The sequence below is a fragment of the Natator depressus genome, chromosome 1 (genome assembly GCF_965152275.1).
Source record: "Natator depressus isolate rNatDep1 chromosome 1, rNatDep2.hap1, whole genome shotgun sequence".
In the NCBI taxonomy this organism is placed as follows: Eukaryota; Metazoa; Chordata; order Testudines; family Cheloniidae; genus Natator; species Natator depressus.
This window is the reverse complement of record NC_134234.1, coordinates 216,653,581-216,797,759: the sequence shown is the minus strand read 5'-3', so window position 1 is coordinate 216,797,759 and position 144,179 is coordinate 216,653,581. Positions and strand designations below refer to the sequence as shown.

At 43.5% G+C, this 144,179-nt stretch overlaps 2 protein-coding genes across 9 annotated transcripts; both read left to right on the top strand.

Annotated features, from left to right (window-relative positions):
• Positions 1-8,404: 8,404 nt before the first annotated feature.
• On the top strand, positions 8,405-35,334 carry PARP11 (poly(ADP-ribose) polymerase family member 11). 7 transcript variants are annotated; one of them, XR_012635898.1, is made up of 10 exons: positions 8,405-8,512; positions 13,231-13,334; positions 16,039-16,167; positions 16,266-16,386; positions 17,743-17,818; positions 18,150-18,222; positions 18,307-18,437; positions 25,710-25,861; positions 26,366-26,844; positions 27,687-29,140. XR_012635898.1 is itself a non-coding variant. In XM_074935658.1 (9 exons), exons 1-8 carry the CDS (start codon positions 8,492-8,494, stop codon positions 26,677-26,679), a joined length of 1,017 nt encoding a protein of 338 aa, XP_074791759.1. In that variant the 5' UTR covers positions 8,411-8,491; the 3' UTR covers positions 26,680-26,708; positions 32,626-35,334. The 7 variants fall into 7 exon arrangements, 2 of the variants coding, with proteins under 2 accessions (XP_074791759.1, XP_074791752.1); XR_012635896.1 differs by lacking the exons at positions 13,231-13,334; positions 27,687-29,140 and adding an exon at positions 32,626-35,334 and having other exon boundaries at positions 8,411-8,512; XR_012635895.1 differs by lacking the exon at positions 13,231-13,334 and having other exon boundaries at positions 8,411-8,512; positions 27,687-29,141.
• Positions 35,335-72,020: 36,686 nt separating this feature from the next.
• Positions 72,021-143,115, top strand: CRACR2A (calcium release activated channel regulator 2A). Of its 2 annotated transcripts, XM_074948618.1 has the most exons (18): positions 72,021-72,227; positions 72,566-72,815; positions 75,670-75,781; positions 80,026-80,200; positions 82,863-83,009; positions 91,726-91,816; positions 95,272-95,367; positions 109,216-109,403; positions 112,632-112,703; positions 115,705-115,750; positions 117,696-117,787; positions 119,457-119,787; positions 126,242-126,374; positions 127,842-127,923; positions 129,421-129,535; positions 132,147-132,248; positions 140,335-140,411; positions 141,534-143,115. In XM_074948618.1, exons 2-18 carry the CDS (start codon positions 72,603-72,605, stop codon positions 141,622-141,624), a joined length of 2,163 nt encoding a protein of 720 aa, XP_074804719.1. In that variant the 5' UTR covers positions 72,021-72,227; positions 72,566-72,602; the 3' UTR covers positions 141,625-143,115. The 2 variants fall into 2 exon arrangements, with proteins under 2 accessions (XP_074804719.1, XP_074804727.1); XM_074948626.1 differs by lacking the exon at positions 72,021-72,227 and having other exon boundaries at positions 72,454-72,815.
• Positions 143,116-144,179: the final 1,064 nt, after the last annotated feature.

Below are 144,179 nucleotides of genomic sequence, written 5' to 3'. Positions count from 1 at the left end.
CCACTCTAATTCACTAGACACCCCCCCACTCCTGCAGAGCCAGGGACAGAACCCAGGAGTCCTGGCTCCAGCCCCCTCCCCTCCAACCACTAGACCCCACTCCCCTCCAGAGGAATATTTAGAAGCAGGATTAAAAATGGAGGGGTGGGAAAAAAGTGGAGCAGACACACACCTTGGATGGCCCCAGCGTTGCAGCTGTTTGTGTTACAAGAAGTGATGTTCACGAGCATGGTGATATTGTGCAGGTAGGTCAGCGTGATGTTGCTGAGCTCTCAGCTCTCAGATGCCAGGCACGACTTAGCCATGTAGGAAAAGGAGTTTGTCTCGGTGGAAGGGAAATAGAGAATCAGCTCTTAGCTCCTCAGTACACCCCAGCTGCTCCAACTGCTCCTCAATCTAATCTCATCTTCCACCCCTGATAGATTCCTCTCTTCTGTCTGATCCAGTCCCCCCGACCACCCACTGCAATTCCCCCAGCTCATCCCATCCCCCATCTCTGGCTAAATCAGTGGTTTTCAACCTTTTTTCATTTGCTGACCCTGTGAGGAAATGGGATTCGTTCAGAATATTTTGTATGAACATTCTGTGAGCCTCAGTTTCCCCTATGTGCTGGATGATTAACTGGGGGAGGGGGAAAGGTGTTTTCTTTGCAGAACAATCCAGAGATCCAAGTGGGGCCTGGGCCCAGACAATTGCCTGGCGATTTGGTACCTCGCAGCTGCCGACCCTGGCCCAGTGCAGGAAACCAGCCAGTTTTGGCCAGCCAGAGGGCAAAGACCTGAGAAGGAGGCCAGGTGACCCTGGTTGCCCAGGAAGAAAAACAAAGAACTAGGGAGGGGCCTGGCCAGCCGAGAGTCCCTCCTGAGTGAGTGGGGCGTGCCTAGATTCCTTTGGGTGTACGTCTCCCTCTGGTGTCCAACCAGGGGGACCTGCTGAGGGGCTCATGGTGAGACCTAGGGGTGCTGAAGGCTCCGAAGTTCAGTCCCAGGAGGCAGAGAAGCCAAGGGGCTTGCCCCAGCGAGACAGTGTGACCTGAAGGGGATTGACACACTGAAGGGGTTCTCCCAGGGGCTGTGCCAGAGCTGGTGAAGAGCACCTGGACCTGGGGATGGGTGATGGACCCATAAACAATTCTGAAGGGAGGCGTGGACTCCTTTGAAAATCTTAGACAGAGTCTGTGGACCCCTAGGGGTCTGCGGAGCACAGATTGAAACCAACTGGTCTAAACTAAGCAGCCCCGAACACTAAGTCAGGGGGTGGGGGCGGAAAGGTTTACTAAGCAGCTCCAGCTCCAGGAGAGAAGTGGGATCTAGTGGGTCAGAGAAGGGGGTCTGGGAGCCAATGTTCCTCAGATCTATCCCAGCTCTGGGAGGGAGGTCCAGAGGTTAGAATGGGAAGAGAGGGCGTGGGGAGCCAGGACTCCTGGGTTCATACCCTGGCTCCGGGAGGAAAATGGCATCTACATTTGGTAGGAATCTTGTTTCACTCACCCAGGTTGAACGCAGCTGTGATTACGAGGCAGGTCCCTTCCGAGGGGGTGCAGGGCTGTACAGGGCTGGAGTACGATTCCTCTTTTGATTCACACACCTCGCATAGCAGAGCGCTTCCTCGTGGTTGGAAAAATCTCTTCTCAGTGCAAAACCCAGCTCCTCACGCCCCCCCAGGCAGTGGCAATAGGATAAATACCATCAAGAACCAAGAGGTGGCGCTGTGGTAGTTCTTACCACCAATGCCATCTCACTGAGCCTGTGGGCAGGTAGGTCTTGGAGAAATTCCATGTGCCTTTGTCCCAACTCTGACCAGTTCCGTTCAACTCAACGTATGAGGAAAGGCACCTTGCTAGCTGGTTATTTGTATCTTCTTCTTCAAAGCCATAGACAAGTCTGTTTGCGACATGAGTGTCTGTGACTAGAGTATTCCAACACAATATCACCATGCGGGTGAACATCGCCTACTGTGACACTGATGGCTGCAACGCCGGGGCAATCCCAGGTGTGTGTCTGCTGCAAACCTAGACCCCCTACTCCAGCCACACCTGCATGGAGAGAACTCATGAATCCTGGCTCCCAGCCCCTGCCCCCACTCTAACTATTAGACCCCATTCCCCTCCCAGAGCCAGTGGTAGAACCCAGGAGTCCTGGCTCCCAGCCCTCCCACTCTAACCACTAGACCCCACTCCCAGCGCTGGGATTGAGTCCAGCGTGTGGTGACTCCCCACACCGGGTGACTGTGTGTGTCTGACTATTCTCAGTGCCAACCGTGAGCCTCATTCCCAACGGCTGGCAGTGCCCATCATGCTATGTCATGGGGGCAGATCGCTGCGAGGACATGGAGCCCTTACCCTGCACTGGCGCCGAGGATCATTGTGTTGAGATCACGGGGACATTAACAATGGGTAATTCCACCAGATCTGGGAGGGGTCTAGAGCACAGAGCCTCAAGCAGGTAGATACCCAGCCTCCTGGCTCCCAGCCCCACCCTCCTCTGACCCACTAGACCCTCCCTGAGCCAGGAGCAGAACCCAGGAATAATGGCCCCTAACCACTGGACCCCACTTCCCTCCCAGAGCAAGGACTAGAACCCAGACTTACTGGCTCTCAGCACCCCTCACTCTATTCACTAAACCCCATGCCCCTCCATTCTGGGGCATCAATAAAACCCAGGAATCCGGGGGCCCAGTCCCTCTGCTTTAACCACTAGACTGCTTTAACCTCCCAGAGCTGCGTGCAGTCCTGCTGGGAGGGGAGTGTGTGACAAACATCATGGGGGTTGGGGGAGGATGTGGGAGCCCCCAATCACACCTCTCTCCCCCCCATTCAGGTGACATCACTGTGACGAAAGCTGCGGCTGGGTGCAGCTCCCCTGGAGCCAGCACCCTGAGAGTGGGAGTAAAGAAGTATGCCCAGGGTGTGGTGGAAATGCTAACCCAGGCCAAGTGCTACCCAGCTCCTAAGGCCGGTAGAGTCATCAGGGAGCCCTGAACCATGGCCCAGCGTCCTCCCCTTCTCCTGCTCATATGGGCTGCAGTGAGCCTCCCCCTGGGGGCAACTGGCTGCTGCTTCTCTCTGTTTTTTGGGGGAGTGGGGGGAGATTGCAGTTTCCTTTTGTTCATTGGCTGAATAAAACATGTGATGAGCAAAAGAGGTGGCCTCTGTTCTGTGCACAAGAGATACTGGCAAGAAGAGAACCCAGGAGTCCTGAAACCCAGCCCTCCATGGTCTAATCCACCTGATCCCACTCCTGTCCTAGAGCTGGGGATAGAACCCAGGAGTCCTGGCTCCCAGCCTCCCATGCTCTAACCCACTAAACCTCAACCCCCTCCCAGGGCTGCCTCTACCTCCTCCCCAAAGGCAAGGCCCAGGTGGCTGGGGAAAGGCACGGGCTGGCTCAGCTGCCTCTGGGGAAGGAGGCCTGTGGGCACTGGAGGCCGCAGCTTACCCAGCCGTGCCGGCGGGCAGAAACATGCCAGAGGAGAGAAATGTGCTTCTGGATTAATTTCACAATGCTTAGGGCTGTGAAATCTCCCATTTCCCTCCTGGGCAGCCTCAGGTGACCTCTTCAGGGCAGGTATTTGCCAAAGTGCCTGCCGTACTCACAGCCAGCTGCTTCATCGCTGCTCTGTTCTTGGCAGCAAATGCCTGGGCACCATGTGGGCGCCCCTGCCCCTCTGCCTGCTACCTGCTTGGCTGGCCACAGCTGAGTCCATCCATCCCTGGGCACAGGGAGCCAGGCCCTGGAGTTTAGGATTGACAGGCATCCGGTTTTCAACCAGAACATATGGTCGAAAAGGGACCCTGGTGGCTCCAGTCAGTACTGCTGACCAGGCCATTAAAAGTCCGGTTGGCGGCACAGCGGGGCTAAGGCAGTCTCCCAACCTGCCCTGGCTCCGCTCAGCTCCCGGAAGCAGCCGGCATATCCAGCCCCTAGGCGCAAGGGCAATCAGGGAAGTGCCAGGTGCTGCCCCTTCCCCCAGCACTGCCGTGGGTGCAGCTGTGGGTGCGGCACCTGCAGACGCAGAGCCACCTGACCACCCCTGTGCCTAGGAGCCAGGCATGCTGGCCACTTCTGGGAGCTGTGCGGAGTCAGGGCAGGCAGGGATCCTGCTTTACTCCACTGTGCCACCAACTGGGAGTTGCCTGAGGTAAGCACCAACAGGCTAGAGCCTGCACCCCGAACCCTAACTCCCTCCCACACCTTGCACCCCGACCTGCACCCCAAACCCCTGCCCCAGGTCGGAACCTCCTCCCACACCCTAACTCCCCAGGGCCAGCAGGGAGCTGTGAGCCCCGGCCTGGTATCCTCCCCTTGTGCTGCTCGGTGCGGGAGGGAGGGCTGCAGTTCATCTCCTGTGGGCAGCCGCTGGGTGTTGCTTCTCTCTGGGGAGGGGAGTGTTGTGGTTTCCTTTTGTGCATTGCATGACTGAATAAAGCATGTAGTGGGGCAAAAAAACAGCTTTTTTTCTGTTCACAAGAGATTACTCCTGAGGTAATTCTGTGCCAAAAAATTAAAAATTCTGCACACAATATTTTAAAATGGCAAAATTCTGCTAATTTTGTCCATAAATAAATGTGGAGGTTCCAGTGTGGCAGTGGGGAGCATAGGTCACTGGCTGCATGGAGGTGGGAGATCACCCTGCAGCCTCCCCTCCCCCCAGGACAGGGATTCAGCGGTGAGGCTGCACCCGACCTGACACAGTACAAGAGCCGGGCCTGCCCCAGAAGCACCCCCTGAAAAACCAGATATGGGCAGGCAGGCTCAGCCCAGCAAAATCCAACTGTGAGGGGGCTCAATGTGGTGTGATCCAGGTGTGGGGTGAGAGGGTTCTCTGTGGGGCAATCTGGGTATGGGCAGCTTAAAGGGAAGTCTGGGTGTGGGTGGGGATCTGTAGGCACAGGGGCTCATTGAGGGGTTCTGGGTGCAGGGGCAATGGACTCTGCAGGGGGGTGCAGGTAAATGTGGTTGGGGCTCAGCAGAGAGTCTGGGTGTGGTGGGCTCAGCGGGGGGGTCTGGGTGCTGGGGGAGTGGGGCTTGGTGGGGTGACAGTCCAGGGGCAGCTGGTTGGGGCTTAGCAGGGTGGGGGTCCGGGTGGTTCATCAGGCTGCTCCAGGGTTATTTCAGCATATTCTGAAGTCCCATCCTTCTCCCGCATACCTCCCGCCCCTCCTCCACCCACAGCAGCCCAGTTGAGACTAGTAGCTGAGCCTGGCACAGGCTAGGAGCCACCGGCCAGTGCATTCAAGCCCCCTCCACCCCGCAGTGATTTACCTCTTTGACAGTTCTTCTGGGCACCTGAAACGATGCCCCTGCACTGCTGGGGAGGGACATGTGACCGCTTTTGTTGCTTCCCTTTGCTTTCCCATCAGAAAATCATTTTTCTATGGGGAAGCAAAGAAATCTTCAGAGAACATGAATTCTGCGCACATGCAGTGGCGCAGAATACCCCCAGGAGTAACCAGTGCTAGATGCCATCTGCCCTTATCAGGAAGAAAGGCTGAGGCTAGTTATTGCTCCTCTGGGACAATGCATATGAGAAGCTCTCACAACAACGCACAAGAGAGCTGAGGAAAGAGCATTCTTATCATGCATTCTTCTTGTGTTGTCATTTTACTGTGATTCTTCAGAGAATAAAACTGAACTCTGTCTAGAAAAGCATGAGTGTAACATTTGCCACATGAATCAGTGGATAGTGACCTCTGTCATGCAATAGAGGTGATAAGCATTTGTAACACTAACGCTAATGCCAGGAAATAAAGACCAATCTCTTAACAATAGTCCTGTGTGTCAAGTATTTATTATATGGGGTCAGAAGAAAATAGAATCTTTGGCAAAAATGGACCTAATGAAGCCACTTGAATAGTTGAGACTGGCACAGAAACAGACAAGGAAGGTTATAGTACTGTTTCCATATTTTCCTTGCAGAAATATCAGAATGAAATCCCCCAGACTGCTACAGGTGGCAGACATAGAGACACTGAAGATTTACAGTATTTTCCAGGTTTCAGAGTAGCAGCCGTGTTAGTCTGTATCCGCAAAAAGAAAAGGAGGACTTGTGGCACCTTAGAGACGAACAAATTTATTTGAGCATAAGCTTTCGTGAGCTACAGCTCACTTCATCGGATGCATTCAGTATTTTCCAGTGAGAGGATGTAGGAATGCCAAACTGTTAGACAAAGTCATTCTACAATTTCAATACTGTGATCCATGCAAGAATGTCACTTGTGTTGTGGGAATTAATTAGTTAATGTTTAAATCCATTGAATGTGTAAAGTGCTTAGCATTATTATTCATGACAAAGACACTTCAGTCCTGACTTGTACTTTATTAGGGCAGTAATTACTGTGGTGATTCAGGTCCGCACTGCCCTGCTTCTATCGGTGAGGAATGGGGAGCCGGGAGCCTCCAGGCAGTAGCCAGGCTCCCTGCGGGAAGTCGGGAGCCCAGGCCTCAGAGGCACTTTGTGTTAATATTTTGTGCCTTATTTGCCCTGCTACAATATATATTGTATCTACTACCAAAAACAATTTTGTTCAGGAAAACTTGAGTAACATCCTTCATGTAGTAAATAACAAAAGAAGTTTTGAGTTTTGAAGAAAACAACAGCTGCGTCAGTTAGATCATTTTGAGCTTTGTTGAAACACACAGATTAAGATCTACTACATAGAATATTAAAGGATAAGTGCTGCTTTGAAAAGTGATTCTAAAAAATGGTATAACACTGTTCCACATTCATTGTGTCTCAGTGACTCTAGGTCAAAGCTGCTGAATTTATAAGCACAGAGATGGATTGTCAAGCTGCTGTCCTTCCAAACTCATATGGGAAATGTGAGTCACGATGGGTTTTTCTTCCTGGCTCAAGCATCCCCAGCAATAAAGGTTCTGCAGTTAACACTTGTTAACAAGGCAGTTGTCAATGCATGAGGCAGAATGGAATCCAGCTCCTTCTTTCCAAGCTGCGGTGGCTCTACAGAGGAAAAAAGAGTAAGAAGTAGCAAGATTTTATTTGGCCATGTCTATACTACCACTTATGTTGGCAAAATTTATGTCATTCAGGGGTGTTATAACCACACACCTGAGTGACATAAGGTATGCCGGCATAAGTGGTAGTGTGCACAGCACTGTGTCGGAAAGAGAGCTTCTCTCACCAACATAGCTACCACCTCTCGTTGGGGGTGGTTTAATTATGTTGACGGGAGATAGAGCAGCTGCATGAGAGATCTTACAGTGGTGCAGCTGCATCTGTACAGCTGTGCCGTTGTAAGCTGTCTAGTGTAGGCATAGCCTTAGTCAACCAATTCAGCAGATATGACTCAGAACACACACAGGGAGGAGATCTGCCAAGTAAGTGCCCATTGTCACAGTCACTTTTCACCATTTACCCACATGAACACTCTTGATCCATGAGGCAGTAGGTAAAGACGAAAAGCCTTCTTTTATGAGGCAACTCCATCCTGCAGATAAATGTTTTCCCATACTTGTGTGCTGAGACAATCCCAAGCAACTGCCCATTGGCACATCTCAAGCAAAGCAATCTAAGGGCTCCACTAACACCAGAAATTTGTCAGATGAGACACACATAGGAACCCCTTCAGGCACCAGGCCCCGGGTGAGAGGGATGCAGGGGGGATCGTGGGGCAGGGCCCTAGGGTGAGAGGGATGGGGTGGTCTCGTAGGGCAGGGGCAACGGGCCCCTGGGTGAGAGGGATGAGGGGGTCGTGGGGCAGGGGCAATGGGCCCCTGGGTGAAAGGGATGGGGAGGTCGAGGGGCAGGGGCGACAGGCCCCAGGGTGAGAGGGATGGGGGTAATGGGGCGGGGGCGATGAGCCCCTAGGTGAGAGGGATGAGGGGATCAAGGGGCGGGGGCAACGGGCCCCTCGGTGAGAGGGATCGGGGGGGGTCGTGGGCGACGGGCCCCTGGATTAGCAGGATGGGGGGGACGTGGGCAATGTGCCCCTGGGTGAGCGGGATGGGGGGGGTCGTGGGGCGGGGGCAACATGCCCCTGGGTGAGCGGGATGGAGGGGTTATGAGGCGGGGGTGATGGGCCCCTTGGTGAGAGAGATGAGGGGATCAAGGGGCGGGGGCAACGGGCCCCTTGGTGAGAGGGATCGGGGGGGTCATGGGTGACGGGCCCCTGGGTGAGCAGGATGGGGGGGACATGGGCAACGTGCCCCTGGGTGAGCGGGATGGGGGGGTCGTGGGGCGGGGGCAACGTTCCCCTGGGTGAGCGGGATGGGGGAGCAGCGCAGGGGTCAGTCAGGTTCTTTGGTAGGCAGGTGGGGGGGAGGGGGGGCCTTTCCCACAAAGCCCCGCCCACCCCGCTCTGATTTGCATATGACCCCGCCCCTCCCTACTGTGACCCCGCCCCTCTCCCTTCCCTATCATCTGTGGCTGTAGCCCCGCCCCCGCTGCTGTTGACGTTTGCGGAAGGACGCGCCCAGCTTGGGGCAGTGACGTCGGGCAGCGCGGGGCCCGGCCCCGGCCCGAGGCCGGCAGCATGTGGGGGGCGGCCGATGCGGTGAGTGCGACGCTTCCCGCCCGCCCCTCCCCCCGCTTCGTATAGAGCCCCCCCCGCCCGGCCCGCCGCCTCCTCCGGAGCCGGTTCCCGGCCCAGCGGCAGCAGCCGCCCCCCGCCGAGAAACGCCCCGGCCCCTGAACCGCTTCGGCTTCCGCCCCGCGCTGCGGCCGGAGCGTGGCCGCCCCGCGTCTGGCCGCGGGGCGGGGGCTGTTTGTGGGGGAGGGGGGAGGTGTCTGGTTTTCCGCCTGAGGGGGAGGGGTTCTAATTTATGCAGGATTTATACCCCCCCCCGCCCCCCCCAAGTCAGCGCTGCCGGGCCAGCCACGGGCAGGAAGTGACGCTCCCAGCAAGCCGGGGGAGCTGCAAGGGGGGACATGAGAGGGGCCGTAGTGGGTCAGCCCAGGGGTCCGTCTCGTCCAGCGTCCTGCCTTCCAGCAGTGGCCAGTGCCCGGTGTATCGCAGGGCAATTGTGGCGTGATCCATCCCTTGTCCTCCCCTCCCTGGTCTTTTCTGAACCTTGTTATGTATTTGGCCTTCACAGCATCCCCTGACAATGAGTTCCACAGGTTGTGCCTTGCGTGAAGAAATACTTCCTTTCCTTTGTTTTAAATCTGCAGTCTGTTAATTTCGTTGGGCGACCCCTGGTTCTTGTGTTCTGTGAAGAGTAAATAACGCTTCCTTATTTACTTTCTCCACACCACTCATGATTTTATAGATGTATCATATCCGCCCTTAGTTCAAACTGAACAGTCCCAGTCTTCTTAATCTCGCCACGCATGGAAGATGTTCCATACCTTCCCTGTACCTTTTCCAATTCTAATATAGCTTTGTTGAGATGGGGTGACAAAAACTGCAGGCAGTAGTCAAGGTGTGGACATACCATGGAGTTATATAGTGGCATTATGATATTTCCTGTGTTATCTATCCCTTTCCTAATGATTCCCAATATTCTGTTCGCTTTTTTGACCGCTGCTAGGAATTGAGAGGATATTTTTGGATAACTATCCACAGTGACTCCAAGATCTCTTTCTTGAGTGGTAATAGCTAATTTAGATCACATCATGTTGTATGTATGGTTGGGATTATATTTTCCAATGTCCATTATTTTGCATTTATCAACATTGAATTTAATCAGCCATACTATTTTTGCCCAGTCACCCAGTTTTGTAAGATCCCTTTGTAACTCTTTGAAGTCTGCTTTGGACTTAACTAGCCTGAGTAACTTAGTATCATCTGCAAATTTTGCCACCTCACTGTTTACCCCCTTTCCCAGATCAATTATGAATATGTTAAACAGCGCTGGTCCCACTACATGTCCCCAGAGGATGCCACTATTTACCCCTCTCCATTCTGAAAACTGACCATTAATTCCTACCCTTTGTTTCCTGTCTTTTAACCAGTTACTGATCCTTGAGAGGACCTTCCCTCTTATCCCATGACTGCTTGCTGAAGAGCCTTTGGTGAGGGAGTTTGTCAAAGGCTTTCTAAAAGTCCAAGTACGCTATATCCACTGAATCACCCCTTAAAGAATTCTAATTAGATTGGCGAGGCATGATTTCTCTTTACAAAAGCCGTGTTGACTCTTCTGTAACAAATTGCGTTCATCTGTATGTCTGATCATTTTGTTCTTTGCTATAGTTTCAACCAGTTTGCCCGGTACTGAAGTCAGGCTTACCAGCCTGTAATTTCCAGGATCGCCTCTGGAGCCTTTTTAAAAATTGGTGTCACATAGCTATTCTCCAGTCATCTGGTACAGAAGCTGATGTCAGTGATAGATTGCATACCACAGTCCTGCTATTTCATATTTGAGGTCCTTCAGAACTCTTAGGTGAATACCATCTAGTCCTGGTGACTTCTTATTGTTTAATTTATTTGCTCCAAAACTTCCCCTATTGACACCTCATTCTGGGACAGTTCCTTGGATTTGTTACCCAAAAAGAATGGCTCAGGTGTGGGAATCTCCTTCACATCCTCTGCAGTGACGACCAATACAAAGAATTCATTGTGTCTCCGTGATGGCTTTATCCTTGAGTGCCCCATTAGCATCTCTTTCTTCCAGTGTCCCCCGATTGTTTGGCAGACTTCCTGCTTCTGGTGTACTTAAACATTTTTTTCCTGTTAGTTTTTGAGTCTTTTGCTTGTTTTATTTATTTATTTTTTGAGTCTTTTCCTAGGGTTTTTTTTAATATCTTCTCACTTTAGCTCACATGCCTTATGCATCCCCAGTGCACTGACCAAAAAAACCCACCTCAATTCAAAATTGCTTTTATAGATCTTTTGAGAAACCCTCCCTCATACTACGCTCTCTCATTCTTCCTTCAAAAAAGGATCCTTCCCATGTAACCCATTCCCTAAGGAAAGGTCAGTGTTGCTGTTGTTATTATTATCTATTTGTATTGCGATAGCTGCCAGGAGCCCCAGACATGGACCCCATTGTGCTTGGTGCCATGCAAACAAAGAACAAAAGACAGTCCCTATCCCATGATGACCGGAGACAACAGCTGGACTATTGATTTGGTAATGTAACTGATTTTGGAAGGAAAGCTTTCGCAAAGAGGCAGATCTAGGTGGTTAAGCTCGGTTAGTCTGAATTCCTCTTGGAGCTCTTTCTGTGACTCTCAGATGAGTGCTATATTTCTGCAATTCATCTTGTGAGCTGCATTGTCCCAGAGGCGTGCAGCTGTCTTGGTGGGGCATGGATGGCGATGTGATCACAATTGTAGCTGGTTCCTAGTCCACTAATGGCCTTTAAGATCAGTGTCAAGGCCTTGAACTGACACTGGAAATGTGCTGGGAGGACAGTGGTGATGTACGTACGGTTGTCCATCCCAGTGAGGAGGTGGGCAGGTACATTGTAAAGAACTTGGGGAAGGCATTCTTTTCATGTTAGCTCCCAAATAAAGTGGATTACAGTAATGCAGACTGTAAGTAACAAATACCTATCATTGTGACCAAATCTTTATCAGGGACTAAGGAGCGAACTGAAAGAGAAGACTTGCCTTTACCACCAATGTTACTTGATGATTTAGCATCCGTGATGAATCCTACAGGACCCTGAGACTTCATAACATGTTGACAAATGAGGGGGCTGTGGAGATGCCATCTGTGGATATGTCTACATTGCAATGTAAACCCAGGATTAGTGGGACTCGAGTCATCTTACCTGTGTTAGGGAACCCTAGGCTTGAGTGTCTACATTGTAATTTAACCCTAGGTTAAGAATTTTCTGACCCATGTTAGAACCTAGGTGCTCTGGCATCCACACTGCAGTGCACAGACCTGAGTCAAAGTAACCATATCCCACAATCCCTAGTGCCACACAACTGAAATGTGGCTACTCTAGCCGTAGGACTGAGGTGCACTGTAGGAATACATTACTGCCTGCCCTGTATATTACCAGGAAGCAGCTCGCTTTGCAAAAGGCTTGATCAGTTCACTCTCTATTGTAAACTAAGGAGGCTCTCTGATAGTGTGCTTGCAGATCAGTGATCAGTACAGAATGGATTAACGCTGACCTGAACTGCCGCAGTTTGAAATGCGGGTGTGGCTTTCATTTTCAATAGAGTGGATTGGAGATTGTTGGGATAGAGAGGACGAAGGAAGTTGTCCCATGGAATAGTGGAATACTTTCGGATGACTCCCGGGACCTGAGTCAAGCAGGGCTGCATCTATACTGCAAAGCAGTAGGTCTTAGACCCTGGCTCCCAGCTTGATTCAAACTTGTACCCTGGGTCCTGCTTTGATTTGAGGTTGAACCCTCCAGCCCTGCAGGGTCCTGGGACCATGGGTCTGAGCCCTGGGTTAACACAATTATAGTGTAGACGTGGGGGGGGGGGGTTAGCCTTGAGCCCAGGCTCAAGCACAAGCTTATATTGTAATGTAGACTTACTCTGTGAAACTGGATGATAGCGAGTTCCTCAGGATATTTCCCTTTCAACCAGTATTTCTTGATTTTGCTCTGATTTAATCTAAGTAGGCTATACTTCATCTTGCAAGCATTGTGACATCCTGGTTATATCTTAGAAAATGAGATACACAACTGGAGTTCATTGGTGTACTGTTTGTAGCTGAACCCATGTCCATCCACCTGTCCAGAGGCTTCACGTATATATTGAAGAGGAGAGGGGGAAAAGTGGATTCATCAAAGGGTTCTCTAAGTGAGGGTCCTCAAGGAGAGGTTGGAACTATTGCTGCCTACTTCAGGGTATATACAAGGGTTAGGAGCACTTTATGGTCAACTGTGTTGAAAGCTGTGGAGTCTTTGAGTTGTAGCCTTCATCCATTGCAATGCAAAAGTTTGGGGTTTTTTAAACCACCACTAAGGATTTTATCTCTGTGCTGTGACCTTAGAGTTGATTGTGAGGCATCCACGATCTTAACCATGGTCATGTGATTTTGGAGTTCGGTTGTCACTAGTATTTAAATATTTTTGCACAGAAACAGGAGGTTGGGAATATCCTCTGAATTGAGTATGTACTTTTCAAACGATAGATGGGCTATTGCATTTTTCAGGAGGATGGCATATTCTCTTCTCTGAAGGATGCATTTATTATTTATACATTTTACAGTTACTTTTCACTTGCTTTCGCAAGCCAAGGAGGGGTATATATTATGTTTGCATGCAGTGGGTTAAATGTTTGTAAGGGCTTCCAAGCATGTCATTGTGTGTGAAGGATTCTATTAGGGGAGGGTGTGACAGTTAATGTTGTATGGTTCAGTTCCAGATTTTCAGCCTTCGCAAGTCCTCTCGTCAATGATTTCTGCAAAGTAGGATGAATGCTCTGCCAGTGGTTGGTGCTTGAGTACAATGTTTGGATTAATGGTAAAACAGATTCTTTCAATCTTATTCTACATCATCAAATTAAGTTGTCAATTCCTGTGACTGTTTGTTCTTTTTTTCTGCTATCAACACTTTTAAAAGTCTCTTACTGACATCTCTCTGTAACTACATTTAATGATTAGAATGACACTTCTGTTATAGTGGAGATAAAGCGCAGATTCTGTTGCAGTGAAAGAAATTAGGTCTGTATGTTCTTGTCCCCAGATTCCCTAACAGATGTTGTAAGTACTGTTGTTTGGAAACTTACAAATTTTACTGGCATATCTAACTGACTAAGGTGTCTTCCGAATGGGTTTACAAATATAACAGAAAAGTTCAAATATGTACAAAAATGCTAACTGTAAATATACCTAAATTCAAGAGTACTGAATTAGTTTTCTTTCAACTTATCTAATGACATCTGTGGTAGAAACCAGTCCAAATTCGACATGTCTAGCCTCATCCATTTTAGAGTTATCGAAGCACAACATTTCTGATTGATCTGTATGGAGAAAATGTGTTCTATTCTCCCCTTCCTCCTTCCTTAATCCTCTTTCTCCCCCTCCCCCCAATTAATAAAAAAAAAATAGCTTGTGTTGTGTTTGCTTCATCCTCCCTCCTTCAGGTCCCCCCCCATATATATTTTTAAAAATAGTTTAACTGATAAGGTTCAACTGAAAGAGGTTGTTAAAATGAAAGCTGGAATTCAACCTTAGCTTCAGACAAGACCAAGGAAATGCTGATAAAAACAGCTGGAACAATAATCAGATGATTACATGTCCCTCAAGTGGGAATGTGTTCACTGTTTGTCATAATGTATTCACAGTCTGAGAGCATTGATAGAACCCCATATGCTTTTCGGTGCCCAAGTAGCAGCAGTGACCAGAAGCAGTACTTCTTTCTGTGTGCTTGGCTAGAAGGTTGTGACCTTTTCTCTGGACTCTGCTGCTGCTATCTGTGCCTCAAGATTAGATTACTTTAACCAGCCTCTTGGTGGGACTAAATTTTGGAGACTATTCAAAATCTTCACCTTGCTTGGTGGTGTGGATTGATTTAAATCAGCAAGACGGAAACCTTGATTTAAATAATCAATTTTAATCTTGATTTGTATTTATACTTTTTAGTTGTTTTCCCGAAGAAAGGTTGATTTGCATTGGTTGGTAACTACTGCCACTAGATACAGCCTTTACACTAAATGTGGTACTGTTTTTTGCTAACTAGAAGGATACACTGTATCTATACACATTTACTTAAGCAAGTTATATAGCTTAATTTACATTTATTCAGATTAATTTTTATATTTATATTATGTTAGAAAATGGTGAATGATACATTTCTTATTTACTAGTTAATTTACTTTTAATTTGCGTCAAGCTCTATTTGAATGGAAATTGAGTCAAAATGCTCAAAAAACAGCACTTTAAAATTATTTATGAGTTAAATAAAACTACCTTAATGTGCTATATAGATAGGGAAAAAAAAGTTTTATCAAAGCATGTTTTGCATCTAAAACTAAACAAAGGCAGTATTATCTGTAGTTGGTGAATTGGTTGTTTCTGGTCACCATGTCCTTTAGGGTTTTATAAGTAGTAGATCTCATCCTCTCACACTTAACTTTTATTCACAAAGTGGGAGAAAAGAGCAAAGCTTTCCTAATTTGTCAACTACCATTGGCTCTTTAACTGTGAATGAACTAGTCATTGAACTGAATTAGTTGAATAAACTGAAAGTAAGAAAATATTTTCTCTGTACCTGCGGAGGAGGCTACTGCTGTTAAAAGCTGATTTAGCATTTCAACAAACGCTGGTTCCAGGTGCTTAGCCAGTGAGTTCTGCTAGTTCAATAGTATGACATTCTTTGAAACTTGGCAGCTAATGTATTACTTAATATATTTAATTTAATTTAAATTATTATAGTAGATTTTAGTAAGTTTAAACTTTATGCCTTAACATAGGTTGTCATACTTGCAGATTTAAATAGGTTTATTTTTTTAAAAAAATCTGTGTTTCACTTAAATCAAAATATAGATTTAAGTCTTAAAATGAGATTTTATTTATGTATTTATTTTTAATCCTGGGTATTTATTCATCCAGTTGCTTCTTCAGCAGTGTTTCTTAAAGGGAATATATTACACCTGTGCTGTATGGTTTGAATTGGATTCTGTCTGTTACCCAGTGAAATTTAAGAGTTTGGTTTTAATCAAAAGGCTCTAAATGATTTGGTTCCTAATTTCTGAAGAAACTTTCCCTCTCCTTGTCTGGTAGTATAGCAGGTGAGATCTGTGGAGGTGCTTGAGCTAGCAATACCCAGGTATAATTGGAATGGGGTTGCTGGTAGGGCCTTCAACTCCGGAAATCACTCAGTCTCTCTCCTTGGTTGGACACAGCCTGAGTCTGTTGACCTTGAGGGCTTTCTGAAGGCCTGTATGTCTTTTTCAGGCATTTGAGAAAGGCCTGAATGGGAAGGGTTTAAGCCAGTTTATGGGGTACTATTTATTAAACTAGACCGATGGAAGAGTGAGGAAGTGTCTAAGGGAGCCTGATCTCCAGGGTGTTGTACCTGCCTTTCTTGCCCCATATAGTAGCTTTTTTTCCAAATAAGAGTTGTATATTAATTTTTAAAAAATCAAGACAAACTAGTGTTTCTGAAATAACAGATTTTTATAAATAATGGATTTTCACGAAGATATTTTTTGTGATTATTTCAGGAAATGCTTCAAAGAGCATCAGAAGAATTTTCTCCAAAGATGGAGATTCCTGAGGAGGAGATGGATACAACTGATACCCAATGGGGCTGGTTTTACTTGGCTGAATGTGGCAAATGGCATATGTTTCAGGTATCTAAACGTGGGATTATATTATCTATGATAACTTCCACACTGTCAAATGTACTGTATTTAAACTTTTAAAATGTCCTTTCTGGTTTGTTTTGAAGACTGATTCAAACACTCAGTGTTCAGTTAGCAGTGAAGACATTGAAAGGAGCTTCAAAATGAATCCAGAAGGCTCTGTTTCTTTTACTACTGCAAAATTTAACTACAAGTTAGACTTTTCAGGTATGTCTTTCTCTAACAATAAGGTATTTATATATTTGTAGGTTTCTCATGACAAGAGTTGACCAGTACTTTTTACATGCTCTTGGCCTTAACTAGCTCTTGTATTGTAGTGCAAAAAAGCACAGTTGGGAAGGCCTTCTTTATATGAACGTACATTTGACATTTTATGGAGACAGTCATGTGGTTCAGGCTTCTAGCTTTGTTACTCTAAGGAGCATACCCTATTCAGTAACGCTGGTGTTTGCCCTGTCTCCTCTCACTTGAAATATAAGTCGTGCTGTACCGTAAACTCGGAGAAATGGAAACAATAAAAGTTTGTTTTCTTCTAAATATTCAAGCGGCAAGTGTTGCAGAAAACGATTTTCTGTCTTCAAACAAACTATATAAGTAATGTTGATAAAGTGACAATATAATTCAGCTGGCAGATACTTCAACAAGCCAACTCTGATATGTTCATCAGATATCATTTTCTAGAAAATGACTTTATGTAAAGATCTCGTATATTCATATTGTCTGGACTCTTTATCACAGGTTACTAATGGTTTCCAGTGTAGTTAAATACATTTTACTTATGTAGAAAGTTGCAATGTAATAGCTTCTCATTCTGAATATTTCAAATATTGCACGTATAGTTTCATCTGTATTTTCATATTAAACTGACCAAAGACCTGTCACGCTCAGGTGATGTGGGTGTTCTGTTTTGTGGATAGCAGTCTTTGTATATCTTAGTCTACAGTTGTAGGGTAATACAGTGGTGGACTGTATGAAAACATGTACATTCATGCAGAATTTTGTATTTTGTTAAATACTTCTTGTAATAGCTTCTTTAGTTTTACTTTTAAAAACAGATTTTGTAAACTATATTTAAATCTTGAATCTTTGCTTAAAAATGCTAAAGACAGCTGTTAAGCATAACATAATTTTCACCATACCGTTAATATAGTATCACTTTTATATTTAAATGTGGTACAAAGATGTTAGCTTCTGCACTGCATTAAAATTAGCATTTAGATGCAGAAGTCTAGAGTGTAATCCTGGCCTTATTAAAATCAATGTGAGTTTTGCCATTGGCTTAAATGTGCGAGGATTTCATCACTAGTGAATATGCACTGTCTGTCTTAAGTACTTATTTAGTACGAATTCCCATGGCATGTGGGAGCTAATGTTTTGTGCATTCTAGTATTAGTAGTGTTGGAGAATAATATTTTGGAATGCGTCTCTCAACACTTGAGACAATAATTCCTATTCGGCAACTCTAAAAACATCATTTTCTGGGTGATGTGCTATATCCAAACGCTTTACATTTCTGTAGATTGACTGTTTCTGGTACTCACTTAATTTTCATTTTATATACAGTGATGAAACAAACCAATCTGACTACTGGAAAACAGCGTCCAATAAAGCGAGCTCCCTTTTCTATCAGTGCTTTCAGGTAAGAACTAAAGGTGATTCATCATTGGTTTAATTCATCATTCCTCTAGTAAGATGAACTAGAAACATTTTAAAATTTCTTCATTATTTTTTATCCCCCCTCAAATTAAATCTGGGGACACAGATTGGAGCGGGCAAGCGAAGGAGGAGGAAATCTCTCCTTGCCCATTAAAAATAACTATCCACAGTTTGAATCCCCGTTCAGGACCCAAGCGCTGTGTCAAATTATAGATTAGTAAAAAATTCTGTACAGCGTAGGAATCCTATTGGGGAAAGAGAAAAGCTTCAACTCTTGGGTGTGATTGTTTTAACTTGTATTTTTGTGTTTGAAGTTATATCTGTGAAAATGAGGCTATCCCAATGCCTTCACACTGGGAGAATGTAAATACAGAGGAACCGTATCAGGTAAGAGCTATTATGACATGGAACATACATATGATGAAAGAACAATGGACTTCAGTGAAACTATACTAACCTCTCTTTTTCCAGCTTATTCCTTTGCAAAAACAAACAAATGAATATAATGAAGTTTCTAGTCTGTTTGGGAAAACAATGGATAGCAACCGAATTAAAAGAATTCAGAGAATTCAAAATCTAGACTTGTGGGAGTTTTTTTGCAGGTGAGATTATTTCTAAAACAAACATTGTACTAGATCTGCTAATAGAATAAATCTCTTTTAAAGTCATGCAGCAGAAATAGTTAAAATGCATCTAATTATAAAACTGTTGGAATGCTTATTGTGTCTGCACCCTTTCTTCATCTGCTCTCTTTTTCCTTTTTCGTAATTGGTCCTGCTCGTGTGTTTATAGTCATATATCAGCATTCCTATTAAAGATCCTGATATTTTTATGGATTTGGAATTTAATGATACTTCTGTAACAACCATAAGTTAAAGAACACAAACTGCTTAAAACTTGAAAAGCAATGAGAAAATTGAAAAGCACTGTTGCAATAAAATTTTCATTTGGGCTGACATTTGATATGCAATTTCTGAGGTTCAAATTTTAAACTAAAGAAAAATCTTTTTTTAAAAAAGGCATGCAAAGCAATCTGTTTCAGATCTAATTTTTATTTTGGTCACTAAAGTCAGCAGGTACGACTCAACACGCACATGGAGCAGATTTGTGGGGTAAGAAGGTACCATTTTTACAAAATCCCTTTTCAAATTAGAACTGCACTTTAAATTGATTAAGCAGTGTGTTAATTTCCTGATTTAACAGTTGTGAAAAATACACTGTCTTTGATGTAGAGGGAAAAGCATAACCGCACAAATTGTAGATTGGCATTCACAGCCTATGCCATTTACTGTTATATTCTAGGAATGTTAAGACTACATCTGGTTTTTCTAAAGATGGGTTCAAATGCCTTTGAACTTTGAAGAAGTTCACGTCCAAATCTGAATTTAACTTTGCAGCGACTTTTCAATTATTTAAAAAAGAAAAAGATTTTGAAAGGCTTTATCAAAAGTTGAATTTGTCTGAAACAGGGAAACAGTTTATCTGCAGTTGTTAGTCTCTTGGAGAAATTTACATTGAAAAATGTTTCTAATTTTGAATGGTTGTATGAATGGTTTGATGTGAATTCCTCTTTGGTTATTAAAGGAGTTGAATAGCTGAATGTCCCTAGCCCATGTTGCTAGAAAGATAATTTTTCTTCATGGACAATAAGGTACCAAACCTTACCACAGTTTCATGATCATTTTTAATATATCAAATCTTTGAACAGTAAATAGTCATCCAACTGGTAAAGAATGTGTGGCAACATCCGCGAGCTCCCTCATCAACATATGGAAAGGAAGAGCACAAGCACAGCTACCTTGTCATGAAGGATGACATTAGGTTCTCTTCTAATCCTCTCTATGTGAGCTCGCTGGTAGAGGTGACTACAGTCATTGTTCTCAGAAAGTATATGTGGTGGACCCCAAGATTTTGTTATGATGGAGTGAACGTGTCACAACAAACTCCTCTAAAAATGAGCCTTCATAGGGTTGTATTCGTTGCGTGTCTAGTGACTCAAAACAAGTACTCCCGATTTGTCAAGTTTCTCACCTTACCATTTTCTCTTTATGAATTTTAGTGTAGGGTGAAGTCTCTCTGTTGGATCCAGCTCAGTGCAGCAAATCCAGGTTTAGTCTGTCAGTATTGCAGAAGCCATTGCTGGCTTGAACGTTCCTGCTTTCTTTCCCGCTAGATATTGTATGGGGCAGGGTGAGTTAGGAGTTCTTGAGTTTTGTTCCCACCTCTTCTCTGATCAGTCTTTAATTTAATATTTGCACTTCACAAACATCATGTATCACACGGTTGCCCTTGGAAATGTCAATATATACTTTTCTAGAAAAGGAACTTATAAAAAGTCAAAATGAAGATATATTGGACCATTTTGACAATAAAATCAATAAGTAAACAATGAAAAAATATTAAGGTGCTACATGGGCTTAAAAGGTGCTATGCTGTAGATGAAATTGTATGGTATATTGTATTTGAAAAATACCTTGTGATCATGTAATTGCACGCTTCTAGTGAATATTTACAGAGAGAGGTGTCTTAAGATTGCATATTGAGTCTTAATTTTCTCATTTTCTGGCTTTTGAGTGATTAATTTTTGCAACTTTAGCCTTCTCTTAATGTATTGGTATGGAATGTATTTAAGTATATAAATACAGATACAATTAAAAATTTTATTTGCTTTGATTGGTGCTTTTGTACCAATCTTGCTACTTTGAAACTTGTGTATCTAAGTGTCCCTGTTGTAACAATGTGTTGCGTTAAAGTGGATTTCTATAGAGGTATCCCTGAAGCTTTTCAATTTGAGGCATACTTCTGTGAATAAGAATATCAGGAAATGATACTAGATCCCCACTGACTTCAGAGTTCGCAATGCAGATTTGTTTTCTCTTTGATTTTCTACCTTTTGCTGAAAAGGGGAATTGATGGGCAGCAGGGACCACTGCACAATAAAGTGTGTGCTTTAAAAACTCCAAAGCTATGGAGTTCCCACTACCCTGTTTTTGGAAACATGAACTCGGGAATGGGAATCTGTTATTGCGTGCAGTATGATTTTTACAGCATTGCAATATTATTATGTGTTAGTTGCAAAGTAATATACAGTATTAAAATTTTGTGTTCAGTGGAGTAGAAAGACATGAGGGGAATCATCTCAGTCCAGAAACTGCTTGCCCTTATTTTTCCATTTGGGGAAAACCTAAAGATTTGTCTCAAAGGCTCAGCTGCTTTCTGGGGTGAAATACTGTGTGTCTGACCCAGTCATTTGGAGCAGGCGAACCTCCTCACTAAGGCTATGATTTTGTCATGGATATTTTTAGTAAAAGTCATGGGCAATAAACAAAAGGTCATGGAAACCATGACCTGTCCCTGACTTTTACTAAAATCATCCCTGACAAAATGGGGAGGGAGGAGGGTCCAGCACCCTGCTACCCACCACCTCCCTGCAGCAGCTGGGAGCTGCAGGGATTCCATTGCCCAGTGGCTGGGAGGGGTTCTCCGCTGCCCGCAGTGGCAGGGGAGCTGGGGGCGGGGGAGCGCAACCCTGCAGCTGCTGAGCAGCTCTGGGGTCCTCTGCTGCCATGGCTGCATCTGGGAGCTGCTCAGGGGGTGGGGGATGGGGTGAGGGCAGCTGAGCAGCTGTGGGGGGGCCCCCAGTCAGGGGTAGCCAGTGGCAGCGACAGCAGCCAGTCAATTGCAGGGATCCCACAGCTGCAGGAGGGTCCCCCACCACCTGCAGAGGCTGGCCTGCTGCAGGGTCCCCAGTGTCATGGACGTTAACTGGAAGTCATGGATTCTGTGTCTTCCGCAACCTCAGTGACATAATGTTAGCCTTATTCATCACTGCGATTACCCAGTGATGTCTGTAATGGAGAGAGAAGAAACTCTGGCATTTCAAATTCCTTGTGGCATCCCAAAGCGCAGTGGCCATCTTGTGTGGGAAGATTTATCTTGGAGAATGAGTGAGTGATGTTCTTTCCAGTGTTTGAGTTTGGGGTTATGAAGGTTCACATTCCATAGAGGTTGAGCAAGTAGAAGGTATTGTTGTGGAATTAAGGTTGCTGCCACTTCTTAAATATTCCTTTTTTAATAGGAATGCAAACGACTGGTCTCCTATCTACCTAAGGGGACTGGCTCTACAATAAGAACCTGCTCTTATTATAAATATAAGGGTACGGACTGCACTTCTATTTTTAAAAAATGTATTAGTTTGTGATTGCTGGTGGGAAATGTGACTTGAGGACATGGGTATCTTTTGAGTCATTAGAAGCCCACTAAGCACATGGTCTTGGACGGGTTAATTCAACCGAAAAACTGGCTGTGGGACTCGATGGCACCACCTCCCTGGTCTTGCTGCACATACTGTGTCATTTGAGAACAAGAATTACCACTTATTTTCTTTTTCATTTTTCAAGGTATATTGTTTCACTGAGGAGATAAGTTTAATCTGAACCTCATGTTCTTGAGAGGATATAATTGGGTAGTTATATATTTTGGCCTGCATAATCTTACCCTCTTCATCACAACTCCTGTTTTGTTGTTGGCTATTAACTTTATATTTGTGGAGACTATTGATTAAAAACTTGTTGAGCACTACTATCCAAAACCTTTTTAGAGCATAGATTATTTACTGTGTAGATTGCAGTAGCTCCATTCTGCCCTTTCCTGAGAGTGGGTAGAGTGATTGATCATTTTAAAATTTTGTGCAATTTGAAATAAACTGATAAAATATGTCTTTCAGGTCATATGCTGCAAGGTTCTGTTCTGTCATTCGTCGGGTAAATGTACTTATAAATCCATTGCGGTGATACAGTGGGTTGGGATGTAGTGTCATCAACACGCTGATGAATCTCAATTCTGTATCTGTTTTATGAGACCCAAGTCGTATGATTGACTGGCTTTCCCAGTGCCCAGCTGAGAGTGGGTCTTCAATGAAAGTTAAGCAGGCTGAAACTCAATCCAGAGAAGACCGTGGGTAATGCAGATAGATTGGGAGAATTAGTGGAGGGGACATCTGTCCCTTAAGTGAGGGTGTTTGCTTGACCACTTGTCAGTCGTATTTTTAAAACAGGCACTGTGGCTCTGATGGCATGGTTTGGCCTGTAGCCTGCATGCTAAAAAAAACAACTCAAAAATCCTTTTTTGAAGCTATCCTATGTACTGAAAACTTCCTACCTAAGTGAATTACTTTGGGTTTTGTATGTCTGAGTGGCAGTAATTCTTATTATGAATTAATGACTCTCAAACTTCTTAAAAGCATTGTTTGAATACTCCCATACAAAGCACTTGAAACAACAAGTGCTTTATTTTTAAAAGCCCGTCTGACAACCTGCATTTTGGTCTTGAATGCTTTGCATCTATACATTGAATCCCAAAAAGAAGTTCAGTTAATTGCTAAGCTACTCTCCTGCTAAATACCACATCACTATAGTAGTTTCTTCTTCCCCTAAGCTTTTGTAATGGCTGTCCACCTTTTTCCTCTTTCTGCTCATTTAATGCCTGATCTATACCATGAAGGATCTAGCCGTTAGTTGTTCTGCACAGAACTCCTTTTGACATGAAGAATCAGTCTAAGGGCTTGTCTACACTACAAAATTAGGTTGACTTAAGTTAATTGACCTACAGCAATTAAATTGGCTCTTGGTGTCCGCACTACCCTCCTTCTGCCGGCGGCGCACATCCTCAGCAGGAGCGTTTGCATTGACTAAAGAGGGGCACTGACAGCTGCCCAGGGCTCACAGCTGGAATCCCTTCTCCCCTTTCCCCCTGCCCTGGGGCTGACAGTGACATGTGAGCCCAGGGCAGCACTCAGTTTCACAGAAGGGAGCCTACCAGCAGTGAAATTGATATTGTCAGTTTCACTGCTGCTGCTTAAAAAAAACAGGAGTACTTGTGGCACCTTAGAGACTAACAAATTTATTAGAGCATAAACTTTCGTGGGCTACAGCCCACTTCATCGGATGCATAGAAGGGAACATATAATAAGAAGATATATAGATATATATACAGAGAAGGTGTATGTTTCACATTTCATCTCAGGCTCTGGGAAGCTCCATCTGTAGTGTAGATCAGGCCTAAGAAACAAATTATTGTATGGAGTGATCTAATAGTTTAGAATTATTGGCCTAAATTAGTTTGGGTGTTTAAGTACAATAAGTGCTATTAGTCTCCCTCTTCCATTCTCATTCATTTTTATTGTATATGAAAAATTACTTGAAAAATCATCTTTTTACATGGTCAAATCCAAGGTATACATTTTAATATAGTTTTCAAAATTGTATTTTAGATACAGTATTTTAATGTTTTAATGTAAACTTTCATAAATTGTAACTTGCCTCTAGACCTGTGTAACTGTTTAATTTTTAAAGTAAAGTAGCTTGTTACTGAGTATTAAAATGCAATTTAAAAAAATAGGCTACATATAGTGCTCAGCATTCAGAAAGCAACACACTGATCCAAGTAATCTTGATCTTTGCCTTTTTCTTTCAATGGGACATTGTCAATGTGAAATCTAGCCAATTAAAAAAAGGTCAAAAGAAGTTTTGGGTGCTACTAGGGCTGTCAAACGATTGAAAGAAATAGTTGCAATTAGTCACAGTTTGAAATCGCACTGTTAAACAATAATAGAATGCCAGTTGAAATTTATTATAAATATTTTTGGATGTTTTTCTACATTATCAAATATATTGATTTCAGTTACAACAGAGAATACCAAGTGTACACTGCTCACTTTATATTATTATTTTTATTACAGATATTTACACTGTAAAAAAATAAACCCAAAGAAACAGTATTTTTCAATTCACCTCATACAAGTTCTGTAGGGCAATCTCTTTATCATGAAAGTGCAACTTACAAATGTAGATTTTATTTATTTATTTTTACATAACTTCACTCAAAAACAAAGCAATGTAAAACTTTAGAGCTTACAAGTCGAAGCATGAAGGGGCATACGTATGTTTACGTATCTGACACGTATGCCGGCTGCAACAGTGCATGTTCTCACTTTCAGTGACATTGTAAATAAGAAGCAGCAAGTATTGTCACCTTTAAATGTAAACAAACTTGTTTGTCTTAGCGAGTGGCTGAACAAGACCTAGGACTGAGTGGACTTGTATGAGGTAAATTGAAAAACAGTGTTTCTTTTGTTTGTTTTTTACAGTGCAAATATTTGTAATAAAAAGTAATAGAGTGAGCACTGCACACTTTGTGTTCTGTTGTAATTGAAATCAATATATTTGAAAATGTAGAAACATCAAAAATATTTATAATAAATTTAAATGAGTATTCTATTGTTTAACAGTGCGATTAAAACTACAATTAATCGTGACTTTTTTTTAAATCTAGCTAATTTGTTTTGCATTAATTGCATGAATTAACTGTGATTGACAGCTCTAGATGCTATGTATTCCTTTGAGTCACACTAGCAATTTTTGTAGTTTTACAACCTTATTTTCCTAATGTTTTGGGTTTTTTTTAAAGCTTTTCCTTCCTGTTACTGTGTGAAAGACAAGTAGGGAAACTGATTCTGCTGAAAGTACTCTCAAATGAACAAAGTGGAAACAATTGATTTTTTTTTCTTGAATTATTCATTTATAGTAAATGTTAGGCTTTCCTTACAAGAATGATATGTCCAAGACTTTAGAAAGAAGTGTGTTTTATGTGGGGGTAGTTTGTTTTTTTTTTTTGCTTTTTTTTTTTAAAAAAAAAGCTGACTGCTTCCTTTTAACGCCACCTTAGATGGTAGAACTTTGAGCTGTATTTAAGGAGCAGAATCAAATTTGGTCATTTCTCTCAAATTCAGCTGTTGCAGTATCATTTCCCCTCTGTTTCTGTGCAATTCCAGTTTGATTACAGAAGCTTGTGTAATGCTATGGGTTTTTTTGTAGGAAAAAAGCTCAACTAAAGAAGAGAAGAGGTGTCCCTACCATTAATGAACACATGTTATTTCATGGTACCAGCAATGAATTTGTAGAAGCAATATGCATTCATAACTTTGACTGGAGAATAAATGGTATGCATGCTGCAGTGTATGGAAAAGGTAAGCAATAATGACTTCTTTAATACCACTCCATGTAATTTGTGAGTAATACACTTCGTTTGCTTTTCACTCTCTAAACATACATTTATTTGTCCCACAAATGCATACTGGTGGTCTGTGGAGAATTGTTTAATCTGGTTTTCTTCTTCCTGCTAAATGTGATAAAAAGACACTTAAAATATATTAAGTAAGCAATTCCTATAGTTGCCATAGTTGGATGTTATGCAGTGGGGTGGGGGAAAATGATGGTCCAGTGGCAGAAGGGTAAGTGGTTTGTGGGGCAATATCCCTACTAAAATGTGGTTCACACTGAAAAAGCTTGAAAAGCACAGCACTATATAATTCTTATAAATTTTGTTGGATTGATTATGAATAAAACTGAGAGATAGGGCCTGATTCAGATCTTACACCATTTTGATGTAAGAAGGGATCAGAATCAGGCCCTCTAGATTTCATCATGAGACTGTTGTCATCAGCTATAATTTTTGCTGTTTGTTTTTTAAGGGACCTATTTTGCAAGAGATGCATCATACTCCAGTCGTTTCTGCAAAGACGATATGAAGCATGGAGACACTTTTCAAATCCATGGTGTCAATCTGCAACATCATGTGTTCAGAACATATAAAGTTATGTTTCTTGCTCGTGTTTTAACTGGAGACTATATCATTGGAGATTCCAAATACATGAGGCCTCCTTCAAAAGATGGGAGCTTTGTGAACTTATTCGACAGCTGCGTGGATAGTACTTGGAATCCAAAGATCTTTGTTGTCTTTGATACCAACCAAATCTACCCTGAATATTTAATAGAGTTCTGCTAAGTTTTGCAAGGAGCCAAACGGAATATTAGGTTGGTTGTGATGGACGGTCAGTATGTCTTTGCGAAGGAAATATAACTTACAAATTTTTTAAATACGTGGTGGTGAACACAGATGGAGATGTGAAGGAAAATCTGGCTTACATCTGTAAAATCCTTTTGGCTTAAGGTTGGTTGTCCATCTGTTGGTCCTGTAAATAAACGTTGATGCTTTTCACATTTAGGGTTTATAACCAGTTTTAATATGGCTTAGTTGAGCCTTAATTAAATTAGACATTTAATGTCTTCAAAGAATTCTTACTGCTATACATTTTAAAAAATAATACATATGTATTTATCCATGTGTAAAATATATATTTATGCATATGATACAGTATGTGTACAGGTGAATAATCTTTTATAAAGATTTTATTTATCATTTTACAAAATGCAGGGGGCTTAATAGTTATTGGTATATTGCAGTATGTATTACTTGTAGATTGGAGTTTAAATCTACAGAACAATCTGTCTAGGGAAGGCAAAGGTCTGGAATCAAGCTGAACCAGCTGCTAGAACTAAATCTAGGTATCTCATACTGCTTCAAGCAACCTTGCAATAATGCTGCACAGCCTATAAGTTGAAGTCTGGTTGTGACAGAATAATATACCTGACAACAGTTGTGGTCAGTAATTAGGTAGGTATTTAGCCCTAGAGTCCTGTGCTAGGATCTCTTATGTGATCTATATAGTTGTTGTTTAATAGTAAAAGGTGTGTTTTGTTCCCCCTCCCCGTATCTTGTAGTAATCTCTAGCTTGTCTGGAATTTTAAGATGCACTCAGTGTTGACGTGACTCTACTTCCATTGAAGTTGCTGGTAATACTCTATTGAATTCAATGGAAACAAGAATTAAACCAAAATGGAGGGCCTCTAAAAATTCCATCCCTTAATTTTTCCCTATGTTTCATGGATGGTTTTAGTAATATTGGTATGTGCTGATTTTATGTAAACCAAGTTTTCTTTCCATTTGCGTAGATGCAGAGTATGGACTGTTTTTGCCAGGTAGAATCTCACTGGGGAGGAGAAGAGGGACCAGAAGAAAGATCAGAGAGACCAAAACTCCTGAAGAAGGGGGACTAAGGTGTTAAATGAGTGAAAGCACATTGGCCCTCCCTCATGAGACTGCCTCTTTGGATCCCTGCTATTGGATTCTTGCCCTGTCACACAGACCTTAGATATACTCAAAGTTGTGTTAGCTTTCTGGCAGGGGAGGGAGCATACTTCTGCATATGCACAGCCTGGCACTATGACCCATCTAATAGACATGCATCCCCTCCTCCCTAAGTCCTTTATCTGTGTCTGTTCATGGACTCGTGCAGTCACACCATATGCTGGTTATTTGTGTTCTTTGAAATTTCTTGGAAACTTTTCCTCCACTTATCTTCTTCAGCTGTTCAGGGCAGGGACTGTGTCTTCCTTTGTGCTTGTACAGTGCCTAGTACAATGGGCCTCCTGAGTGGCATTTCTGGGTGTTGTTGCAATAATAACCAATGACTGATGCTATAGAACAGTAAACCTTCACCAGTCCACAAGCCTTGGAATACACATGTGCATGCACACGCATTAAGGCGACATCTACACTATGAGCTAGGGGTGTGTGTCCCCTGCTTATGTACACATACTTGAGCTGGCATAAATAGCCGTGTAGCTGTGGTAGCATGGGTGGCAGCAGTGGAGGAATGGCTAAGCATTGCCAGTGTGAGTGTGTGTACACAAGCAAAGGGATCACCCCTATCTTGTAGTAATCCCTCCCCACTTCTCATCAGAGATTTACTAGCAAATGCAGTAGGGTGTCCGCAGCCTAAGTCCTCTTTATTTTTATAAAATACTCTACAATACATGTACTTGGACATTATGAAATTATAAGAAGTCAAAATAAAAAAAGTTGTACCCTTTTTTTTGTTCACTCACTAATTTCCAAAATCCAGTCATTATTCTCCTCAAGTCTTACCAGACTGTTGTGACTAAAAGTAACCAACACATCTGGTTTTTAAAAGGTGTGTGTTTGGCATGCATATAATATCTTCAGAAGATCAATATGATTTATGTTTACCCTGCTTGTGTGTACTTATGCCTGTATAGCTTGTCCACTCTGTGCCTTATTTTCTATTTAGACTCAAGGGAATTGAGTGGAAAAACCTTAATCTCACCAGCCCAGAGTGCCATTGAAGGTGGTTTCAGCTTTTCATCCAGTGCCCACTCTATCAGCTTTCCTGGTGCAATCTTCTTCATCTGTATTGATAAATCTTGATACTGAGGCTGTTTACACCATGTAGACAGCTACTGTGCAACATCTCAAGCTTTAGAAAAGTTGAATGGTAGTTCTTAGTTCTAAATCAGATAAATTACAATAAGGAAGTCAGTGTATTTGTCATTTGATAGAATTTCTCAGTGGCTATAGTTATTTCAATCTTGTGGTTTTTCATAGTGTCCTTCAGATCCAGACTTACCATGTCCAGTTCCAGCCATCAGTGTTCAGAGGTGACATCTAGAAATTTATACTTTATCTCCTCTGGCAAGGCACTCTTGTACCTAGACTCTTTCCTTAACAACCAACACTATGGCATTGAGGCAACTGGTTCAGCATGTCCCCTTTCCTGGTTGTCACATGCCTGCCTGAGTGGGTGTTTGTTGTTGGGAAAATATTCACCCTTTCCATTTGTCAGGCTTCCTTCTCAGCTTCTGTCTCTCTTGGGTTCTTCCCCTCACTTATAAGAGGTGAGGAAAAGATCAATGACAATGGATAACTCCTTGCATCTAACCTCTATCGAGGATGGTGGGGCTTGCTGCCAGATGAAATAAAAATGGCAACTCTGCTCATAACATTCAGAGCTATAATGTAAACCCACCACCTCTTTTCCCAAGCTTTTGCGAAACACCAACCTTGCTCATGGCAATACTCCCACTCTTTCAAATTTAGTAGTAATGACATTAAAAAAAAAAACCACACCTACTCAGCTTACCCCTTTCTGGCAAAATAAAGAAGGGGACTAAAGGGAGAGAAAGATCATGGTTGTTCTTATTCTTGGGAGGCACTCAGCTACTATGGAGAAAGGAACCAGTAATAGAACCCAGATGGATAAAGAAAGGAGATTACAGTGTCAGTTGGTCTAGAGAGAAAAACAAACGACGGTATTCAGTCTCTCTCTAGTGGGGACACCACCATTTGATGATTCTCCACCATTTGCCTTTCCAATATCTTGTATTATAACTAGATATTCAATTTTTGATTTATCAGGAGAGATCATACAAGCTGTTGAATATCTCAGTTGCAGAGCAAGGCAGAGAAGCTCTTATAAGTGATGGTTTGAAGAACTCAGCCAGAGATTTTATGGCCTTTTTGGATATTCTTGCCCCAAATATCTGACTTTATCATGGTCCATTCCATCTTGCTGCTGGCTTTCTTCTCCAGACATCAGACCCTCCTGTAGCAGCCATTTTGCGGGAAAGTGCTGTGTGCTCCATTACCTAGATAGATCTCAGTCCTTCTAAAAGGCACCAATATTGTGTATGGGAGAAAAATCCTCCCTTGGACCTATCTCATTCCAGAGGTGGACTGTACAAATTGTCTTTTGTTTTCAGACTTGTTGCTTGCAAGCAGGCATTCTGGTAAACAGTAGCCTTAAAGCCCATTTTGTAGGTGCTGTGGCAGCTTCTACAGCTTTCCAGAATGTGTCTGGGTGAGTCATTTACTGAGTGCGTATTGGAACTAGATATTTTAAATCCAGGACAGATTCCATTTTGGGGAAAGCTGTCTTGCAGTCCCTTTTTAACAGGTATCAGTAAACCACATGCCAGGAGGTGGGCTGAAGTGGTCTTAATCAGGCTCCATGAATGGAGTTTATTCACAAGGAATAAAATTGTTGCCAGTACCTGATGGAGGTCTTCATGTAATTGGCCATCTGCATACCTCTCTTAATATGCATGTGGCCAAGATTGGATTCTTTTAGGGAGTGGTGTCCATTGGGGCTGCAACTGCATCCTAGATGGCCTCGTGTCATGCCACTTAAGGGCACAAAGGGTGGAGCGAACCCAAGTCTCCCTCAGTCCCTTTTTACCACCCATGGCAGTGAGAGGGAACCCTGCAGTATCCACCAGCTTCTCTGAGACTCTGTTGCTAGTGATTAGTTAATACAGTTGTTAGGTAGTTAACTCTTAGTTTGCCCTCTGGCTTATAAATTGTTTTGTTTTTTTTGCCTTTTTTAAGCCTTGTGTCCTCCCCTCCTCCCGCTGGTTCTCTGGGCCTTGAGTTGTTATTGGCAACACTAAAGGTCCAGGATTTAAGACCTGCTCCCCCTGTGATAAGTCTGTGCCACTCAAGGATGTGCATTCAAAGTGCCATTTCTGTTTAGGCAAAAGACATATCTCTGACCAATGATCCATCTTCTCTTCTTTTTCTAAGTGGACTCGGAAGACTAGGGATGCCTGCCTAAAGAGATTTTTTTTTTTTTCTGGAGTTGTCTATGAAAGCCTCCTCAGATAAGGGGATAAGACTCAGTCCTCTGGCCACTCCTCCTCAGTTCGTGCCCCAGTGAGCTGCGATTCCACCCCAGGCTCCAGGGCTGAGATGGCTGAAACCCCCGGGGTGTACTTCTTCAGGAAGGGGTAGGGAGGATACCAGATGAGACATAGGTCTCCTTCTTTGAGGAGCCTCAGAACAGAGACGCAAGTTAACGTATTAGACTCATCTCAAGCTCTTCAGCTGGTGGGGCTAAGATAGGTCCCTGTGGCACCTTGATACTATCTATAAAGAATGCCTGTGGCACCAGTTAAATCTGCTCACTCCCTTTCCTCTGGCAGCAATCTTTGTACCAAACACCTTGGTACCCAGCCCCTTGGTACTGTCCCTTTCAGTGGCTTTGCCCTATTTGACACCAAGTGACCTATCTGTGAGCCTGGCACCAGAGTCCCCTGGCCAGCTCATATGTCAGTAGTACGAGCTAGGCCTTCAGTCACTGAAATCACAGTACCGCGTACAGCTGTTGAGACATCTGTGCCGTCTACTTCCCCTATACAGGTAGAAAGGGTGCAGGAATGCTGTCGTACACCAAGAAGGGTAGCTGCACCCCTGCAGGAGGTGTATTCCTTTTCATCTTCTCCATTGGGACATAGTAAAGATACATCTGTTCATCCCTTCCAGAGGCACCACACTGGAAGTCAAGGAGGGATTCCAGGGCTGCTCTTTGAGCAGCAAAATAAGAATTAAGTTCTTGGCATCCTGAGTTTTCTTAGGTTCCAGCAGAGAGTAAATTCCACTCACTTCACGTGATATGTATAGGACTTTTCTACTCTTCATCTACAAGACAAAGTAAAAAGGCCTGCATTTTTAAGTATAGGCTGCAGTGGTCAGATGGTTCAGCAAATGTTAGTTGAACAATGAGATTCAAAATGCCAGATGGTCTTGCTGGCTAATACACGTCTTAAATGCATGAGGTGATGGTGAGGAGCGCCTAGTATCTCTATCAGCAATACTCTCAGCAGATGAACAACTCTTTTCGACTAATTTTGTATTAAATTTTTCATTTTAAAAAGATTAGATTTTAAACAAGTCAAACAAGCCAGAATAAATAGAGGATGACGTGTGGCTCTGTATAGAGAACTGGATTTGAACTGGGAGACAGGTCTTTGTTCCAGTACCTGCCACTGATGTGATGTGGAACCTTGGACACATCACTTCACTTCTGTGTCTGTTTCCCTCCACCTTTTGTGTCTCTTTTCTGTTAGTTTATAAGCTCTTTGGTCAATACTTATTAACCAGCAAGAGTGATTTTTAAAAAGCTTCGTCATGTAATGTGGCTACCTTACATTTTTATAAATGCAAAACAAAAATTATCAGTGTTGTATTAATACTTAGCCCTTAGAAGATCTAAAGTGCTGTCTGCATGTCAACATAATTACTTTTTTTTTCTTTAAGTAGTGGCTCCAGATTGAGTTTTGACATAGAAGAAAGTTTAGTGAAAGAAATGTGACCCAAAGCAACAAATGTGGGGAAAGGACTGAGGGGAAGACGCAGTGGAGAAGAAAAACTGAAGAAACAAAGCTTTGAATGGTGGATGTGAAAGTAAACTAAAGATAGTGGTGGGTCGTGTAAAGGGAAAAAACGTGTCTCCAAACCCACCTTCTGTGCAGGCTTCCTGAATGCTCAGCTCCTACCCCGTAAGCTCTGCTGAAGATGGAGCACTGCACTGAGAGCCAGGAAGCCTGATGTGACCACTTTGTGTCACGTAAAGGGCTCAGAGTAGTGTAAAGAGACTCTAAAAGCCTTTGATCTGATCAGGAGAGTTTTCTCCCAGGGCAGGAACTGAGGAAGACAGTGATAGACCTCCTTGTAAGCCCTAATGTAAGAGGTGTGTTGGGGGCAGGTGTGTTGTGTAGCTTCTGGGCAGCACTGGTGTCCCTGGGCAGCTAGGGTTAGGCTGCCATAACTTAGCGTGTGCGCACACACAGTGTCTGAACGCCATCTTATCCCCACTCACCCTAGGGTGTGAGTTCTGTGCTGGGCAACATACCTATGACAAAACTCCAATACCCATTTTATCACCTTGTCATAATTGACCAATCAACACTGCTGAGAAAAGTTCTGCTTTATGTTCAGGAAGTCAGAGCAATCATGATGATATTGTTCCAGATGTTTCTGCTTTCAGATGGGCCAGTTCTCCTTACCTGTGAATGACACTGGAGGAAATATTGTTCGGAGTTTAAACATTTAGCTTCTGTGGTTGTAGGGTGCAATGGGCTAGATTGGTCCTTAGGCACTCATGTAATAAACATAGTTAGTAACAGACCCCACTATAATGAACTTCCTCAGTCTGTTTCGAAAAAGTCTCTATCCAACAAGTTTGTAAGATTGTCTGTTTCCCTCTGACCTGTAAGCCCTTTAACAAATACACTGCATTGTAGAGAAAATCTCCCTGAAATACCTTATAGTACTTCTCATTATAAAGGTCTCAAACTACTTTACAAACATTGCCTGACAACCTTACTAAAGGTCCTATGAGGTAGGCAAGTACTGGAGCAGTGGTTCTCAAACTATTGTACTGGTGACCCTTTTCACACAGCAAGCCTCTGTGTGCGACCCCCCCCCCCATAAATTAAAAACACTTTTTTACATATTTAACATCATTATAAATGCTGGAGGCAAAGCAGGGTTTGGGGTGGAGGCTGACAGCTCGTGACCCCCCTATCTAATAACGTCGTGACCCCTGAGGGCTCCCAACCCCCAGTTTGAGGACCCTTGTACTAGAGAGAGAGAGCCTTTGACTATCTCTGCAATGCTGCCGTTTCTGGACTAGAATACAGCACCTACATAACTCTGCATAGCAGTACTTTACAGCAGACTGACTGGATGTAGGCAAAAATACTGTTTTCAGTACAAACTTCAGGGGGAATATAGACAGGCGATATGTAATTCCGTGAATTGAATTTTGTCCGAGACACCTTTTTTCTTACAAAAAGTTTTCCAAGATCCTTAATTACAATATATGGCAAGACCTCAGGTTTATGTCTTATCGAAAGGACAGCAGTACATAGTGTGCTAAAATGAAGTTGGGGTTCAGTAGAGGCAGGGCCATCCCTAGCAATTCCGGGGCCCTACGCAGCCCGGGCAGGTCTCTGCGGGGGGAGCAGGCCCCAGGCCTCCTTGGGGGGCAGGAGGGAACCATCCCCCAGCACTCACCAGGGGGAACCACCGCCTAGCACTTCCCGCCATCGATGAGTGCAGGTCCAGCCCTGCTGCAGAGCTCAGGGGAGTGGGGGGTGGGAAGAGGTGGGGAAGGAACGGGGCGCGGGCCCTAGGGAAGAGCAGGGGCTGGAGCAGCACGCAGCTGCGCAGGGCATCTGGTGCCCTACACAGCTGCATACTTTGCATATGGGTAAGGACGGCCCTGAGTATACGCTTTGAGGGAAGAGCACCACTTCATGAATGACTGATACTGCCTCCTGTAGCTAGGTTTTCCTAGAATCCATTCTATCCAAATGCTAATCCAGTTTAGTTTGAAAACTCTGAAGGGGTATAGTTGCACGGTGAGATGTGAATAAGAAAATGTACATAAACTTTTCCAGCTCCCAGTGGGAGTCTTTTCATTAACTTCAGAGGGATTCTGATTGGGCCCGAAGAGATGGGTATCACAGCAGCATGAGAGAAATGAGTAACAAACTAGGCGACATACAAAGGGAACATTCGGCTTTTTTTAGCATTAAGAGGGGGAATAAATAAACCACAGTAGATCAGATGGTTAATGTCATTTTGCTTTGAAAAACTCACGTGGGAGCAAGCAGTGTTTTCGAGCACCCAGAAGCGTAAATGCGTGTTGAACAGCTTTGGGGCACTGAGCATTAGATGGTGGGAGACAAAAGGCCATAGTTTCAGGAGGGGACTCAAGATAAAGCACACTTTAAAGGTCTTGATTTTTAAGCTGTTGATTTGCACAAACTTACACTGTATGTTAATCCATGTTCTTTATGATTCTGAAAAGAAGTGCCAGTTTATGCAGTAGTCCTAATTAACTGCACAATCTTGTGCCAGTTTTAACTAATTACAGTACAAGGTTCTTTTTAAAAAAAAAAACACTTTCTAATCCAAATCAGTGTATTGAATCTTTTTCATGATTATTTATTTTTTGTACATTAAAGACTGATTGATTTTAAAAGTGTTTCTGGTATTATTTAATAGTTTCAGTGCAGCCTAGTTAAACATAGATACCCCAAAATCTCCCAAATGACAGGTTTGTTTTTTTAAACCCTTATCAAGGCAAAGTTACAATAAAATATGAACTTACTGCATTGTACATTACTTATTCAGGATCAAGTTAATATTCAAAGAACCTGGCTAAAGATTCTGCCTTGCTGGCTAGGGAGTCCTCCTAAGTATGCTAAAAACAGTGATCAAATTTCTAAATGACTATCTTTTTGGCACTTCTCTTGTGTATATACTTGGTGTGAAGTTTTCCATTTCAAGGATAGTCCATATTTTACTATACCATAATTCCATAGAAGTCACATTTTTTCCAATAGGCAATATAAAGTGCGGCTGCTAACAATAAAAAAAATTAATTTGTCTTGTTTAAAATTAGGGCTGTCAATTAATTGCAGTTAATTTGCGATTAACTCAAAAATTAATCACGATTAATCGCAGTTTTCATTGCACTGTTAAACAATAGAATACCAACTGAAATTTATTAAATATTTTGGATGCTTTTCTATGTTTTCATATATATTGTATTCTGTGTTGTAATTGAAATCAAAATATATATTATTTTTATTACAAATATTGCTCTATAAAATGATAAAAAAATAGTATTTTTCAATTCCCTACATACAAGTACTGTAGTGCAATCTCTTTGTTGTGAAAGTGTAACTCACAAATTCATATTTTTTTTGTTACATAACCACTCAAAACCCAAAACAATGTAAAACTTTAGAGCCTACAAGTCCACTCAGTCCTACTTCTTGTTCAGCCAATTGCTAAAACAAATAAGTTTCTTTACATTTACAGGAGATAATGCTGCCCGCTTCTTATTTACAGTGTCACCAGAAAGTGAAAAAAGGCATTTGCATGGCACTTTTGTAGCCGGCATTGCAAGGTATTGACATGCTAGATATGCTAATCATTTGTATGGCCCTTCATGCTTCGGCCACCATACTGGAGGACATGCATCCATGCTGATGCTAAAAAAATGGGTTAATTAAATTTGTGACTGAACTCCATGGGGGAGAATTGTATGTCCCCTTCTCTGTTTTACCCGCATTCTGCCATATATTTCATGTTATAGCAGCCTCTGATGATGACCCAGCAGATGTTCATTTTAAGAACGCTTTCACTGCAGATTTGACAAAATGCAAAGAAGGTACCAATGTGAGATTTCTAAAGATAGCAACAGCACTCAACCCAAGGTTTAAGAATCTGAAGTGCCTTCCAAAATCTTAGAGGAATGAGGTGTGGAGCATGCTTTCAGAAGTCTTAAAGGGGCGATGTGGAAATTACAGAACCCGAACCACCAAAATAGAAAATCAACCTTCTGCTGGTGACATCTGACTCAGATAATGAAAATGAACATGCATTGGTCCGCACTGCTTTGGATCGCTATCCAGCAGAACCCATCATCAGCACGGACGCATGTCCGCTGGGATGGTGGTTGAAGCATAAAGGGACATATGACTCTTTAGTGCAGCTGGCATGTAAATATCTTGCAACGCCAGCTACAACAGGGCCATGCGAACACCTGTTCTCACTTTCAGGTGACATTGTAAACCAGAAGCGGGAGCGTTATCTCCTGCAAATGTAAACAAATTTGTTTGTCTTAGCGATTGTCTGAACAAGAAGTAGAACTGAGAGGACTTGTAGGCTGTAAAGTTTTACATTGTTTTATTCTTGAATGCAGTTATTTTTTGTACATAATTCTACACTAGTAAGTTCAACTTTCATGATAAAGAGATTGCACTACAGTACTTGTATGAGGTGAATTGAAAAATACTATTTATTTTGTTTACAAATATATTTGTAATAAAAATAAAGTGAGCACTGTACACTTTGTATTCTATGTTGTAATTGAAATCAATATATTGGAAAATGTAGAAAACAGCCAAAATATTTAAACAAATGGTATTCCGTTATTGTTTAACAGTGCAATTAATCGCGATTAATTTTTTTAATCGCTTGACAGTCCTTTTTAAAATGTAGATCCTTTACTGGAGCATTAAGTAAGCTAGTGAGGGGATCTCTAGGAAGGTGGTAAGATTAATCTCTTCAATAATTTTCTTCCAAACAGTCTAATGCTTGGACACAACCACCACATGTGCAAGTATGTTCCCCTCTCCCTGCAACCCCTCCAACACAGGGACTCCCTTGTAGCAAAAATACGATAGCTTTTAACGAGTCAAATGCCATCTGTACAGCAACTTATAAAAGTTTTCTTCATGAGCTATACAAATTGAAGCTGTATATCTCTTTCCCCATGTATAGACCCACTCAGTCAGATCAACTTCTTTGTCCAAATCCCTCTCCCATGTTTTCATCTGGGTTGTTTTCTCATCAACAGCTTTTTCAATCAAAATTGTACATATCTTAGAAATTAAACCACTTGTTCCAGCTTGCTCCTCTATCAACTTCTCAAATATGGTTAAAGGTGTTTGGACCCCAGAGTGTAACCACTTTACTGTAGGGTGCCTGCCCCCTTTTCCTTCCATTTTTGCCAGTATCTATTAAGATGTTAAGAAAACTGCAGTTGTTCTATGTAATTGATGAAACACTAGGTGGCATGATCTCACTGGAGAATATCTTGTTTGTACAAAACACTGAAAACTATGGGCCAAATTCTCAGGTGAGGCTAGAGGGAATCAAATTTGATTTAATGTACACATTGCAGGGACTGAAAGGACCAAGTGTGTTGTGCTTGCTTAGGCTACTTCAGTAACTTACACTCGTCCTCATATATCACCTCCAGATTTGGCCCTTTAAGTTCTGGTGCACCACTCGTGATCATATCCTATAGATCTTTCTAAATCCTAGTGCTCCTACCATTTTCAGTAGCATTGAAACATCTGACCCCATTTTCAGAAGTTCTGAGCACTCCCAGCTCTAGTTAGTTGATGGGAACTGATAGCAGTCGTTATTTCTGAAAACCAGCCCTACCTTGTTTAACTTCTGAGTAATCTAAAGCAAAACTGCAAATGGATATGATAGGAATATTATTCACCTGAACGTGAGCAACAGTAGGGTGTTCTCTACTCTGTTTATATATAAACATTATGACACATTCAGGAACTTGACCTGTTCTTTTTGTACTGCGTGCACTGAGTTTAATCAAAATCAAGTGGAAGATGTTGGCCAAGATTTTAAAAAGTAACTAGTGATTTTGGGTGCCTCAACTTTGGTGTGTCCAACCTGAGCAATCCTAAAGGGGCCTGATTTTCAGTAGGTGGGCACTCAGCACTAGTCACTTTTGGAAAATCTTGGCCAGTGTAAGTATTTGCCAGTCCTGATAATGTCTGTTACCTACCCAACAAATAGAAATGAATTATGGGAGGGTTTTGACTTTGGACGGGGGTGATGAATGAAAATTGATCCCGAAAAAGATTGTTCATATTACATGTTGGAAAGCATAAGGGGACACTGTCATTCTAGAACGCCATATATTGAATTCTTTCAATGCTACTAATAACACTGACCCTGCAAGTCCCTCTGTAACAACTGGCAGAGGGCACACCAGTTTGTAACTCACATCAGGCCTGACATACTTATTGCCCCAACACACCGTTGTCAGGATAGTCATTTAAAAGGTGTCATATCATATGAAAACTAAACACCACACTGGTCATTACTGCCACTGTGAAATGTATGTAACAATACTGTTATGTGAAATTATGGCTACTCTCTGTTTACAGATCCCAAACAATGTCAGACAAAAGAGGTGAAACAGGTTTTTTCTTAGACAAAGGAATGTGTATTTACTTGTCTGACCAGTATCCAAGTATATTTTTATATAAGGTAAAAAAGGAGCCATCAAGCTAACAGGCAGGCCAGACCACTTAACAGTTGTGATGGGGGACAGAATCTGCACCCCCAGAAGCCTTCCTGGTCCTTGAGACAGAGACAGTGAACTTTGGGGAAACAAGCAAAAAGCCATTTGGGTTATCTATCATCTGGGAGAACAAAGAAGCCAGTACTTTGTCTTTATGAAAGATGGTTCTCCTGCTAAAGTAGTCAGAGAATGCTGACAACTTGGTGTACAAAATTGTATTAGGCAAAGCTACATCTTGCTAGAATTAAGTTTTAGACACTAGAAAGTGTTTGTTTTGTTTGTACCCTTTCATATTTCTTTCACTCTTGTGTGAAACCACTGGAATCAATGTTCTTATTCCTAGTTTTACTACAAACTATTTCAGTGCTCTCTATGAAGGTGGAGTGTATAACCCCAGCTTAGTTAACAAGCTGTGGTGTGTTCTGGCTCTTTGGAGGCAGCAGACGTGATGTTACTGCTGTGTGTGTCCAGTAGGAGGGACTGGACACAGCAGGGGAGATAGTTTTGGGGAGACTTGGGACCAGAAGAGTTGTTGGGGTCACTCTGCAAGGAGTGACTGGGCTGGTGGAAGCCAGGGTGAGGCCATTGTGCTGTGAGCAGGCTGCTGGTGTCAGGGCTCTGATCCAAAGCTGCGCAGCATCGAAGCACCCAAGGTTACAGGGCAGGTGGTGACAGACCCCTCCTCCCCAAAGTGTCACAAATATCTTTGACTATTAACCCATAGGACTGAGCGTCCTTGTCCTCTGGAATTCCACTGAGGATAAGGAGGTATTCGCAGTACCTTTCTGTCCCTCCCTTTGCACCTGTGCCCTGTGTGTTCTCCAGCTCACTTCTAGCTGTACTGTCAGATATCCAGACCTTCCCGAGGCCTCCCTGTTATGGACATGTAAAGAGTCCCTTCTGACTGGGCCTCAACCCTTAGTCTTCCAGAAGCCTGGTTCTTTGGCTACATGTAACCTTCCCCTACTGCTTCAGGCTTGTCTAAACAGCTATGTTAGTGTGCCATAAGCGAGGGTGTGAATTTATAGTGCACTAGCTTCTCTGCACCAGCTCCCCCCGTGGACGCTCTTACTGCACACAAACACTGGAAACTTTGAAGTGCGAGTGTGGCCACGCGCAAGCGCTGGGAGAGAGCTCTCCCAGCGCTCCTGGTACTCCACCTCCACGAGGGGATTAGCTCCGAGCGCCGGGAGCCTGTCTACACTAGCGCTTTAAAGCGCTCTGACTTGCTGTGCTCAGGGGGGTGATTTTTCACACCGCCAAGGCAGCAAGTTAGAGCGCTATAAAATGTAAGTGTAGCCGAGCCCTAAGTGTGCCCTCTGGTGGCGTAGCTTAATGCACTGCCGGTGCACACTAAGCTGTTGCACACAAAGGCACTCTTAAGGTAGGTCTACACTTTGAAAAAAAAAAGAGTGGCAGCAAGTTTCAGAGCCTGGGTCAACTGACTTGGGCTCACGGGGGCATGCGCTATAGAGCTAAAAATAGCCGTGTTAAGCACTGCTGCTCTGAAACCTGGTGAGGAGGGTGGGTCTCCGAGCCTGAGCTCCAGCCCAAGCAGGAAGCTCTAACGCTGCTATTATTAGCCACCTAGCACAAGCCCAAGTCAGTTGACCCAGGCCCTGAGACTTGCGGCTGCTTGGTTTCTTTTTTGCTATGTGGACGTACCTGTTTGCACGGTCAGTGTGTCTACATGAGCAGTTAGTGTACATAAACTACTGTGGGCTTTTCCCCATGTAAAAAACCCCTTCCAAGGACAACATTTTCAGGGAGGTAGCACACGATTCCCATCAAATTTCACTAGGATCTGAACATCTCGCTCTCTCAAGATCTTTTAAAAATCCCCTAGCCCAACAATCCAATGACAGGATTGTAAATAGCTGCAAGGGAATATCTAAATCCAAGCAAAACAAAGCCAAAAATCATAGACAAATCTGCAAAAAAAACCCAACCCTCTATTAATATTTAAACTTTGGCTTTACAAAATCTAACTACTGCACCAGGTGGCAACTTTCCTTGTTTGCAACTTTCCTTGTTTGCTAATGCACTTGGAACAATATGGTTCAACTGATAATTTTTCCTTTGCTTTTAAAATAAATGTAAATGTTTTCTTTAGGCATTATATTGAAACAGTTCATAGCTGGTGGCTCTTAGATATGGAATTACCCTTAGTGAATGCAGGTAAGCCTTGGCAACTGCCTTTGCCCCATACATGTACATTGTAGGTTATTACTCCTTCTGGAAACTATTGAACAATTCTGAACTGTTATAGGAGAGTGAGGGAGAGAGCAATTGCAAAAATCAGCAGGGTAGTTATGTTAATGGTCACTAGACTAGGACTTAGGTGACCTGGGTTTAATTCCTAGCTCTTCCATGACTTTGCTGGGTGCCCTGGGTCAAGTCATGTCTCCCTGTGCTTTGGTTTCCTCACTTGTAAAATGAGGATAATGCTACTGGCATACTGATATCTCAAAGATGAAAAGTGCTAAGTTTCTATTATCAGATATTTTGTTATTTGCTGTGAAAGTCATTCATTGTTGTAAGTAAGGGCATAATGAATGACAAAGAGGTGATTAACTGAAACAGTAATAAGAAGCCTAATGCTAAAAATACTTCTCTGACTTCCCTGTGTTAACTAATAAGATAGATCTCTATTAATAGCCAACTCAAAATTGATAGGCTCTTATGCTTCCTTAATAAGGTCATAATTAAAATTAAAATATTAAAACCACATTTTGGGGCATAATTTGTTCTAGGTAGAGATGGAGGAAATGAGGTGAGGCCAAGCCACACTATTGCAATCAGGATTGCAAACACAACCTTTAGAGCTGTGATGTTCTAGAGAATTGGTTCTCAACCAGGGGTACACGTACCCCTGGGGGTTCGTGGAGGTCTTCCAGGGGTTACATCAACTCATCTAGATATTTGCCTAGTTTTACAACAGGCAACATAAAAAGCACTAGCAAAGTCTGCATAAACTAAAATTTCATACAGACAATGACTTGTTTACACTGTTCTAGGTACTATACACTGAAATGTAAAAGCAATATTTATATTCCAATTGATTTATTTTATCATTATGTGGTAAAAATGAGAAAGTGAGCAATTTTTCAGTAATAGTGTGCAGTGACACGTTTGTATTTTTATGTCTGATTTTGTAAACAAGTAGTTTTTAAGTGAGGTGAAACTTGTGGGTACACAAAACAAATCAGACTCCTGAAAGGGGTACGGTAGTCTGGACAAGTTAAGAGCCACTGTACTAGTGGGTGCTCTTGTGCTCTGTTAAAATGTTGCCATCAAATTGAGGGGAAGGCTTCAGGATAATTTATCTGCCTGTGGCGGAGGAGTTTGCCTCCTGTCTGAATACATCACACCCACCAGATTACTTTTCACGTGGGTTCCTACAAATACTTCTCAGGAGCCAATCTTTTGCCTTTGGAATGAACCATTGCACTGAATGAAAATGGCATTTTGTTTCTCTCCCCTCAAATATTGCAATGGATGAGAATCACCTGCAAAAATATTCCTTACAAAGTTTTCATCCCTCCTGTCTCCAGTTCCAGGAACACTCCTAGGGCATTGGGCCGAACATAGTTTTCAGCATAGTTTTCATAAACAATTGCAGGAAACATTTGTTTTCCCAGTTGTGTTGCCTCCCTACGTGGTTATTTTTATGCAAACAAAACCATTTGCTCAGTCACACCCCCAGCTCTCTATAACCTTATGCATCACTGAGTACATTGCAGGCTATGTTGAGGAAGTTTTGCGGGAGTCCCTTATTACATTTTCTTTATAGCTCTTCCCTCTGTTTGAGGTTGGGGAGGGACTAAGCAGAGCGGGGCAAACTATGGTCCACGGGCCACATCCAGCATGCGGGACCGTCCTGCCCGGCCCTTGAGCTCCCGGCTGGGGAAGCTAGCCCCCGGCCCCTCCGCTGCTGTCCCTCCTCCCCCACAGCCACTCCACCGTGCAGGAGCACAGCTTGCGTCCGCCCACCTCCCACACTTTCCAATAACCCAGTCCTGCCGCTCTGAGCAGCATGGTAAGGTGGCGGGGAGCAGAGGAGGCTAGATAAGGGGCAGGAGGTCCCGGGGGGTGGTCAGGGGACAGGGAGCAGGGGGGGTTGGGTAGGGGGTGGGGTCCCGGGGGAGCGGTTAGGGGCGGGGGGTCCTGGGAGGGGGCGGTCAGGGGATGGGGAACAGGGGTCCCCAGGGGGCAGTTAGGGGCAGGGGGTCCCGGGAGGAGGCGGTCCGGGGTCAAGGAGCAGGGGGGGTTGGATGGGTCGGGAGTTCTGAGGGGGGCAGTCAGGGGGCAGGAAGTGGGAGGGGGTGGATGGGGCAGGGGCCGGCTGTTTGAGGAGGCACAGTTTTGCACCCCAATGTGGCCCTTGGGCCAAAAAGTTTGCCCACCCATGGACTATCGCATGATCCAAACCCACTGGAGTAAATGCAAAGACACCTATTGCATTCAAGGAGCTTTGGATCAGGTGCTTAATAAAGAGAGGGGGTCACTTGTATTTAGGTCTGGATTGCAAATCAATAAACCTGTCCCAAAGTCCAATGAGGATGCTAAGACCCAGGGTTTTGTATTGTGCTCCTCCCTAGCTTGTAATTAAAGAAATAAAACAAAGTTCTATTTGTCCAGAGCAGGCTTCAGAGTAATAAACTATCAATGTTTATAATGGTGTGAAAGGAATTATCATGGTAATCCAAGACTTGGCCTTGCTGTCCAATTCCCCCAGCGTGTGTGCTTTCATAGGCAATTAAAAGAGGTGCATCAGCATGGGAAGCAAAAGCAGAGGGGTTACTTAACAACCTAGCGCTTAAAGAAGAAGCTGCACTCTTGCAGCCCGGCACTATGATGGTTCTCAAGATTAAGATAAGCAGCTGTCACAATGAATAAACTGTGAATGTGGTGAGTCTTTGTTGAAGGAATTTTTTTTATTGCACTTGACATTCTTGAGTGGAGTGCTGCAGGCCACTCTCTCTTAAAACCTGCTACTGTTTTTGGCTCTGGCATTGTCATTACCCAGCGGAAGAGACAGTCAGCCAGCTTCCAACTTGCATTAATATTAGTGCGACAGTCAGAAGCAAGCTCCAGTGTTTAGGCAGCAGGTTCAGCTTTTCAGGGTGGGATTTTCAAAAAACCTCAGAGAAGACAATGGAGTTTTTACCCTTGACTTCTGTGGGAGCAGAGTTAGGCCAATACAGAGCGCTTTTGAAAATCACACCCTTTGTATTTAATAGGAAAATGTGAGACTATTTTCAAAAGTGCTTATGTAAAAATGGCCCCTTCTCATTCAGCAGACCCCTTCCTCCTTTTTGCAGTTAGATTCATAGCCTCTGACTTCACGGATTAAGAGAAATTTTTATTGCTACTCATTACTGTTAGCCAGTGCAGTAGGGGAAAGGGAGTTGGGCTCTTTCTGGCTTCTGTGTCATTAACAGAGTTGTGACTGCAGAATCTTTAATGTCAAGTTCTTCCTGGCTCAGGCATCGCCAACTTGACTCTCAGATCTCAAAGGGTATAAAGGCTTGGTAGTTAGTTTTCCTTGAAAAATGAGCATAGCTCAGGAGCACACGATCAGGAGTTGCTGAGAGAATAAATACTGAGCCTCTCGATGCCCATTAAGGATTCACTTTTCAGAGCAGAACCATTTTTTAAACATTAAACTCTTTATTCAGTCTTTTAGGCTGGGATATTCAAAGGAGGCGAAGGGAGTTAAATGCTCCTCTCCCACTGAATTTCAGTGGGATTGGATGTCTGACTCCCATAGCTTCCTTTGAAAATCCCAGCCTTAAACTATACATGAAAGGTGGGAAAACTGCTTTTTTCAGTGACTCCCCTCTGTGTCTCCCTTGGGGTTTGCTGTGCCTTGACCCTGGCAGCTAGCTACAAACAGATCTCATATGGGAGGGGTGGTAGGATACTGTTTCTGGTTCCTCTGTGTCCTCCTCTCTGTGAATACTGTAAGGACATGGAAATTCTTGTCACTGGCTTTCTAGTAACTGCAGGAGCAGGAAGCACAAGTCTCACAGTCCAGAGTAGGATGGACCCCAGTTGTTCAGATAGTGCCCTGTTCTTTTTGCTGGCTTAAGAAGGGCCAGTGGCCCCAGTTGACTGCTCTGGGACTCCACCAATAGGATGTCAGGGGCCAGCCTCAAACTACGGTGGGCTTCCTGGGTCATCGGTTGTTAGCAGGCTGCCAAGCAGAGAGTGTTGAAGCACGGCTGCTTCTGTGGATCTGGGTTCAAGACCTGTGGGTGATAACACCCACTCATCACAAACCTTCCTTTGACTCCATTGTATTTACATATCCTAACATCCAAGTGCATTAACACTGTGTCTAAGACAGTGCATTCAGGATCTGATGTCCTTTTGTCCCTTGCAAGTTTGCCTGGCATTTCTTTCCTCCTCCAAGATCATTTCTCTTTGCACTGCATGGATATTCCAAACGTTTCAGCCTGTGAAGCAGCAGCTTCCTTCCACATAACAAACCCAGAAGACTAATTCCAATAAAGCGTTTAGAAGACCGTCAAGTTAACCACAAGCTGTTTGAATGTCAAGATGCAGACTCTGGAATTTTTTGCTCACGTTAATTTTTGATAAGATAGTAAACCACATCTCAGCAAAACAAGGGGAAAAAAGAAAAACTCTGAAATGTTTGTTTGCCAAGCTATCATCTTTCAAATTAGGCAATGGCAGAAGCTTGTGTGATGCCTTAAATCTCACTTAAAGCATCAAAAACATGCTCAACCTGATTTTGTGGTGGACAGATTGTCTCTACCATGGCTGATCATCTTGTCGTGCTTTGGTATTTTAAAGTAATGCTGATTTGCTTCAACACATCCCACCAACTAGTGGAAGTGGAAAATAGGGTATATAATCTCTGAACAATTCAAAAAAATAAAACAACTTGTGGAATAACCATTGCAGCAGCTTCTCCAACAAGATTTAGTGAGTGGGCAGCACATGAGATGACAGATGCATATTAATTCACCTGCTGAATTTGATTTTGAGTACCTTTGTATGCTGTGGCCATGTTAGCTCTATTGTCATAGCTCTGTCCCCTGCAATCAGCTGCATCTAACCTGTCCTTTTTCAGCTTCTCTAAAATAGCTTCCATAATTCCCTGCCCTGGTTTGGTGTGGATATCAATGAACTCCTCTACAAAGCGCTCAACAACCTTTGCGCCATCTGTGATGCTGGCAGCCCAGATGCCAGCTCCTCATGTTGAAGTCCCCATGTCGCAACTGAACGCTGACAAATACAGAGCTGGAATCAGTCTGGCTCAACTGTGTGTTAGTATTGTTAAAACAGCTATTAGAATGATAAAGATGTGTTTAGACCTTGATGAATGCTTGTGAGTTACTGCATGCATTAATCTCACTTGTAACGTCTGTGTCCTATAGTGTAAGGTAATATTTGAGCAGTTGTCTTGTGAGCTGCTGTGACTATGTAAAGCACCAGACAGGAAAGAGGCCTTAATTAGCATGAAATGCTGATCTGTAACAGAAGGTGTTATGTCATGCCCAACAGGAAAGGTTCTCTGACACTAGATGGACTATTGTGGGACATTAAAAAGGACAAAAGATATTTGTTTTTCTTCACGGAGAGACGGGGAGAGCAGATGAGCCAGGCAAGCGGATTCCTTTGGTCAGCTGAGCTTGCAGCTCAGAGCACCTGGCAGCAGGGGGATAACACCCCCTCTCTCCCAAAAAAGGAACTAGGTATTACTATGCTACTACTAGGGATTAAGTGCTACTAGGAATTAAGGTTATGCCTGTATTCCATAGTGTAAGGTAATATTTGAGCAGCTATATTGTGAGCCTCTGTAACTATGTAAATCACTAGACAGGAGAGAGACATTAATTATTGTTAAGTGCTGATCTGCAACAGATGTTGTTATGTCCTGCCTGAATAAAAGGTCCATCAACACCAGATGAACCACTGTGGGTCATTAAAGAGGACACAATACATCTGTTATTCTGCTCTCCCTGCCCCATCTCATGAAGATGAGCCAGGCAAATGGATTCCTCCCATCAGCTGAGCTTGCAGCTCAGAGCACCTGGCAGCAGGGGGACAAAAACCCCAAAGAAAAAGAACTAAGGGTCTCTATGCAGCTTGGACTCTGGAAGGGAAGATTTCTAGATATAAGCAAGAGATTCCCCAGCTGCTTAGCCTGAGTTAGCCCTAAAGGACATATAGAACTTGCTGAATGTAGAAGCTTCTATTACCTCTTGAAAATTAAGATTGTAACTCATTTGTGTATCTATGTTTACCTTGTAAATAACTCTGTTTCCTTTTCCTATTTAATGAATCTTCATGTATTTTATTATCAGACTGGCTACAAATGCTGTCTTTGGTATGAGCTCTAAGGTGCAATTGACCTGGGGTAAGTGACTGATTTTGGGGACTGTGAGTAACCTGAATATTGCTGTGGTTCTTTGTGTAAGGGACCACCTATCACAAAGCTACACTCACCTGGGTGGCAAGATAGGAGTACCCAAGGGAACAGTCTGTGACTCCATTGTTAAGCTATTATAGTGCCTGAGGAGTTTACACTTGATACTTGGTTGGTGAAATCTAAGTATAGAACTTACAAGCAATGTGGAGTTTGTGCCCTGCTTCCTAACAGTCTGCCCTGAGATTGGTACGCAGGCTCTGGAGTCACTGCAGGTAGGGTTACACTGTCTTTCAAAACCTTAACCTACCTTAACACCTGAGACATTTGTCCCACTTGATAGAGGTCTGGAGTGCAATCAAACATAATAGAGAAGTATTTAGCTTTCATACTTTTACAAAAATAGTCTACTGTACTTTTATTATGATCTTACTGATAAATTCATTTTAAATTTGGTTTGATAAATAGCTTTGTGGTACAGGCCTTAATAGTTTCCACATGATATCATGGAACACTATCATACCTTGCAAGCAAGTCAAGTGAGCCCTAACATTTATTATTACAAGGTGTCACGGGGCAGAGGTATAAAACCTTTGGGTGCCCTGCTAAAGAGCCGGCTTCCCCCTGCTTCCCTGTAGGGTGGCCAGGTGTATGGGCCAGGACCCTTAGCAGGGAGCCCAGCTGCAGGCCCTAATGAGGACAGGCTCAGTGTGACCTGCTGAGCCTAGTGGAACCAGTTGGGTTGATGACTGGACAGGTGTATAAACCCAGGGAAGAGCTCAGGAAGGGGGCAAGCCGGGCAGGAAGATAGGAAGGTTGAGGCTCTGTCTCTGCTGTCTGATACAAGCCTCAAAGGCCAGAGGACCCAGTGAGGGGTCGGAGGGGGGACAGGTGTTGCGGGAATTGGGACTGTACTGCCACTGTAAATAAAAGAACACGGGTGAAGCACCTGCAAGGGGTGTCTCAGACCCTTTCTTTGGCCAACCCAAGCACTGAGCGCAGGGACTAGGGGAAGGAAATCTGTCCCACCCTGTGACACAAGGGCTATCTAATTTCTTGTCTGAACCTCTCAAACCTGTCATCTAAGTACAGCAAAATAGCCTAGATGACACAAAATATTATGCCACACATCCTTCTGCATCTGATAGCAGGTCTGCATACCTTTATTCATCATGCAACTCTTTTTCAATCATTCTGCAAGTTCCATCCAGCAAGTGATTGCCTCCATGTGTTCCTTTGAATGTTCGTATTGGTATATTCATGTGCTAAAGTACAAAACCTTCGTGAATTTCAGTTTTTCGCTTTGCAAAGGAAGATGAGGCATTTCTCTGAAAAAGAAAAGAAATGAAACAGAATAAGGAAGCAAGAATCAAACTGTACATCAACCAAATTCACTGGTATAATCCCCCATTAGGAGTTTGGACGAAGAACCATGATTTAATACTTGCTTTCCTTTGCATTCATTAAGTGAAACATCTTGTTTTAAATTAACAGTTGGACCATATTCCATCCACAAACAGACAACACAATCTGGCTCTTGTGGCCTAGTAGCTGGATCTGTCTTGTCAAAGTCAAAATTCTTCCCCACGCTTTTAATAACTGAACCGCTTTCAGCATCCATGTCCATAACAATTGCACTAGCAAACAACAGGCAATCTTCTGTCCTAGATTCAGAGATTCCAGCACACAGCAATTCAACACCAAGCCGAGCTCTGTACCAGAATCATACTCTGGCACCCAACAAGCTTGATAAACCCAAATCAATGTCCTTTCCAGCTAAGGAAGGCTCAGAAGCGTGAATAGCAGAATTGTCCATGGATTGTGCAACAGGAACACGGTCGAACTTCGCATGTTTCAGGAAACTTTGTAGACCACTTGCACTTTTCTGATCTTTTTTCATGGGCCTGCTGCAGTGTGTGCTTTTGAGCATCACTCTTGTGCTTGAAGGTTGTCATGACAGAAATCATGGTTGACCATAAGAATTCACCCACCAAGTTCTTCATGCATGAATTGCTAGATTTGAAATGATTGCTGTAGTGGGTGAAAGCGCTAACTAATATCTCTATGAAACTGAGAGAAATCAGATGAAAGGTCCTAATATCTCTGTGAAACTCAGAGCTATAGCCAGTGGTCAAAGTGTATGTGGGGGGATGTGTCACAGACCCTCCCCCCAATTCTTTTTGAAGATCAAGAAGGATCTGCACAGAACTTTTTATAGAACTGCTGCTTCAAACAGCTCCCAGGGCTCCTGCTGCTTCCTCATACAGCTTCCCAGAGTCCACTCCATTCCCCCATGGGCAAGCACTGTCCATTCATAGACCTGCCCGTCAGTGTACAGGGAGTGGGTGGTGCCTGTGTCCATGGAGGAGTGGAGCAGAGCCCAGGACTGAGAGATGCAGCAGCATCCCAGGGAGTGGCAGATGTAGCAGCTGCAGGGGAGGGGGAGCACAGCCTAGAAGCTAGGTAGGGGCCAGGAGAAGCCACAGGGAGCATGGTTCCTCCTTCACTGGCCACCCAGCACCTTGTAGGGACAGGCTCAGAGCTGAGCAAGCAGGGAGCAATGGGGCGGGGCAGGGCAGGGAACAGCAGGGATAGAAGGGCAGAGGCAGCAGCCCTGGCATGGGTCCCAGGGACTCAAAAAAACATCCCCATGGTCACTGCTCTCCCAGCTCCAAAGAGACCCTCTCCTGTTTGGTTTGGATATCAATGATGTAAGCAGGGTCTGAATGAATTCTTCCCTGACAGCTAGCTGGGAGGTGGGAGACTTCAGGAGCAAACTGTATTGACATGAACACACCTACTCTGCTTAGATATATAGCAGATAGAGTAGTGTTGCTCAAAATAATCAACTTTGGATAGTGTTGGGTTTCAAATCACTGAAGTACTGAATGCAGGGGTAGTGAAATGCTGTTACCAATGTTGTCATTATTGTATGAAAACGGAAGCAGCAGCAGGACTGTGCTTAACCTGTCCCAAATGAGGGGGTCACCCTCAGCTGAAAGGACCTCGTTAAGCCAGGGGCTTGAATGCCAGAGCCCTGTGAAAGTAAGGGAGGGGACAGGTGTTCCAGCCAGGAGGAATGGACTCTCTCTAAGGGTCCTGGTTTAACCTGTTCTTCCCCACTGTTCAAAGAAAGCGCTCCATAGGCTTCATTAAGGGCCTCTTTGTTATGTTAAAATGCTCAAATGAGAGCTGAAATCACTTAGGATGGGGCACTGTTTCTGCCCAGCCTGCAGAGAACTGAAAATTACTAATGCCCTGTCTACACTGGCAAGTTTCTGCACAGTAGAGCAGCTTTCTGCGTTATAACTCCGGAGGTGCACACACTGCCAAGCCACATAATGCGCAGAAACTGCGCAGTTGCAGCGCTGTAAAAAAACCACCCCAACAAGAGGCGTACAGCTTTCTGCGCTGGGGGTACAGCGCTGCGGTGCCACTGTAGACACCCTGGTAGATTAAAGTGCTGTGATTGGCCTCCGGGAGGTGTCCCACAATGTCTGTTCTCACCTCTCTGGTCATCAGTTTGAACTCTACTGCCCTGCCCTCAGGTGACCAACCGTCAGCCCCACCTGTAAGTTCCTTTGGAATTTTGAAAGTCCCCTTCCTGTTTGCTCGGTGATGCGTGCAGTGGTCTCAGCGCATCATCTGCACCAATCACAATCACCTCCTAGCATTACAAGCACTGCACTCCTGAGCATAACAACAAATATTAGCGGCTTTCAGCTTCAAATTGCTGCCTCAAGGCATCCCTGATCCTTATGTGCCCCTCTAATAGCCCTGGTCTCTGGCTATTCAAACTCAGCCTCCAGGTGCCAAGCCTCTGCAGTCCAGCCCTGAGTGAAGCTTTCACCCTTCTCTTCACAAATATTATGGAGCGTACTGCACACAGCTATAAGCATAGGAATATTGTCATCGGCCAGGTCCAGCTTGCCATAGAGGCAGCACCAGCGGGCCTTTAAATGGCCAAAAGCACACTCAACAGCCATTCTGCACTTGCTCAGCCTGTTGTTGAACTGCTCCTTGCTCCTGTCAAGTCTCCCCATATATGGCTTCATAAGCCATGATATTAAGGGATAGGCGGGGTCTCTGAGGATCACAGTGGGCATTTTGACTTCCCCTACAGTGATCTTCTGGTCGGGGAAGAAAGTGCCTGCCTGCAGCTTCCTGAAGAGGCCAGTGTTCTGAAACATGCGTGCGTCATGCACCTTTCCAGACCAGCCTGTCTTATTGTCTGTGAAACCCTACAGTGATCCACAAGTGCCTGGAGAACCATTGAGAAATACCTCTTGCGATTAATGTACTCTGTACATTAATCCCACAGTTAGGGAAGCCCATTTGTGCAAAGCCATCCACAATGTCATGCACTTCGCCCAGAGTCACAGTCTTTCAGAGCAGGATGTGACTAATGGCCCTGCACATTTCCATTAACATGAGTCCAACTGTTGTCTTTCCCACTCCAAACTGGTTAGCGACTGATGGTAGCAGTCTGGAATAGCCAGGTTCCACTGTGCAATCGGCTCACGCTTCTCCAACGGCAGGGCAGCTCTCATTCTCGTGTCCTTGTGCCACAGGGCTGGGGCGAGCTCATCACACAGTCCCATGAATGTGGCTTTCCTCATCCAAAAGTTCTGCAGTCACTGCTTGTTATCCCGAACATCCATCATGATGTGAGCCCACCACTCAGTGCTTGTTTCTCAAGCCCAAAAGCGGCGTTCCACTGTGGTCAGCACCTCGGTGAGTGCCACAAGCATTTTCGTGTCATAGCTACTACGTGTGGTGAGATCAATGTCACGCTCCTCTTACCTCTGTAGTTTAAGGAATAACTCCACTGCCACTTGTGTTGTGTTAGTCAGAGCGAGCAGCATACTGCTCAGCAGTTTGGCATCCATTCCTGCAGACTGAAGAGGCAGAGCGTGCAGTACTCAAACCGTTGTAAATGGTGCCAAATGCAGATGGAAGCACAGGGATTGCTGGGATGAGAAGCAATGCATCATGGGGCATTGGGACAGGACCCACGATGACCCGCGACCCCCTCTACCTTCCCACAACTCTTAGTGGCAGAAGAGGAAGAGATGCTCTGTGGGATAGCTGCCCAGAGTGCACTGTTCCGAATACCATTGCAAGTGTCACAAGTGTGAATACGCTATTGCGCAGGCATCTGACAGTGTGAACACACAATAGAGGTTTCCCTTCAGCGCTCTCTGAGCAGTGCTGTAACTGCCGATGCTGTAAATCTGCCAGTGTAGACATAGAGACTGATGTGCAGAGGTCGCAGCAGAGAGGCAGGTGGGAGCAGAAGGTGACTGACAGTCAGCCGGCGAATGAGTGGCTAGCGAGGCAGTGAGCAGAACGAGCAGCTGGTGATGCAACGAGTGGCTGGCGAGGCGGTGAGGAACCACAGCTGACAGGGCGGCCAGCAGAGAGGAACTGCGGCTGGCGGGGCGGCCAGGTGACGAGGAGCAGTGGCGGGCAGGGCGGCGAGGCAGAGCAAACGCAAGCAAGGTGCCTTCTTCCCCAGGTGGGAGGTGAGCTCACACAGATGCACCTCTGAACCCTGGGTCCTCACTGACCAAGGACAATTGCTGTGAGTGGGGTGTGGTGAGGGAGCAGAGAGAAGCACAGAAAAGGAACCTTTGGTTGTAGAACTCAAGAAGATGAGGCAGAAAGCACTGCCCCTCACACGCTGGGGTGGGTGTCCTGCTCACAGTTTTATGATTATGAATCCTGCTTGTGGCATTTTCCCTAATTAATGTCGGGTGACTTCCCTCCATTCATTAAAAGTTTCTTTTCTCACTCAGCCTCTGTGCTTGCGAGTGGGGAAGTCTTGCCTCTCAGAGGCACCCCAGGGTGGTGTGTAATGTTCCCAGGTTACTGGGTGGGGGCTTGAGCTAGTTCTTTGTTGTATTGCTGAAAAGGAACCCCTAGCTATTGAACCCGGCCCTGGTTGCTGCCGGCCCCACCTGGCAGAAGGGTTACAATGATATCTATAAAGCAGTAAGCAGGGCCCTGAATACACTCTTCAGCACTAAGCAGGCCACTAAATAGGGGCATTAAAGGGGCCCCTGCATACACCTTTTGGAGAACTAAATGGGGCCCTGAATCGTCCATTTGAGACCCTAAACAGGGCACCGAATACAACATTTGGGGCACTAAACAGTCCAGAGTACGTCGTCTGGGGCTCTGAATAGGGCCCCCAACACACCAGACCCCAAAATATACCATTTGGGGCACTAAACAGAGAAGGCTAGAGCCCCACCACAGAAGCAAAGAGTGAGAGAGTGGGGGGAAAAAGACAGGAGAGGCTCTTTATGGGCCTCTGACAGGCCTGAGTCCGGCTTCCCAGGAATTGTTTGAAACCCCCTCCTTCCCCGCCCCGCCCGTTCACACAGCCCAGCTTCCATTAACCTTAGCTTTACCCTTTCCAGTCTGCATTGTTTTCTTCTTGCTCGGCTGAGACCCTCAGAAATGGCTGTGCTCCCTTCAGAAGTGCGGGTACTCTCGCGCCTTGCTCAAAAGAAGCCACTGCAGACAGCACCTGCAGACAGCACTGGGGATATTGCCAGTGTTGGATTAAACCTGAATAACTAAATACTGATTTTAATTGTCTAAACCTCACCTCACCCTGCCATAGGGCCTGAGGGCTGGACAATAAAATAACTACAAGGGTAATATAATAGTCTAATAAAACACTGCCCTCCCCACCCCCAAGACCTAAAAATACCTGAAGGGAATCCCCTCAGGGAAGGGTTTGAGAGGGAAGGCAATGAATATTGGCTTGAGGGTTTCTTTTGGTGGCTTCCCCTTAGGATGGGGGATTTTAGGCTCCCTCCTTCAAGCTGTCCTGGCTTGACAGAGCTGTCTCATGCTGGAGCGCTGAAGAGCAGTGCATAAAATGAAACCAACCCTGCTGCAAAACCACACACACGCTGAAGGGAGGTCTGGGTGTGGGTGCCGTGGGGAAGAAGAGGTAGAACGGGTTAGACTTGCTCCAGTCCCGCCCCCTGACTTCACTGTATTCTCCTTTCCACCTGATTATGCCACAGATGCCTCAGCAAAGTCTGAGATGTGTTGAGCTGTCCGCTCTCTTCCTCTCTCTTCAGCCACAGCTGGCTGGGAAAGGCCATTTGGGACCTGCACGGCCTCTTTGCATGGGCATCTGTGGACACAGGCTGAGGAGAAGTAACAGCGGACCAGCTGCTGGGTGAAAGTAGCCGGGGGACTGCAGAGGAAACATCCCCTGGAACAAAGTTGTTTGCAGAAATAAATACCAGGTAACAACTTAAACAAGTGTTCAAGGAAGGGTGCAGTGTCTCAATAAGTAGCTCCTCTTCCTCTCTTCTCAGTGTGTTGCAATGCAGCAGCCAGCATGCTTCCGGTGGTGACTGAATTCTGTGGGGGCTGTCTTTTTAGACAGCAGTGTTGTTTAGGCACTGCCCTGCGAAGGATGGCACCACTGCAAGGGGGCCTGGCAGCCGGCTGGCCTGGCATCAAGAGATTCTGCTAGGGGCTAAGGATGAGAGAGTGCTAAACAGGGGCTGTGTGTCATCCAGGAGACTACTATATTGGAGAACTGTGTCTGCGTTTGTGTGCGTGCACACACGTATAAAACACATGCTCAGGGTTTAAATTGTGTGTGTCTAGTCTGCGTGTTGTGGGGGGAAAGGAGGGTGCTAGAAGTAGAGGAAGAGTTTCCTGTTCACCCCCTGACAGGAGGGGAAAATGTTTCTCCCAAACTCCCTGTTCCTTGGCTGTTGTGATGAGAGTTCAGCATGCTGTTTCAATCTACTTAACCACTCTGTGTGTGTGTGTGTGTCCATCGATTTCACTGTGTGTGTGTGTGTGTGTGTGTGTGTACATCTCTCTCTCTATGTGTGTATGTGCATACACATATATTTCCTAGTCAGGACTCTAATCACTAGACAGTGCTGTCTGACTTTCATATTATGAGGCAATACTATCTAGTGTTTAGAGGAGGACTGGCAGACTTCATTCTGTTCTTGGCTTTGCCTCTGATTCACCACAAAAATGTGCAAAAAGAAAAGGAGGACTTGTGGCACCTTAGAGACTAACCAATTTATTTGAGCATAAGCTTTCGTGAGCTACAGCTCACTTCATCGGATGCATGTGGGCGACTCAATTAACCTGACTGTGCTTCACCTTTCCCGGCTGTAAAACAGTGATACTAATACTGTTGAAAAGTTATGTGAGATACTTGGATGGAAAACGCCATGTAAGAGCAAAATAGCATTATAATGGTCTGCAAAATGCTTTTTGGCGCTTTCTGGATAAAGGATGTTTTACAAGTGTCTGTACCAACAGCACTGTAACTAATATTGTTATTTAATTGGTTTTATTTATGAGCCAAATGTTTCTGTCATGCTAAGATCCAGATAAATATGGTCCTAGTGAAATCACTATTCTGTGCCTTTCTTTGCTGATTTAGTTTTAGGATTGTGTAGCTATTTTTCTCTGTGCACCTTCTACTAATGGATGAGACATTAACTTAGATTACAGGCTATTTATTGTGTTCAGTATAGTGGCTGACCGGCAGAGTACCCAATGTAACCAACAGCAATGCTAACACTGATGCTTGCAAAAAGGTATTTGTCTAGTCCCCTTAACATTTTGGTGCCAGAGTTGCACTCCTGTATCGCTGGTATGGCACTGTCCTAAAGTAAGCTTTCCTTCTGGTTGCCTCAGTCTTTTGAATGGAGCAGATAGTAATTTTGAATGTTTTTCTGACTGTACAGTCAAGATACAGGAAGACACCATTTACCATCAAAATATGACATGTTTCTCACTGCAACATCAATAAGAATTTGGCTGCTTAAAATGAAGTTTATATAATTTCTCAGTCCAGTCAATGATCTGACCCCTCTGTGACTGTCCTTGTCAGTATTTTTAATCTTCAGTGGGTCTTTCATCTAAAGACATACTTTCATCTTTTTGATTAGTTTAACATAATTTTTTTTTGTGGTTAACAATGTTATCATCTATATCAGTAGACCGTGCATTACTTTCGCTTTAATAATGGGGCTTGTCCCATTTGAAGTAGATTAAATTATTGTGTTCTACAATACAGGTAAACTCCAGCTATTCAAAGGTCTCAGGAGATGTCCAAAACCTCAGATAATGGGAGGTTTGGGTTATTGGGGACTTGCCTTGCTATTTTTTAACTGCAGGCTATTTAAAGGGTGTAAATTAAATGTCTACCTTCCAAAAACAGCTTAGGATCAAAGCAAAAAACTAAGCAAATAAAAAAAATCACCCTTACATCAATATTTTAAGAGCAAGGCATTATACAAAGCAGCCCTGCCTGAAAGAGCTTACAATCTTGGTAATAATATATGCAAATTGCTGGTAACTGAATAGGTAGTGATATTCGTTGGTGATGGAATAATGGTCATTCACTAGTCTTTCATGTCTGAGTTCAGTACTGACTTTAGTCACCAGTGAAAGAAGTGTACTGGTCTTGGGCAGAGTCCCCTCCTTTTGTGGCTCTGGGGTGGAGAATCATAGGAAATAGCAGGACTTAATGCACAATGCAGCACTATCTGCAGACTTTTCTTGTGGCTTATTTTCAGTTTGCAAGGTGAGCGAGCAACTTGCTGAGGGTTTTCTCCGGCTCTTTGCCCTCCCACTCTGGCCCCACTGACATTTTCTCTTACATTTTGCTGAGTGGAGGACTGGTAGCTACATAGAGGAGTGAAGAACATGCTGCGTAGCCAGTCTTCCCCTCCATGTGGTCCCAGTGTAGCTTTTTCCCTGGCACTGCACAGTGGTTGGGGACATCTGACCTTTTTTAACATTTTGTTTTGATTGTAAAAACAGCCTAGTTAAACCTGAATAACAGACATAACCAGGGACATCCAATTTCATAATACCGATAATAGGCTAAACTCTTAGGTCCTGTTTTCAGGAAGAATTCATCTTATAATGCCTTGTAAAGAGAAGCAGAGAACGCCATGTGGCTGCTTCATGAACTGAAATATATCAGAGGCTGGCTCCAGAATCTCAAGAACTTAATGTGCCCTCCAATTTGCATGCGTGCCAGGTAGTTGCAGTGGAGCATGCGGTCAGACAAGGTTCTGTTGGAGACAACACAACCTAGTGTGTTGGTGTGAAAAGGGGACAAGATATGGGTGTACTTCTTAAGGGCTTCAGCCAATTCCTTGCAAAGCCCTAGGGACCTTTTTACATCATGTTAATGGAGAAGGACCTCATCAAGATTGGCATGTAGGTGTGGCAAAAAAAAAGATGGCAGGATGAATGAATGCGGAATTCTTCTCGAAGGGCCTCGCACCACCTTAAGAAGAAGGTCTATAAGTCACTAGGGAAGCTCACACCCTGCCCTGCCCTCGGGAGCTGCTAGTGGTTTCATCCAACAACAGACCAGGTGCCATACTGCTTGATTTAACAGCTATGAAGGGCATGAGTCCCACTCATGGGTAGCAACTGGAAGGTCCCTCAGTACATAGGTCCAGTGTGAGGAAAAACCAGTTGAAACTCAGCTAGCGATGACGAGGCTATCTCTAGACACAGATCTGCCCCCTTGGAAACAGCCATTCCAGGACAAATCTGATTAATTTTATCCACAAAGAAGATAGAAAACTCATCACAGTGATTAATATTTGACTATGTTTCCAGGCAACGTCAGCCAGTCCTGGCCAGATTGTACATCACCCAGAACAATCCCCCTGGATGACATTTTGAAAACACTACTTTACTTCCATGACAGGCATGCCCCAGGTTTTTGTAAGCTATCTTCTCCTGCTCATGCTGATTCCAATTACTCTCTCTCCATTACTCTCTTCCCTCATTACTTCTCCATCCAACTCTATTCCTCTCTTCCGCATCAGGTAGCCATTAACCACCACTTTTCTGATTCCCCTGCATCCACCTTCCTTTTTGGTTTTGACACCTGTCTGCCCCTGTTGCTCTATTCAGAACCACGCTCCATCATTTTCAGTGCGGTCTCAGATGCCACATTGCTATCTTGCCTAATCTTTCAGTCTCCCATCACCTCCCTGTCACTGCCTTGTTTGAAATTCAGCCCCAGATCAATTCTCCCACTTGCTAAAATGGCCTCTCACTTGTCCTCTTCTTTATTAAACACTGCTTCCTCTCTGATCTCTCAACTGAGTTCTCTTTTTGGCCACCGGTACCTCTCCTTCACCATCACCCAACTGCCCTCTGGCCCTCCACCCAGTGCTCCTACAATCTCAGATCAATGTCCACGACTTATCTGTCACTCCCACCGCTCTTTGTCCTGCTGTCTACTCCATAGACCTGGTTGTCAGTTCACTCCACTCCACTCTTTCCACTGTCAGAATTTTCTTCAGCCCTGTGTCCCACCATAAAGTCTGTCCCACCTACCCTAACTTCACTTCATGTGGTGTTGGGCACCTCTGGAGAAAATCCCATATCTTCACAGAGTTTCTCCACTGTAAATCATTCTTTCTTCCTTCATTTTTGCCATCCTCCTGGTCAGGCAACTTCACTTCTCCACCCTAACTGAATCCCACACCTGCAATCCCAGATACTTATTCATGGCCCACTATCTGAAATCCTCTTGGGCTATTATTTAGAATCTTTCTTCATTTTCACTCGGTTTTATAAAGAAATAAATGATTTGCCCTCCCATGTGTATCTGATGGCACATGGACACGTGTGATGCAACTTCCCCATTCCAGTAACTAGTCAGCTAAATTAATGTTTTCTATTCTCATTATAAGGTTTTTTTCCAGGTGTGAATAATTTTTCATCTTCTGCCTGTCTCCAATGTCATTTTAATGGAAAATTGTGACCAAAAATTCTTTCATGATATTTAAACACCCAAACAAGGCAATGTTGATAAACAAGATCAGAGACAGAGGCCTGAAAATGAAGTGAAGAATTATATACAGTAAGCAAAATTTTTTGATTTTTTTTTAGAAACATCTTGATCATTAGCACTTCCTCAGGGAAAGATGTGAAGATGCATGCATTGCTGAACTCTGACACTTGGGAATACCTCTATTGATCATTTTCCAGAATAAAACTGTAACCATGTTTAATGAACTCGAGTGCCAAGAAGTGCTGAGCTGCTATAAATGTATTACAGACTTCTGTATCAGACAAGAAAATGCAAACTATATGTTAGATAAACTTAAAAGATATTGAGTGATGAGGACTGGGTATTTTAGGAACTGGTACTAGGATATGTAGACTTTCACCACAAGGTTATTCATTTGAATATGGTCCAGATTGGTAGTGAATTAATATTGTTACCATCTGATAGATGTTGTTGCCCCTTGGGCAGTTTAGGGGGCCTTGCTGGGTTGTTTCCATTATGAGGGGAAATTGATAATGAGTCAAGTCTTTCTTGGGTGCAATCCCGCTTACTTACAAAGATGTACAGAAAAGTCCTGTTTCCCCTAAACAGTAGAAACAAACAGGAGGTGGTTTCTTTGTTTCAAAGTCCACAGCTGCATTCCAGCCAGTCTTATGCCCCAAAAGAAGCTCTTTCTTTTGGCTTCCAGGGCTACAGTCACCAGTACTTCTCTTTCTTTCTCCTGGCTTTCTGGTCACTTCCTGTTTCTGACACACCCAGACACACCAATCAATGCCCCAGCTCCTGCATTTGAAATCAGGGAAACCTTTCTTATTCTCCCTGAGCTAGTTCTTGCTTGGGCCTTCCCAAATGTCCCAGTGCCTTGAGTGGCTTCCATTACTTCAGCTGTTTTATTCCATAAAGGAGCTTAATTGCGTCTTCCATTTAGCCTGAATGAAAGGTGGATAGCATGCTCGACAACAAGATCTGTGATTGCCCATTGATCAAAATACATGCTTGCGAGTAGCCACCTACACTGGGCAGCACAATATTCAGTGGCAGCTGCAATATGAATTAGGGTTTAGATTGAGTGATTGAGTGTTTCTTAACTACTTACAGCTAGCAGTCCCAGTCCATTTCCCAGTGGTCAGGAGTCAACATCACACAAGAAAGCCACCACCCCATGATAGTAACCCTGCTATCAGCCTCTTCAGAGACAAGGGTCCAGGTTTTCAGAATTGGTCGGCCCCCATTAAGCCACTGAACTTAAGTCACCAGCTTTTCAAAAGTGCATGGCAACAAATTCATTGTTCTCAGTAGGAGCTGAGCACGTTTAAACAGCTGGCCAATTCAGCTTGGTACCTAAATGGGTACTGAGCTCTTGTGAAAATCTGGATATAAGGCTTTAATGGTCTGTTGTGACTAAACTCCCTTTTCAGTCCGAGAGGACATCTCTTCAGCTCAGGGATCAACCATATTAGGAAAGACGACATGTTAATCCTGCTGTTCCACATGCTACACTTGTTCCTTTGACAAACAGAAGCAGTTAGTCTCCCGGGCTGTCAGTCTGGTACCATCTTTAGGACTACATTCACTTTATTATCTCTCTTTTTTTTTTTTGACAAAGCTCTGGTAAAAATAAGTTAGATCTTAATTATGATAATAGACCTAATAGAATGTAAAAAAGAATATGGTAAAAGCTCTGCTAAGAGTTAATTTAAGTGGTTGTCTTGATTTGTCTGACCGAAAGGTGGAGTGATATTTACTTGTCAGTTCTATGAATAACATCATATGCTGACATGCCTGATAAGCGTGTCTCATAGTCACGGAGAAGGAAGTAACTTTTATTTTTGCAAAATTAATACCGTCAATAATCCTGCACTAAGTGGAGGGAGATGAACCAAAAGACTTAAGGTATTTTCCACCTTGTCACGGCCATGACTATATCAGACTGAAATCCTGGCCCCTCTGAAGTCAGTAGGACTTTGATGGGGGTGAGGGAAAGGATTCTGCCCCATGTATTCAAAGGAAACAGAGAATGGCAAAAAGTACTGTTGTAAAATGTATTAATATTGAGCCTGATTCTACTGTTGCTTATGCTCATGCAAATAAGGAGTAACTGCAGTGAAGTCAATGGAATTACACAGGTATAAAACTAATGTTATAGGAGAATCAAACTACTTTATGGAATTGCATTTAAAAAGGGACATTCAGCAGAGCAATATCTATATATTATCCTTATATTTCAGTCTTTCCCCTACCAGTACTTTTTTAAAAAAAAAACTTATATATTGGTTTTTTAACTCATTTTCTACTGTCTTTCAGTTTTGCAAACACTGAAATCATTTAGCGAGAGAGCCCACACTGTGGTTAGACTGAAATTAACGTTATGTTTTTCCTGCACATCAGTGACTTGTTCAGAGTCTTTCCAGGCACGGGGAGTAAATATGCAGTCATCATTAAAGACTGGGCATGTATTTTATTTCATTATATAGACCCAGGTTATTCCATCAAGCCACCACACTGGGTAAATCTGGTGTGGGGCTGCACTGCTGTCATGGATCTTACCTCAGTGTAGACACTGCAGAAGGGTCAGCAAGCATTCCCCTCTGCAGCTAGTCATGATAGCAACTCTATCTAATCCAGGGGGAGAATGGATAAGCTCCAGGCGTATAAACCAATACACTTTAACACATGCGCAGGCCAGAGCAAATGTGCCTCTTCCCTAGAGCATGTAAATAATCCCCTTCCTTCTTTCCCAGGGCAGGAAGATGTATTAAATTCTGGTCCCCAGAAGTAGCAGTGAGGTGAACTGGGCCTTGTCCCATTCTCTTCATTCACAGGTCAGCCTGCTATGGAACCTGTGGAGCACAGAGGGGAATAGCAGAGGGCATTTTGCGGACCCTCCTCCAGAACTAGTTTTTATGGCCTTTGACCAGTTATCTCATGGAGAGGGAATTTAGAATTATATTTCCACTTGCAAATAGTGACGAATTAACTGCCCATTCAGAATCCATAGCGATACATTACTAGTTCCTTGTGATACCAGGATATGTTTCTGCAGGTATGACCAGGAACCAGAAGCACACACAACCTGCTAATCAAATACAGATAAGTGGATCTGTGTGTATACATTTCCCATGCTTTGTTTGGAATAGCCAAGCCACACAGAACAAACTGTGTTGAGGGTTTTTTTATACCTCATATTCCTGCATGAAGATGACAGTAAAGATACATGGTGTATTGTATAAAAAGAAAACAACTGTAACAAATGGAGGATATAATCTACCCTAGGGTTGCCAATTTTGGTTGGCCCTATTCCTCGAGGTTTCATCACATGACATAATCTTTAATTAATCTTTAATTCCTGGAGACTCCAGGACAATCCTGGAGGGTTGGCAACCCTAATCTACACTCAGCTGGGCACATGCTTCCCAGCTTAAGCACACACACACACACACACACACACTAGCTGTATTTAAGCTAGTCCTTAAAAGTAGCTGCGTAGCAGGTAGGTAGCGGCTCAGACTGGCCACCTGAGTACAAACCCATCCAGACCACAGGTACGTACTCAGGCCTGTACCTGTGCTACAGCGTGTGCTGCCCCCAGCTACAGTGCTATTTTTAGCACAGTAGCTTGAGCAAAGCTAGCAGTGTCTGTCTGTCTTTCTGTGCTGGGAAGTGCACTCCCAGCAGCATTGTAAACGTATCCTAGGGTATGTATACACTGCAGTGTAAACCCAGGGTTAAAACTCAGGCTCTATCCTAACCCCTCTTCTGTCTAGACATGAGTTGCTCTAACCCAGGGTCCCAGGGTCTTCACAGGGTCAGAGGGGCCGAGTCTGAGTCAAGCTAGGGACCCAAGGTTACAAGCCCTATTGCTTTGCAGTATAGACACAGCCCTACCACACTTACGCTCTGGGAGTCTGCCAAAAGTATTCCACAGCCCCATGGGTGAACTTTCTTTGTCCTCCGGACAGTCAAGTTTGGTGGACAGTCAAGTTTTCCCACAGTGCACCACAAACAAAGGGCTAGAGCAGTCACATTTTGGGAGGGGGCTAGGAAGTCTGGGTTATGGGGGGTTTGGACCTGGATCGGTATAATGCAGTACAGATACTGGAGACGCAGGCTGGGACACAGGTTTCAAAAATTCTTAACCTGGGCTTATACATAAGTGTAGACGTTCAAGCCCTAGGTTAACAAACCCAGGGTCTGATACCTCAAGTTCTACTAACCCTGGGCTTACATTTCATTGTAGACATACCCTTAGAGGTCTAATCCTCACTCATGTAGTCCTTTCTAGTATAATCTGTTCCACTTACTTCAGTGGGGTGACTTGCATGAGAAAGATCACTTCCAAGAGCAAAAGTATAGAGAATCAGGCTCTTTATTGCAGCTACTCCAAACATAAGGAAACTGAAGAGTGAAATATCTCAGTACCTACAGTTGAAGTACCAAATAACCTGAGAAATGCTTGTAACAGGTCACAGACTGACACAATTAATGTCCATGGATCAGCGCCACAGATGTAGTAAATTGGCATAGCTCCACTGAAGTCTATGATAGGGCAGGCGGATATATTTCATTGAAAATTTTTATTATTAAAATGGATTTTGACCAAAATGAAAAATTAATTTTCGTGAAAACTTTCCTTTAGGTGGAATTTTTTCAGTTTTTTCAATGAAAAAATAAAAACCAAAACTATTTTGAATTTAAAAAAACTGAAACATCATTTTTTAATTTTCAAACACCTAAAATTTGTTGGTTCCTGGATTTCGTTAAAAACTTCAAAAAATCTGTGGAAACCTTTGGGAAAAAAACAAGTGTTCACAATTTTTCTTGAAAAATAATTGGCATTTCATTCATCCAGGTCTAGTCCATGGAGCTATGCCAATTTTCATCAGCTGTAGATCACCCAGTGTGTCAAATCATTCTGAAATCAGTATGGAAATAATTTAAAAGTTTTTTTTTAAAGTCTTCTACTTTATCTAAATCTTTGCTAATAACTGCTTAAATCAGAGATAATCTATTACTAAAGCAAAGTTTCAGTAACATACCGTACTGATCAATGTGATCCAGTCTATTCCAGTCAAGGGATAAACTGAATGTTATATCTTTCACTAATGTGACACCACATTCTGAGGATTCACATTCGCCTTCACAGTTTGGCACAGTGAAACATAAACACAGTCTGAAATTAAATTAAGACAGCTGGATGTTGGCTTCACTTTGCTTGGAAGTCTGCTTTGCTGTTGTCTTGATCTTCTGGCCCTATTTGCATGGTATTCCTTGTGATCACTGGCTTTATGTCTTTGAAAGAACATTTTCTGTTTTGAAAAGATGTTAATGAAAGGAATAATGCTGTACCTGATAATGTCACCACTGTTAGTGCACCAGCATTTATAAAAACAAACCTAGTTGCAAGTAGTGGCTGACAGTCATTTCCATCTGATGGCTCTTTGGTGGCATGTTTGAAATGAGTTGGGTGGTTCTTGGTTTTGCTCTCCGTGGGCATATAATCACAAACCATAAACTACCACCACAGCTAGCACACTTGTTAGCTCTCTCAATGGAAAAGCCACGCATTAAAAGGGCCATGGAGACTGAACTACCCTTTCATTCCTATACTTCTGTACAAACCACCCAGAGTCCTGGGTATTTACTCATGGGCGCTGAAGTATGCATTGCCACAACTTCTGTGCTACAGCACCCTGGCTATCTCGGATACATATACTTAAGCTTCAATCACATCCTGTGATTTCAATACCCACATAGCCCTTGCCATAAATACAAAGGGAAGGGTAACCACCTTTCTGTATACAGTGCTATAAAATCCCTCCTGGCCAGAGGCAAAATCCTTTCACCTGTAAAGGGTTAAGAAGCTAAGGTAACCTTGCTGGCACCTGACCCAAAATGACCAATGAGGGGACAAGATACTTTCAAATCTGGAGGGGGGGGAAGGTTTTTGTCTGTCTGTGTGATACCTTTGTCTCTGGGAACAGATCAAAGATACAAGCCCTTCAACTCCTGTAAAGTTAGTAAGTAATCTAGCTAGAAAATGCGTTCGGTTTTCTTTGTTTTGGCTTGTAAATTCGCTGTGCTGGAGGGAATGTGTATTCCTGTTTTTGTGTCTTTTTGTAACTTAAGGTTTTGCCTAGAGGGATTCTCTATGCTTTGAATCTGACTGCCTGTAAGATTATTTTCCAGTCTGATTTTACAGAGTTGTTCTCTTATCTTTTTTTTGTTCTTCTAATAAAGTTCTGATTTTTAAGAATCTGATTGGGTTTTTTGGGTCTTAAAAATTCAAGGGGTTTGTGCTCATCTTGTTTATTCTAAAGCCTCCCCAGGAAAGGGGGTGTAAGGGCTTGGGGGGAATATTTTGGGGAAATAGGAACTCCAAGTGGTCCTTTCCCTGTTCTTTGTCTAAAACACTTGGTGATGGCAGCGTTTTACCTAATCCAAGGGCAAAGACTTTGTGCCTTGGGGAAGTTTTAACCTAAGCTGGTAGAAATAAGCTTAGGGGGTCTTTCATGCAGGTCCCCACATCTGTACCCTAGAGTTCAGGGTGGGGAAGGAACCTTGACAGCCCTAGAGATGGTTACCCTCCATGCCAGGGACGAAGCATATTGGTGAGCAGTATCAGAAACAAGCACTGATGCTCTCCATGCCATACATATCCCGTGCATAAACAAAAGATATTGGTCTCCTAGTCTGCTGATCTGGCATATTCAACACTTTATGTTACGATATAAGGTTACGATATAAGGGGGATATGTTGCTTAATCTCTGTAATAGAGGCATAGTATTGAGAGAGGGAAATAAAGAAAAAAATCTGTTTTTTTGCTATTCAAGTTGTTTATTTTCTAAGTGAATCCTTTAGATCAGTGATACAGACTGAGGCTCACACAAGTGGCTCTTTAATGTGTCTCCTGAGGTTCTCTGCAGCACATGGCATTAAAACACTGTGTGATTTAATTATTAACCAATCTAAGTTATTAACCAATTTGGATGTTTTTACTCTGTTATTAGCCAATTGTAACTGATAAAATAATAATTCTTGGTCAATCATTTCGCTGTGAGAATAATATATATATATATACACTAAATGTTTCTCCTGTCTTACTGTTTAAATATGAATATATAGTACCGTAGTAAATGAAACAAAGAATTCATACTAGTGTGGCTATTTTTGGGTAATGATTTGGCTTCTGAACTGCTGAGGTCTGAGCATCACGGCTTTAGAGTTCCTGGCCTTATTTGTTCAGAGATACTGTGCACCCACAACTCCCATGAATTGCAGTTAGATCAGTGAAAACTAAATTAAGATTGGATATTGTTCTAAAAGATACACTCAGACTAAAACAGGAGTTATCAGCTTGTGTGAATGAAAGCAGCGTTGCCAGCTCTTACAATTTTATCACAAGTCTTGCGATATTGGGAAGGTTTTTTTAGAGCGCCACCTGCTGTAATGAAGAGATTACATGAGAAACTCAGCTTTCATTTAAAAAAAAAGTGGGGTTTAGCCCTCCTGGTTTCAGAGAAAAAACTTTAAAGTGTGACCCGTGTGAACCATAAAGACTCAGAAACCAGAAGGCCAATAAGTAAAAAGAACTCTGCATTTATTATTTTTAAAAATCCCATGATTTCTGAGGCAGTCTCGTGATTTTTGAATGCTTAGATTTAGGAATACTGTGAAATTCTTGGGCCTGCATAATGCATGAGGTCAGACTAAATGATCCCAATGGCCCCTTCTGGCCTTAAACACTATGGATTTCAGCTCTGGGTGTTCAGCACTTTTCAAAACTAAATGTCTCAGGATTCAGCAGCTTGTGAGAAACCCCAGTCGGTGTAGTTCCACTTCCATTGCATTCAATGGAGCTAAGCCAGCTGATGATATTTACACCAGTTGATGTTGTACCCATTTATATGTAGCTCCACATTTGCTGCAGGGTTCGAGTGGAAAGTCAGGTCTGTGCTGAACTATTGAAGTCAGGGAGGGAGACAACCTGAATTTGTAAGCAGACAATTAGTTTTCTTTAACGGATGGATGCTTGGATGGACCCATTTTTATTATTTAGAAGTGACCTTGGACTAATTAAATTATCCATCCAATAGCATGCAGCAAACTACAATTTTTCATCTTGGCTTTTATCGGTGTTTGCAAGGTATCAGCAAACTATAGGAATTCAGGTGAACAGGACCAGATGTGAAGGCAGCTCTATATATCAAGGGATTTAATGCAGCCTCTAATTTCATTTTCTGCTGGCTGGCTTGGAGAAGCCACGTGACTTTCGCTTGCTACATAGCTAGTGTACATGATAGTTGTGGAAGGTGGGGCTCCAGTGATGCAAATCATTTTGTTTTATGGTGCAGGCATATTTTGAAAGTAAGGTGGAGTGTTTTTAAATCATCAGTTTCCTGTGCCAAAAGGTAAATATTATTATTAAACAATGAATGGCATCTTTTTATTGCATCAGTGCTTTACCTGTGCCCATATTTCTATTGCTTCACATACCATTGACTATTAAGCTTTATTAAAGTATTCTCCTTTTAGAATGAGTCTAAAGAACATTATAAAAACCACAGGAATTGAAGATTTTTGCTGTGGTGCTCAGCTTGGACTATTTCTGCAATTGTGGCTCTGAGAAATCATTACGGTTCATAGTCAAGGACAGTTTGATTAGATCTATATCCCATGGGCCTGACTGGGATCTCATTTAGACCAGTTTTACACAAGTGTAGCTCTACTTACTTTTGTGGAGTTACACCCGATCTACATCAAAGTTACCGAGAGGAGAATTTGAACCCAGCGGACCTAAATTTGATCTCTCTTACACTGGCATAAATCCAGAATAGCTCCATTAAAGCCCATGGAGTTTCAACAGTGTAAAATCAGTGTGAGAGGCCAATCAGGGCCAGAGTCTATACATGATATACTATCACATTTTCATGTCTTGGCGATTGCAGCTCCCTTCACTATCACTTCTCCAAATCCTAGGTCTTCAGACTTCAGCGTGTGCAAAATTCTGCTGCCTTCCTTCTCACAGAAGGAAACAGAACCGCATCACCCTTCCAACAACTCTACCAGTCCGTTTCAGGATCAAGTTAAAAAAAACCCCTCCATGAACTTCTACAATATACCCTATGAGCCTTGGTTTTCTCTACTCCCCACTCCCTCTGCTCATTTGTCAGTGGCCCTTTGTGTAATCTTGCCTCTCGGTAGTATTATTATTTATTATTTGTATTACCATAATGCCAAAAATGGCAACGTAGTGCCAGGATTAGTGTAGTACCAGTATTACCGTAATGCCCAGTCATGGGCTAGGGCCCCATTGTGCTAGGCACTGTATGAACATAGAACAAAAAGACCAAAGGCCTTACTGGTGCAAGATCCTTGTCTTCTGCAGCTTTTACCTTTATGTGTTGTGTTGTTGTGTCTTCTGCTTTTTAAAGAAACAACACCCGGGTACAACGGAGTCCAAATAAACACGTTTACTAACCAAATACAATAGGTGTGACTGAGTAACTCACACACAGTGCTGCTTTGGCAGGGGTCTGGTTACAGTAGAACCTCAGAGTTAAGAACACCTCAGGGATGGAGGTTGCTCGTAACTCTGAAATGTTTGTAACTCTGAACAAAGTGTTATGGCTGTTCTTTCAAAAGTTTACAGCTGAACATTGATTTAATACATCTTTGAAACTTTAGTATTCAGAAGGAAAATGCTGCTTTTAAAAATGAAACAAGCACAGAAAGTTTCCTTACCTTGTCAAATCTTTTTTTTAAACTTTCCCTTTATTTTTTTTAGTAGTTTATGTTTAACACAGTACTGTATTTGCTTTTTTCTGCTGCCTGATTGCGTACTTCCGGTTCCAAACAAGGTGAGTAGTTGTCTGGTCAGTTCGTAACTCTGGTTTTTTAACTCTGAGGCTCTAATGTACTTCTGAAACACAGAAGACAGTTAGCACCGCGAGAGGGCTCACAAACTATTGAAAGGAATACCACCTCATTTTTACAGGCTATGTCAGGGGAGGGCAAACTATGGCCCATGGGCTGGATCTGGTACATCAAGCTTTCAATCTGGCCCACGGGATTGCCAGTCCCATGGTGCAGCGGGGCTAAGGCAGATTCCCTGCCTGCCCTTGCCCCGCGCCGCTCCCAGAAGCGGCTGGCACCACGTCCCTGCGGCCTCTGGGGAAAGGCGGGGGCAGAGGGCTCCATGCGCTGCGCTCGCCTGCAGGCATCGCCCCCCAACAGCTCCCATTGGCCGGGAACAGGGAACCAAGGTCAATGGGAGCTTCGGGGTGGTACCCACAGGCAAGGGCAGCACATGGCAGAGCCGCCTGCTCCACCTCACACCCAGGAGCCACTGTCGGACATGCTGGCCACTTCTGGGAGCAGCGCAGGGCCAGGGCAGGCAGGGAGCCTGCCTTAGCCCCACTGCGTGCTGCTGCCACCCCGGAGCCGCTCGAGGTAAGCAGCAGTGGCCTGGAGCCTGCACCCCGCACCCCAACCCCCTGCCTTGAGCCTCCTGCCACACCCTACACTCCTCCTGCACCCCAACCCCTTGCCCTGAGCCCCTTTCTGCACATTGCACCCCTCCTGCACCCCAACCCCTTGCCCTGAGCCCCTTCCTGCACACTGCACCCCTCCCACACCCCGCACTCCCTCCCGCACCCCAACCCCCCGCACCAGCCCTACATTCATAGCCCTGCATGCAATTTCCCCACCCAGAAGGGGATTTCGGGCCAAAAAGTTTGCCCACCCATGGGCTATATGCATTCTCAGGAATTGATCTGTGCATTTGTAAAGCTCCTATTACTGTAATATCTAGGCTTTGTTACATTCTTAGAACTCAAAGTGAGCTCTGTTATGATAAATAGTTTCCCAATAGGGGACATTATCGTGTGATTACATCTAGAAAATTAGACAGCTCTGCTCTCAGGAAGTGCTTGATGGGAGAGGACCATCCCTGTGGAGAGAAGACACAGTCTGGATGTTACACTGTCTCAGCTTTGTCTCTCTTTTTATGCTTGAACACTGAACAAGTTCTCTCCAAAGTGAGACCAAACTCTTCCTCTCTTCCTCTCCAAACTGTTTTAGCCACCAGTTACTGTCTTGCAGAAGAACCTCGCTGGGTCTTCTTCCACTCTGTCCCTTGGGGACTGTCTCAGGAAAAAGTTTAGTTTTGGGGAGTGTCCTGAATGTGGTATAACTCAGGCTCATTCTGTCTCTCTTGGTAGGGTGGGTCATAGCCTGGAGCCTTGTGTTTAGAAAACATTGATTTTGGCTGCTGAGAGTTTGAGGCAGGGTTCTGTCAGCTCTAATGTCCTGGAGGGATTGAAGCTGCCCCAGCAGGTAACAGAGAAGTTGTTTCCAAGATTGTGCCAGCATAGGCCATTAAGGGCCTTAGAAACTAGATTTTTCAAGGGTACTCAAGTGCCTAAATATTTTAAAACAAACCTGAATAGGTTAGGCACTTAAGTCCTAGGCCAGATTGAAACCAGTATGAGTTAGACACTCAATCTGCTTAGACACGTTTGAAAATCCCATTAGGCACCTATCTGCAATTTTAGGTGCCTAAATACCTTGGTAAATCTGGCCCTTAGTGATCAGGACAAATATTCCAGAACTAGAACTAAACGGGTAGCCAGTGCAGGCTGAGAAGCATATATGTTACATGCTCTCTTTGACCTGTTCCACTAAGGCTATATCTACACTACACAGCTTGTCGTGACATGGCTGTGTTGCTACAGCAGTGCCGCTAAAAGTCGTACTGTGCAGCCGCTGTTTGTCGTCTCTCCTGCCGACAAAAAACTTCCACCCCCAACGAGCGGCGTTTGCTGCCAACAAAGCGCTGTTCGCACTGGCGCTTGCCATTAGCAGAACTTTTGTCTTTCGGGGAGGGGGGGAATTTAACACAGCTGAAAGACAAAAGTTTTGTCGCTCAATTGCCAGTGTAGACATAGCCTTAGGAGTCAGGCACTGTGGAATGGAGAAGCTGCAGTTTTTCTTGGATTTCACTTTCAATCCCAAGTACAGCCCACTGTTATACTTCACTGGAATAGAAGAAGGGGACTGATGCCCCTCTCATTCACGCTAGTTTTACATTGGAGTAATTGCATTGAATTCAATGAAGTTACTCCTGATTTATACCAGTGTGTGATCAGACCTATTCTCTTTAACAGACCAAAATATGGAAAGAAACTTCACATGAAGGAAATCAAACTATGTCTGAGCCCATAGGCATAAAGTTTTTAAAAAAATCTTGTCTTTTGCAAATCCTCTTCTCTTTGCGCTGATGCTCTGTGTAGCATAATTTAAATTGGTTTAGATAGAAAAAGAAAATCCAATATTGTTTATATCAGACCACTCAGAATAAATTAAGATAAAAACCATATATCTCCAAACTTTTGATTAAGAATATTTTCTTATGGGTAGCATAAGATATACTTTCCCAAACACTGCTGGGAAAAGGGCTTGGGTACTATTCAAAATATCAACTCAAAACATGCCAAGAAAATTGACTGTATAATTGTTCTTATGGTTCCAGTGAATATTCGAAAACACATGCTGTAAGGGGCAGCCTAAATAGACATTTCAAAATTCCATATGTCCCTTTTCTTGTTCTCTCTCAGCTCCATTTATTTCCTTTAAAAAAACTGGCTCATCGATTTCCATCAGTCTTCATTACTTTGCATAAGAATATGCCATATTCCAAAAGCTTAAGGGACTGCACGCAAACTATGAGTCTTGGCAGTCGATAATTAAGCAGAAAGAATGCCAAGTGAGTACTTGTAGTGACTATAAATTGTTTTTTCCTTTTTTTTAATTTGCCCACACTTTGTATTTTCTTGTTGTTCACATGAATTAGTTGTCTATATTGCTCATTAAACGGGCTGATTTTGTGTTGAGATTCCTTTCAGTCGTAGATCTTTTTCCCTTCCTCGTTCACCATTTTCCGTGTGCTCTAGTGCGGTCTATTAATGGAATAGATCATGGTAGGCATTTTCAAAAAGCTTTTTTCTTCTCCTAGGCTTCAGTGGCTAATTAAAGAGGTCGTTGCTAAGAGATGATGGAAAGCATCATTGAGAGGCTCTGATGTGCTCTCTTTCTTACCTTCAGCATACAGGTTTTGGACCAGAGTCTGGGAGTAAATGGGATGGCAGCGTCCCAAAATACTTCTGTGACCACACCTGTGACAACGGACAGAATAAAAGGGGACTGTGCCAGTCCTGGGCCACTAGGAGATACAGAGTGGAGCAGGACAGAACAGGACCCCAGGCAACAACTAGCCATGTTGGGGAAAGCACATGAGTTCTTTCAGATCTGTGATGTGGAGGGCAAAGGCTTCATCGCTCGGCGTGACATGCAGGTAAAGCAAAATTGGTGAAATGATGCAGTACAATAGTTTTACCATATACAAACCAACACGTAAAATGGAAGCTCAAAGCAAATGTACAATTTATAAAACGCAAAGCAATTGATTTTCCTTTTCACTTTAACTGGAGTAACTCCACTGACTTCATTGGGGTTACTCCTGATTTACAGCAGAATCAGAAATGTGTTTAGCTCATCTATTTTCTCTTACAGATTTTGTCAACAAATGCCATTCCAAGCCATTCATCCTCTTTCCCCAACCGGTAAAATGGTACAAAAACTCAGTCGGAACATATTTCTAAATACACTTATGCAAACAAAAGTGTACTCTATGTTATTTTGATATGTTCACATTGTGCTTATTAAATCAATGTTTTGTGGAAATAATTTTAAAAGGTAAGGGGCTTAATTCTGATCCCATTGAATTCAATGGCAAAATGCCATTGATGCCATTGATGCCACGGAGAACAGGATCAGGCCCTTGCTGTGAAAATGTGCAGAGGGATATTCTATCGTGTATGCTGTGGAAAACAACAACAACCCACTCTGAGCTAGTCATGTTTTACATGCAGAGCACTCCTTGGGTGTATTCATTAATTTTTTACTTCAGTGCTAATGGATTAAATAGAATTTAGGAGCAGTAGCAAAGTAGTGACAGTGGAAATGTCTTAAATACAATTTTTGGAGGATTTAATACCTTCACATACAAAGCTGCTTAGTGTAATAGTCAAAAGTGCCCAACACATTGAGAATTACCCATTCTGAAAAAACAAACAAATCAATGCTCAGGTTATTGCCAGTTGCAGGTTTTCTGTTGTGTGTGTTTATGGATTTTTTCAAGTTACTTGTTTAAAAAAAATGTTTAGAATAAACATTTACTGTTGGTTGTAGTGCTTACTACACTGTGTAGTCCCACTGAAGTAATTGAAATCACAGTAGTAAGTGTGTTATTCCTGGTAGTAAATGTTTGAACGTTTGGACCATTAGGCATCTTCCTGGATCACCATTTTGTTTTATTTATGTATATGGATTAAAATGGTAAAAAGAAAGTAGGATTTAATTTTTAATATAAGAGAACCCTCACATATTTTCAAACTTTAATGTCTGTTGCTACAGAGAGGGTAACAGATATTTATTCCCATTCAGGTCTGAGTTCTACACTTACAGAGGAAATGTAACTCTATTTGCTGTGAGCTTCTGAGAAGGGTGTTGGAGAACTTGTTTGAGTTGCAAAGAGAAGAACGTAATTTTGTCTTTGATTTCACAACATGAAACAGCTCTTTCAGGAGCTGTTTAGCATGCGTGATGAGCTTTATATATGAGTAAATCTCCAATTCATTTAAAAATAGATATAAAGGGCACTAGGACTCAGTGACATGAAACCACTTGAAATGGCATTGCATTATGCTTATTTTTGTTTCTAGCTAAGCGGATTAAAGATGAAATTACAAAAACATCCTTTTTGAAAACACCGGGTCTGATTCTCCTCTCACTAAACCATTATGTAAATCTAGAGTAATGTCACTGAAATCAATGCAGTTTCACTGGTGTAAAATTGAGGTGGGATCAAGTCTCTCCCTTTGACTTTATATTCTACCTGAGGTTAAAAGTTGAGAATTAAAAAAATACAGAGTCCAGCAAATTGTGAAGTTACAGTTTCTCCATTAGTGTTAGCTCAGATACTCAGAGCCTGCTTGCCACAGAGTGGCTGTCCCCTTTAAACGAGGCAGGTCCAGTTCCCCTGTGGTAGAACAAGTGCTCCCAGCTTGGCCAGTTAGGAGGGAGGGGCAGCACATGGATCTGGGGGAAAAGGGTCTCCAGGGAGAAAGCGCAGAGAGCTGGTGCTCAGTTAAAAGAACATAGGAGAACTTTCAGTTGGCCCTGAAGCAGGAAAGACTGAGAGAGGCAAAGGGAAAATCCTCTGGGAGCTGTAGCCCAGGGTGTGCTGAGGAATTGTTTTCATGGGTTGTGGTTTTTAAACCTATGTCTGGGAAATAAAACTGCCTGGAAAGAGACTCTGGATATGGCAGTGGGTCTTTTAAGGCACTGGCTTGTCCTCAGCCCACAAGTTGCTCCGCTGAAGTCAATGGGAATCTTCTCAATATCCCAGCCAAATATACAGAGCAGGTCTTGCCCTGTTTATCCTTTAAAGTGAGGTAACCACCACGCCCATTCAGATGAGGGGAGCCTTGCTCTTGCTAGTTCTTTAACTACTACTTTTTTGAATCCCATAATCTATTCATCCCTGAACACAACTCTACGTCTGTGATATCAGACTCTTGCAGTAACATATACTGCAGATTAATTTATATCCCATTATGTCACTCTGATTTTTAAATAACTTTCATATTGTTCTGATCCATTTTTGTCTCACTGATTCCATATCAGATTTGCTCAGTTTCCAAATAAAAGAGGAGACACCATGAAAAAGAAAATATAATATAAAATAGTTTTATGTTTATTATAATAAAAATTAAATTACCCTAGCAAATAATGTACAAATATAAAATATATATTTAAATAAATTTCAATAATAAAATAAAAATAATATTTAAAATAATAAAATAGAGAGGTAAATTAAATTAAAAAAATAAAATAGTAACATAAAAATTAATAGAATTGTCAACACCAAAATGTTTTATTTAGAAAAATCTGAAATGTTTCATTTCAAACTTTTCAAAATGGATTTTTTTGGGGGGGAGGGTCGAGAGGAATTTCCGTTTTGTAGGAAACTTAAGAGTTCTCTCATTCTAAATTACTGTTGTTCTTGTCTTGCTCTTCAGATTCTTCTCTTCCACTAACCACTTTTATAATAAATAGTGTAATGGAGGCATGGTTTGTCATTTCAGAGACTTCATGGTGAGCTACCTCTTAGCCTGGAGGAGCTGGAGAAAGTTTTTGATACTCTGGATGCAGATGGCAACGGTTCACTTACGCCAGAGGAGTTCACAACAGGATTAAGTGAGTTTTGGAATGCAAATCTGTGTATACCTCCATCCATGTTCAGTACTTCACAGACATGTAAGGAGACATGGTTCCCTAAGGAACCTGCAGTGTAGTTCTGATGTATGCAGTCAACCCTGCACAAAAGGCCCTTCTGACATACCTGAGCACAGTTCTGTTCCACCTTTATTAGAAGACCTCCTCCATTATGCAATTAATTTTTGTCAGGCTCTTGATTAGTTGCTTCAGAGAGGTTTCATGGCACCAGAAAGGAGTTCTAGGGGATGCCTTGTCAGTAGGTCTGGTCAAAATTTTTCCATCTAAACTGTTTTTCAAGGGAAAATTAGGTTTTCCACTAAACAACATTTTTCACAAGAAGGGTCTGCTTTCCATGGAAAATTTTGATTTTTCAGCCCCCCCTCCCCCAAAAAAATGAATGGCCCAAACCCAAAATATTTTGATTAGGGAAGACTGCCACAGTGCTTCAAGGGAGCTGTAGTTTGGATGCCTCATGTTCCCATTCTCCTCTGTGGCTTGGGCTCCCTGGCTGGACTGCATCTCTAATGTTGCACCATGGCCAAAAACTCCCTTGGAACCACTGCCTCACCCTCCAAGAAGGTGTATCCTGATATCATCATAGCACAGGGAGCCTGGCCTTGTAGCCGATAATGGGGGCATGACTTTGTAATGATGTATTACAAAGTCCCATGAGATAGAACAGCAACATTTCTGAATCAAAATATTTTGGTTTTTGTATTTCCAGGGGGAAAAAATCAGAATTTTCAGCTGAAAACTTCCCCATTTTTCAACCAACTCTACTTTTAGGAGATGAGTGCTGAAATACTTTGGGGAAGAAGTGTGTTTACAGGATAGGCCAGAGGCTTGCTCAGGCTCCCACCAAAATCAATGGAAAAATACCATTGAAGACAAGAGGGAGGCTGACTGATTTATGAGAAGGAGGATAGGGTTCCAAACATTCAGGACTGGCATGGAAAAAGACAGGAAGCCAAGAGTGGGAGAAATACACAAAAAAGGGCTGGAAGGAGGGAGGTTTGGGAAGAGTGCAGGGAGTCAGAGGGCCAGTTGGAGTGAGAGAGAGTGAAGGGGCAGAGTTCTGAAGGGCTGTGAAGATGAAGAGGAGAAGCTTTAACTTGATGTCCAATCGAAGAAGAAGCTGCTGAAAGAGATTTGAAGAGTGAGGAGCTATCGGCAGAGCAGCCAGAGAGGAGAAAGATCTTCAGGGCAGTGGTTTGGATAGACTGGAGGGAGAGACAAGGGAAGCTATCCAGTTCTGTGATGAAAATACTGTAGATACTATAGAGACTAACCAATTTATTTGAGCATAAGCTTTCGTGAGCTACAGCTCACTTCATCGGATGCACCTGTAGATACTATGTATTTTGCAGACAGTTTCATGGTCAAATTTTCTTCTCAGGTGTACATGGCTCCCATTTACTCCAATGGTCCTGAATCCAAGGCCAGAATGTGGCCTGCTGTTTGTAAACACATGCACTGGGCCAGATTCTTAGCTGGCATAAACCAGCATCAACTTACAGCTAACAATCTGATCCACTGTGAATTTTTCGATAATCATTTGGCCATCATGATGCTCCAATTATGATGTGTTTCTGCATCAGCAATAGGCATGAGATTCTAGAAATGTATGTAACTCAAGACAGATACGGAAAAGACCTGCGTAGGTAGAAGGAGCTTCCTTAAGTCAACAGATTTTTGCAAATATGTAAAGTTGAATGGGGAAAAAGCAGCTCAAGGAAGATCTAATTTTGATTGAGAAGTACATTAGGGGCTCAGCTGGGGATCCATTCTAGGCCAAGATCTGATAACATGCTGAAAAAGCAAAATATTAAAATATCAGGTAAAATTATTATTAATACCTATTATGTATTTATTTTATTATGCCGGATCCTTCCATTTTTATTCAGTCCTTACTCAGACAAACTCACTTTGAAGTCAGAGGGAACTGAGGATGCTCAGTGCCTCTGGAAATCAGAACACTTATTTATGAGTTTGAGTGCCTGAATCTTGTTACCAGATGTGCCTGTTACTTTGGGGTTTGCTCTTCTGGGGGAGGGGGGCTCTGTAATTCTATTAATGTACTGCTTATGTCACTTGTGTGTTCATATGGAGCTCTACTTTTCCCTTCTGCAAGTCCCCTTCCCAATGGAGCTACCCTGCAGGACCTAGGTTCCCCAGGGCTGGGTTCCTCCTGCCCTAGAATGAGATGAACATGTGCACACACACATGCACGCACTAACAGAACCAGTCTGAGTGGACCGGATCAATCAGCACCCTCCAGCTGATCCCCTCATGTGTCCCTGTACTCAATGGGCTGGGTTAAGCAGCACTTTGAAGCTGTCACCCTTATGCGCCCCTGGTCTCAATAGCCTGGGCTGAGCATCACTTTCACCTGCCTCCCGCCCCCATGTACCACAGGTTTAACACGTCCCTATCCCACTTTCACGTTACACTTGTACTGGGAGTAGCCCACTTGATGAGCAAACCCCACAGGATTTTTGGGCACTACAGGGATCTTTAGCTTAGGTAAAAGAAGCGTTGCTGCAGAGTAAATGGGGGAAGCTAAAAACACAAAAGAGTAAAGTTCAGAGAGAGAGAGAGAAGCAACCAGCTTAACAATAAAAGTTATTTATTGAATAATAGTGATGACTACATAAGGAGGGCTAAACCAACATAACATACATTATTAAAGGTTAATACCTGAGGTAGAAAGGAAAATAAAGAGAGAGAAAGAGGGGGATCTCACCCATTCCATGGAGCTTGAACTGGTCGGGGTTCCCAGGTGATGGTGGTAGCTCAGGGTCCTGAGGGCAGGAGACAGGCAGAGCCCCCAGCACCATCAGTCAGGAGATGGAGTCCCAGTGGAACTGATGCATAGTTTGGATCTAAACATCAGAACACGGACTGGAGGGTGAGTAGGGATTTTTGTAGAGAAAATACAATGGTTCAAGGGAGAACACTAGATTTGTTTATAGGTAAACTGATGACTCAAGGGTTTTCTTTAGGCTAGACAATAGGAGCTGATCACTCTTGGCTCTGGGTGGAATTTTCTTCCAGGGAGCTCACCATGCAACTAGGCTGCTTCAGTATTTTGGATATCAATCAAGGATTTATAACTAGAATTGGTCTGATAATTGCTGAGCTGGGTGTGTGCAAGCATAGGTTTATTAGCATCTGGAGCAGGGATTCCCATGATGCAGTGCGTCCCTGCTTTTCTGGTCCAGAATTTAGTGCGGTTCTCTGTTCCTCATTCTTTATGCTAATCCCTGTCCCATCTTTCATGCAGATGAGGCTAGGGGAGTTGTCTCTGTTCTTCATTCTGTATGCTAATGGAGATGTCTTAATCTTGTCACCCGTGTCAGGATAGGTCTAGGTGTATCTCCTAATGCCCTTCACTGCTCTCTGCAAGTTTTTTTCTCTGATGGATTTTGGTTTAAACAGAGGCTGGGGGAGAGGGGGTGTCTTTCATGAGTCCGACAGGCTGGATACTAGACCCTGGTTCCCCAAGAACACAGAGCTGACTGGTATCAATCTAGGCATGTAAATTTGAAATTTTTGGCCTGTGTGGCTTATCCAGGGTTAAATGATGAGTTAAGGGCAAACCCAGGAGTAAAACCCAGAAGCCCTGACTCCAGATCTCTTGCTCTAGTTGATAGGCCACATTCCCTCTTCAAAATGAGAAAACTAGCGTTTTCCTTCCTACCCAAACTCTGTTTATTGTGAAGTTCAGTCGTGGGGACTGTCTACAGTTGGAGCTGAGGGTGTGACGGCCAGCTCATGTAGACATAGTTGTGTTAGCTCCAGTGTTTGATTTGTCATGAAAGAGGTGCTGGGGCTCAGCTCTGGCAAGTCCTGGCACAAATTAAGCCCTGGCTAGCTCTCATAGAGCTGGCATTAAAAATAGTAATGTAGCAGTGATAAGAGGTGGCATGGGCTAGCCATACAGAGAACAAACCTGCCCGAACCCAGTGGGTACATACTTGGTGCTGCTAGCCCACGCAGCACCGTGCCACTACCCATGCTGCCCCGGCTACACTACTATTGTTAGTGCTCTAATTCAATGACCACTAGCATGAGTACGTCTACATGAGCTGGAAATCACACCCCCAGCTCTGAGTGTAGAGACAGCCTGGGAGAGCCTGCTAATAAATGTCACTGTTTCTTTTAATGACTTCTAGTTACTCTATAAACGGATTTTTTAAATGATGTACATCTTTAAATTTTAGGTCAGTTTTTGTTTGGGCAGATGGCCTCTGTGACTGAAATGCATGAGTCCGACAATGAAAATGTCTATCAGTCTAAGTGGGAAGAGAACTATGCTAAAGCTGATGAGGAGGACGACGAGGACCGGCAGTTCTCAGATCTGATGGACCGGCTTGGAACTAACAAGATCTTAGAAGAGTAAGTCATACCAGCCGCAGTATCGACAATGTACAATTCATTATCTTTTATGATTTAGCTCTACATTTGTTAGAAAACCCTGGGCCTGATTCTCTTCTCATTTACACCCACTGTGCACTGGTGTGTCAACCTTGACTTCAGTGGAGATGCAATTGACTAACTGCAGAGAGAGATCCAGAATTAGGGCCCCTTGTGATGTAGCGATCTCATATTCATTCCTTGGCTGCTGCAAGTGATGAAATTAAAAAAACCCTGCATGCAAAATAGAGCAGGTCAGAAAAAACCCCTGAGAGCCACGCAGTTGTGCCTCATGAGGATAACACAGTTAAACTCTCATAGTCACATGCATTTGTGCCATGTGGGAGCAACACAAATGAAGCACTGATGTGGCACATGTTCTGAAAGTACGTAATATTGATATGCTATCTGTGTATTCAAAAATGGCATAATTTGCAAATAAAGAATCCTTGGAGAGCAATCCGTTGGCAAAGACCACTTAAATTGCCTTTATATCAATTAAGAATAACAAAAATCATGAGTTCTCTTTCAGACCGGTGTAGTTATTAATGATTATTAATAATAATCATTAATCATTTACATTGCGGTAGCATCTACGAGCTCCAGTGATAGACCAGGACCCTATTGTGCAAGGTGCTGTACAAACACAGGACAAAAAGACGATGACTGCCCCCCAGGGGTTTTCAGTCTGTTTGTGTGACATTTGTCAATTAAATAAAATTACTACTCTAAAATATGAAGTTGTCAGAATGCTGAATGCTGTGATATTTTTTCTTTTTACCTCTAACATCATTTTAATTCTGATCTCTCCAAATGATTTTGAATTAGTCTGTTTGTCTTTCCTCCACTGAAGCTTACCAGGCATTATCCAGTAAACACTACATACATACTGTTCAGTAAGGCTAATTCAGGAACATGCTGATTGTTAAAACAGCCATCAGGTCTTACATGTTCCTGTGGGGCATTTCAAACACAAACTGTGAGTTTAGTGATTCTCTGAAAGCTCCCATTTGTGAGGGAAACAAGATGTAAAGAAATTGTGCAGAGGGCAAGAAAAGAGACCATAACTTTGACTTGTTTATTCACTGAAAGACAAGTTTCCTATCCGAGTTTACACAGATAGGCTGTGCCTTACTTTCATTTTTAAGAGTTAGAATAATTGTGAAGTGTTTTGTGTTTCATACTGCCCAGTTCTATGCTGTATATAATTGAGACAAGGTCGTCTACAAGATATATTTATAAGCTAATGGAATGACGTGCAGAAAATTGACTGCAAAAATATGCTGGACATGCAAGAGCCTCCCTAGTTGTGATCATTGAGCAGTGTGGTGTGTAGGCCAAAGTCCACTAAAGTCGGTAATGGGAGTCTTTCTGTTGAGTTCAGTGGGCTTTCACTCAGTCCCTAGATACTTGATTCTAAGGTAGAGTTCAGAATATTAATTTACAATGTGGTTGTCTCTGCTCCTCTAGGGCCTTGATCCTACAGGTCCTTTCATGGTGTACAGAAGTGGTAAACAAGCTTATATTCTAGTTCAAGTGGGAATGGAGGCTATGCAAGTGCACATGTGTGGTTGAGCACTAAGTGTAATTAATTACATTACAGTGAAGAGCAACAAATGCACTCTGCATGCTCATGGTCTGATTTGAGTGAGCACAGGAGAAAAGAGAGGGTGTGGGTGGAGAATGGGCAAGTCTCACAGGATGTGGCCTTAAGTGATCCTCTTCATACTACAGAGGTTCTTAGCTATCCTCTCTAAATCCTACTCCCTGTAATAGGCAGGAGTAGGTTGGCAGCTGTGCAGCAGGGCTTTCATTCCTGCAGGATCAGATTCCCCTGCTTTTCCTGTCATACTCACCACTTTTTACCTTGAATTTATACAAGCAACACTCCACCCCTGCACTGTCCAGGATGGAGCCTTTAATGTGCATGCAAAACAGAGCAGGTCAGAAAAATGGAATATGAAATGCACAGGAATTTTGGCAAATCTGAAAGTGCCTTCTATCCTGTTGTGTTTTGCAATGATCCAATGTTTCATTTTTGGCAAATGTTTTTAAATAAAACATGTTTTGGTTTTGAAATGGGAGATTTCTGAAAATGAAATGCTTAAATTTTGAAACAGTCCCACCCTGGAACTAAGCTGATCAAACATAATTGGTGAAGTGGAAGACCATGGATAAAATTTTCAAGTGTGTAAGTGACTTAGGAGCCCAAGTTGGCACTTCGGAGCTTACGTCTCATTGACTTTCAATGAAAAAGGCTTTAAGTGAGTTTGCCCTCTGTCCAGCTCCCACTGGAAGCAGTGGGAGTCTCTCTGCTGACTGCAATCAGAGCTGGATCAGGGCCTGCATCAGTAGTAATAAAACATGTATCTCTTCTCTAGCCTAATGATAAATCTTTTGCAACCACTAATTAGATATAGTTTCTGTGGTATCCATTATAAAAGGAAGCTCTGACCCCTCCTTGTGGAACAGTCTAAGAGATTTTATGTCACAGTCTAGGGATTTCAGTAATGCTCTGAATGACGCATATATTTAGAGAAGACCTAATATCTAAGAATGAGCTGCTGAAATTTTCTTTGTGTTACTAGGCTGCTGCAAACATCTCCTAACAAACGCTTTATTCTCTTTTCTTTTCATCCCTCAGCGAGAGCAACATAAGACAACTTTGGTCACAGCTGAGAAAAGATGAACCTCATTTACTTTCCAGTTTTGAAGAGTTCCTGGTCAAAGTTTTCTCCCAGCTCCAAGAAGCTGATAATGAAAAGAATGAATTGGAGTGTGCCCTGAAAAAGTTTGTACATCTCTTTGTTGTGTTCTTTCTGTAGTGCTTCAGATGTATTATGTGCTACTGCCATCAAAATCCGACAGGGGTTTCATCAACCAGTCAGCTTGCTGGGGAATTAAAGATTATCTACTGATCAGAGGTATTTTAAAGCAAACATCAGCCAGTCATCACTAGAGCTGGTCAAATTATTTGCAGCAGAACTAATTGGCTGAATTTAACTCTTCCTTTCCTATTCACTAATTGTCTTGTCTGAAATTCTTTCGCAAATGTCTATTTTTTCATTCTGGTTTTAACAAACTACAGCTACAATTATGGTGACCATTCCCAGACAGCCACCATAAAAAGGTATGATGACAAAAGCATAATGTATCAGATTTACCGGTACACTCTGGCTGCTTTACAGCACACCATGCAAAACAGCTGTAAACCCAGTTTAGCTTGCTGGTTAAATTGGATTTACAGCTGCTTTATGATGATGGAGCAGCACAAAGCAATCACAAAGTTCCAGTGAATCTGGCCCAGTATGGTGAAAACACAGACCAACCTTTATACTCAGTTAACATTCTGGAAGAGTCATGTCATACATAAAACAAGTGGAGCACACGGTGATGCTTATAGTTAAAATTCCACATACGGTTTCCTTATAAATTGTAATTTTCAGATGCTTATAACTTTGGCAAGCTTTTACCTTTCAGGCTGAAATTTAACAAATTTATTCCCAGCCTAGGAGTGTGTTTTCCTGGAAAGTTTGAGCAGAAATGATATAGTCATTTTTGAGAACAAAGAGTGTGAAATAAGAGACACTTTTTTTTTAAAATGGCAGCTCTAGTGCCTTAGTGGAATGTGGTGTGTGACGGGATGTTCCACTCACCGCTAGGATGGCACCTTCTCCTGGTCACACTGGGGAATAGCTAGCCAGGTGAATGCCTCTTCCCACAGTTGCACACCATCTCTCGGCCTCTCTCTCTGGGTCAGAGGCTCCTCTCTCGCTCCACATGCTGCTGCTGCCTCTTCATGACTTAGCCCTCCAGCCAGGTCATTGTATGTGCTTCCCCCTTCCAGGATACCAAGGTCTTTCAAAGTGTCTCTCCATACCAGCAGTCTCAGGCAGTCTTCTCCTTCACTGCTCCAGGGTGCCATTCCCTCAGTGGCTGGACGGGGAACCGAGGCCCACCATCCACTTCAGGTTCTGGCTCAGGGACCCTCTAGCCAGTCAAGGTTCCCCCCTGGACCTTACTGGCTTTCCCTGAGCCCTCTCCTACCATCTGCCACTCCATCCTCTCTGGGTTTCCCAACCTCCTTACTCCCCTCTCCCAGGGAGTAACTATGGGCTACCTGTCCTTATAGCCTCCAAACACTCCTTCCGTCTTCCAAAGAGTAACTGCATCCTTTCCCAGCAGCCCCCTTCTGCTTCCAATTTCCTATCTTTACAGTCCCAGCCCAGCTTCTTCTTCCTCAGTTGGGCTCCCTCACTCAATCAGGGGATTGCCGGCCACCTGATTCATAGAATCATAGAATCATAGAATATCAGGGTTGGAAGGGACCTCAGGAGATCATCTAGTCCAACCTCCTGCTCAAAGCAGGACCAATCCCCAACTAAATCATCCCAGCCAGGGCTTTGTCAAGCCTGACCTTAAAAAATATCTAAGGAAGGAGATTCCACCACATCCCTAGTTTCCCTAGATTCCCCTGAGCTGTGACTTGTTGGGCTAATTAGCCCCTCTTCTCACTCTGCATTAAACCTTTCCAGGGGAGTGGGGCGGGGGGCGGAGGTTAAACACCCCATCCCATGGTGTGAACCTGAAATTTGACAGGCACATATTCCCCATTTCCAGGAGTGTCTTTGTGTATTCTGGTGAAAATCAGTTGCCCTTTGGTCAAGAGATAATGGCTTAATAATAGCATATTGCAAGCATGCACCCTGGTGTCAATGAACTGCCATGTACATTCCATTGACACTATGCCTGCATGGTATGTAACCTGAATGGAAATTTTCATTGAGTAGGTAATCTTTTAACAGTGTTTTGGAATTGTGAATATGTAAGTAAGTTGAGTGGAATATCATTTTTTATATAAAGGTGTATCTGGATCAAGGGCACCACAAGGTGTGCAGGCAGGGGACCCAGGCCCACTCCCTGCCCTTGGCCACTGATGGGAGCTGGAAATTTGGCCCAGATGCCCCTCTATCATGAGAGAGGGGAGGCCACACCAAATTTGAATGGCACTGCAACTTCACACACCAGGTCACAATGCTACTTACTCAAATTTGGCCCAGCCACCCCCGCATCAGGATGGAGGGGAGGCCATGTCAAATTTGCATGGTGTTACAACCCCATGTGCTGGGTCACAATGCAATACACTGAAATTTGGCCCAGTCACACACACGCCCTCAGGATGGAGGGGCAACAGGTCCAAATTTGGTAAGGTCCAAATTTGAGTGGCACTATGACCCCATGCACCTGCTTGAACCCCCATCTTTGCAGTCCTTCCAGCAGCCATGGTGCCAGACACTCCTGGAGAAGCAGAGCAGGGGCACCAGGAACCCCCTAGTCTGCAGGAGAGTGAGAGGATTGGATCCAGCTTTTGGTGTTTCCAGGGGAAGTGGAGACACAGGAGGAAGGATGGGGTCTGGGACTCCCAGAACTGCCTGACCCATGGTGGGGATGATGCTCTTCAGCCTGACCACCTCTCTGGGAAAGAGCCTGGGGCTGGGTGTGGGGTGGGGAGAGCTCAGAGCTAGGTAGAAGGAGCGAGTTTGAAGCTGGGTGCAGGGCTGTGTGGGGGGAAGAGTGTGGGGCTGGGGGTGGTAGCAGTAGGAGAGTGTCCGGGTCTGGGTGCAGCGTGAGAGTGTGGAGCTTGATGGAGGCAGGGGAGGGAGAGCTGTGGGCCCCCTCCTTAGAACAATTCTGGTCAAGTCCCTGCTGCAGATTATCATCTGTGATGGTGTGTAAGAAGGACACAGAGCTCCAAAAGAGCCCTGCTTCATTTCATGTGATATCTAAAAATGCATATATTGTATAGGACAGAAAAGATCATTCTGCTGCTATCTAGCAAATAGTTGCATATGATGGAAATTCTTTGTTTTATTTTCTCTTAAAAATCAACTCCCAGGAAATTCCATAAAAAAACTGTATTAAAATAACCATAAGGTTGCAAAATGAAGCACTCAAAATTCAGGAAATGTCCAAGTACCCCATAAAACCTTTACTCTAACAGATCCTTTCCCCCGCTCCGGGTGTGAATACATTATGATACAGTCTTTTTAATTACACAATCATATGCTTTTTTAATCTGGGAGACCTGCCTCATTCAGTGCTGGTGCTGGATGGTATGCAGAGTATAAGGCATGAGGCCACACTCTGGATAATAAGGATAAATATAACTTTTGAACACCTGCCTCATTTGCTAAGCACCATCCCATCTATACACGGAATGGGGCAGGGATCCTGAAGAAAAAATACCGTGTGGGCATGTAGTTAAAGACTGTATCATACTGTATATGTACCCAGGGGCAGAGTTAAGGATTCACAGGCAATGTTAACATTAACATTCCCTCACTTTTCCAATTTATCTTTTTTAATGTAGTTTTTTGTACGTGATTCTTATGTTCATTTAGTGTAATAAGCCCATATTGGCACAAATTCTACTTGTGCACCTGTGCAACCTCATTGATTTCACTGAGAACTGCATTTATCCATATGGCTTGTGTTGAGATGCATGTTAATATTTATTGGCCCAAAAGTAGATCAGATCTAATCATGAATTTCTTATACAGAGCATGTTTAAAAAAAACCCAACAAACAAACAAACAAAAAAACCCACCTCTAACCCTTTAAAGAGTAAACAAAGTTTGTGGTCCTGGGGAAAAACACTATTACTTGTCTCTGTGGAGCAAATTAAGAAGAAGAGATTTGCATATGTGATCTGACTGGCTAATATTGACATAGTTCCAGATTTTAGTATTGTTATTCTCTGAAGAAATGAACCATAGAAACATACAGATTTATCTTGTCTGTTTTTCAACCAATCATGCCAAAATTTTCTTGCTGTAGGTTACACTAGCCATAATATAACCAGAATGAGAGATTTTTCTCTGCTAAATGTCTATAGTTTCATCTAAATTGAACCTTTCTGTACTTGCTAGCTGTTGATTTTAGATAAATGATAATGGTTTGCCTCAATATTTTTCTGTCATCACTTCTAGATCATTACTGGAGCACAAACTCACATTCTATTAGTGTTATCACTTAATCAGACAACTCCATGAAAGGTTTCTGAAGAGAACGTAAACTGTTTTGGACTGAATTTTCAGATGAGCACACACAGAGCAAGTCCTGTTAGTCTTTCCAAACTAAATACCATCACAGTCTGAAAACAGATGTCTTGCTTTTCCTGGCTGCTCCAGAGTTTTAGCTCAGTAAAACAACAGCCAAAATAATACATGTAAGCCTACATAAAACTGAATTACCGTAAAGAAAATAAATCAGATTGGTAGCATTGTAACCCAAAATGTTTTTTTCATTGGGGTATCTCCCTAATGAATGTGTGATGTGCATTTCATAGATTTTTAAGATCAAAGGAGACCATTATAATCATCTAGTCTGACCTCCTGCTCTTTATGTAATTTTTCTTTCTTCCTTTTTTTTTTTTTTGGATTCGTACAATACTAGAAAGGATTTACCCCACAAGAATATATTAAACCAAATATTATCTGTATGTCGTCTCGATTCAAAGAGATAGCTGGGCTGGTAGCCACACACATGGGATAGCCACCTGTAGTAATAGCCAAACACATGAAAAAAGCTGGCCAAATCCAAAACTTATGCTTTTGGCATTTACACAGTATTTGATGTTCTATATTCCCAGTGTTTGTTAACTCACTTACTTTCCAATGTTTTTTTCTTAAATGTTATCTTAATTTAGAATTTCTGGCTTCCAAATACTTAGTGGTAATTATTTTTAAATCATACTGTGATGTTTTGGACAATACAGTGATGTTTTGAGGGGGTTTATCCTTTTAGCTATTGATGTACTTATATCTTGCTGGTTTGAAAAGACATAACATATTTGCGTTATTAAATGCCACATAGGTCCTTGAAGAGTTCATAATCTCTGTGACATTTTTGGTGCCTTTTGTAATCTCTTCAGGAGTTCCTTCAGGGCTTATAAACTTGACTGGAGTCCAGGCTTTCACAGCCTCCATAGTGTTGCGCACAAAGTTGGTACTGTGCTTTAACACAAATATCAACATTTTATATTATTTATTTGTATTACAGTAGCACCTAGATTGGGCAGTAGCACCTCAGCTGAGACTGCCCCTCCTCCCCCGGTTGCGCTTGTGAATGCATGCAAACACATAGTGTTTGGACCATTCTCTGTTCCAAAGAGCTTACAGTCTAGACAGACGACGGACAGACAAAGCGTGAGAGGAGAAACATGAGCATTCAGGGTAGGATTCACAGAGGAGATTTAGGTGCTCTGCTGCTTAGTGGAATTCACAACCCTGAGTTAGATGCCCAGAGCAATAGGCAACTAAAAGAGAGGTTCAGAAAAGCTAGCATGCTGAGCTGCCTAATGCCTATGCTAGCCAACAGAAATGCTGAGTACAGGGAAGTGGCCTAGATCTCACCCCCACAAAAGGAGTTAGGAGTTAGGCATCTAATCCTAGGTGCTGGAACTCGGAATGCTGGGAGTGCTACAGAACCCCCGGCTTGAAGTGGTTTCCATCATATACAGGGTTTATAGTTTAGTTCAATGGCTCTCAGCACCCCCACTATACAAATTGTTCCAGCTTCCCTGCATCTAACTTCAGGCCAAAGGGAGGCACCTCCCTCCACTTGGGATTCACAGCTGTGAACCATCTCGAGGAGTTAAGTGTCTAAGTCAAGTCAGCAGTTGTTCAAGGAAAAACTGAGGAGGAGGCAGAAGAAAAGGTAGTCCCTCCTTCCCCGAATTATAACCTTTAACCCAGTGGTTAGTGTTCAGTATGGGAGACCCAGGTTCAGTTCCCCCATTTGCCTGATGTGAAGCTGGGATCTCCAATCTTGGTTCTCTCGCTTCCCATGAGAGTGCCCTACTCACTGAGCTAGAGAGTCACTCTGGCCCAAGGAATATCTAATTATTTATACACAGCGGCACCACTTCAACAAGAGACATTAAGACAGACCTTCCCCAGAACACCCTATAGCCCATGTCTGAGGAGGTGGTGTTAGGATGTAGACACACCTCTCTACTTAGGACTGTGCACGTGCCCAACTGCTGAAATTTAAGCACCTTGGGGGACGTTACATTTGGAAATGTAGGCACCTACCAGGTTAGATGGCACATGAGTGGGGATTCTGTGAACGCCAATGGTTCCTATATGTTGGACATAGTCATCTTATGAATGCCACCCAGAGAGGTGAAGTGATTTTTCCCAAGGTTACAAAAGCAAGTCATTAGCAGAACCTGACTTCAAAGAAGGTTGAGGACATTTGGTACCTTGTAGGATCAGCCCATAGAGTACCCAACACCCTAACCAATTTTCATTTGAAGTAACGGCTGTTCTGACCAAGTGTCTGTGTGAATAATGATGGACAAAATTCAAATACTGCATCTAAAATAATAGGCAGAAATGAAACCATCCCATGTATGCATTAACCTCGCTACCGGAACAATCATTTTATAAAGATGAACATGGGGGTGTAGGGTGTTCCCCTGAGGTACAGAGTGTCACAATGTCACCTTAGCTATCCTAACCAGAGTTATGGTCTAGTTTGGTTAATGTGTTATAACAAAAAAACAAAACAAAAACATTTATCCACAGGATTATTGTAAAGAGAAATTAGCACTACAGCATAGTGTTGGAATTATATAACAGTTAAAGATGGTCAAATTATTCAGCGTGAATGGGTTTCAGAGTAGCAGCCATGTTAGTCTGTATCCGCAAAAAGAAAAGGAGGACTTGTGGCACCTTACAGACTAACAAATTTATTTGAGCATAAGCTTTCGTGAGCTACAGCTCCCTTCATCGGATGCATAGGGGTTTTTGTTGTTTGTTTGATAATATATGTTGGCTTTTTTTTTTTACTAAATAAATCACTTGGTTATAATTTCTTTCCATTATTCTACCACCTCTGCAAATGGCTGACAAATATCTAGCAAATAATTTATCTGATGAATTTTTCCCACTACTTGTGGGATAAATTATTCATGATTATGTTATACTTTAAATAACAATGATAAATTATCTTATTAATATTATTATTATTATTTTATTTGACCAGCTTTAAGAATGGAGACTAAATCAATAATTAAAACTTCGGGTGTGTTTAGCCTGCAGATGTCATCCCCCTGGTAGTATGCTAAAGCGGACAACAAACAAACATGATATTAAAATGTCTCTCAAATGTCATGTTCAGATTATAGCCCTGTTCTGCCCTTGCAAACACAAGTTAGAGAAAATCCAGTGCCAAAACCAATAGTGTATGAATTCAACATTCAGGTTGTTCCTTTTAACCCGCACAAGCAAGAAAATTCATTTATGGTTCTCATGGCAACATTGAGTATTGTGTTCTTTATATACATCGCAATAGGGTCCTTCATTATATAACCAGCCTAGCCCTGTTCAGTGTGACATATTATTGGGCAAATATAAGGTTTACAGATGTGATCTTGGCATTCATGTGCTATCTTGTTAAATGATTATCAAGTCTTGTATGGTTTCATGGAATTCCACCCACTCAAGGAAGCTCTGAATTTGCTCTATGGATTATTGTTTCTTAGAATAAAGTGTCTTAGATATTTTGGGCCAAAATGTAAATCTGACTGTGCACCTATGAAGGGGAGTAAGGAAGCATAAAATGTCCCTTTATTTTCCTTCACTATCTACTTGCATCATGAGGTAGGATGGGGATTAGCAGCCTCCATGAGGGGGGCTGCATTTCACACACAGCTTGAGCTCATTTTGCATAGATGTAAATGACCATGCAAAGTGCAAGACAGTGGAGAATCAGCCTTAAGGAGTTTTGTTTCCAAAAAAAGTGGGCTTGATTATTCAATCCCTTGTTCTCTGTGTAATCGTGTGCACTTGTGCAAAATGCTCTTAATCTGCTCCCTGACTGGGTGACTAAAACTTTAAACAAGTGTGTAACAAGTGTCAAACTAGAGAAAGACACATAAAGACACAGTAGCATATGAATTTTCAGACAAGTCATTCTTTGTGCTGAAACTTTTGGGATGCATTAATGGTTTCAGAAATAAATCATCAGTCATAGGAATACTCATGAATAATGCAGTCTTATAAATAACAGTAGAGCAAAGCTGCAACTTGAAAATACTCACAAATCACTTTCATTCCTATTTGATCAGCTCTAATTGAGAAACTTTGTTTCCAGTATTTTCATTGTTGTTATTAGTGTCACGTGCTCTCCCTTCCTTAGGCTTTAGGTTCCACAGTCATTAAGAGTGCCTGATAAACAGCCATCATATATTGTGCTGGCAATTTTAAAACATCAAATAAACAGCCTTATTAGCTTTAGTGCAGTTACTGCTCTCCCCCATGGGAAACAATTTGGTTTTTATCTGTGACCCTGCTGTATGTAAATACTTTTTTCTGCTCTTGGGATCATTCCCTTGAGTCTTGTGCTAAAACAGAAATGTGATGCTAAGCTGGTAAATTGTGAGCTTTTTACTTGAAATAATGCTACAAAGACCCACTGAGTATGCTTTTATCTCTTATTAGGAAAATTGCTGCTTATGATGAAGAAATTCAACATCTCTATGAGGAAATGGAGCAGCAAATCAAAAATGAGAAAGAGCAGTTTCTCTTGAAGGTGACTGTGTCTCTTTATTATAGATATGGAAGGCCTAATTCTGCTCTCACACTAGTGTTTACACCAGTGTAACTCCATTGATTTCAGCCAGTGTGAAAGCAAAAGAAAGCCCCCAAAATGACAGTCTATGGAGAAATATAAGATAAAGCATAATTTCACTTACTACCTCATCCAGTGATCTCATCAGATTGCAGGCTCAGGCTGGGTGACTGTTTGGATGGGAGACCAAGGTGTACCCACAAACTGTACTAAGTGGTGTTGGTGATATTCAGGAGGTGGTATTATTCCTTCGGAATAACTACCAAACCAATAGCCCACTTTGCTGGTGGAGGTGCCATCTTTTACATGGGTTTTAAAATCAAGGTCCTGACCCCTTGTGATCATAAAAGATCCCCTGGAACTTTTCACAGCAGCACTAGTCTCAATGTTCTGGCCAAATTCCTTCTTACAGAGTACCCCTGTCCCCTTCCTGGTCTTTCTGAGTGAACCTCTTCAGGTGACAGGTCTCATGACTTTACCTATCCTGGGGTGGAATTCCACCATTCTCGCGCTCTTAGACTGGGCCCTACAGTGCCCTGTGTATCTACTGTGCTCACCCAGCAAGTCCAGCTGGGTTCAGTACCTGCCAACCTTCTGTTTGGGAATCTGTGGCCAGAGGTGAATAGAGTGACCAGACAGACGTCTCAAACCAAAGTATTTACCCCAACAGGAACAAAGCATAAGAGAAAAAGGATTTTAAAGCAACAAAAAGTCTACACGCACATCTATTGTACCTAGAGGCTGACCATCCCTGATGATAACCTACACAGGCCTAGTTTCTTCAGACACCCCAGTGGGTGCTGCTGTCACAGCCTGGTTCCTCCATGAAGAGCTCCTCAACAACTATTAAACAACACCCCACTCCCACCCTTGCGGAGAGAGTCTCTTTTTAAATTGCCGTAGTCCTTCTGATGTTCTGGTGTCCAGGCTTTTCCTATCCAGCATTGTCTCCTAACTCCCTAGTATTTTATCTTGAGCCATTGTTTCACGTCCTGCTTGTTTTTTCCATACAGATCCCTACTGGATTAAACCAATACAATAAACAGCCCAATAATCTGGCAAACACAGTATTCAGAAATACAGAGCAACACCATGTATGTCACACGTTGTCTAAAGAGTTGCCCTGTAGTTTCAACTGGATACGTTTTTCTTTACTTCCTATCCTAAACTTTTGTGTAGTGTGTATTTTGCAGTTAGGTTTCACTAAAGACAGTGGGAATCTTCATTGGGCATTGGATTAGACCCTCACACAGCCGCTGTGTTCCATTCCAGAGCTGGGTGAATTTCAATGCTGGGTCAAATGATCTCCTTGTATAGAGTTGAAGAGCACTTGAAAGTTGTAAAATGCATTATCTTTCATAATGAAGGTTGATATGGAAGAGATTGGTTTGTATGCTCTAATAAAAAGAGTGCTCTATTTAAATTATACTGTAAATCCAAAAATAAGACATAAATATTCTTACCTATAAGAAACTATAGCAGTAACTGGTAATTAACTTTATCATTAAGGTACCATAATCAATTCCATTATTAATCCCTATCACAGGCCTTTGTAGGTTGCCAGGTAAACCTCAATTTAGCTCTTTAAAAGTTAGTCAGCAGCCACACTAATGGTTGTCAGACACTCAAGAAGTATTATTTCTCGGTGTGACTAATTTATTTGTTGGTGTTTGGAGTTTAAAACTCTTTCCCTAAAGCAAAAGTTCACAAAGGCTCCAGAGAATGCAGAGATGTACAGATGCCATATGAAAAAGAAAATGATTGCCTGTTTCTGGAAAAGCATAGCATTTGAAAAATACATAAAAAGAAATTGTTAAGAAGGCAAATAAGTACAAGGTGTTGCTATTTAAGATATTTGGTACCCTGCCGGTTAAGGACTGTGTTAGAGGAATGGTTATTATGTCTTATTCATTTGGATATATATTTTTCTGAATAAGAAGCCAGTTAAAGTACATTAAATTGCCTCATTAAATATATTGTTAGGAGTGAGAGGAGTAGTGGGGGAACATTTCAGTGTTTCTGCACCCACCCCTTTGAGGGAGGTTTGATCTTTAGATCCATTTGCCTGAAGAACTAAAGGAGTAGATTCTCAGCCGGTGTGAATTGTCAAGGCTAGATCAATGGAGCTGTGATAATTTACACTCAGTGGTGGATTAGCCACTGGGCCAACGGGGCTTGTGCCCAGGGGCCCTGGCCAACTGGGAGGCCCCCGAAAAATGGGCTCCCCCATGCCCAGACCTACTCCACCAACCCACCTGGTGCTGTTGCCAAGGAGCAGCATCAGGGCACGGGGGCTTGCCCCACTTCCCTCACCCACCCAGCGCTCCTCACCGGGAACAGGGGAAGTCCCCGCGCCCCAACCCCGCTCCCTGCAGGATCGCTGGGGGCAGCAGGCAGTGGCAGATATGTGTTTGTTGGGCCCTGGGCCAAAGCAAGTGGGGGTCCCTCCCCACCCTTTCAGCCTGTAGGCCGCCCCATTCCCCCTGCACCCCTCCCCAGCACTACTGAGGGGGTGGGGGAGAGGATTGCAGGTGGAAGGGGTAGGGAGAGGCCCCCAACTGCTTTGGCCCAGGGCCCCACAAACCCCAAATCCGCCACTGTTTACACCATCTGAGAATCTGTGCCAAGGAGTAATTCCAACTGAGAGAAGGAGTAGTTCTCATTTATTCAAATGCTGTTCTAGAATATTTGGGTAACCACCTGCTTGTGGGGCCACTGCAGTAACTGGGAGGTCTGTAAATACCCAGGGCCTAACTCTCTTCTCACTTATATCAATTTTATACCACTTCTGTTAACTTCTGCGGAGTTGCTCCTGATTCACACAATTGCAAGTGGTAGATTTTAAAGCTAGAAGGCACCATTTATGATAACCTGCATAAGAAAGGCCATAGAATTTCACCCAGTAATACCTGTATTGAGCCCAGTAACTTGTGGCTGAACTACAGGAAATCCTTTAGAAAGACATCCAGGGTAAAATTTTCAAACACATGGAAGCAATTTAGCAGTTTCAGAACCATTTTCAAAAGTGAGATAGATTCCTAAGTCTCACAGACATAGGTTCAGATGTGCCTAAATCACTTTTGAAAATGGGGCTTTAGGCACTTTTGAAAATTTTACCTCTTATGTGGGTGAGAAACTGAGCTGGTGTAACTCAGCATAGATGCACTAACTTCAGTCATTGAGGTCAGTGGAGTTATGCCAATTTACCCCAGCTGAAGATCTGGCCTCCTAAGTGATGGAGAATTCACCACATCCTTAGGTAACCTGTTCCATTGGTTAGTAACACTCACTGTCAAAAATCTACCCCTTATTTCCAGATCTGACTTCTAGTCCTATGCCCTGTCCTCTGGACCTTGCTGCCCTGATGATGAAGACCCTGCCTTTTTGCTTAATGTTCATGTCTTTTGATTTTGCAGGACACAGAGAGGTTTCAGTCCCGCAGTCAAGCGCTGGAACATAAACTCGTTTCAAAAGAACAAGAGCTGGAACAACTGGTTCAAAAACAGAAAAGGGTACTTAACAGCATTATATAGAGAAAGAACTGTAGATAACTCTGATTTGCCCCTGCGATTTTCCTTCATAGTTTCTCTTCTTTCTTTCACGTATTTAGCAATATTTCAACTCAGAGAATTTTTTTTAAATAAAAGCCATTTGAAGTGATTGGTCACCATGAAAGCTGCAGTTCCACACTGAAGTCCTTTATAAATTCATAAAAAGAAAAGGAGTACTTGTGGCACCTTAGAGACTAACCAATTTATTTGAGCATAAGCTTTCATGAGCTACAGCTCACTTCATCGGATGCATTCAGTGGAAAATACAGTGAGGAGATTTATATACACACAGAACATGAAAAAATGGGAGTTTATCATGCACACTGTAAGGAGAGTGATCATTTAAGATGAGCTATTACCAGCAGGAGAGTGGGGGGGGGAAGAAAACCTTTTGTAGTGATAATCAAGGTGGGCCATTTCCAGCAGTTAACAAGAACGTCTGAGGAACAGTGTGGGGGGGAGGAATAAACAAGGGGAAATAGTTTTACTTTGTGTAATGACTCAACCACTCCCAGTCTCTCTTCAAACCTAAGTTAATTGTATCCAATTTGCAAATTAATTCCAATTCAGCAGTTTCTCATTGGAGTCTGTTTTTGAAGTCTTTTTGTTGAAGAATTGCCACTTTTAGGTCAGAAATCAAGTGACCAGAGAGATTGAAGTGTTCTCCAACTGGTTTATGAATGTTATAATTCTTGACATCTGATTTGTGTCCATTTATTCTTTTATGTAGAGACTGTACATTGGTCAAACTGGATTCCTGCCACTTTAATTTATGCCAGGGACTACCCTAGTGCCTGGATGGCATGGGATCTGGAGACTGCTATGGTATCTTAAAGCTATCAGTGCACACCTCCACTCCAGATTGCTTCTGGGTTGTACTGGCGTATCAGTGCCATAAACTTTAAATAGTCTCTTCTAAACCCACTGGACCTGATTCCTTTCAGTCACATGTCAGTTTTATGGCAGTGTATCTCCACTGGAGAGCCCCGATTTACAGGCATGTACGTGAGAATGCAATGATGCTCACAGTTCTCATCAGCCTGTCATGTTTCCATATCAGGTGCCTGCTGTATTTTGTTCCATAGTCTGGGGAAGCACGGTACTTTCATTCTGTAAAATTGCCATAAATCCCTGCAAAATATATCCATGGGGGCGGATTTAATACAATTTAAAAAGTGAATTCACTGCTGATGAAAGGCCTGAGACTGACAGCTCTGGAGATGAATCTTCTCTATTTAATTGCAGAGTAAATATAACCGTCTCTCTCTGGCAGTGCTGACCTGAAGGTCCATTCTAGTGAGGAGCAAGAGAAGTTCAGTCTGCACAGGTTATGCGATGTTTGGATTCTCCTCTAAGGAGTTGATCCAGCTCCCACTGAAGTCAATGGGAGTTGCACCTGGGTACCGGAGAGATAACTGGGTTTTTAGTTTGCTAGTTGTGATAGCACATTTTTATGTGTGATGTGGAGACCGGCCCCCTAGGGAATTGGACTAAGACAATCATTTTATTTCATATGTCACCAAACAGCCAACTGAGACACCGAGTCTCAGAGCCTGGGTCAATTAACTCTCATGGGGGTTGGGCTGCAGCATTATAAACAGGAGTCTAGATATTCCAACTCAGGATGGAGCCCAGGATCCAAAACTAGGCTCAGTTCCTGACCTGGAATGTCTACACTGCTATTTTTAGCCCCGCAGCCTGTTGGACCCGAGTCAATTGAGCTGGGCTTTGAGACTTGCGCCACAGGTTTTTCTTTGCAATGTAAACATACCCTATTGCTCCAAATTGTAGTATTTTTCTCCATTGCCTGTTGCAGCCTATTGTGCAGTGCTGCATGGTAAATATCTGCCACATTCCACCCAAGAGGTAATTGTATGGCAGCAGTGGATTAAATGAACTGTTTCTCTGTCTTTCTCTCTCTGTGTAGGCTTATAAAGCATTTCGGGTTCTTTCAGTACACAACTCACTATATATATATATATATATATATATATATATATATATATATATGTAAGATATTATTACTCATCATTTTATAATGGTTTTATTTTAATCCTCGCTATCTGTTGCTTTCCAAGTAGATTTAGACATCTGTTATCAATGAGTTACACAAAGTTTGTTCTTCGAAAGCCTTTAGCTGTGTCTTCTTCTATATATTTGTCTTCTAAACTGTTTGGTGTAAGAGCCGGGGCAAACTTGAAAACTTTATACTTGGATTTTAATCCTTGCTTATTGAGACAAAATTTACAGTGATTTCAGTGGAAGTTTTGTCTGAGTAAGGATGTCATGATTTTGACCCCAACAACTAACTGGGGAACCTGAAATGACAGTTGTATACACACACATACCTGTCCAAGAACCAGGCTGTGGAAGGATAGGATTTATTCACTACTATAAAATCCAAACGCCCCTTTTATTTTTATGGGCATGCTGTTGAAAAGAAGCCAGCCCTGGATAGACCGGATTTTCTTCTTTTATTTTGATTGTCCCTGAAACGTATATTGAGTCAGATAATAAAATGCACTTGAAACTTTTGTCATTTTAACAGCTGAGTGGTGCCTTTTGCCAGCCTAAATTATAATCTGTGACTGCTCTCCAGCTGGGTAGTCCGCTCTGATTTTTCCACCCAACAGCATAATTCAGTGCAGAGTTTAATGTTCACATTTATCTCTTTCCTCGTGTCCAGCATTTGGGGCCCAACTCTCCTTCTTCCTTACACCTGTTTTTATAATGGGATAACCTCCATGATTTTGTGGAGTTACTCCTGATTTACACCAGCATCGGTGTATTTCGAGTCAAGCCCTCAGTGTCTAATTTGTGCCTTAGTCAATTCCTTCTCTCTTCCTCTTAAATTGAAATGCATTTTTTTGCCAATTACATTTATTCTTTAAATGAGTGATGGTAACTTTATTTAATTACAACATCCTTGTTGGATTATGAAGGAAGCTCTTGAGAATAATACAAATTCCTTTTTCCAAACTGCATGAATTAGGCAAAGTTGTTCTTACATTTTTTTTTCCTGTAGTGTGAGGGATTGTAAAATACGTGAAGAGAAACTGCCAGCCAAGAAATGCTCAGGGCTGCTCCTACTGACTCAGCCAGATGGAAGCTCCCTTAGGAATCACCTGGCAGAGCTGCTATCTATGGACAAGGGTGGATTAAATGCTGATCCAAACTTGTGCTGACAGGGAACCCAGAGGCCAACAGAGTGCGGCTCTGCAAATACAGAGGGGCCTATCTCCTTGCAAATGTAGGTCCAAGATCATGCTTCAGGGACAGTGAGCCACTGGAAGCCAATAGATTCTTTGGCTCAGTCCCTTCTGCCAGCTGTCACCTTCTTGAATTGTCAGCATGCTCCCATCCTTCATATTACAGGGGTGTTATCTGTAATATCCCCAAATCCATAGCAGGCTGGCATTTCAAAGAGTAGGCAGCAGGGCTCAGCACAGAGACCGCTGGGCCTGCCTGGCTAATGTGTGTTCATATGGGCGGCAGCATGGTACTGTACCATGGCCCAGCAGAAGTCTTGCACTGGGAGAAGAAGGTAGCTAGGATCTGTGCTTGGGATAAAGGGTAGCTGAGTTTCTGCCCTGTGAGGAGGTTGGATGGATGGTCAGGTGGAGGTCTAGGCCAGGAAGGGGAAGGCATGTGTGGATCTGGTTAGGTATACAGGAGGGTAAGTTGGGGCTGGATAAGGAAGAAGAGGGGGTTGTGGTTAGGGAGGGAGAAGGAAATGAAGAGGATTCTGAGTTCAGAAGGAGGGAAATGTCAGCCACTGTGTGTGTTTGGGAGGCAATTACAGGAGAACTGTTTGTGGGGCAGGGTTCCAACATTTGATGAAGCTAGGTCTCATTTTGCCTTGAGGATACCTTCCAGTTAAGTCTTAGCTGGGTAACAGCAGGATTTATGGTGGACCAGATTCTCAGCTCCAGTGAGCCCTGACTTCATTGGACCTACTCTGATTTACAACAGCTGAGGCTCTGACCCAAAAAGTCCTTCCACCAAATGGTAAACTTGCCAAATTAGAAGTTTCTAGTCCAATGTCTAGCGAACACTTAGCAGATACCCCTGGGGTCATGTAAATAATTTGTGTTGCTGTGTTAGCATAAAGCTACACATTTCTGTGACATACTCACTTCTCAGTCTGATCATGTCCAATTGATCCATTTACTACCATGCAAAATTTGAACTGAATCACTCTATACTCACAGTTGTGCCATGCCCACTAGTAATCATGTCCAAGATTAGTACCTGTGTTACTACAGTATTATAATGGGTGCTCCATAGCACCTGCCATAATTAAGTTTCCAAACCAATTACCATTGTAAACTTTTGTTTTCAGATGGTCATAACTTCCTCACATATTCACCTTTTAGCACTGAGATTCTCTGTGCTTGAGCTCTGCTTGAAGCTTTTGCTATTCTCAAGTTTTTGGTATGGAGACAATTTGCATGAAAAAAATTGTCTCATTAAAACACACAATCATAAATACATAGGGCTGAAAGAGACCTCAAGAGCTCATGCGGACCAGCCCCTTGCACTGAGGCAGGAACAAGTAAACCTAGACCATCCCTGACAGGTGTTTGCCTCCATAATTGGCCAGTTCTGTATGCTCTCCCTGAAGCTCCAGTACAGTCCACTGTTAGAGACAGGATACTGGGTAAAGTGGACCATGGTCAGACCCAGTATGGTAGCTCTTATATACTTAGAGTCAGGAGCAGCGGAAGCTTCCTAAAATTGTGGGGGGCTACCGGACCCCAAACCGGGGCCCCTTCCCCCATGCCACTCCTTCCCCTCAAGACACTGCCCCCACACCGCCCCTTCCCCATATACCCCATCCCCACCCCACTCCTTCACCCCAGCCCCCATCCTCACGCTGCCCCTTCGCCCTGAGGCCCCACACTCGTGCCGCCCATTCTCCTGAGACACCGCCTTCACAACGCCCCTTCCCCCAAGACCCTCCTCCTGCACCACCTCTTCCCCACAAGGCCCCACCCTGCTCACCCCTCTCCGCCCCCTCCCCTTCATCACTCACCCTTGTGGCCAGTAAAAAGTGGGAGGGCCATGACCCTCTGGCTCGGCCAGTTCCAGCACCCCGGCTTAGAGTATTCCAGGCCCTCTGTCTTTTCTCATTCCAAAAATACAGCACAATCAATATCACTGATAAACAATAAGCTCTATTACATTCATCTCAATGGGCTGTGAATGTTAAAGCTCAATTTTGAACATTCAAATGCTCAAACTACAGGAAAAATGTTCTCCCTCTCTTTATTTGCTTCAAACATGAATTTACATTAAAAACGCCCAAACAAACAAACAAACAAACCCAACCCCAAACAAAACCGAGCCCTTACTTTAGTCCAGTGTTATGATGGTATAATTAAAAATCACAAAATTTTAGGAAATGCAAAAGTTAAAGTTCCAATAGTAATCTTAACTGATCTTTGTTCCATATTTAGGTTTGGCAAAGTTATAAGCAACTGAAAACTTATAAAAGAAAGTTTTGAGCTACCTGTGCTGCCTGTAACTACTGGCATTCACTATTATCTATTCCTGCTTCCTAGTTGTTATATCACCATTGTTATATTATAAAATGTAAAAAAGTATGCAAGATGCTTAATGCAGCCAAATTAATGTTAGCAATGTGAGTTACCATTGCTGTTGGAATCTCACTTTTTCGCAATCTTGATTTTCCCTGACTACATTTTTGCCTGTAATCCATTCTTTATCAAAACCAAATCTACACATCAAGTTAATACACATCCATCTATAGTGTTGTGTTGTTTGGTGGGCGGCACAGTGATTAATGCCACAGCCCAGTGGTTCTCAACTCACAGTCTGTGGGCAACTTGGGGCCCAATCAGCACACAGCTGCAGCTCAGGTAAGATCCTCAGGGTCATACAGGTAGTATATATATTGTGTGGACGCAGCCCACATAACACACAGAGAGCTGCATATGCGGCCCGTAATGGTAAATAGGTTGAGAACCACTGCGTGTAGCCTTTCCTCTGCTGAGACTAGAGCCAGTTCCGATTGTGATTCAATTCACAAGCAGACCTGGGTGAATATGGCAAAGCATTGTCTGTGAGTATTCACGCGAATGTGACAGTGAGTTTGCTTGGGCTGTGCTCGTGTCCCTCTCCTGTTTGCTCTTTGGGTGAAATTCACCCCAGTCCCACTTTCATCACTTAAATGGGATTTCGGGCAGGGACAGATGCAACCTCCCAGTTCAGAGGGTGCACTCTACTGTAGTCAAGCAGAGCACCGATTACTCTCAGCAGCACTGTTTGCCCTGGCACTGCATTGCTAATCCTGGCCCAATGTGGCAGAAATGCTGAGGGGGGGAGGAAGAGGGGCTAGAGAGTAAGCTTTCTCCCCACCTGCTGCCTACTCCACTTTCACTCCACAACAGTGGCTCCTGTCTTGCAGGGCTGGGCCCGGCTCCCCACTCCAGGCATTGTGACCTGGCACAGGGGGTCACAGCGCCACTCGGGTTTGGCCCCTGGGTTTCATCATTTCTGTGGGTGCAATTGAATACATGTACCCTTGGTAAAGCCACCCCTGACTGAAGTGGTGCTTGTCCTCTGTGCAGGGATGTGAACAGTCACACAGTCTTGCTTTACTTGCAAGAATCTCGTGGAAAGCAAATCTGAAACTTGCACTCTTGTGCGTGTGCACTGGAAATGGTACATTTTACGTGGGACAGGACACTGCTGGGGCCAGGCTTCCCAAAACCATATGCCAAAACCCTAACTATTCTATTTATATACCTGCCTGGTCCCCACCCTTGTAATACCTGAGGACCTGGCAGAGAGCCAATAATACAATCCGACAAGCATCTGACTAGACACTCCGCAACCAGGACTGCATGCTCAGAGGCAAATGCAATTACTTTATTGCTGACCGCAAAGATGAAAGTGCAGAGATACCACTGTTATGTATCCCTAACAGAAAAAGATAGACAAGCAAATGAAATGTATTTGTTCCTGATTTTACACAGTAACTGAGTTGCCATTGACTTCAGTGGGAGTTGTGAGTGCTTAGTACTCCTGAAAATCCAGGCTTTTGATCCATTTTGAACAGGACAGGGCACTGTGCACCACAGAAAGGGAATGGTGTTCCTTTAACTTCCCACCAGAGCTCTGGTATAAAAGAAATTAATTGAGGCAAGGATCTGACTGCACCATCCACAAATAGGACCACATGTGCAATTACTTGGTGTGAATATGAAGGGGGGCAATTAAATTTAGCTCTTCACCCACACAATACCTTTTACACAAGCCTAATTTTTCTAGGTGGAAATGGACCTGTGCCAGGAAGAAAGGGTATGAGCATTTCTAAAATTCCCTTGTCATGGTGTTCTGCTAACTCTGCCAAAATGGCTCCTCCTCTTCCTGAGAGAACATAAGACTGGCTATACTGAGTCAGAACAATGGTCCATCTAGCCCAGTATTGTCTTCCAACAGTTGCCAGTGCCAGATGCTTCAGAGGGAATGAACCGAACAGTACAAGAGGATTAGGGGTACTCAGAGCATGTGGTTGCATCCCTGACCATCTTGGCTAATAGCCATTGATGGACCTATCCTCCAGGGACTTATCTAATTCTTTTGTGAACCCTGCTATATGTTTTGCCTTCACAACATCCCCTGGCAATAAGTTTCACAATTGACTATGTGTTGTGTGAAGATGTACTTGCTGCTGTTTGTTTTAAATCTGATGACTATTAATTGATATCTCTACTTAAGTAAAACTTTTGATACTGTCTCACATGACCTTCCCATAAACAAATTCGAGAAATATAGCCTAGATGAACCTACTATAAGGTGGGTTCACAACTGGCTGGAAACAAGTACTCAGAGAGTAGTTATCAATGGTTCACAATTGCCTCAAAGAGCATATCAAGTGGGTTCCTGTAGGGATCTGTCCTGGGTCTTATTAATATCACCATAAATGATTTAGATGGCACAGAGAGTGCTCTTACAACATTTCAGACTATACTAAGCTGGGAGGGGTTACAAGCACAATGGAAGACAGAATTAGAATTCCAAATGATCTTGACAAACTGGAGGCAGTGTGTGAATTAAATAGGATGAAATTCACTAAGACAAATGCAAACTACTACACTTAGGAAGAAACAATCAATTGCATAAATACAAAATGGGAAATGACTGTCTCAGAAGGAGTACTGCAGAAAGGGATCTGGGAGTTATAGTGGATCACAAACTAAATATGGGTCATCAATGTAATTCTGTTGCAAAAAAAGTGAACTTTGTGCTGGGATGTATCATTGGGAGTGTTGTAAGCAAGACACAAGTAATTCTGCTGCTCTACTCAGCCCTGAGAAGGCGCTAACTGGAGTACTGTGTCTACTTCTGGGCACCACACTTTGGAAAAGAGGGACAAACCGGAGAAAGTACAGAGGAGAGCAACAAAAGTGATTAAAGGTCTAGAACACATGACCTGCCAGGAAAGATTTTTTAAAAATGGGTCTGTTTAGTTTGGAACAGAGAAGACTGAGGTCGGACATAATAACTGTCTTCAAGTATGTAAAAGTTTGTTATAAAGAGGAGGGTGATAAATTGTTCTCCTTAATGATTGAGGGCAGGACAAGAAATAATGGACTTAAACTGTAGGAAGGGAGATTTAAGCTAGATATTAGGAAACACTTTCTAACTGTCAGGGTACTTAAACTCTTGAACAGATTACTTAGGGAGGATGTGGAATCTCCATCACTGAAGGTTTTTAATAAGAGGTTAGACAAACACCTGTCAGGGATGGTCTAGAGCAGGGGTGGGCAAACTTTCTGGCCCGAGGGCCACGTCTGGATAAAGGAAATTGCATGCAGGGCCATGAATGTAGGGCTGGGGCAGGGGGTTGGGGTGCAGGAGGGAGGGAGGGAGTGTGGAGTGTGGGAGGGGGTGCGGGGTGTATGAGGGGGCTCAGGGAAGGGGGTTGGGTGCAGGAGGGGGTGCGGAGTGCAGGAGGAGGCTCAGGGCATAGGTGCAGGGAGGAGTGCGGGAGGGAGCTCAGGGCAGGGGGTTGGGGTGAAGGAGGGGTGCAAGGTGCAGCAGGGGGCTCAGGACAGAGGGTTGGGGTGCAGGAGGAGTGCGGGGTGCAGCAGGGGGCTCAGGGCAGGGAATTTGGGTATGGGGTGCAGGAGGTGTTTGGGGTGAGGGCTCTGGCCCGGCACCGTTTACCTGGAGCAGGTCTGGGGTGGCAGCGGTGCGCTCCCTGCCTGCCTGCCCTAGCCCCGCGCTGCTCCCAGAAATGGCCAGCACCACATCCCTGCGGCCCCTGGGGGAGGGGAGCAGAGGGCTCTGCACGCTGCCCTCGCCTGTGGATACCTCCCCCGAAGCTCCCATTGGCTCCAGTTCCCCGTTCCCCGCCAACGGGAGCTGCGGGGGAAGGTGCCTGCAGGAGAGGGCAGCGCACAAAGCCCTCAGCCCACCCCTCCCCCAGGGTGCAGGGACATGGTGCCAGCCACTTTTGGGAGTGGCGCGTTGCCCGCGGCGCCACAGGGGTGGCAATCCCGTGGGCTGAATCCAAAGCCCTGATGGGCTAGATCCGGCCCACAGGCCATAGTTTGCCCACCCCTGGTCTAGATAATACTTAGTCCTGCCTCAATGCAGGGGTTGGACTAGATGACCTATTGAGGTCCCTTCCTGTCCTATATTTCTATGATTCATTGGGTGACCCTTGGTTCTTGTGTTATATGAAGGGGTAAATAACACTTCTCTATTCACTTTCTCCACATGATTCATTATTTTATAAACCTCTGTCCTAACCCCCTTAGTCATCTCTATTCTAAACTCAATAGTCCAAGTCTTTTTAATCTCTCCTCATATGGAAGCCGTTCCATACCACCCTAATCATTTTTGTTGCCTTTTCCAATTTTAATAACCCTTTTTGAAGTGGGGTGACAAGAACTGCAAGCAGTATTCTAAATGTGGCCTTACCTTGGATTTATTTAGTGGCATTATGATATTTTCTGTTTTATTATATAACTCTTTACTCATGGTTCCTAACATTCTATTAGCTATTTCTCACTGGCACTGCATAATGAGCAGATGTTTTCAGAGAGCTATCCACAATGACTCCAAGATCTCTTTCTTGAATGGTAATGGCTAATTTAGAGCTCATTGTTTGATATGTATATTTGGGATTATTTTTTTCCAATGTGCATTATTTTTCACTTATTAACATTGAATATCATCTGCCATTTTGTTGCCCAGTCAGTTTAGTGAAATCCCCTTGTAACTCTTCACAGTCAGCTTTAGACTTAGCTATTTTGAATAATTTAGTATTGTGTGCAAACTTTGCCACCTCACTATTTACCCCCCCTTTCCAGATCCTTTATGAATATGTTGAACAGCACTAGTCCCAGTAAAGATCCTTGGGGTACCCCACTATTTATCTCTTTCCATTGTGAAACTGTCATTTATTCCTACCCTTTGTTTCCTATCTTTTAACCAGTTACTGATCCATGAGAGGACCTTCCCTCTTATCCTATGACTGCTTACTTTGCTTAAGAGCCTTTGGTGCGGGACCTTGTCAAAGGCTTTCTGAAAGTCTAAGTACACTGCATCAAACGGATCACTTTTGTCCACCTACTTGTTGACCCCTCTGACAATTCTAACAGGTTGGTGGGGCATATTTTCCCTTACAGAAGCTGTGCTGGCTCTTCCCCAACATATCGTGTTGATCTCTGTGTCTGGTCATTCTGTTCTTTGCTGTAGATTCAACTGGTACTGAAGTTAGTCTTACCGCCTGTAGTTGCCAGGGTAGCATCTGGAGCCTTTTGTAAAAAATTGACGCTATATAAGCTATCCTCCAGTCATCTGGTGCGCAGGCTAATTTAAGTGATACGTTACAGACTACAATTAGTAGTTCTGCAGTTTCATATTTGAATTCCTTCAGAACTCTTGGTTGAATACCATCTGGTCCTGGTGATTTAGTACTGTTTAATTTGTCAATTTATTCCAAAATGTCTTCTATTAACACCTCAATCTGGGACAGTTCCTCAGATTTGTCACCTAAAAAAATGGTGTGAGAATCTCCTTCACTTACTCTGTGGTGAAGACCGATCCAAAGAATTCATTTAGCTTTTTTTCTGCCATAGGCTTGTCTTCCTTCAGTGCTTCTTTAACACTTCAGTTGTCCAGTGGCCCTGCTGATTGTTTCCTGCTTCTGATGTACCTCAAAAATTTTTGCTCTTTAGTTTTTGTGTCTTTTTCTAGTGGCTCTTCAAATTCTTTTTTGGCCTGCCTAATTATACTTTTACACTTGACTTTGCCAGAGTTTATGCTCCTTTCTATTTTCCTCAGTAGAATTTGACATCTACTTTTTAAAGGATGTCTTTTTATCTCTAACCTCCTCTTTTACTCTGTTGTTTAGCCATGGGGGCATTTTTTTTTTGGTCTTCTTACTTTTTTGCGGGTCCAGGGGGCAGTTCATATATTTAGTTTGAGCCTGTATTATGATGTTTAAAAATAGTTTCCATGCAGGCTGCCGGCATTTCACTCTTGTGACTATTCCTTTTAACTTCCATTTAACTATTTTCATCACTTTGTGTAGTTCCCCTTTTTGAAGTTAGATGCTCCTGTGATGGGTTTTTCTGACATTGCTCCCCAACAAGAATGTTAAATTTAATGATATTATAGCTGCTATTACTAAGAAGTTCAGCAATATTCACCTTTTGGACCAGATCCTTTGCACCACTTAGGACTAAATCAAGACTTGCCTCTCCCCTTTGGGGTTCCAAGTTAGTTGCTCCAAGAAGCAGTCATTAATAGCATCTAGAAATTTATCTCTGCATACTATCCTGAGGTAACATGTACCCAGTCAATATGTGGGTAGTTGAAATCCCCCATTATTACTGGGTTTTCAGTTTTAGTAGCCACTCTAATCTCCCTGAGCATTTCACAGTCACCATCCTGGTGAGGTGGTCAGTAGTTTATTCCTACTGCTATACTCTTTTCATCTAAGACTTTAAAAGTCTTCTATCCATAGAGAGTCTATGGTACAGTTTGGTTCATTTAAGATTTTTACTATATTTGACTCGATTCTTTCTTTCACATATAGTGCCACTCCCCGACCAGTGCAACTTACTCTGTCATTCTTATATATATGGTACCCTGGTATTACCATGTCCCACTGATTATCAGCATTCCACCAAATTTCTGTAATGCCTATTATATCAATATCCTCATTTAACACCAGGCACTCTAGTTCACCCATCTTAGTATTTAGACTTTTAACATATGTATACAAGCATTTATAAAATATGTCAATATTTACTGTACCAGTGTATCAAAAGCTTCCAGTCTTCTCTTAGTTATAAAAGTTTCCCTTATTCATGCAGAGAAAGAAAACAATGCCTTGTAACTTATGTGATCAAAACTAAACAATGTAGCTCAACTTTCAGTGGTCCGGTAATAGATACTCCTGGTGAATTGTTTGTGAGCCATCTGAAGAAACTCTGGCTTAGTTGTTTACACTCAGCAGGGACCCATGATTGGAACAATAGAAGTGTTCAAGGCTGAGGTACAAGTTGGTAGAGGAACTGGGCAAAATTTTCTGGACAAATAGTCTATTTGCTGAAAAATACAGTTTTAGGTCGACTAAAACTATTCTTAAATTTGAGTCAAATTCAGCAAACGATTTCAGCTGGGGGGGAATCCAGAAAGTCAAATTGTTTCATTCTACAGAAACACATTTTTCTGGACTTTTTTGGTTTAGCCACTGAACTGAAAAATCAATTATTCATTTAGCTCTAATTGGCAGAGCTCTCTAGGTAAAGCGGCCCACTCTGTCCCAGGAGCTGTTGGTCTCTGCCTTCCAAGAGCACAAAAATTCAGAGACATACAGAATTTGTGTCCCAATCCTTTCATTCTCCGTGTGTCTGTCTTAAAGATTGATCTAGTGTTACTTTAAAGCTCGCAACGTACTTGACATCCTTTAAAAAACTTGTTTGCTAAAAACACAAAACACAAGAAGAGCTTTTATGTATTTCTGGATGGCATTTGCTGTCTATGATTTTAGTTCATAGGCCCTTTTCCCCCACATCTTTCTCCTCCCCTGCTACCACAGTTAGATGCTCTCCCACACTAGGGCCCTTTTGCACCACTGGACCAGCACAAAGGGCCATAAACTGACCAGATCTACCCAGATGGGAATTCTCCTGATGTGCGGGAGTCCCCAGTGGTGAAGAGCTGGTGTAGTCAGCTGTAATTCTAACCCCTCAAGCCCCACTGTAGGGGGTGAAGAAAAGCAGTAACAGGTTTAGAGCACCTCTGAGGTGGTTCTAAAAACTAAGGCAGGGCCCAGGTCAGCATAGAACAAGTCCCACAACCACCCTCTTTAAACCCTCCCCAACCCCCATCGGCTGCAGCCAGAGCTTACTGAGCACAGATGATAATCTAGCCCTCAAGATTGCTAAGTAGATATTATATGTATTAAGTAACAGGTCCCATCTCCTAACATAAAATAACTACATGCTGCATTCAAAAAACCATGGTCCAAACAAAGTTGCTACCCTGGCTCTCTGAACCTACTTTCCCATTGCTGTTTCATCCAGGCAGTAGCAGGTTGAACCATGTGCTACTCTTTTATACACACTAAGGGCTACTGTTACCTTCTTATCAAATTCTGTGCATTCTTTTCTTGCCTCCACTTTGGAGAACGAGTATAATTTTAAATGGGTTCATTTCGGTTTTAAATTTTAAGTCTTCTTAATGCCAAGCTAAGATAGCTCCGTGAGTTAGAGGTATTTTCTCTTTTCCTTTTCTTCCCCCTCCCACCACCCCTAGCTGGAGGGTCAGTGTAAGGAACTCCACAACGACAAACAGGAGACCAAAGTGGAGAACACCAAGCTGAAGCTAACAAACCAAGAGCTGCTACAGGAACTGGAGCGAACGTCTCAGGAGTTAATAGTCGCCCAGCAACAATTACAGATGCTCCAGGAGGAGGCGTCAAGACTACATGAAGAAAAAGAAATGTAAGTGACAGCTGCCTGTGGCACCACTATGCTTGCCTGAAGTGACAGCAAGCTTGATTCTCCACATGCACAGCATCTTCTGGAGGGACTTTAACATCTGTCCAAAATGCATGTGATGCTGATGGAGTAATAGGCAAGGTCAGACCAATGCAAGAATCATTGCAGGCTGTTGTATCCCTGCTTTACCCTGTTTACATTTTTCACATAAGGTGTTAATGTACCTTGCTTCAAAGTGGTTAATGGCAACATGACAAATCTGCTGCCACCTTGCGCTGTTGTGGGCTGTTGCTGGGGGTCAACCTGACATGCTGTTAAGTTTGACGTCAGTGTGTTTTGATATCGTTTGTATTAGCCATCATAAGAAAGAGCTTGACTTTCGCTAACCATACAATATGGCCTTGGATATTCTCAAGTTGATCATATGTATGAGATGCCCAGACCAATTCAGTTTAGCTTTTATGAGTATGCTTTGAGTGCCAGACATCCAACAGTGATTGAGAATTGTAAAAGCACTACCGAAACACAACTTTAAACTCACAAAAGTGGACAAGTTTTACACCTGTTTTGAACTCGCTCTTTTCACAAGCTACATATAGTGACTACAGAAGGTTCAAGGCGGTAGAGAATCATTCCCACTTTTTGTACCATGTTTGTTTAAATATTATTATTTTGCTTTAAAGAAGCAAATTCTTAGTGCTATGTACTAAAATAGACAACATTAATAGTATTGCACACCACAACATAGTGGACCAGATCCTGAGCTGTGCCAGCTGCACAAGAAGATGTGGGCAAAACTGTCATTTGTTTCTTGATTTTCTTGACTCCAGAGGAGCAGAATAAGGCCTGTGCAACACTTAAGTCCATTTAAAGGAATATTTAGTGAAGCCAGTGAAAAAATTTCCACTGAAACTATTTTTCAACAGAAAAACGGCTTTTTCAATTAAGCAGAATTTTCATGAAAAGTGTCTGCTTTCTGAAGAGAATTTAAATTTTTCATTAAAACAAACCAGAACAGCTGCAAGCCAAAAAGTATTTTTTTTTTAGCTGAAAACCAAAATATTTCTGCTGAAATTTGATTGAGAAATGCCTCTGGGTTCCCCATGGGAATTGTAGTTTGGCTGCCTCAGGTTCCCATTCTCCTCTATTGGTTGGATTTTTGGTCATACTACATTTCCCATGATTCATCATGACTATGGGACTGCCATGATGCACCACCTTCCCTAATCAAGAGAGGAGACCATGGTGCAACATGCAAAATTTAGTCCAATCAACGAGCTCAGCCTATAGAGGCAAATGAAAGCATGAGGCATTCGAACTACAGTTCTCAGGAGATATTGTGGCAGCATTTCAGAATTTCTGTTTTCAGCTGAAATATTTTGGATTTCAATTTTTTGCATAAAACTCAAAAATTTTATGCAGGGAAAAAATATTTTCCAGCCAGGTCTAATATTTAGGGGATGGAAATTGGACTGAAGTGAAACACAAGTCTTGTGTTGTCCCTCTGCAGTGGAGTTATTATACCTTAATGCTGGAATTTTCAGAAGGGTTCAGATTTTTACCACTAGGGCCAGATTTTCAAGAGTTAAGCTCCATCTGGGTACCTAAAAACACCCTAAATGTCACAGTAGGAGCAGCTGGGTGCTGAATACTTTTTTGAAAGTCTGGTCCCAACTGCAGGTTCTGAGCTCTTGAAAATCTGGCCCTAAATGAAGGCCTGCTACAGGCCTCAAATTTTCTTTCCATGAGCATTTATTCCTAATGAGTCTTACCTCCCACTAATATTCATGAAAAACAATCAGAGAAAGTGTGCACATTGCTAACCTGAATTGGATTCAGAATTAGCAAAAGTTTCATGACTATTTCTCCCAGAAATCCAATCATTTCAGCTGCAGATAATGTAACTTGGTGCAGGGAACTGTGGGAACTCAGCACCTCTCAGGGTGGGGCATCATCTTGGACTAAATACTGTTTCCTCTCTTCAGAAGGCCATTGGACCAAACTCTACATAGCTATTGCTAATTTAATCTATCTTGAAAATATGAGGAGTATTCCTTTGACTATAGCTACCCAGAGCTGAGCCCATTTCAAACACAAGGGCCAGATCCTCAGCTGATTTTTGTCAGCTGAGGATCTAGCTCTGAGTTTTGAATGCTGCCTCATTTTTACATTTGTATGTTTCATTTACAGTTTTGAAATGAACAGTGGCAGTATTTCTCCCCTTTCCCCCGCAAGACCATTTCCTCTTTGAGGGGGCCTCACTTATGAGCTACAGAGAAAAGGCAGTGTTGCAATCAGTTGCAGGCTGATTCCAAAGGAAGTGAGGAAACCAGCAGGAAATGGGTCTGGTGGTATCTCAGCTGCTCTCCATTCTTGTGGTCAAACTGCTGAATGACGATGATAATTTTACATTTGTAAAGCAGTTTTTATTCCAAAGTACTTTATGAAATTAGCGGTGGATTATGTCCAGCTCTCCCTGCAATGGTGTGGCTCAGCACTGCCCCCAGGGCAGGCCAGAGACTATAAGGCACAACTGAGCTGTTAAAAGCTGATCCACTCTTCAGACCACACAAAGGTAGCACTTCACACACCATTAAAATGCAGGAAACAACATGGACCAAATCCTCAACTGGTGTAAATCCATGCAGCCCCATTGAAATCAGTGGGATTATACTAATTTACATCATCCGAGGATCTGACTCCCTGTGTTTAATGCTGCACAACAGTTTAGGTCAGGAAAAGGGGAGAGGAATAATATATCCAATAAGGGAAAACTGGGTTAGCCAAATGTCATTACCCGTATTGAAACTTGGCCAGCAAAGGAACGTTAACTCCTCTAGCCTTGTGAAAAGTTTCATGGGATCTTTAATGATCACAAGTGACTAGGTCCTTAATTTTAAGTTTTATCTGAAAGACACCAGCTCCAGCATCACAGTGTAGTAAATTGACTGGATGAGAATCCTAAAAAGGCAAATCTTCTAACTCCTTGGTTGTTAGTTACTACTGGTAGAATCCAACCTAACCCCCCCGCCCCCCCAAAGTTAGAATAACTTGATCATGCAGTCCTTACTGTGGCTGAGCTCCGTTGACATCATTGATGGTTTAGCCAGAGTGAGGACTGCAAAACGGAGCCTCAAGTGGCATTCTCTAAGGGTTATAGGAAGCAGCCTATAACTACTATGTTAAAATGTCCATGACAGATAGATTTCTTTTTGTTTCCCTCTGTTGTAGGGAGGTATACAGGGTGACAGAAACTTTACAGCGAGAGAAGTCAGGACTCCTTAAGCAGCTGGATTTCTTAAGGTAACACACACAATCATTTGCAGGATTTCTTGCATTATCATTATAAAACTATGTGTTTATTTTAAAGCTCGTAAACTATGACCCTAACCCTAGCAGAAGTGCCATTTTGGGACTAACCCCAGCATATGGAAATTCCTCAGGGGCCTAGAGAGAGTGGAATATCCTTACATCATCTGTCCCGTCAGAGCTCCCTGCCCCCCACCATAGGGGGCCTGTTGGGGAAAGACAGGGGTTTTGTCAGGACATGCTACACTGTAGCTATTCTGTGCTGTGGAATAATATCTAGGAGGCTGTTTCAGCCAAGTGCAAGTCAAAACAGCTGTGAGGCTGCTCTGATTTATGTATTGGGCCAGGCCTTGGATACAGGAGATTCAAAGGCGGTGTAAAGCTCCTTTTGCCTTTCATTGCTGTGCCAAGCATAGTTCATTCAGAATAGAGACTGTTAGTTTAAAAAAATATATATATATATATATATATGGCTGATTTTCTGCCTAACAGTTTTCTGTTAGTATAACAACAGCATTTGAAGCTAGTTCTGGGCACTGTTTAATGTCCTTTGTAATGTGAAATAGTATCTAACAAATATTATTGCCTCATTTTTCTTACTAGATTATTCAATGTTTATGAGCTAATTATATGTGCATTTGAGCAGTAGTCTTTCACCCAGTGTGCATTTAAAAATATTTCCGATGGACTCATGTACAATTACATCAGAGTCTCCCAAATTGTAGCCTGAGACCCGCTGTTGGTTTGCAGTGCATTTGCCAATTGTGATACAGCATGGCCAGAAGGCAGCGGGAGAGTGATCTAGGAGAGATATGTAAGCCCCAGGATGAGGAGAAGCCTTATTCCCTGTAGAGGGAAGAAAGGTTGCTATAGATTAATTAAAGGCCCCTGAAGCCAATTAGAGCACCTGAAGCTAGTCACCTGATAAAACCCCCCTGCTTCAATCAGCCAGGGAAAGGAGTTGGAGCAGAGTGGTTTGGAGTTGGAGCAGAGAGCAGTTTGAAGGCATTGAAGTAGAGGAGAGTTTGGAGATGTGCTGTGGCTGGCTAGAAGACAAAGACCCTAGATAAAGAGACACCTGGCTTGTGCAGAGAGAGGGCAGGAAGCCCCACAAGCTGAAGAGCAGGAGAAGGAAGTAGCCCAGGGGAAGGAAGCACGAGTTCAAGTGGTTTACCACTATCCCTAGGGCCCCTGGACTGGGACCCAGAGTAGAGGGTGGGCCTGGGTCCCTCCCTCTCCACTACCCTTCTCTGGGTTACTAGTGGGACAATAGATACCCTAGTTCAGGGGCAGGAAACCTCGCCCTGAACCCCCCTCTCCCCCCAAGAAGAGAAAGCACGGGACCCATCATAATCGTACCGGCAATTTGCCACACAATGTACAGCATTCTGTCCCCCTCCATTGGTGGTTGGGTCACACAGAGAGGTTGATGAGCCCGCTAGAGCTTTGGCTAGCTGACCTGGGTCTTTCTGTGAGCTCATGCAATAGTAGACCCATTAACCTCTTCATGTGACCCAGCCGCCATGAAAAAGTGACAGAGTGCCATCCAGAGTGGTTGTGGCTTAGATCTGCACAGAGCTGGCTTGTCACATGGAGCACCTCTTCTCCATTATTTCCAGCAGCTAAATCGCATTAAGAGAAGCTAAACACATTTGGTATTTTCTTAAAGCTGCTCTTCAACATCAGCAATCACAGTAGTTGTAACCGGGATGTTACATGGTCGTGACAGGTCTACGCAGCTGTGGTTGGGAGGGTGTGCACCAAACAATCTCTCTATTAAGATGTGATCTTAACTATGGAAAAGTTTGATATCCCTTGATTCAGAATAAATGAAGAAGTATTGTTCATGGTTTGTTTCCACGTGTTAGAAGCTTTTGCTTTGACATTTATAGATTGAGAGCCAGATGGTCTAAATTAGGGTAGTCCCCACTGAAGAATTACACCAGCTGGGGATCTGGCCCTGTGATAATATAGATGGAAAGCAGCAGAATAAAGACAATGCACTTCAAGAAGGCAGACTTTATCAGACGCAGAGAATTGGTAGGTAAGATTGAGTGGGAAGCAAGTCTAAGGGAAAAAGGAATTCAGGAGAGTGGGGGTTGTGGAATCTCCAGCATTAGAGGTTTTTAAGAACAGGTTAGACAAACGGGGATGGTCTAGATCAGGGGTCGGCAACCTATGGCACGCGAACCAATTTTTAATGGCACGCTGCTGTCTGCCAGGGATCCCGGCAGACAGCAGCATGCCATTAAAAATCCTGCCTGGGCCGCTCTTCTCTGTCCCCCGCCCACCGCTCTCTCCTTGCAGGGCAGGCAAGCTTCCCCCACCCCCCCGCCACTGGGTTCCTGCCCCTCCTCCCTTCCCACACATACCCAGCCCCCCCACCCCACGCCCTGACTCTTGCACCCCCCACATCCCCACCCTGAACACCAAATGGGAGCTCCTGCACACACCCCCACACATTCCCACCTGCACCCCTCGCACCAAATGGGAGCTGCCCAAGTAAGCGCTCCACACCCAAACCTTCTGCCCCAACCCTGAGCCCCTCTCCCTCATTCTAGCTCCTGGCCAGACCCTGCACCCCAACCCCCAGCCTGCTCCTTCACCCCCAGCCCTGTGCTCAACGCACTCCCACCCTCAGCTCAGTGCAGAGAGAGAGGAAGAGAATGGGCTAGAACCAGGGAGAAGGTAGGCACCTACTCTATGTGGACAGGGCCAGGACCCCAGACCGGCAGCAGGCTGAGCAGCAGCGGGCTGAGCCGCTCACTCGGCACACCATTTCTAAAAGGTTGCCAACCCCTGGTCTAGATAATCTTAATCCTGCCTGAGTGTAGGAGACTGGACTAGTTGACTTATTGTTGCTATGATTCTTTGGAGAAATACCAACGTAAAAATATATTAAAGACATATTAAAGTAAAGACCCAAAGATCTGGATTTGATCCTAAATTTCTACCATAGTTTGCTGGTTCTTTCACTTGTTTCCTTTCCTTACAGAGAAAGGAACAAACATCTCAGAGATGAACGAGACATGTTTTTACAGGTACACAAATACCATTTTATAACTCTGTAGTTATCAAACGGAGATCAGAATGGTCTAAAAAATGGGGACCAGAATGTTGTAGGGGCAGGGGTGACAGGTTTCTTTAATTTTTGGTGGTGCCCAGAATGGGTCCAATTCCCACCCCCGACCACACACACACACCTGCCTAAGGCTCTGGGAGGGAATTGTGGTGCAGGGTGCAGGCTCTAGGAGGGAGTTTGGATGCAGGCTCTTGGCTGGGGCAGGAGGTGTGGGGGGCAGGCTCTGGGAGGGAGTTTGGGTGCTGGAGGGGGTTCAGGCTCTGGGAGGGAGTTTGGGTGTGGGAGGGGTGTTGGGCTCCGGAAGGGAGTTTGGGTGTGGGAGGGGCTGCGGGGTGCAAACTCTAGGAGGGAGTTTGGGTGTGGGCTCTGGGCTGGGGCAGGGGGTTGGGGTGTCAGAGGGGGTGGGCTCTGGGCAGGAGTTTGGGTGTGGGAGGGGCTGCAGGGTGCAGGCTCTGGGAGGAAGTTTGGGTGTGGGACGGGGTTGGGCTCTGGGAGGGAGTTTGGGTGCAGGCTTGGGGCTGGGGCAGGGCATGGTTGGGGTGCAGGAGAGGGTGAGGGGTGCGGCATTTACCTCAGGTGGCTCCCCAAAGTGACTGGCACACCCCTCTGGTAGTGGCTCCTAGGCAGGGGGGCGGGAGTCTCCGCATGCTGGTGCCCACAGGCACTGCCCGCGCAGCTCCCATTGGCCACAGTTCCTGACCAATGGGAGCTGCGGAGTCAGCACTCGGGGTGGGGGCAGGACACAGAGACCACCCCCACTTCCTGGGACCGCCGGGATATGCCAGCTGCTTCCAGGAGTGGCATGGAGTGAGGCTGGACAGGAAGCCTACTTTAGCTCTGCTGTGCTGCCGGTGGCCCCCCGGGCCCTTTTAAATTGTCCGGGGGCAGCAGGCAGGGCTGGGGGATACTCTGGGAGAGGCGTGTGGGGGCGGCAAGTCAGGCTGGGGGAGAGACCCAGCCCTGAACATTGGTGGAGCCGGGCACCCGGGCCCTGAATATTCCTGGAGCACAGGCACCACGGGCCCATATAACTTGCAGCCCCTACGTAGGGGGGAAGAGATTCTTGTGTCATTCCTCTCCCCTCCCGCACTCGCCACCTTCCCAGTTAAAAGCAAGGTTTATGGCAACAAAAAGTATTTATTAAATAAAACTAAAAGCCCCTGGAAGCCAAATATTTAGGTTACTAAAACTCAAGCTATTTTAGGGGAAGCGAATGAATACTAATGAACCTAGTTTATAAGAAGCTAAGGAGACAATCAAGAGGGAATAAGATAATCTTCAAATGGAACAATTAAAATGCAAGTGTTTATCTATCCAATCAACAGTAATCTCTTTAAACATCTATACATCAGTGCAGTATCTGAGTATTGAACAAAGATAATTGCATTCTAAGAGTCCTATCCTCCTGCTAATGGATTCAAATCAATCCCATTGACTTTGTATCCTGCATTAGGAGACTAGGTCCCCAGGACCTGAAAGATACCATGGCTTCCTTTTCTCTACCAAAGATAATTCAGAATTATGGTGTCTAATCATTTGCAGAGGAGGTCTGTGTTTCCCTTCTCTACAAGAAGGAGTGATACTGGGTCAGATTGTCAGTTGGTATAAATCAGCATAGCTCTGTTGGTTTCATTTATTTCAGTGGAACTCAGCTGATTTACACTGGTTTATGATCTGGTCCACTGGGTCTATAAGGAAGATTAATTGTTGTAGAATCTGGATTTTCCATGTTCTTTTATTTATCACTCAGGATTTTGAAACATTTGCTTCTCTGCTAATCCATCAAATACTTTCTGTCGCTTCCATCACTGTATTATCTAAACACTAGCAACAAATAGACTGTTTTATTAACTGTAATGAATAGCAAGAGTACACTAGTAAGATAAATAATATAATTTCTGCAGAAAAGTACAACAAATGCTTCAAAAGCCAACTGGAAACAAAGATCAGGATCTATCATTGGCAAATATGTAGAGGGAAAGGCATCACTTAAGAGGTAAGGACTTCATTTTGCTATTTGGCATATGTTTGATAGTTATCGGGAAAGTGCACAAAAGATGTAGAATGCTCATTTCACCATGATTGTTCTTGAAACCACGACAACTTGGAATTGTAAGTGTAGTATTGATATTGCATGGATCTCTGAGGTGCCAATTAGTATGTCATCTGAGTATCTGTGATGGGGGCAGATTGGCCCCACGCTGGCAACAAGCGGCTTAATGAGGCAGATAGACTACACACTGGCAACAAAGGGGTTAAGAAGAACCTGTGATGCAGCTGAACCCACCCTCCTATGCCCGTGGCCAATGTCAGGTGTGGAGAGGGGAGTTAAAAGGAGGACATCTAGCCCAGTTGAGGGTTGACCAGGAAGGAGAACAGAGCTCTGCTACTGTGCTCAACAAGGCAAGTCTGGCTATAGCCAAGAGCATAGGGCAACTTGCTAAGTGGATAAAGCATTTGGTAGATGGGATGACTGGGCCCAGGAAGATGGACAAGAAGGGACTAGGGACGTGCAAAGACAAGCCTGGAGCAGAAGAGTAGCATCCTGCCAACAAATCTTCAGATGCACCTGATTTTTAGTTCACTGTTTTCCTTTTTGTTTTGTTTAACACACTGGAAGTGGTCAGACTCCAGTGCGCCTTAGTTTTGGCGGAGGGTTAAGGCACCATGGCACCAGATCTGAGAGGGGTGACACAATCATCAGGGACCTGCAGTAGCGGAGTCGTTCCCTGACAGGCTGCTTAGACAGCCCAGTTACAGTGATCTTTTAAAAAATTAGAAATCTAGGGTCAGATCTTCAGCTACGGCTAATACACAGACCATGCTGCTTTGGCATGGGGAGCTTGTGGGAACAGCAGAAGTCAGTCCAGTACCTGGTGTTACTTGGATCAGCATTAATGTGGCATGATATCTTCAGGAACTTTTGCTGGAGGAGTGCACTTCCACAGCACCCCTTACTGCAGATAGTAGCCGACTAGCTGGGATGCATAAGAACATGGGATAGATAGAAGACATAAAAACATGGAGAATTTAAATCTAAATTATGTGATCGTAAGTATGAAATAAATGGGAACAGGATTAAGGCCTCCATGTCATATTAACAAGCTTCTTTTGGGCAAAGAAAGAACCTGAGAAGAGCAGTAGAATGTCACCTTGGGGATAGGGACCACAGCAAGAGTCTGAAAGAATATGGACATGCAGCTAGTATAAACGGGCATAGCTCCATAGAGTTCAATGCTGATTTATACCAGTTGAGGATCTGGCCCGTACTGCTCTAGCCAGAATTAGGTCACAGATGGAAAGTTTTGTTCACTCTACTCTCACCATTTTAGGATGAGCCTAAATCCAGTTGTTCATCTCTGAATTTTCAGCCAAAATATTAATATTTGTTATATTACCTTCTGTATGGGTTACATATGTATTATGCTGATTTTATACTCTCACTTTTATACACACTCATATAATGTTTAACTTACTTTTCAATAGTCAATTGATTGTACAGTCTAACTCTGATCTACATAATAGATAGTGTAATGGACCTGATTCTGCATCCTGTTACATTAAGTCAGGAGTAACTCCACTGGATGGAATTACATCAATGTAAATGAGATAAGAATTAGGCCTAATGTTTTTTTGTAACCTACTTATATCTGATCTTTATCTAGCCAATCCTCTGAAGAAGATGATGCTTTCAATAGCTTAACAAGGAGGAGGAATTCTATTGGTTTGAATGGGTATCTTTCTTCAGAGTCTGACCATGGTACTAGTGGGGGCATGACTCAAACAAAACAACTGCAGAGAATAATCTCCATTGAAGAAGATCCCCTACCCCAATTTCTTGAGAGGCCGGCTGAGAAGCAGTACAGCAAGTGGACAGAAGAAAATGACAATGTCTCCCCAGAAAAGGAAATGGATGAGAAGCAAATTGTGACATCATTAGACCACACACCCTTGTCTCTCAGAGAGCAGCCAGTAGGGAAAGAAACACAATCAAATGTAAGGGGACAACTTACCTTAAATGGAGGTGGAGGGTATCATGTAATAAATTACTTTCACAAGCCAAAATCATTTGGCTTCCCTTTTATAGACACAAGTTCCACCTCTACAATTTGGATGCACATTTTGCCACCTTTAATTGATTTGTTCATGCAAATCTGATTACTTAGGCCTCTGGCTACTTGATTGCATAAGGTACCTAAATGCAGATTTGTGCCTAAAATTAGTTTTGAAGGTGCAAAACAGGGAAGCCAGGCGTCAGCTGAAAATATACCCAAGAATTAGGATAGTGAGGAACTGAACAATTGTGTGAATTAAATTATACATTTTGTATAATCGCATGAGGCCATTTCTTACAATCTTTATAAGATCAAAATCAGGTCAGCATCAAATCAAGGTACTAAAGGTGATTATGGAAAAATCTCACTGGATATGTTCAAAGTGGAGATGAGACAGCCAAGTATAAGGGACTGTTTAGGAACATTGAAATCAGACCTAATGATGATACCGGGAAATGGGACTAGAGGATCCAATAAAGGGTAGAGCTGGATTTTAAAAAGGAAAGCTTTTTGTGACCATGTACCTGGAAAATTTGTCCTTTTTGGTGGTCAAAATTTGAAACGAGTTTTTATAGCTGATGGGAAAATGGGATGAGGTTTGTTTGGTTGGTTGGTTGTTTTTTTTTTTTTTGGGGGGGGGGGGGGAGGTTGCAAAACTTTATGAGAAAAAATTACCCTCCTTTTTGGGACAAAATGTGAACAATTTTTTTCACTGAAAAATCAAAATTCAGAAAATTTCTTCTAGCTCTACACTCACATTAATGTTCACATCAGAAAACTGAATTGTGTGCACAGCCCAGACTTTATAAAATAATATCCAGGAAAGGGCAACTCTGCAATCAAAAACCTTACTCACATTCTTACTCCCTTGTAGCTTTCAAGCAAATTTTAGTATAGCTATTAAGTGTGATCCATTGTCTGATTCCTGAAATATATATTTAAAAAGATTAAGGTATGGAGAAATAGGTATGCTCAGTCTTAATTACATAGTTTGCTCTTCTAAAAGAAACAGGTACTATGCACATCTTTAAAATGATCATAAAATGACGCCATGATTACATAATAACTGTTATAATTGGCACACTTTTGTTACAAAATATACTCTAGATAGAGACAGGTTTCAGAGTAGCAGCCATGTTAGTCTGTATTCGCAAAAAGAAAAGGAGGACTTGTGGCACCTTAGAGACTAACCAATTTATTTGAGCATAAGTTTTCGTGAGCTACACATCCGATGAAGTGAGCGGTAGCTCACGAAAGCTCATGCTCAAATAAATATGTTAGTCTCTAAGGTGCCACAAGTCCTCCTTTTCTTTTTTCTAGATAGAGAAATGCCTTTCCATTAAAAAAAGGAAAGCTGATCAAAACTACTTAGATCATTAATGTGATATAGCCACAGCATACTTTGTACTGTTCTCAGAATAGAAGTATCCTCAATTACTGGGTATTCCTTACTCTGGACAGCTGGATCTTTCCTTCACTTATGATCAAGTGGACCTTTCTCAGAAGAAAGCTACTGAACTCACTAGCTACTTAATTAATAGTAAGATGTCCTAGCACTAGTTAGCTGTCAGAAAGTGTATTATTATCATGCTGTTGTATATTAAAGATTTAAATCAGAGAATTAGTGACATTAAATGACAATTGGAAAATCTATTAGCTGGTTTCTTAAACAAATTGATGCCAGGATCTTAAACTATTGAGATTGCTCAGGATTTCTCTCAAGTCCTTTTTATTTTAGAAGAGAAAGGCAGTAATTTTACTCAAGAAGTAGCATAGTGTAGCGGCTCAGCCACATGGGTAGGACTCAGGGGATCAGGGTTCTATTCCCAGCTGTGTGGCTGACCTAGTGGGTAATTCTAGGGCAGTGATTCCCAACCAATTTACCATTGTGGCCCACAGTGTGTTATGTGGGCTGCATCCAACTACCTGTATAGCTCTGAGGATGGGCTGCAGCTGTGTGCTGATTGGGCTGTAAGTGGCCCATGGGCTGCAGGTTGAGAACCACTGTTCTAGGGCAAGTCACTTTCCCTCTTTGTGATTCTGTTTTCCCTCCCACAGCTATGTTGGTCCTGTCTATTTAGAGTGTAAGATCTTTGGGGTAGGCACTGCCTCATGCTGTGTGTTTGTACAGCACCTAGTCCAATGGGACCCCAACCTCAGCTGGGGGTTCTAGGATCTACTGTAATACAAATTAATAATGATAATCAATATCTGTGCCAAAATTTTGTCCTCACATGGGTACATTGACATCCACTGATATCAATGACAGCTATTCATATGCACCCAAGGGATGAATTTGGCTCCATGGGTGCTTTTTATACACTGCCCAGCACATTTTGTATAACCTTGGTTCCCAGAGTCTAGGCCTCCCCAAAGTATGTCACTGAAATTAGAGAGGGAAAAGTCCAACAGGGTCATCTAACCCAGCTCACTTCCAGTAAAGAACTGTCCCATTATAGCCCTACAACCCCAGTACTGGAGGTCATGCAGAGCCTCCTTACCCAGCAGGCTCCCTGGGAAGCCTGGTTGAGGGCAGGGAGCATGCCCTCTGCTATATCTCATAAAAGGCTGGAACATGTGTTTCCCTGTATGGTCAAACAAGCCCACTGACAAGTTTGGAGGGTGGGGGCCCAGGACACTTGTTCTTCCTGCTCCCTTTGAGGTGATTACCACCCTAGGTGGGGCGCTAGCAGTGAGAAGTCCCTGTATTGAGTGGAGCCTAGAGGTTGCGAGTGTGACCAGTGCCAACCTGTGAGGCACAAGGTGAGGGGGGAGGGTTATATGTTCTTAGTGCTTCCCCTGTCCCTTTGTGCACCCATTCAGAGCAGCCACAATCTGGCCCTGAAGTCTATTTCAGTTTGTTTTTCTAGTTTAACTTTAAATTTCCCAAGCAATGGAACTTACCATTCTTCCCTGGGGAGACCTCTCCATAGCCTAAGAGATAGCACAGTCAAGTCATTTAAACTGCAGCGGCCAGCCACTCTGATCTCATGCTATCCACTGCTAGGACTCTGCCTCCCTTTCCCTTCTGGCTTTTCCCACCAGCACTGGCAGCAGGGCTGGGGGCATTGTTGTTCCATCAGTGAGGGCCCCTACAGTCTGCTGTCTGTGCATGGTGACTCCCTCTGGAGTCTGTTAAAGCTGCAGAGGAGGAATTGCTCCTGCCACTGCATCGTAAGTTGCAAGGAGTCCCCTGGGGGATGTGTCTTGAAGAGTGGTCGTCCCCCTCGTTCTCCAGTCAACCTCATCCCATATTATGCTATACAGTGGATCTTCAGTGTAAATGCCATGCAAGGTCTAGAGGTGGCTATGTTATGGGGGCAGAATTATACCATGTAGTCATATAGCCCTCCCATAAGGCCACCCACGCCCTGTTCTCAACAGTGAAACCCTTCTGTTCTCCACTCTGCCTTGGGGAGGGGAGCATCGACACCTAGATGTTTTTAATTCCCTAGAGTTTGCTCTCCTGAAATCTAACACCCTTATGTCGATACACTCTGTGGTCCCAGCCGTTTCTGCACTGAGTTCAAGGAGCTCCGGGTCGCTGGTAGTAAGCTTCTCTAATCACCTGACATTCTAAATCAACATTGAGAGCCCCTTATCAGAAGGGTGTGTGGGGGATAGAACTTATGTAAATCAGTTCTCTTCTAGAAATGAATGAGTCTTTTTCGTTCCTGGGTTCTCATGTCCCGAGCACAGATGGAAAGTTTCCCAGAGAGGGCACTGAAGCAGTGCAATGTGCCAGCAACCTCCATCTTCAAAGCAGGTGGCACTGGCTGGGATGTTGTAGCTAGGGTGCCCAAGGATGTGCTGAGGCAACCTTTTGTGGGGACCCTGTTAGAGATGAAAACTATGCTCTCAATCCAAAGCCCGTTGTCTGCACTCCCTCTGGTGAATCATCTAAGAATCTGCAAGCCAGGCAGGCACAGTTAGGTACAGTTCTGCTCCAACAAGATGGAATCAGGTCCACTGAGTGTGTGCCTTCCGCCCCACCCGTTTCTATTAAATCTGCCAAAAACCGACATATGTTACGTTGGTTGTGTGCTGTGTGTAGGAAGGTCAGTAACAGCACATGACATCGAGATAAAAATCTGAGACCATATTATAAACTAAGAGAAATTGATATTCCAATAGCATATGGCAAAGTACCTTTCCAGTTCAAGATTTAATAATCTGGGGAGAGTTTGTAATTTGTTTCTGCAGATCATAGGTTTCCAAGCAGTGGCTGATTCTCACGTTGGGATGGGGAAAGACATTTTGCCCATAGGACAGATTGGTCAGTCCTTTCAGGGCATCGAGTTAGACTTTGGGTGCATCCAGCAGGGAGTCATCTGTAGCCAAGAGTTTCACAAAAAACAGCTTGAGACAGATTGAGGTGTTAGCTGCTGCATCTCCTTTGCAGCTTGCATGGCTGGAATCACTAGCAATAGCTGTTGGATGGCTTAGTCCTGTCATAAGTATTCAGCAGGGGATGAAGAGGCTCATCTTTATGCTCAGTTTAGAAGTGGCATTGGAGCCATATGTTTGATTACAAAGGTAGGTTTCCCTCATGAGTGGGCCGGATGCATCTCATAGGCAAATGGCTGACTGGGCAATCTGTGGGTTGAGCCGAGACCCAATGGTGCCCTCAGGCTGTTAACCTGCTGATTTGTGTGTGGCCACTGAGGACGAGATTTTTTTCTGCTGGCTAACTGCTAACTGAGCTATTGTTATGAGCTAAGAGAGTTGCAGTTTAGGGCCTTTCAGTCCAAGCTGGAGTGGACGACTGTCTGTGTGTATGTGTGTGTTAATGTTATTTCCCAGCACCCAGATTACACACACACCATGATGATTGCTGTTGGAAAGAGGATAGGTGATTTTCAGCAGATTTGAGAAAGTGGCTTATATAGAGAGAAGCGTGCTTATTGCTGAAAGCCTAAAGGTGCAATGCAGTTTGAGTTTTTAATTTAAAAGGATAAGGGAGTGATGCGATAAGAGATCTCAGTATAGTTATAACAATGGCTGTTATTCTAATACATGAAGGTAGATAACGAGATAGCTATTTGCTCCAAATGTTGACCCTGGTGAATGGATTTCTTACAGTTAAGGGACAGAGTGGAGGGCTTTTTTTTCTCTCGTACAAATACAACTATTTTTCCCCAGGATAATTCAGTATTTTCTTCACAGCAGTACAGAATAGTGGGTGGGCTGGATTTCAACCTTGTATTGAAGGGAACACCAGGCAGGCTGCCTGCTGGAAAATCTGGGCCAGCCCCCAGCATCCTTGTGCATATGTTGGAGTGCTCACTTTGCATTATAGGGGGAATCACCCTGCTGCTTTTTCTACAGAATTAGTATCAAGCTCCCCACCTTGCCTTCCCCCTTCAGCCTCTCCATCCTACAGCAGCAGGATGGCTCTGGCCCCCACTGCAAACTCACTGGCGATGCTCCATTTTTCCCTAAACCACTGCAGCTGAAAATACAACGGAAGGGATTTTAGAATAATGATGTACCTAAAATAGAGCAGAAATAGTCTTCTCCAGCATCCCCACTCAATTTAATCTACAAAACATGGAAAATTCCCTCATACTTGAGAAGCTAAGAGGTTATCACCTTCACCCTGCCAAAGATTAACAGCTTAATTAACTGGGCCTGGTTCTCCTCTCACTTATACCAATTTTACACTGGTGTAAATCAGGAAGCTCCTGGATCTACACCAGTAGCAACTGAGAGCACAATCAGGCAATATAAAGCATAAGACAGTTTATAAATTTGCTTGTGTTCTCTAGGTAAAAACACACGGCCTATGATATGCATAAAGTTTAGTGTGGGGAGGATCTGAACAGAGCTGTGCAGAGCTTGTTGGTTTGGACTTGCAGGGGTAAATGCAAACCTTTTTGTTTCAGCTCACATGGGGCTTGCATCCCAAAATTTGGCTGGGAATCAGATACAACTGCTAAATCCATGGAGTTATAAAATCAGCGTGAGAGCTGTATTTTTTCTGTTTTGGACTAAAAAGAAAATTACAGTGACACAAAAAATTGAGCTCAAAGATGCTAGAAATTCTTGGGGAAAAAATACAACTTTGATAAAAATTCAATACTTCACCCTTTCTGTTATGTGACAAAAAGGCTCACAGTTCACAGCTAAGAACTCTACAGAGTCTTCCACTAAAGCCAAAAGAGGCCAGACTGGACATTCCTAATATCATTAAGGTAAAAAACAAACAAAACTCTTAAAAAAAACGCCAACCAACCAGACAAAAAACTCTTAAGGTTAGTTCATAAGTCACCAAGAAGGAAGGGTACAGACTCAATATTTTTCCCCTTTGCAGGTCATCTTTAAGTCTTTACAAATCAGAAAAGGCAACAGAGTTAGAGTTAAAATTGCCAACTAACTTTTGTGCTTGTTTGAAGGAGGAGAAAATATACTCTGCCCCTGATCGCTTATTCAAGATTGTTTTTGTGGGCAATTCAAGTGTGGGAAAGACTTCATTTTTAAAGCGATTCTGCGAAGACCATTTTTCCCCAGACACATCTGCTACTGTAGGTAAGTTTAAGAAACATTATGATGATTATTACAGTAATACCTAGAGGCTCCAACCAAGACTGTGGCCCTGTTGTGCTAGGTGCTGTACAAATGCATAGTGAGAGAAAGTCCTTGTCCCAAAGAGGAGAAGCAAAGGGACAGAGAAGTGATGTGTTACCTGAGGTCACAGAGCATATTAGTGGCAGAATTGAAATTAGAACCCAGTGGTGGAATCCTTGGCTCATTGAAGTCATTGGCAAAACTCTCATTGATTTCAGTGGAGCCAGGATTTTTCCTCAGGTCTCCTTGCTTCTCATCTAGTAACCGAGGCACTAGATCACACTGCATCCCAAAGGATAAATAAGATTTGGCAAACGTCAAATGCCCTCGTGACCATTACTGAAATCATAATTGCCTATTTTTCCAGGAAAAAAAGCTTTGTACGGAGCAAAAGAGAAAAATGTTAGTGATACATTTACAAAGCTGTGTGCTTAACTGGTGCCAACATAGCTTGTGCTTGCAACTGTTGCACTTACGAGTCAGACCTTCAGACTATATGCATAATTTCCTGGGGCTTCCAGAAGGAAGGCGCCGATGTTGGGGGCTGCAGCATAGATGGCAAGTTTTTAAACGTAACCTCTAATGTGCAACAATAACTCACTATCTGTGTGAGTCACACCAGGATGTAGGTTATTTGGCTGGCCTGCACATACAGATAAGCCAAAAGTAACATTATAAAAATAAGAACTGCTGATAAGACTGACAGAGCAGATTGTGCAGAACAGCTGGTCATTCAAAACCTTGACAAACCCAGATGCATCTCAAACCCACTTCCATTAAACTAGATTCTGGTGGTGGAAACATCCTCCACAATCCCTCTGAATGTTCTGATTACTCACGGAAGGCAATAGGACCAGATGCTACATCCATTAAAGTCAATGACAACACTCCCACTGACCTCAGTCAAGCAGGAGCAAATCTTAGAAGAACGTTTCAGTAGAGTGTTGCAGAAGGAGGCAGTGTAACCTAATGGCTAGAGCAAGTATCATTATAAATATCCAAGAAGTGTATAAACCAAAGCTAGAGAGGACTTATTTAAGCATACAAGGCAACATTTTTCAAAAGTGCCTATATGGCTTAGCAGCCTAAGTCACCTTGACTGTCAATGGGACTTAGGATCCTAAATCACTTGGGCTCTTTTGAAAATTTGACTCATCCTGCCATTTTGTGAATTAAATGTATTTGTTAACACATTTACATTTAATATGTTTATGTTACTACTTTAAAACTATGGCAAATAAAAGCTTCTGCCTGTTCTTATTATCAGCCTGTTGTTAAGGGCCAGAATTTATTGTGTGCCTTCTGAACCAATGAACACAGGTTAGAAATATTTGTGGCTTGTTTGAACATAACACTGTTACCTTAAACTACCATGAACCTGATTAGACTATCAGAATGAACCTGAGACAACATGTGCTATGTTTATAGGTATAGATTACAGCGTGAAAACAGTGACAGTGGATAACAGCCAGGTAGCCCTGCAACTCTGGGACACTGCTGGGCAGGAACGGTGAGAAAATGTCTTAACTTTCTACTCTCCTACTCTGTGCATTTAGAAAATAGCAGCCTTGGGCTCAATCCTGCTCCCCAGAAGTGGGGAGAAATGGGCGAGTTCTCATTTAGTTCAATGAAAGTGAGAGCAGGCCTTTGATCCTTTCCCAGCAGGATCAATATCGGCTAACAGGGTGGGGTGTTTCAGGCAAACACTGCCAGCCTGTTGCAGAGCCTCTTAAAGAAATAGTCCCATAAGCTACTATTAAGGAGCGGGGCAGGTTGAAAATGTTCTGTCAGAAAGGTTTTTTCAACAGAAAATTACTTTTTAACAAAAAATGGAGATATTCACATACAAAATACCTTTTTCCATTTAACTGTTTCATGTTTTCATTGAAAGACCAAAAAAACAGAAACCATTAATTTTGGTTGGAAAAAAACAATTGCAATTTTCAGGTGCTGAAAATTGAAAAGTTTGGTTTTTTTTCAGTTGAAGCCTGAATAATTTTTCACATACAGGAGTGAGGAATTCCTGTGAGGTGAGGTTAGGAGGGCGTGAGGCATGGGTCAGAGTGTACGTGCTACCATCGGTAGTGTACAAGAACAGGAAGACAAGGGAAAGGGTCGGCAGCAGGATTTTTCCAAACGCTTACTGCACGTTTTTGTTTATTTTACCTTTTAGTCATTGACAGTGTGAGTTCCATACATGGGATTGTCACTGAATGAGAAAAAGAAGGAACTATTTAGGGGTAGAGAAAAAGGAGACTGATAAATCCAGAAAGCACTGAACTTGCTCCCTCACCATATTTCACAGTACAGCTCAATTTTACCTTCAGATCTACACTGTACTCTATTGCAAATTTTGCACTCATCTAGTAAGTGGGATTGTCAGTGATAACAATGGAGGTTTCATGTGTAATATAAGTAGGAAGAAAATCCACTCTGCTTGTCGGAGAGCAGAAATGTGTCCCCTGACTGTAAATTCATATGTTAGCTAAGTAAATGAAGCTTTAGTCCTCCAGCTCTTACTCATGTGAATAAACCTTAGTATGGCAACATGGTGAGTTCTTTTTCCATCTCTGCCATTGACTTGCCACTTAAACCTTTCTCTGCCTCCGGTTACTGCGCATTTGTAAATGAGTGTAATAAGCTTAACCACCTTTGTAAATTACTGCAAGATCTATCGATGAAAAGAGCTATAGATGTATTGGTCTTACTGCTCATGTGTATAATCCCGTTGACTTCAATAGGGCTACTTGAGTGAGTAGGGATTACACATGTGAGTAAGGGTTGCAGAACTGGGGCCTGATATAAGAGGATATTTGGCTCCACATGCCCATATATCTGTGGCTCAAACTGAGCTTATAAGAATACAAATATTCTATCTAGATCCCTGTGTATATATCTTCAATGCTGCAGGACTCAAGGGTTGGCGTCCTGACCACTATACTTTAATCATATTGTCACATTGCTACTGCTCTAAGGCAAAGGGCTATAAACAAATTCTTGTTTGCAGGTACCGCAGTATTTCCAAGCAGTTTTTCAGAAAAGCTGATGGTGTCATTGTGATGTATGATATAACAGCAAAAGACACATTCACAGCTGTCAAACAATGGTTGGTGAGCATTGAGGTAAGAGGACATAGCTTTCAATCTAAACTACTCTGGCCACATGCTCTAACTTCTTGAGGTGTTCCCTCCAGGTGGGGGTTATGGGCAGGTCAAAAAGGAGGAAGTAAGGTCCTACCACTTCTTGTGCTGTAGCAATTACTCTGTTATATATAGGACTTCAGTTCACAGAGTTGCCAAGCCAGCTCTTTGCAGAAGCCCTTCTTTCATTTTATAGGGAAAAAATAGTCATTCTAAAATCTCAAGGAGTAAATCTCTTCAGTGGCCACCATTGATTGGATGTATGTCCATCTTTCCTGGTACCTGGCTTAATCTGAGGAAAAGAATTCCCAGCATGCACTCCTCTGCTTCCCATACCAGGACACATTTTATTAATGGTCATTCAACTGAGGGCTCCTTGGTTGTCATTGGAGTTGAAAGAGGCATCAGTGCAGTGATGTAATTCATAAGAGACAGTTTTGCAACTGCTACATCTTTAAGTTAGGAGATTTTAAATAGGTTGCTCATGTAAATCAATGGTATCCATAGTAAGTGCTGTAAAACTGGTTTATTTTATAGGATTCAGCTTCCTGGAAAAAATTCTGTGGAATATCTTGTTCTTCTCTCCCTGCCCACACCCAGTCATAGTCCCTACCCCAGAGAGCTTTTTGTGACTTAAAAATGCTATTGTCTATTCAAATCTTATGGCAATAAGCACAGTATGCTAACATATGAAACACTGTTATCTGTACTGGCTACTAGGTGGCCTCTGTACTTTGGAGTTAGGCCCCAGGGCCAGATTAACTCTCCTGTGGGCCCGGGGCTATTCGATTTTGTGGAGCCCCTGTATACAAGTCTTTTTCTTGATTTCAAACAAAATGATCACAATTATGGCATCAAGGCTATTAATGCTATACTAAACTTGCCTTTTAATTAACATAAAGCCACTCTGTGGTTACATTTCAGTCTTAAAACACGTAGAATATAGTTAAGTTAATTCAAAATAGCCTACTTCTTACCTTAGAACAGCTGTTATATTAGTTTCTTTCTGGGAGGGATTTTGGGTGCAGGAGGGGGCTCCAGGCTGGGGCAGAGTGTTGGGGTGCAGGAGAGGGTGAGGGGTGTGGGCTCTGGGAGGGAGTTTGGGGTGCAGGAGGGGATTCTGACCTGGGGCATGGGTGGAGCATAGGGTACGAGGTGCAGCCTCTGGCTGCGATGCGCTTACCACAGGCGGCTCCAGGCTAGTGGTGCAGCAGGGCTCAGGCAGGCTGCCTGCCTGCGATAGCCGCACACCGCTCCCAGAAGTGGCTGGCTGCTGGCACGTCTCTGCATGCTCCTGGAGGGAGGGGGACAGTGTGTCTCCGTGCGCCGCCCATGCCCGCAAGCACCGCCCCCGCAGCTACCATTGCCTGGTTCCTGGCCAATGGGAGCTGCGGGGATGGTGCTGGGGGCGGGGGCAGAACGTGGAGCCTCCTCACCCCCCACCAGGGGCTGCAGAGATGTGCCAGCAGCCGGCCACTTCGGGGAGAGGCGTGTGGCCACAGCAGGCAGGCAGCCTGCCTGAGCCCTGCTGCACCGCTGGACTTTTAGCGGCCTAGAGATCGCAATCGACTGGCAGAGGCTCCAGGATCGACCAGTCAATCGTGATCAATGGGTTGGTGACCACTGAATTGTATATAATTATGGATTTATTTTTGCAGGGCCCCCCTTAGCCTGAGGCCTTGGGCTGCAGCCCCTAAAGCCCTGCATTAATCCAGTTAATTGTTAGGCCCCAATTGTTCAAATACTTACCACTGTCAGTAGCCCTGACAACTGTGAGTAGCCCCATTGAAGTAAACCCAGTATTAAGTATTTGGAAGATCAGGCCCTTATTTAACATATTTTCTGAACAATTCAACATTTATAACAATTCAGCACATTAAAAAATAGCTTTAGAAGAGAATTTTAGTTTTGATAAGGAAACATGGTCTTCTTTTCAATTCCAATATTTTACATATTTGATTCATCTTGACTGACTAATTTTGGGGGATGTTAACTAGCGCTGAGTTCAAGACATACAGCCAAATTCATTGCCTTTAACTCAGGCAATGTGCATACTTAATCCCTGGTGTACTTTTGGTAATATACTCATTCAGATAGTGTTTTACTTGGTAATGTATCTTACCACTTTTCAGAATTACATTTGATCAAATATATTATCTCCATTTACATTATGTACTTTGATTGGTATGATTGCATCCAAATGCAGTTGTGTTCATGCCTATCTAATTGGAAAAGTAGGGTCAGATACCTGTGGTTTTACGTAGCACAGAATTTCTTTTTTTTTCCTTTTCTGTTTTTTTAAATGTGTTTAAGTCTGAATGATTTCTGAGCTGTTCTGTTATTCAAGGGATGTGAAGGATGGTAATGCTTTTTTAGCACAGAATGTCTCCTTTATTCCTTTTGTCCAGTTCTGATGCCTGATATAGTTCTTCATAAAATAACATTTTACTTGCCTGATTTGTCTTCAGTATTTTCATTTTCATGTTGGCACCGGGTGGGTCTCAGCTCTGCTTCATCGGTAATCATTTTTTAAAATATTTTAATGATGTTGACATATTGTGTGCAGTATGATGTAGTGTTCTTTGCTCTGCAGGAGGCAACTGGAGAGAATATACCTGTGCTTTTGCTGGGTAATAAAACCGACAATGAAAAAGAACGAGAAGTCCCTTATGGACTAGGAGAACATCTAGCCAAGGTACAGTATGGAGAAGGGAATCCATAATAAAACTAAAAGATGAACGTGTTTAGTGGGTGTTAGATTATATCTAGAAACTCAGAAATATAAGTTATTATTTTTAAGAGGGCAATTGCTTTTAGAAGGGGAAAAAGAAACCTTAATACTTATTAGTAGATCCTGGTGAACTATTTCTAGTGAGCAATTATTTGATTAATTTTGTCCCTTAATGAACTACCTGCAAAATGAAAAATGTCCTGCATTTTTTATTATTTGTAATTGTTTGTCAAATTATTTATCAGAACAACTTACAGCCTGTGGTTTTCCTGTGAATTGTAACTACTGATAATTATTAATGTGTGGTTAGTCACCTAAATCACATGGTGGAGTTTCTGATCCTTGACTGGATGATGAACTTTTAAAAGGAGAATAATGAATGATGACTAGTGAATGATGGGATATCTCCTCAGGGATTCTCTTTCCCTCCCATCATAGTGTAGACAATTTCTTAATAGATTGTCTTGTGGACACCGTCCTCCATTTACAATCCCATAACATCCCTGTGACACTTAGACAGCAGTTACTTCCCTGGAAAGTCATGATAGAAAATTATGTATTTTTAGCTTCTTTTACTGTGATTTAGTAGCTGGAAACAACAAGAAGAAGCAGCACTCTGTGGAGTACCCACAAGTGCTCTTCAAACCACCCATGATCCATGTGCCATAGTTTGAGAACCAGTGGATTTAGGATGACCAGATGTCCCAATATTATAGGGACAGTCCCGATATTCAGGGCTTTTTCTTATGGAGGCACCTATTGCCCGCATCCCCCGTCCTGATTTTTCAGACTTCCTATCTGGTCACCCTAAATGGACTAGCAAATAACAAGAGCACTTGCTTACACACAGATATCATTATTCAAATATTCTTGAATTCCATTTTTGCATTCAGATGTGTAGTGAATATGAATTCATATGAATAACAACACCTCCAAAAAATTATCTACATGGAAATCAGTTGTCCAAATCTTCATGAGAAAATGAACTAAAAGGGGCAGAAATATGACTGAATCAAATCAGATATCTGATTCCACGAATATGTCTGTAAATACATTTTCCCATTATTCATTACTTATTCGTAATGGATTTACTAGTTTGTCCAAAATGCAATGAAGTCAATGGAATTATTCTGTGTCTGCACCAATATAACAGAGCAATATTTGGCCCTGTGAATATAATTTAAAGAGTTAGGGCTATATGCTACTTTTGACCTATACACAGACTGATAATAATACATTGCCATATATAGGTCTTGTGTTGTTATATGGCTTTTATTTTGTGTTTATATGATGAAGAAGGGTGCTTTCATTTAGGGCCTGATCTTACTCCCATTGTAGTGAGTTACAAAATTCCCATTGACTTCAATTCCCATATTATCAGCCCCTTACTCAGTACCTAAAAGTTTCTGTATTTAGCAAATCTGTTTGATTTTTGTGTAAGAATCCAAAATGCAGGTATAATTTCAGGCCCTGCAGGTTACTTTCTAGGAAAAACTCCAAGGTATTATTACTGTAGCCTTATGCAAAAAGCAAGTGACACATGAAAGGTAAATGGAGGGAGTGGGTGGCTATTTGTCATTTAGCTCTTTTTAAAAATGGGCAACTAGTAAAGCGAAGATGAATCACGCTGAGATGCAGAACTTGCAGCCCACCAGGTCATTAGCTGTAACATGGCATGTAAGGAAATAAAATGTTTTACAAGAGTAACATAGAACAATGTCAAATGAAAAATGGTAACATTCAAATGAATGAATACTCATTAGAATACATTGCTTCATGGAGCAAAAGTAAGGAGTGATCAGTAACAATTTGCCATCTGAAAAGCTGCAGAGATTTAATTAAATTATAGCAATTTGCTTGTTGAGCTTATAATAATTTATTTTAATGGATATTAATTACTGTTAAATGGCAATGTAATTCCTAGGAAACCACATATGACATCTCCATTAACAAATCCACTTGAGTTGCTTACTTACATGAATTACTTGTAGGGCACTCAGACTGCATTGGGTCAGATCCTCATCTGGTATAAATCTGCACAGCTTCATTATCATCAAAGGAGCTAAGCCTATTTATACCAACAGAGGATCTGGCTCATTGTCAGTAGGTTTTCAGGAACGTTGATGGATCACATTTAAAGTACTGTAGGTCACATAGTGCAGCTCTCATTGCTTCATGAAACTTTGGTAATTAGCAGCCTGGAGCCTTACTAGCTAGCTAATGTGGTGTAGAAATCAGCCAGAAGTCTTCCTGGGGATTCCTGCTGTAGGGCAGCCTTCCTGCAACCCCTCTAGCATGCCTAAGGATGCCTAACATTGCAATGTTGGCACACCAAAGAAAGTCCTATCAAATCCTCATCACATGAAAGGATTGTAGGATGCAGTGCGATACCTCAGGGAATGGATAAAGTGAGCTAGGCACTTCCAACGAGGATAGGGAAGGCCCTGGTGGGAATTACTGGGGGGGGGGGGGGGGCAAGACCTTGAGATAGCTGCTCCATAATCAGCAACATGAAAGAACAAGCCAGAGATAAGTCTCACTCACTCGTGGATGGGGTTTTTCCAGACTGCATAGTTCCCTGCCTACATTGTGATATGCCCAGCAAGCCAGACTGCCTAAAAAGGCCACTCTCTGCACTTTGCTTTCTCTTCAGAGGCTATGAAGAGTTGTAACTGTCGCCAGTTACAAGTCACCACACAGCTCCCTCTAGGCAAGCACTTTTATTCGTAAAGTGAAAATATTAAGAACATAAGAACAGTCATACTGTGTCAGACCAGTGATGCTTCTAGTCCAGTATCCCGTCTCTGACAGAAGCAGAGTTAGAGGTTTTGGGTCACCCCAAGCATGGGGATACATCCAGTGGTGAGCTGGAGCTGGTTTGCACCGGTTCACTAGAACCGGTTGTTAAATTTAGAAGCCCTCTTAGAACCGGTTGTTCCGCGAGGGACTCCATGGGGAAAATTTGGTGGATGCAGAGCACCCACAGGCAGCTCCCCGCCCCGCGCCTGGTCCCAGCTCACCTCCGCTCCGCCTCCGCCTCCTCCCCTGAATGCGCCACCCCGCTCTGCTTCTCTGCCCCCCCCCCCCCCCCGCCCCAGGCTTCCTGTGAATCAGCTGTTCATGCAGGAAGCTGGGGCGGGCTGAGAAGCAAGCGGCGGCTTCCCGCTCAGGCCCAGGGAGGCAGAGCGGAGGTGAGCTCGGGTGGGGGGGGGGGGGCGGGCGCGAGGAGGGACGCTCGTGCCACAGCAGGTAACCCGGGGGGGGGGGGGAGAGGCATGCAGGGGAACCGCTCCCCGCCCCAGCTCACCTCCACCTCCCTGGGCCTGAGCGGGAAGCCACGGCCTGCTTCTCAGCCCTCCCCGGCTTTCTGCCGAACAGCTGATTCGCGGGAAGCGGGGGGGAGGGCGCGGAGAAGCAGAGTGGTGCGGCACGTTCAGGGGAGGAGGCGGAGTGGAGGTGAGGTGAGCTGGGGCCGGGCAAGGGGCGGAGAGCTGCCGGTGGGTGCTCTGCACCCACCAATTTTCCCCCTGGGTGCTCCAGCCCCGGAACACCCAGAGAGTCAGCGCCTAAGGCGCCACTTTTGATGTGATCAGTGGGGGAGCGGCCGCTCCCCCTGCTCCCCCCCAGCTACACTCTCCCACCCCTAGGAGCCAGAGGGACCTGCGGGATGCTTCCTGGGAGCTGCCCTAGGTAAGCACCCCTGGGACTCCCCACCTCGCTCCCCGGCAGGTGCCTCTGGCTCTTAGGGGTGGGGTGGGCACCCACTATGGTGGCCCACAAGACCCTCCTGCCCTGTTCTGGGGGTAGTCAGGGGACAGGGGAGGGGGGTAGATGGGGCAGGGTTCCTGGGGGGCAGGCGTCAAGGAACGCGGGGGGGTTGGATGGGGCAGGAGTCCCGGGGGGCAGGGGTGGGCAACGACCCCCTCATGGGGTGAGGAGGGAACCCATTGTTAAGATTTTGGCAGCTCATCACTGGATACATCCCTGACCATCTTGGCTAATAGCCATGGATAGACCTAACCTCCATTAACTTTTCTAAAGCTTTTTTGAACCCAGTTATACTTTTGGCCATCACAACATCCAGTGGCAATGAGTGCCACAGGTTGACTGTCTGTTGTGTGGAAAAAGTAATTCCTTTTGTTTGCTTTAAAGTTGCTGCCTATTAATTTCATGAGGTGGCCCTGGGTTTTAGTATTGTGGGAAAGGGTAAATAACACTTCTCTATTAACTGTTTTCCACACCATTCATGATTTTATTGACCTCTATTATATCCACCCTTGATCATTCCTTTTTAAGATGAATAGCCCTAATGTTTTTCGTCTCTCCTCATATGGAAGCAATAACATTAATCATGTCTGTTGCCCTTCTCTGAACCTTTTCTAGTCAGGCTTCCAGCTCCCAGCCATCACCTATCTTGATGACAAAAAACATATTAAAAATAATAGAAGAACCTACCTGAACATTAATGAGCTTACCAGAGATCACCCAACTCCAACAAGGCTCTGGCAGGAGTCAGTCCTTCAAACCCCAGTGAACGTTTTTTCTGTGGTTACAAGTTCATAACAGCCTTGGCTCAAAACAAGCTCACCTATGAATCAGTTAGTCTTTCCTTTATACAGCTTAGGCCTTTGATCTTCAGCCTCCGGGAACAGGTAATCAGCAGGCAAAGATCTTTTCCTCAGGATGTTGCTTCAAAAGGCAGGGATTGTTTTTGTTTTGTTTTGTTTTTTTGTTGTTGTTTTTTTTGGCATAACCGGAGGCAAAGAGGGTGGGGATTTGCATTAACCTTCCCGTAGATATTTCCCAGGAAATCCATTTCACACGTATTGTCTCATAAATCCATTCTTGTCTGACACATTGTTCAATATAGTCCTTTGACCACCCCAGCCCACAAGAATACATAAACCTTTCCTTTAATACAATGGACCCCAAAGATATGTGAACTCAATTCAATAGGGTCTCCTGAGCACATTGCAGGAAATTGCCATATCTGTCACTGCTACTATCAGCAAAATAGAGAAAACACAAGTCCATTTGCCTTTTCTAGTAGATTTACAAAGAAATCTCCATTCAGTGAGTTTCACTGTAGCATGATCTCCTAATCAGTAAACAGTTCAGACAAACAAAGCTTTGCTTGCCTTCATTAGTTCAGGAGGCTATTCCACAACTAGACTTACAGGACAGTAACCACCAAGATCACTACTCTTCTGTCCTTGTTTGTTGATTGTTTTTTCCCCATTCTTTAGGTGCCTCCTTCTTTGTCCATGATTTTTCAAAAATAATTGTCAGTGGCATGATGCATTCATTAGCCAATTCCCTTGATAGTGTAGGATGCGTCTCAGATGATTAATTAGACATAACTTACCTTCTGCTACGGAGGGTTTCCACTGTACATGCTGTCAGTGAATTTTCCCTTCAAAGTTCAAAGGCATGGCTCCTTCTGCTGCAAGACTGACTGCATCATCAGAAGAAGGATCTGTTTGTCAAAGTGATGAAGATGAATGATTAGCATCAGTTAGGTGTAACTCAGAAGCAGGAAGCCTGCTAAACAACCAGTGGGGCCCCTAGACGATTGAGATAAAACAGGAGCACTTAAAGACGATAAAGTCATTGCGGAGAAACTAAATTAATTCTTTGCTTCAGTCTTCACGGCTGCGGATGTTAGGGAGATTCCCAAACCTGAGCCGTCCTTTGTAGGTGACAAATCTGAGGAACTGTCACAGATTAAAGTGTCATTAGAGGAGGTTTTGTAATTAATTGATAAACTTAACAGTAACAAGTCACGGGGACCAGATGGCATTCACCCAAGAATTCTGAAAGAACTCAAATGTGAAATTGTGGAACTATGTAACCTGTCCTTTAAATCAGCTTCTGTACCCAATGACTGGAAGATAGCTAATGTAACGCCAATATTTAAAAAGGGCTCCAGAGGTGATCCCAGCAATTACAGACCGGTAAGTCTAACGTCAGTACCAGGCAAATTAGTTGAAACAATAGTAAAGAATAAAATTATCAGACACGTAGAAGAACATAAATTGTTGGGCAAAAGTCAACATGGTTTCTGTAACGGGAGATCATGTCTTACTAATCTATTAGAGTTCTTTGAGGGGGTCAACAAACATGTGGACAACGGGGATCCAGTAGACATAGTGTACTTAGATTTCCAGAAAGCCTTTGACAAGGTCCCTCACCAAAGGCTCTTATGTAAATTAAGTTGTCATGGGATAAGAAGGAAGATCCTTTCATGGATTGAGAACTGGTTAAAAGACAGGGTATAAAGGGTAGGAATAAATGGTAAATTTTCAGAATGGAGAGGGGTAACTAGTGGTGTTCCCCAAGGGCCAGTCCTAGGACCAATCCTATTCAACTTATTCATAAAGGATCTGGAGAAAGGGGTAAACAGTAAGGTGGCAAAGTTTGCAGATGATACTAAACTGCTCAAGATAGTTAAGATCAAAGCAGACTGTGAAGAACTTCAAAAAGATCTCACAAAACTAAGTGATTGGGCAACAAAATGGAAATGAAATGTAATGTGGATAAATGTAAAGTAATGCACATTGGAAAAAATAACCCCAACTAGACATACAATATGATGGGGGCTAATTTAGCTACAACTAATCACGAAAGAGATCTTGGAGTCATCATGGATAATTCTCTGAAGATGTTCATGCAGTGTACAGTGGCAGTCAAAAAAGCAAACAGGATGTTAGGAATCATTTAAAAAAGGATAGAGAATAAGACGGAGAATATCTTATTGCCCTTATATAAATTCATGGTATGCCCACTTCCTGAATACTGCATACAGATGTGCTCTCCTCATCTCAAAAAAGATATACTGGCATTAGAAAAGGTTCAGAAAAGGGCAACTAAAATGATTAGGGGTTTGGAACAGGTCCCATATGGGGAGTGATTAAAGAGGCTAGAACTTTTCAGCCTGGAATAGAGGAGACTAAAGGGGGATATGATAGAGGTATATAAAATCATGAGTGGTGTGGAGAAAATGAATAAGGAAAAGTTATTTGCTTGTTCCCATAATATAAGAACTAGGGGCCACCAAATGAAGTTAATGGGCAGCAGGTTTAAAACAGATAAAAGGAAGTTCTTCTTCACTCAGGGCACAGTCAACCTGTGGAGCTCCTTGCCTGAGGAGGTTGTGAAGGCTAGGACTATAACAGGGTTTAAAAGAGAACTAGATAAATTCATGGAGGTTAAATCCAATAATGGCTATTAGCCAGGATGGGTAAGGAATGGTGTCCCTAGCCTCTGTTTGTCAGAGGGTGGAGATGGATGGCAGGAGAGAGATCACTTATGTTATGTCATTATCTCACATTCAGGATTTACTCTGCCACATGACATTTGCTGAGAAATCAGTTCTGATTCATGCCAGTATCCCATGGGTGATTTCTCCTCAGACAAGATGCTTATGTGCTATAGGAGAGCAAGGGAGGGCCAGTGCCACTCACAGTCAGGCTCATGTGCATCCACATGCTGGCTAGATTTCCTTTTACAGGTCTAACTGCATTCTTATATAGAAGAACAAAGGGTGTTGCCCTGAGCTTATATTTGATGTCAAATTTGTATTTGTGTGACTATTAAGCTGGAAATTTCACCAATAAGAGACATACTTTTCAGCTATCAATAAAATACAAATTTAAACCAATATTACTAATCAACCTTCCTTTCTTATCAGCCCTCGCTAGGCGCAGTATAATAAATTAAAATCATGACATTCATCAAAATGTAGAAAATTAAACACTGAAAAAACACACCGCTAAGGGCGCAAAGAAAACCACTGTGTAAACTGCAAAGGACTCCATGGACTGACAAGAAATGGATGTTGGTTGTGTTGTTGTTCTGGTGACATCTTTATTTATTGTCTAAGGATTACCCCAGAACGTAGGTTCCCAATTTTTCCCATAATCGGAGAGACTCAAATGACCAATCTGTATTCCTTTTTTCCTTGTATATCCCAATGTTTCCACAGTGCCTTGTAAAGCTAGACTGGCACATTATGCAAAATGGACTGAAATGGTCTTTCTGTCTGATCTAGGATTACAATTTAATTTTCTACGAATGCAGTGCCTGTTCCGGTCATAATACCCGTGAGTCGGTGCTTCGCCTAGCTAGGTAAGGAAAACATCTTTTGCTTTTTTAAAATATGGACTATTGTATGGGAAAAAATCAAACTAGGTGAAATGAAGTCTGCAAAGGACACAATAAGAAGAAAATTCAGTGCAAGAAGATTTGTAAGTGAACTTAATGGATCCCTATCACAGATGACTGAATGGATTCTATTTGCTAAACTAATTGTCTCTGATAGGAACCAACCTTCTGCTGTCTGAATGCTATCTTGTGCCTTTTCAGTTATAGTCAATAGTGCTGATCCTGCAAGAAGCTCCAAGTGAACAGACCTCTGGAGCTCCACTGAAGTCAGTGAGGCTCTGCATAAGGAAGAGGGTCCGTCTATGCAGAGTCAGTTGCAAAATAAGGGCTTCCGAGAAGAGGAACGTGTGTGGCGGCACAACACACAGTGATGGCTCCCAAAGGCAGACAGTGGGAATGCTGAGGAAATGCACACGGCCATAGACATCGCTATGCTCTTTAACGGGGTGCAGGGTGTGCTTCTCCCCCCCCATGCCAGTTCAGTTCTACTACCTGATTGAAAGACTGAGGAGGATATTTTCAAAAGTACCTCAGGGACTCAGGAGCACAAATCCCACTGAAATTAAAGGGGACTTGTGCTCCTAAATCCTCTGGGCATTTTTGTAAAGCTTCCCCAATACACTTTGAACAGGAGGGAAACTAATAATGAATGGCAGATATTGGAGACTGTACTTCCTGGCAGGAACCTTCAGGCAAATCATCATTCCTGCTGAAGTCTGTGAAACTTTGGGGATTTGTTGAACTTTTTGACCAGTGGCTGCAAACAATGAATAATACAAACCCTCCAAATAACAGCAATGGACTCGCTGCTTTGATTCACAAAAATATTCACAAGTTGCAAACGATCAGCGCTAACTGCAGCTTTCCAAGTAAACAAACAAAATAGATTTTGCAATACAGCAGCCTTGATTTTTGTTTTATGCGGTGTGCTCACTTCCTCATTAACTCACAAAACTCTGTTGCTTTCAATTCACCTCCCAGTCATCAGTGCAAATTAGCCATGTCCGACTGTGATGCTGTGGGGTTTTTTTCTTGTAGGTATTATTGCCTTTTCCTGAGCATACTTTCTTTTTGTATCTTTCCTAGGATTTTAAAGGAACAAGAAGATAAAGTGAAAGAAAAGACTGTTCAGCTCCTGCAAGACACAAAGAAAAAGTCTTGTTGTACCAGACTGTAGAAGACTAGGGTACATTTAGACAACAATCACACATCTTCTATCACACTACAGTGCATCATCACATCTGCCTTACCTTCAAACTATGTCTTATCCTACGTTGTGAATGTAGCAACAGAAAACCTTTAAGAACCTACTGCACACTCACTTCTCACTCTTTGCAAAGATGAAGGCCTTAGGATTACTTAGATTGTAAAGGCTTCAAGGCAGGGGCCATCTTTTTGTTATGTGTTTCTATATCACTTAGTACCGTGGGGCCACGATCCTAGACGCTACCGCAATACCATGAGCCATGATCCTAGATGCTACTGCAATACCAATAAGAAATAAGAATAAGGAATCTACTTAGAATAGGAAGCTAATTCTCAGAGGGCCTGATCATAGACACTCTTACTTGAATAGCCCTTACCTTTTGAGTAGTCCAGTTGGCTTCAGTGGGATCGCTCATATAAGGTTAGCGTTTGCAGGACTGGAACCCTAATCTTGTAGCCTCAAATCTTGGTTCCATGTTGATCTTCTCTAGTTGTATCTGGTTTGGGGTTTTTTTAAATTATTATTATTTAAATTTTAAGCACAAACAACTAAATGTAAAACTCTGTGTTAAGGTTTTGAGTGTCAATATACAAGAGTGAAGGAAAGAAATACTCAGGATTCTCAGCGTAACATTAACTCATCCACACTACACATCTCTAGTATGTTTATTACTCGTGATGCTGTTTGCACATGGAGCCTCATTGTGGGCCCATAACTCATGCTGGGGTGCCTTTACATGACTCAGTGATTCCTGTGGGACTATTCATACAAATAGGTTTTCACCAATGCCAGTGTGGGTTTTGCAAATGGCCTATACAGCAAGCCAGACTCTTAGATGTCACTGGCAGATGGCTGTTGTATCAGACTTATGGCTGACACAACTCCTCCCTCTCACAAGGCTCCATCACAGAAGGTTTAGCATAAGATAGTCCAGGGCCGAAATTTTTGAAGCTGTCTGCCTAAAGGTAAACCAATGTGTTTGGAGAAATTTTCAAAAAGCATCCAAGGGACTTAGGAGCACAGACCTCACTGAAATTCAGGGGGATTTATGCTCCTAAATTCCTTAGGTGCTTTTACAAAAATCCTCACTATGCACCTAAATAAATGCCCTGATTTTCAGCAGTGCTGAGCAGCCAGCAGCTCCCTTTGACTTTAATCAGAGCTGCTGGGGTCACAACACTTGAAAAATCACTCCCTTTCTGTAGGTGCAGGCCCACCGACAGCAATTCCGGGCCCCAGGGCAGAACAGTCAATGGGCCCCCGCCGCACGCACAAGCCTGACATTTGGGAGGTGCTGCGCCTGCACTGGCTGGTGCCCAGCGAGCTGCCAGCTGCACTGCTGGGCGCGCTCTTCCGGCATGGCCAGGGCTTCCACATGACCGCCCGGTAGGGCTGCCAACTGTCTAATCACGCAAACCCAAAGACCCTTGCCCTGCCCCTTCTCGGAGACCACGCCCCATCCCGCCCCTTCTCTGAGGCCCCGCTCCCTGCTCACTCCATTCCCCCTCCCTCTGTCGCACACTCTCCCCCACCCTCACTCACTTTCACCAGGCTGGGGCAGGGGGTTGTTGTGCGGGAGGGGGTGTGGGATGCAGGCTCTGAGAGGGAGTTTGGATGTGGGAGGGAGTGAGGGGTTGGGCTCTGGGAGGGAGTGTGGGTGTGGGGTGTGGGCTCTAGGCTCGGGCAAGGGGTTCAGGTGTGGGAGGTGGTGCAGGGTGCAGTCTCTGGGAGGTAGTTTGGGTGCAGGGTGCGGGCTCTAGGTTGGGGCAGGAGCTTTGGGTGCAGGAGTGGGTGCGGGGTGCAGGCTCTGGGAGGGAGTTTAGGTGCAAGCTCTAGGCTGGAGCAAGGGGCTGGGGTGCAGGAGTGGGGCAGGGATCAGCGCTTACCTCAGGCGGCTCCTGAAAGCAATCAGCACACCCCTCTGGCAACAGCTCCTTGGCGGGGAGCCCAGAGGGTCTCCACGCGCCGCTTCCCACAGGCACCATCCCCGCAGCTCCCATTGGCTGCAGTTCCCAGCCAGTGGAAGCTGCAGAGTCGGCGCTCAGGGCGGGAGCAGCAGCGCACAGAGACCCGCTCTCCAGGGGCCACAGGGACATGCCGGCTGCTTCTGGGAGTGGCGCAGAATGAGGGCGGGTGGGAAGCCTGCCTTAGCCCTGCTGCGCTGCCAGCAGCGGTAGCAGCCGCTGGGGGACCCCCAGGCCCTTTAAAATTGCCTGGGCCCCTGGGTAATTACCCCCTTTACGCCTCCACCCCTCCATCGGCGGGCCTGTGCAAGTGCCTAACTTTAGGGACCCATCTTAAAATCTTGGCCTAGAACAACACACTGAATTCATTTTTCCGTTTGGACACCTGGCGGAATATGAATGAAATGAGCAACTTCGGAGCTGGGCTTCCAGCAAGAATCTGAATCATTTCTGATGGTATTCTTCTGCATTGCACACAGAGTGGTACTTCTATGCTTTCAAGAATTGATGTAAATGTGGATAAGCTTGCACAGAAGAAACAGAACCTGTCTCGGTTTATTT

What these genes read in the sequence shown, in the direction of transcription:
- PARP11 (XM_074935658.1), top strand. Translation starts at nt 8,492, where the DNA reads ATGTGGGGGGCGGCCGATGCG. An exon ending in TGTGGGGGGCGGCCGATGCG is followed by an intron (nt 8,513 to 16,038) that starts GTGAGTGCGACG and finishes TGATTATTTCAG; the next exon opens with GAAATGCTTCAAAGAGCATC. An exon ending in CTACAAGTTAGACTTTTCAG is followed by an intron (nt 16,387 to 17,742) that starts GTATGTCTTTCT and finishes TTTTATATACAG; the next exon opens with TGATGAAACAAACCAATCTG.
- CRACR2A (XM_074948618.1), top strand. Translation starts at nt 72,603, where the DNA reads ATGGCAGCGTCCCAAAATACTTCTGTGACCACACCTGTGACAACGGAC. An exon ending in GGAAAGGCATCACTTAAGAG is followed by an intron (nt 117,788 to 119,456) that starts GTAAGGACTTCA and finishes ATCTTTATCTAG; the next exon opens with CCAATCCTCTGAAGAAGATG. An exon ending in TCGGTGCTTCGCCTAGCTAG is followed by an intron (nt 140,412 to 141,533) that starts GTAAGGAAAACA and finishes TATCTTTCCTAG; the next exon opens with GATTTTAAAGGAACAAGAAG.